This window comes from Vidua macroura, chromosome 21 (genome assembly GCF_024509145.1).
Source record: "Vidua macroura isolate BioBank_ID:100142 chromosome 21, ASM2450914v1, whole genome shotgun sequence".
NCBI classification, from domain to species: domain Eukaryota; kingdom Metazoa; phylum Chordata; class Aves; order Passeriformes; family Viduidae; genus Vidua; species Vidua macroura.
Window position 1 is genome coordinate 2619127 of NC_071591.1, and position 103978 is coordinate 2723104.

The 103978-nt window shown below is 50.2% G+C and overlaps 1 protein-coding gene across 11 annotated transcripts; it reads left to right on the plus strand.

Annotated features, from left to right (window-relative positions):
- The first annotated feature begins 39918 nt into the window (after nt 1–39918).
- GPSM1 (G protein signaling modulator 1) lies at nt 39919–103442 on the plus strand. Of its 11 annotated transcripts, none has more exons than XM_053996332.1 (14): nt 39919–39999; nt 60395–60616; nt 61047–61182; nt 61564–61706; nt 62821–62944; nt 63689–63804; nt 63988–64143; nt 65754–65862; nt 68356–68482; nt 79802–79872; nt 81882–82061; nt 98865–99024; nt 101184–101392; nt 101487–103442. In XM_053996332.1, the coding sequence occupies exons 1-14, from the start codon at nt 39941–39943 to the stop codon at nt 101673–101675; spliced, it is 2001 nt and encodes a 666-aa protein (XP_053852307.1). In that variant the 5' UTR covers nt 39919–39940; the 3' UTR covers nt 101676–103442. The 11 variants fall into 11 exon arrangements, with proteins under 11 accessions (XP_053852307.1, XP_053852309.1, XP_053852308.1 ...); XM_053996333.1 differs by lacking the exon at nt 39919–39999 and adding an exon at nt 60251–60301; XM_053996334.1 differs by lacking the exon at nt 81882–82061.
- Nucleotides 103443–103978: the final 536 nt, after the last annotated feature.

The following is a 103978-nucleotide window of genomic DNA, read 5'->3' on the forward strand; positions in this document are numbered from 1 at the left end:
ACCATCCATCCCTGAGGGCTCCTCATCAGTCCCTCACTGTCCCTGAGAACTCCTCATCCTCATCCGTGCTGAGGGACACCAATCACCGTCCATCCCTGAGGGCTCCTCATCCTCATCAGTGCTGAAGAACACCCCTCACTGTCCCTGAGAGCTCCTCATCCTCATCAGTGCTGAAGAACACCCCTCACTGTCCCTGAGAGCTCCTCATCCTCATCAGTGCTGAAGAACACCCCTCACTGTCCCTGAGAGCTCCTCATCCTCATCAGTGCTGAGGGACGCCCCTCACCATCCATCCCTGAGGGCTCCTCAGCACAGTTGGTGCCTCACACCACAACAGAGGAGGCTGCAATAGAAGTCCACTCTGGAAACACTGAAACCATGCAGGTTCCTTTCCTCTCCTCATGCTTTACTTGCTACTTGCTTTCTAAGAAGATTTTACATTTATCGTGTTCCCTTGAAAGGAAGAAGAGCAGTCCTGGCCTAACAGGCCTCCCCCGGTGGTGCCCCCGTGCCCCTCACCGTCTCCGGTGGCCCAGCCAGGCCAGCTCGGCCCTGGCCCTCTCCCTCAGAGCCTTTCTCCGGAGCTGCAGGAGCACTGCCTGGCGCCGAGCCCGCAGCTCCTCTGCCCTCAGGCACTGCTCCACCACGGCCAGGCTGGAACCATGGAAGGTGCTGGAGCCTCCGAAGCGTGGAATGGCTGCACTCCGCTGGGGACAGAGCAGAGTATCGGCATCACCAGGTGAACAGTTTGAGAGAGGCACTAAAACCAAAAAACCAACCAACCCAGAGAAAGAAGCACCCCTCAGACTGTTTCGAGAGCTGGTGTTACCTGGCTGTCAGAACTGGCCTGGTCACTGCTCTCCCCAGAGCTCTCCCCGTGGGGCAGATTCACCCAAGGTGACAACAGATTCGAGGTGTGATGGCTGTGCTGTGACTGCCTGGGATCTGCTGGCAGAGATTCCCAAGGCAAAGAGTTAATGTCACCAAAAATAAAAAATCTGAAAGGAAAAGACCCCAAAAAACCAACTCCCCCAGTACAAGTTAACATCCATATCTGAACTCAAGGTGCCTTTGGCAAATACTTGTTGGCCAAGCCCGTGCACTGCCCTCAGCAGGAGCTGGAGGAGTCATCCCTCAGCTGTTCACTTCCAGGAGCAAGGCATGGACATCAGCCTCCCTTACAAGTGAAACCATGGCAAACAGGTAAAGATTTTAAAAGGGGCCCATCAATAGGGTAAATAACTCTCAGCTCCCAACATGTTTGTCTTAGCAAGGCCAGGAGTGTAAAGGAAGATGGCCATAGCTTAAATATGCATAATGAACATAAATATTTAGGTCAAAATTTTCAAAAATTAGTTAGAAAATCATGTTCCAGACCAGGTTGAATGGAGCATTTTCCTAATACCACTAAATCCTTTAACACCTTGTTCACCTCCTTGAAGCACTGAGCAATATGAACCTCCTCCTCCTAAAGGTTTTCTTTCTCCCAGTATTTTGGGATCCACTGGACTGGGATCTCTTTCTATCTTCAGTGTAGAGTGCCTCAGTGAACCCATTTCTTGATTACTGAAGGTAAGAAAAAAGAAATATTTTCTTATTGCAGTCAGAGATATTATTTGGATACCTTGCTTTCACAGCCAAGTCCTCCATGGAGATTGAATCTTTTCAAACCAGAATGCTGCTCATTTTTATGTGATACTGAAAGTTTTACCTGTGCAAAGGTGCCTTTCTTGTAATTGCATCCATAAGACCCTGGAAGCAATTCTCAAGTCTTTATGCCATTTTAAATGAACTTAAAAAATGCACATACAATGTTCTAATTTACATCAAGGGTATGATAGTAAAGCAAAATGAAGAAAATTATACTTTTCACACAAGTTTCAGAGGGGTTTCTACTTTTTTAAAAGTACAAGATCTCCCACAACGTTGGAAAGGTGTTAATACTGTAGTTTGGGCATAAATCAGAGTGAAAAACGCTATATAACAATACATTAGTGCCCCAAAATATTAATATAATCAAACCACAGGCCAAATCCTTGGAGTGCCTCGCTGTATCCTACCTCCTGTAGCTGCCAGCAGCAAGGTCACCTTCCAGCCAGTGTCCTCTCTGTGTCTGCCCTGCATGGTAAGGTCTTGTCACAGGAGGATCACTGCCTTTGGAATTCCTGCTGTCCTGCACACACAGAAATTGTCACACGCCTCAATGGTCTATTTGAAAAGCAAAACATTTAAGCCTTTTTTCCTCATCCTCTTTGGAAAACCCCTGGCTGTAGAGAATGCTTTTCCTACACTAACAATTCCTAAAGAGTTGATTAATTAATGGAGTGGGAGAAAACTCTGTGGGCATGTGAGGGTAAAGTGCTACAGCAGCTCACAAATTGCTGTGTTGGAACTGCTCTCATGAGAGTTGGGGCCTAGAGGTGTTAACCCAGGATCTGAAATCATAACTTACCTCTGAACTGAGCTGCAGCAGGTCCCTCAAAAACCTGTGGCTTTCCTCAACCTCTTGTTTTGCCTTCTCCCTCAGCACCAGGAGCCGATGTTTCTGCTGCTGCTGCTGGAGCTGTGTTAGCAAGTGACACATTTTAAATGCTATCTCTGACCAGGTGACACAACCCCTGAGAGCTGGGGGGCAAAGGGCAGGACAGGAGCTGCACAGCCAGCTCCTGCCACATCCTGCTGCCCCAGGCAAGCAGCACAAAAGCTGCTTTGGCTGCAGTACAGCAACATCCCCTTACCCACAAGAGCTACACTGAGGTCTCCAAAGAGCAAGTAAGGGCTGGCACCTCACCTTTATAGTCCATAGGGTTTAAAAACCTGACTCAGGTCAGCTGATGCCAACTGATTATGGCCTAAGCAAACCTCAGTGTGGGGATAGGGAGCACCTTCTCCCTGGGACAGCAAAGGAATTCCCTTTTCTCATTACATAGGTTTCCCACTGACCTTCAGTTTGTGAGCCAGTAGTAAGGAGGTTTGCCTCAAAATGTCCAGGTGACGCCTGTGTTTGTCCTCCAGCTCTGTGCTGCCAAAATCTCCCTCACCTGCAGAAGTTTAGGGGATCATCACAAGGGGAATGTGTACATTGTTCTGACTGCATTTCCCTTTTGAATCCTCCCTGGGCCTATTTTTGGAAGCCTCCCAAATCTGTCATCTGCCTTTATTACTGAAATAACTTCTCTGCATACATTTACCTCTTCCACCATAAATGTAGAAGGAAAATGTCAGTACCTACATCCTGTCAAGAAATGTGTGAGCATAAAGTCCTGCAAGTATTGGGAACTGTCAGGACTTAAGGAGAGAGGAATGAGGAACAATTCCTGTTCTAGGCCTGAATTTCAGAGTGTGGGTTATTGTCACTCTTGGTCCCGCTGCTCCTTTGCTGCACCAACAGGATCAGAGCCACTGGGTACAAAAAGAGAAACTTCCCAACCTTGTGACAAGGTTTCCCAAGAGAAAAAAATCCCTTTTTTGGGAACTTGAGCAGCATCCTGCATGTCCCCTTCATCTGTATTGGGATGCAGGCTGCTTCCTCTCTCTTTTGTCACAGAGGGACACAAACCCCTGGAAAAAAGCTTTCATTTTAAGGTGGGGAAGTTTTCCCTCTTGTTCCAGGTGCACTTTTTTCACTGCTACTTCCTTACTGCACCTCCCCTGCCTGTGTGTGACAGTGCAGCTGATATTATGTTTACCTGCAAAATGTTCTTGGCTGCTTGAGCTTCTCAGATGAATTGCTCAGCTTATGCAAACAGGTTATGTGTTTATTCTGTGCTGTGCCACTGTCACAGCACCACAGTCATAAATGATTGGAAGTGTGGGTCATAAATAGAAATAGGTTTGATTTGGAAACTTGAGATAAAATCTCTGTCTCTGGCCAGGTCACCTGAATCTAAATTACCCCATGGTGCAGGATAAGCCCATGACATGCAGAGTTTGTTTTTGCTTTACAGATTGAAGGGTCTGTAACACAGAAGGAGCAGCGATGTGGGCTTGTTTGCATGCCAGGATGGGTTTTGTGTTTATGTGGGTGTGAGTGAAATAAAATATTAAATCTTTGAGCCTGGTGCAGATTTTCTATTAGAATGCTGCTCTGTTTTTTATAAACAGCTTGATTGCAGATTTCACTTTCCTCCTACAGTGGTACTATACAAGGCTTCTCTTAACTCTCTCCTTTTCAGAGTCAACAGACTGGATGGAAATCTCATCCTTTCTTTTGGTAATGGGCCTTTCCTGGTTTTGGAGGGTGGTTTGGAAAGGAAAAATCATACTAAATTATGTAGACATGCCAAATTAAGAGTTCATCTTTTTAGAAAGAATTTTTGTTTTAGCCAGTCTTTCTAATTTTGAGGGCTGAGTCAGACTCTTTAATGCTGATAGTTAACTAGAGATGATTTTGTGCAATGACCTATTTAGGAAAATGGAGTGGATGAAAAAGCTGGGTTTTGTTCAGGGAAGTTTTATTAGTGGTTTTAAGCAATGCAATGGAAAAAAAGACAAGTGAACAATTCTTCAGTGGGTCCATAGACAGCACTTCCAAAAGCTCCTTCAATATTAATAAATAAGGTCATTCTATATAAAAAAGTTACAAGCTATATTTATTGATGCTAAGTTGTCTGAGTAGCTTTTAATACTAATATCTGGGCCAGTCAGAAATATGATCATTTATTAGAATATAATTTAAAACCTGACAAATATTTTCAATTTGTGCCTCAAACTGAACAATGCTCTTGTTATTCTGACCAAAGCCCAACCAGTGGTATTGACCTCAAAGTGATTAAAAAGTTTGCTCTGATCTCTTTTCCCTCCTTTTGAATGTAATTTTCCTAATTGTGGCTATTTCCAGATGCATTTCTTGTGTTGCAACATCCTGCATTAAAGAAAATACCATCTGGCGAAACTTCACGTCCTTTTAGGTGATGATGAATGGCGTTTACTGCCTACCCAGATAGCTTCAATGTGCATACACTCAGCCTTGTGAAAAAAATGCTATTTATTAAATCACTTTCCGCTGCACCTGCAGAATCTCAGCAAAGCCCTGTAGAATCTCTGACATATAATTAAAAAAGCCAGGCTAAAAGTCTCATTTTTCTAATCACTTGAAGCAAGGCAGAAGCATTTACTGCTGCTTTACTCAAGGACAGCTTTTTCTCTTTCTGCCCATGTCAGCAATCAGACCAACCCAGTTATTATAAAAAGACATAGTTGCAATTTTAACTGTAAGCACGACTTTGCATTATTGCTTGGAGGTGTAGGAATATGGGGTGTAAAGTGTCCTGAAATGCTGCTGTGGAGTGGAGCAGCAGGTCCAGAAGGAATTTCCCCATTAGCCCCCATTCAGGCAGTCCTTCCTCTCTCCAAAATTACCATGATAGCTCAATTGCTTTATTATTTCAGGGTGCTCTCCAGGTAAGGGGAAATACCACCCAGACTTCAGCACTCTCTGTGCAGGAAAGGAGCTGCAGTGATGACAGGTAAAAGGGGAGGAAGAAAAGAGGTTTGGTAACTCCTGATCACAGCTGAGAAATGCAGCACAGGCAGTTTGGCCCTTCAGCAAGACCTGTGAGCCACGAGCAATCCCCAAGCAAGAGACTCTCAATGTGACAGCTCTGCCTGTTCCCTCAGGAAATCCATGGGCTGAGCTGCACTCTGGAGTACCTTGGAGAATCTGTATTTCCACAGCTGCTGGATCAGGGCCTTCTCTCCTCTCTAAACACGTCTGGTATCCTGCTTGGCACTGAGGAGTGGCTGCTTAACAAACAAGGGGATTAATGTGGCCTGTGCTGCTCCTGTGCTCTGCATATTTTGTATTTATGTCTAAATCCTCTGGTGTGGAGGGCTGGCCTGAGTTCAGCTCCCAGCCAGATGTTGCAGCACATGGCAGTGGCTCACCCTGCTGCTGCCCCTTGTCACATGGAGCTGCAGGGCAGCTCTTGGCTCAGGATAGCAACAGAGCTGGGCCTGAAGCTGGACCTAACCAGAGTCCTGAATTTCCATGGAATGGTCCTTCTGTTCCTCATCAGTTATTCTAAACTCTCTCAGTCAATGACAGCATCATTGCAGACAACTCCAGAGGTGCTGAAGGCAGGACTGGAGCTCACTGGAGCTGTGGGAAATACAAAACACTGCCAGGATTTGGGAGGGAACACAAAGAGCTGCCTCAGCTCAACACTCTCTATCAGAGCACAATTAGCTGAAGCCATGCTGATACATTTCTGTGCTTATTCCATTAATTTAATAATCTCTCCCTCTTCTAGAAGCAAGAAGGCAGCTCCCTCTAGTGATACAAGAAAGTACGTCAATCAGCAATTTAGGGGAAAGATGATACATATAAATACATTTTCCTTGTAGTTCAGGTTAAAATTCTGCATTTCAAGAACAATGGAAAACATTCCATTTGCTTTCCTAATGCAAATTATTTTAAAGCAGTAGCCATGATTAAGCTTCAACATTTAGAAAATACTTTTAAAACAATTCGTTTCAGCTTGAATATTGATATCTCTCAAATACAAAAAAAAAAAAAAAAAAAAAAGGAAAAAAACCAGTCTGGTCTGATGAAATGAGATTTCTGGCTCATTCAGTCCAATCCAGCTCAAAGGCCATTCCCTAGACTGTAGGAAGGGGCACAGCTGAAATGTTGGGATTTTTAAAAGTCATATAGTTCTCTTATTTAATAGAGATACAGAAATTTGGATACTGTGGGCTGTATTCAGAGGACATGCTGGAGTAGCAAGGAAAGTATAGCTCATCTCCTCAGCTCCCTATAGGAGAGCCCTGGTGGTCTGGCAGGAATGACAGGAAGATTTTACATAGTAGTGCAATATGCAAAGCCCTTCCTTATCAGCTCATTGCTTATACCAAGTTTTGTGCCTAAACTGATCAGAAATTCATGTAAGTGCAATGTGAAATACTTCCCAGCACTACCTGTGGAGACAATTTTTGCTCACCACAGCATGAGCTTATAGGATTTGAAATTCTGGGTTTTATACTGGCTGTGTTTAAAAAGAAAATTCAACGATTCGGGACAAGTTCACTGTCTTACCCCAGGTAGTAAACAAATATTTTGTGAATATCTTCTCTCTGCTTTAAGATGTTCGAAATGAAATTTATTTTGCCAAATGTGTTTACTACAGAAAATCTTTCTTTGGCGCAGCAGCAGTTGCTCAGGTGACGTGAGTCCCTCTGAAAGGTAAATATGTGCATTTGGCAGCAGCTGTAGAATTACACCTCATTATGTTGCGTGTGCACGGTGACTTCTGCGTCCCGTGAAAGGACAGAGCCAACTGCTGGGCGATGCCTTGAGCAGACAATGCAGCCTCGAGTCTGAATGCCCCATCCCTGCTCTGGGTGGTGACAGAGCCACTTGTGACCCATATTTCAAACCCACTTTGTGCTGAGCGTACACTTCTGTGCCTCCTGTGCAGCAGCGTGGCCATGGTGGGAGTGCTGCTTCCCAGTCCAGCCTTGGGCTGGCAGCTCCTGCAAATGCTCAGGGAAGGGGAAGGTTTCTCCTGGCACAGACACGAAGCAGCAGCTCCTATTGTTCCTGGAGTGAATAGTGGATGGCTGGGTCTTGCAGAATTGGGGCCCTCAGTTATTAATAGTAAATAAATAGGTTGTCTTTCGCTTAGGGTAAAACACTTCAGACAACGGCCTTGCTGCCCAATCGTCTCAGATGCCCTCCTGGTCCCTGGGGGGGAGGGAGAAGCACAGTAAACAATGCTGGCTTCTCCACCACCCCAAAATCCAATATGATGTATAAAATGTTGTGAGGAAAACAATGAACAATCCTTAATAAGAGCAAAGGCTTTTTGTAAGTACCGTCTTTGAGGAAAGGTTATCTGATCTTGTTCTTTTGTCTCGGAAAAGCCCTTAAAACAATGCACCATCTGCTCCTGTTTGGTGGGTGCAGGCAGGGATCTCTTCAGACAGAGCGGTCTGCACGCTACTGGTCGGCTTTTAACCCTTTCGGCCACAAACCTTCCCTTGTTTCCGTGTAAACCTCTGCTCCCGGCAGAAGTGGCCATGCCCTGCACCCCTGGCCAGCCCCGAGCACCCTGCAGCACATCCCTCCATTCCCCCTGCACCCTGCCCATGTCCTGGGCCTTGATGTCTCCTGCTGTCCAAGCAGGACAATATTCCACACTGCTGGGATGGGGTAATTGTGAAGAGTTAATTGTGAGGCTCCCAGAGACCTTCAGATGAAGCTAGGAGGTGCTGGAAATGTCTCTGAGCTAAATGGGGTTTGTTCCACGTGTAGCTGTCACTGTGAGCTGAATTCACACCTGTGACAGCACAGCATGGAAAAGGCAAAGAACTTCTGTTGCATTTTATGCAATTTTCATAATAATTCCATATAATCTCTTAGATTGTGCATGAATGTTGAGAGGACAATTTTTCATGTACCTCTTTTTCACCTTTGAAATCTGGAAGACAATCATCAATTTGAAATTCCCCCTCAGCCCAGAAGATTTTTCAGCCCTAGCCAGAACCATCAGCAAGGATTCTGTTGCAATGAGGGACTGTTCATTCTATTGCCACAGCACAAGAAATACTTTGGGAGGGCACCGAGTGACCCTCTGGGAGATGCCACCTTACCCAAGTGCTGCTCAAAGCCACCAGTGCTCAGAGTGGCAGAGGGCTGGAAGCTCAGGCTGTCCCAGATCCTCAGGCTCTCTCCAGGAGATGGGTTGGCCATTTCCTCTTGGTTCTGAACTTTCACAACTGTCTCACATCCACACTGATCCCTCCGTGCCGTGAGTTCTCCCTGTAGGCTGTGTCAAGGTAACAACAACAATTACTAAGTTTTTGAGATGTGTATAAAGCAATCTTTTGAACTTAAAAAAAAAAAAAAAAAAAAGGTTATTTCATTTGAACAGAACTATTACATTTTTTCAAATGGAAACAAAAGGCTCCCTGAGAAGTCATACCTGGCAACGAACAAAATCTCCTGTCTTACCTCCACGCTGTCAGGAAAGCTAACAACACTCAATTTTTACCTACTGAAAGAGCTGGGTATTTTTCAACCTGGTGGCAAATACAAACAACAACACACTTGCAGTGTGGAAGCTTAATTTATGAGGGCTGCATTGTACAATCCATGCCATTGTTGGGACTTGGTTGCACAATCCAGCTCTGAGCCTTGGCAAAAAATCTGTTTAGAAACACAAAGTCCTGAACTCTGAACTAGTGTTCCTGGGACTTGTGCTGAGCATGGCTGTGGCCCAACCAAGATCTGGGAGTGATACATATACTTTAATATTTCAAAACAATGTCAGCACCAAGTCCTGTAGATGAAGACCTCAGCTAACTGATTTTACTTTGTTTTGGTCTGTAACCATCGGAGCTTAACTCAAAAGATTAAGAAAGAAGGTGTGAAAATGGGCATTTATTGATCAAGCCTCAGCTGAACCACACGCAGGGACACAGACACTGAAATGGTGACAGATGTTTTCTTTTTTATACAGAAAAATGAACGTGGAAATTTTTTTTTTATTGGCAATCAGCTTAGGGAAATCTTATTTCATTTTTCTCATTAATAAGCTTTTTCTTTGTTTTTCATGACCCAGAAACTGCTAAAACGATTAGCACAGCTTCCACTAACGCGTCTTGGATGTAGTCTTCAGAAAGTGGGAGCAAAGGTGGATAAGAGAGGAAGAACAGAGGAAACAGGGATTTCTTACAAAGCATTGGTTAAATGTGCTGAGTTTTGTCTCTGCAATTGTGTTGTGATGGTTTTTTAGGCACTGTTTTCTTTGGCTTTTGGAAAATGCCTACTCTGTTTTTGGGGAGACTGATGCCAAGGTTTGTGTCCTGGGAAGGGCATCAGTGGAAATCAATGCAGATTCTACAGAAAATACTGGGTTTTCACAGGAGTGGCCAGCAATGCCTGTCCTCCAGACACAGCCAGCTCTGCATAAACCACCACAGCTCCCAGATGAGGCTCTTCAGGTTTGTTCTGAAGAGAAAGCATTGCTGAGTCCACAGGAGGAGGCAGAGCTGTGATCTAGCAGGTGACTCTCCAGACACCACCCTCTGTCCCAGCCTCTGAAGCCACCCAGAGCACTTTCAAATCTGAACTTACAGCAAAAACTGGATTATTTTTTTGACTCTCAAGAGTGTAGCCACTTATAGAGGCATCTGAAACAAAATAAGATGGAATTGCCCACACACTTTCTGGCAGTTTGGAGAATTCCCATCAGTGAGTCATTTGCATCAGCAACAAACCTCCTCCAGCCGCCCCTGCGGACAGGGGAGCAGCCGGGCATGAAATGGGAACATTTCTTATGGAAACAGGCACCTGCAGGATTTTGTGCATGAACACGAGCTGCTGTTTTCAGAGCTATAATTAAACATGTAAACAGCAAACTGTGCTGTTGAAACTGGCTGTGGAGAAGGTCATGCTCAAGAGCGCTGGGTTTGGAGTGCTGCATGTTTTGTATTTGTGAATGAGGCCAGCACAGAGTCAGTTTTAACAGGTGGCTTTGTTCAGATGAGCTATTGCAGAGAGGGAAGAACTATTGTCTGTTGTAGCCAAATGTGGACTCCTAACTCCTTAGCAGTGGAAGTCAGAGCACAGACCCAACTCAGCTGCTTTTACCATCACATTTTCTAACCCAGCTCTAGCTACATCTATGTCTATAGAAACAGGTTTACAAGGCCAAGAACACAGCACAGACCCCTCCTGCTAGCACAGCCTGTGAAGTTTGTGTGCAAGTTAAGAGACAGGCTCCCTTCACTGCCTGCTGACATTCCTCACAGAGAGTTCATGCACTCAGAGTGCAAATGTCCCTGGAGCAGGAGAAATTATGGCCCTGCAAAGTTCCTCAGTCACCTCCTTAGAGCACACTGGTGCTCTTTATCTGGTGGCTTTCTGTCTGGTTTGATCTGTAGTGAATCAGTTGATACCAGATCAGCTTCAGGAATAACTTGATCATGGGAGCCTCACTCTGTGTGCCAAAGGACTCATCCATTTTTGCTTCCCGTGAATGTGCAGACTTGAGGAGAGGTGCAAAATCAGACTCTAGATTATATACAAATAAAAGCTGAGGACAAAAGACAGGCTTGTACTCTGAGCCTTTGTATTAATTATGTACTTTACCAGTAGCTAAGGGTTAGGCATAGGGTGCTCTTTCCTTTATATTGTCCCCTCACTGTCACTGTTGCTGCATCACAGGGAGCCCTCAGCCCACCAGGAGATGAGTCTGGAGTCATTCAATACAGCCACACTTTCCACTTCTAATCTCTAAACACAGCGCTATTTTATCTGCAAGTAGCTCTCCTCATCTTTTGAAGCAGCACTTGCAAGAGAGTTGTGATTTATTGTTTGAGAGGTTTTACTGGTGTTTTTTTCAGTGATGCTCTGAAGACTTTTTGACTCTGGCTGCTTTGCTTTCTCAGTAATTGCATTGTTCAGCAGATTGGTGCAATCTGTCTTATTTCTCCTTGGTTTGATGCTTGTCCCTTACAGCTGGAGTCTGTTCCTGTTGGGCCCAGGGAATCCTGCACCTACCACCATTCCTGTGAGTTTGGGTGGTGTCAGGACAAGAGTGTGGAGACCACAGCTGCTGGCTGTGCTCCCCAAGGTGCAGTGCAGACACAGCTCTGACTCTCTCCACTGCACACTCGGAATGCCCACTGCTCGTGTTTTATACATTTGCCATCTTCTGTGACAGAACAGCTCCATAATCCTTGCAACCAATCTCTCAGAGCAGAGATCAGCCCAACCTTTGTGAGTGTGGCGGTTGTGCACAAAGAACAGGGGTTTAACTCTTGGTATTTCCAGTAATTACTCCTCATAACTTTGCTAAGCACATCTGTCTGGACTTACCTCTCCAATTTTCATTTTCCTCCTGGTTATTTTGCACTGTTAAGCTGTAAACAATCTTCTTGAAAAGAATGCTGGGCCTAATATCCCACCTTCCATTAAAAAGAGAAAAAACACTTTTTCCCACTAGAGAAGTTTAGCTGCAGGTAATTTGGCCCAGCCAGCTCGTTCCCAGGCACCATCAGAGAGCCCATGGAGCAGATGCAGGCCATTCCTGCCTGGGCAGGATCCCACAGCACCAAGTCCTTGTCCTTGTCTCTGAACGGGACACTGGGGACACACTGGCCAGTTTGCTGCACATATGTCCTTTCTTTGGTAATGCATGTCCAGGTCATATTTAATCTTCCAGGGCTCAGGGGATTTATTCTCTTCTCTGCAGTGTCGTGTGGCCTCTGTGGCAACTCTGGCTTTGTCCCTCTCTGTGGCTGGGCAGGGACACGCTCTGACCTGCAGTTAATAATTGTCCCTTCATGGTGTCCCCTGTCACCAGAGAGGACCCAGTGGGGCAGTTTGCTCTCTAAGACAGGCCAAATTCAAAGGGGTTTCTCTCAACTGCTGTCTACATGAAATGTATAATTAACGTAGGCTGACAACAACCTACATTAATGTAATCCTTTTTTCTACACTTCCTGCTACCAAACCAATTTTCCACAATAATCACACGTGTGCTGTCCAAGGAAAGGTGCTGTGTGTGAGCAGGTGTTGCTCCGCACGCACACAACCTACAGAGCTGCAATGCTGGGAATCTTTCACTCACTTTTGCAGCAAAGCGAGTGAAAACAATCACTAGAAATTAATTTTTTAATCAATCCCCGCCCGAAGGAGCCGGGGCAGCTTTACCCAGGGGCTCGCTCCGTCCCGCTCCGCGCCCGCGGCTGCGGCGCCCTCCGGTGGCGAGAGAGCGTCATGGCAGCGCGGCGGGGAACCGGGCGCGGGACCCACCGGAGCCACTCGGGATCCACCGACCGAATCCACTCGGGATCCACCGACCGAATCCACTCGGGATCCACCGACCGGAGCCACCAGGGATCCACCGACCGAATCCACTCGGGATCCACCGACCTAATCCACTCGGGATTCCCCGACCGAATCCACTCGGGATCCACCGACCGAATCCACCCGGGATCCACCGACCGAACCCACCCGGGATTCCCCGACCGAATCCACTCGGGATCCACCGACCGAATCCACCCGGGATCCACCGACCGAATCCACTCGGGATCCACCGACCGAATCCACTCGGGATCCACCGACCGGAGCCATCCAGGATCCACCGACCAGAGCCACCAGGGATCCACCGACTGATTCCACCCGGGATCCACCGACCGAATCCACTCGGGATTCCCTGACCGAATCCACTCGGGATCCACCGACCGGAGCCACCCGGGATCCACCGACCAGAGCCACTCGGGATCCACCGACCGGAGCCACCCAGGATCCACCGACCAGATACACCTGGGATCCACCAACCAGAGCCACTCGGGATCCACCAACCAGAGCCACTCGGGATCCACCGACCGGAGCTGGGATCCACTGATTCTGGGATCCATTGCTCCTGCAAAAACCACTGGACCCGGATTCACCAACCGCCCCCGGGGATCGCCAGCCCCGCTATTTATTTTAAGTCTGTGTGGCCCATTCAGCAGCAGATAATACATCCAGCTTTGTTATCCTCCAATTTCCAACTACATGAGGCCGGGTTTATATTTCCTTTCTTACTTCTGGGAAAGCCTAGGCAGCAGAAGGGGAAGTGATGTGTCCAAAATCAGTGCTGAAGCCACAGATAAAATGATGAAATGTAATTTCATAGATGCAATGAGAGGAAAGTGAAGTCTAGAAGACCCACTGCCCCGAGTCTGGCTCCATGCTGAATTGGTGCTCCTTATTTTAGATACATGCAAGGCACATTAAGCAGAGAATAAAATATCCAGCTTTGTTTACCTTCTAGTGAGGAATCTATGAGCTGGAGAGACTGGGCTGGTTATTGGCTTTTCATGAAATAGACTTATGTCCACCTTGCAGCCCTTATTCACAGGGAAACCTTTTAAAAAGACAAATGAAGACATTTAATAAATATGCTCTTCATAGAAATTAAATGGCCTAAGCTTTGGCATCTATTCACTGCCTACTTATGTGTGAGCACCTCATTTCAATACAGCTCTTCTTATCCACAGGTTTTTTAACTACATGGGCTTAGGTTTATAATTCTTTTACTTCTGGGAAAGCCTAGGCACTAGAAAGTGACATGTCCAAAACGGGTGGCAAAGCTACAGATAAAATGATGAGATGTAGTTTCACAGGTGCATGGAGAAGGGAGGAAAGTAAAACCTAGGAGAGCCACTGCTCAGGGATTTTCCAAGGCACAACATTTCCAGTAAATAGCCAAGGGGAGATGAAGCTTAACCCCTGCCTGTAGCTTTGAAAGCCCTGGGCAGTGGCACCTGAGCATCCCTGCTGTGTCATGTCGAAAGGATTTACCTTGCAAGGTGTTTCTCAGGTCTCCTGCAGAGCTGAGGTGTCTCTGTCCTGCACTGCGAGTGATCCAGGGCAATCCTTCCCTCTCAGCATTCCCACCAGGCAAAGGAGTTGGCATTTCCCTCTGTCTGTCCAGGGCTGTTGCTCCCTCAGTGCTGCCCAGCAGGCCAGTCCTGCCCAGTCCATGACATTCCCTATCGGATGTCACACGAAGCACTTCAGGGTCTGTGGTGTCCAGAAGCATTTCTGCAGTCATTGTCCTCTCTTGCCTGTCCCTGGAAGTCTCAGGTTCTGGGGCAGAAGGAGGATCTCTGTACAGGTCCAGAGCTGTCTCTGTTGATTGTTTGTCAGCTTTAGCCCAGCTGGCTGCACTCAGCCTCTTCCTTGCCATGTCAATCTTTTCTGCAAGTTCCCTGGACAGACTGTGAATGGCTCTCACTTGATCCTGTTTGCTTCTCTGTGGAGAAAGTCCAAAAGATGAGTCCTTGGAGGAAGGTTTTGCATCTTTCTGAGGAACAGAAAAGCTCAGAGGAGGCGAATGCAGAGCTGGGGGAGAGCAGTCCCCCAAGTCTTCACATTTCAGAGGACTGAGAAACCAGCATTTGGATCCCAGTGATTCTGGAGGACCTGATGCTTCTCCTTTTTTAGGTGATTGAGCTGCTTCCAGGAGTTGATTCCTGTAAAAAAAAAAAAAACAATAAGAGAGAGATGTCTGCAGTGTGAGCTGAGAAAGTGGCTTTCTAGGATGCCTTTTATGTCTGAGTACCTGCCTCTGTGATCTTCAGGTGATAGAGGAGAGGATGTTTCCTCCACCCAGGCCATGAAACTCCTCTCCAGTACTCCCCCACTGGTTTGCTCCTGAAAGAGGAGAGCCCAGCAGTGTAAGCACTCAACAGCTGGCAACAGAAGGGTAATGTCTGGCTTTTATTCCACCTAATAATTTGCTCATGTAACTAGAAAAACTGCTCACACCACACAGCAAACCTTCTTTTAGGTCAGGCAGTGGAGATTTCCAGGTTTTTGGCCTGAAGTCGAGGATTCCAGCCCTACCAATGAGCCTAACAGTTTATGCCATAATTATAAGCTATTTGCTCTGCTTTTCTAGATAAAACTTTTTCTCCCTGGCACATCAAAGCATTTGTATGAAGTGTTTCATGTCCTACACCATGCTGTGCTGATCAAGACTGGAGGGGTTTCAATCTGCCACTCCTTAGGACTTACTTGCTCCAATTCACACTGAGGATTTCCTTTGGCAGAACCCATTCTCCCAACGGGTTTGTGCATCTCATCAGGACACGATTTCTTCCCAATAGCTTCTTTTTGTTTCCTGTACACTTCTTGCAACCTCTTCTTCCTCATCTCCACAGCCTGTGCCAAAGATTTTTTCTCTTTGAGGAGTTTTTTCTTTCTTTCTGCCTTTTTTTGATACATAAATTCCTGAATGCTTTCAGGGCTATAGGGGTGAGGTTTTTTAAGGTTTGCCCTCCTCTTTGAAGATTGTTTAAGGTTTTCTTTCTCAGACCCTTTCTGTCTCTGAGGAGATGCACTTCTTCCTCTGCTGCAGCTTCCTGAGGTGCTGGGCTGGGCTCCATCTTTTGTTAATGAAAGTCCAGGGGAAGGAGAATGGATCCCTTGGGACTGGTGTTTCACAGCATCTCTGGGGAGCCTGATATGTCTGTGTTCCTCACAGGACTGCCTCTGCAAGGGAAGGCTCCTGAGTGCTTGGTTTGTATCCTCTGTGGGTGCCTTGCTGCCCCTTTCAGCCTTGCTGGGAGCGACCACGGCGCTTTGGGCTCCAGGGCTCCTCCCCACATTTCCCTTCACTCTGGAGCTGTTTTCCATCACTGGCATTGCCCCAAATCCTCGACCTCCTTCCAAAGGTTCTGTGGGAAAGATTTGGAAACAACAGTGATGTAATTATTTCAGAGAGTAACAATTCCTGTATCTATAGTGTGCATCTCCCAGCCTGCTTCCAACTGCAGCTCTGAGGACTATTTGCACTGTCTGCTGTAAAATCTGTGGTATTCAAGGGAGAAGATAAATCTGTAAAGGTGGAATTTGAAGTTGCAGTGGCCAATTTTTATTGCAAGAGCCATTAAAGAAAGGTGCTCAGAAGGATCTGGAAACCTTTTGTTTAAATTAGGTTTAATAAGCCTTTTTTTTTCTTTTTGGGTGTGCCAAAACAACCAGTGCTGTAGAAGGACAGCTGTACCAAAGGTCTTTGCTGTGCTCTGCTCTCCAGTTCTGCTCCTCAAATGTGGAAGTGGAGGGGGTGGACCCAGCAGCCTTCTAGCCAACTTCTGACCTTCTCTCCATGCTGAAACACCAGGTAGATTCACACCTGAAACAGAGAGTTTGTATTTAATTATGAAAGCCCCACATGTTCTTTGAAAGACTATTTTAACTCTCTTATTCAAGTCTATTTAATGGTGATTTCCGGGAATCATACTCAAGGTGTGGGGAGATCTAAAAGGTTTCAGTCAGAGCAGGTTTAAAATAAAATTTTTTAAAAAATTGGTGTGACTTTGATAACAAAAACTTTTTAAAGCACTCAGACTTTGGAGGCTGCCAGGGTCATGAATCAGATGAATTCAGGAGTACAAAATGTGAAAGTTCAGTGCTTTCCTAAGGCTTTACCATCAGCAATTATATCATTTAACACTTAAAGTGTGTTCACACAGTCTTACAAGTTTTACTCAGAAATCACTGACCCTCAGAGGTCTCAAGAACACTGAGAAAAGTTCAGGACTTCCTGGGTACCAGCACATTTGATAACTGAAGGGAAGGGGATAACAAAATTATTGTTTTCCTTCCTTTGAAGTGATTACTTCAAACTCACCAAAGGAAACAAATTCATTTTTAAACTGGTGAGAATCAGCAGGATATGGTGTGGAAGAATCAATGGAGGCTACAGGATGAGGGACAATGTCTAATGCAGAAATAAACTGTGCAGAATGCAGCACAAACAAATTACTCTTGCTTAATAGGTGGTGTCACATAATAGACAACATTTATCACTGTTTTACTTCATAATTTCAGATTGCATTCACCAGCATGCCAATACTGGCACAATTATGTATTTATTGCAAACACTTCTCCAGGACAAGGTGGCTGAACAGGTACTTAGTTGGGTTTTGCATGGAATTCTACCCCCCAAAATCTCCCCCAATTAAAATACTCAAGGTTTTTTCAATAGGAAATATTTTGCTCTGAAATCAGCCCCGGCTCGTGTGGCTCAGTGCTCAGTCAATGGTGCAGCACCTCGGGGTCAGGGGAGCTGCTGGACACAAAGGACTTTCCAAAGCCTCACTGGGCAGTGGGACTGCCCTGACATTCCCCTGTGCTTTGGGAACAGCGTAGGGCAACAGTTTCTCCTCTATACCACGGCCTCTGACTGAAGGAGTCACAGCCAACAGCTTTTATTCTTCATTTGCAGCAGCCTCTGAGATGCTCTGCAGGCTCCTGTGAACCGTGTCACAGGGAGAATGATGTTTTTCAGACAAGGAAGAGCTGCACTCCCTGTGGGGCTGAAGTCACTTCCTATAATCCCATGGACTTCCTTTGGAAGGAATTATCACCAGATCTGTGCATGGTGTTCACAGCAGGAGCTCAGAGGGAATTGCCAGAATCTCCTGGGCTCAGGAGGGCTGGCATCCATCCATGTCTTTAAGGAAACACCTTGCTGTGTCACTTTGTTTTGTTTTTAGCAGTTTTAAAAATGCATTTATTTTGTACCCTGTCTTAGCTCCTCTGAATGCACCAGACAGATTATTTTGTGGATCTAACAATCTTTGCCTCACCATGTTGTTTATTTCAATTAAATCTTCTTTTTATCTGTATCTTGTTCATTAACTGCAGCAACTATGATGCTAAAGTTCATGAGCAGCCTGCATTCCTGATGAGAACAGTTGATAGAAGAAACTCTTTTGATTTAAATATTCTCCAGGGTTTTTTCCCTACCTACGAACAGATGAATATTTTATAGCTGTGGTGACTTAATTTTTTGTTAACTACAGCAAATTTATAATTCATCAAATTCCTGAGTACTCTGGCTCTGACCCCTGCCCCTCATTCATCTCTTTGTAGCCCTGCCTTGGCTCTTTCAGTGACAGAAACTAATAGCCAATAAAGACACCATGACACTGGCAGTTACAATGATGAATGCTTCACGTGGCATGGTCTTATTATGACCCACTCTCAGAGGAAGAGCAAGCCATTTTTCAAACAATCCATTAAAACAAAAAAAAAAAAAAATAGGAGGGAGAAGGAAATTATTACATATTTCATGCATTTTAAATCATACTTAGGGACTACAGCACACTACATTGATAATTCTATCTGGATTAGAGAGCTTGGATTTTTTTATTTCTGCTTCACACAAGTGACTTGGGAACTTGGCAGGTGTAAAGCACAACCCACAGCACTTCCACTTCTTCCCCACATTTGAATGCAACCATTTCTATGCAAAGCCATAGCATTAAATGGGTAAAATGACACCAGGAATTCCAACCTGCTCTTAGAAACACCTAATAAATAAAACTGAGAACCAGCAATTGAGACCTGGATAATTTATCTGACTTTTCACTGCCTGGATTCAGTCCCTGCTTGGCAGGCCAGGAAATCCCTGCCTTTGGTGGCACCCTTAATTCATTAGGGAAAGATAACTGAATAGGTGACAGACGGCTCTTCCCACTGAGGATGTACGACTTATTTTTCATTTCTGATGAATTTTAATCCTGGCAGGTCTGGAATTCAACTGCTGCAGGCAGTTCTGTTCATCAGTCCTTGTAATTTCTCATGGTTTTCAGCCTTACCTTCCCCTGCCACTGCTCTCTCCAGAACACAGGACTTGGATGAAAGCTGACTCTGGTGTTCTGTTTGAATTCTCCATGCTGAACTTCTCTCTCTTTGATCTTGAATCAGGAGGTGAAAATAAAACACAGAAAATAATTAGTGTATCTAAAATCAAACTTGTTGAACCCAACAATCCAATCCCAGCCCCATTCCCTTGAAATGCAGTTGAAAGGACTATTTTAATTGAAACTGGTCGCCAAACATGCAGAACTCTTTTATTTTATTTTTGTTGTATAGGTGTCCCAGCAAAGGAAGCAATGGCCTGGATTCATCCCTGAGGTTCTATCCATGACCCTGTCTATCCATACAACACAATAAACAGCCCTGCCCTAACTGCAGCATCCTGTGGGTGCAGTGGGACACCCCCCCTTGGTGTCTCTGGAAATCCAGGCCAACCTTTCCATGCAGAGTAAACACTGAATACTTGGGGAAGTTCCCAATTAGGATACCTCATTGCTGACCTGGGATCTTTTGGCTTTTTTTATAATCCCTTCCTTGTCCAGGGATGGGAAATCCTTCTCTGCTTGGTATTCTGTGCTCTTCATCAGGCAAGGAGAGAACAGAGTTGGGTTCAGAGCACTAAAACCCAGAAGAAGAAATGTTTGAGAGCCATTAGGCTACAAGGAGCTGTGCAGATGCTGGTATTCAAGAGCTGAGCTCCTGCATGTGTGGAAAGCAGCACTGGGCTCCCAGGGCCGGGCTGCAGGTGTCTGCAGGGGGAATACTTGGCAAAGCAGCTGTGGCACACTCCTTTCAGTAGTAGGGTACAGGCAGACAAAATGAACAAGATGCAGCTGAACTGAGTGTCTGGAGCTGTGGATCCCCAGCCTCAGTCTGGGGTGGAACTGTTTGGAACAGTTTGGAAACTGTGGAACAGTTTGTCTGGCAGTTCCCTCACCCAGTTATGTAAAATGGTCTGGGTTAAAAACAAACTGAACAAGCCTTCCCTTGGGAATGTCCCAAGGAGGCTCAGCCTGGACTGTGGCTCTGGCTTCTGGCTTTAGGAGGGGTAACATCAGGCACTGGTGACAGAAGGTGCTGCCTGATGCAGCTGGGAAGGGACACGTGGCTGCCACAGACCTGAGGGCAGCACCACAACATCCCTGCAAGCGGTGGCAGGGAGCAAATCCAAGGGAAACGCCCCTGGAAGCTGGCAGGGCGTGCCAGGGATGCCCGTGCCCAGTGAATTAACACTAATGCTATTAGAGCAATGAGATTTATTTCGTGCAGCTTTTCAGCTCCTCCAGTCCTGTATTCCCTCAGTAATCCCCCTTGGCTGAGGCTGCCGGGCTGGCCCCGTCAGTCCCGACCCCACGCCTTGCTCCCAGCAATCCCAGATCTTGAACCACATTAAACTAAAGTGACAGCTGTACATGGATGGTTCTTCAGCCCCAAATTTAGCAGCAAAGCAGGATAAGAAGGTCTAATAATATTTGCTTTCAGATCCACACCAGTTCCACTGAATGAACTGTTAAATCCCCTGTAATGCCTCTGAACTATACAATTCCTGCTTTAAATACCTGTGGTGCCTCTCCTCACTACTGTTCTGCTGGCTCCTGTACCACGTTTTCTATGTGGCAAAAGGAAGGATGTGGGATGAAAGGGAAGAAAAAAATAGATTTGCAGCAAATTCTTTACTATTTGAGGAAATTTATGAATTTGCGTGTGCTGGGGAGTAAATCCAGTGGGTGGGATGTACAGCACAGGGAGGTTTGGACCTGCAGAAATAAATGGATTTATCACAAGATCATGGGTGATGTCCCCCAGATACCACAGGGAGGGGTGGAATCTGTGCTAAGTTATTCAGCACTGCTAGGGAACACCCAGTTCCAGCCTTTCTCCAGAGATTCCAGACCACCACTGACCTCTGTGAGCTGGAGCAGGAGGAGCAGAGGCCACTCTGCAAACCTTTCTTTTCAGGGCTCTCTTTGGCAGGGGGTCTTTAGCAAAAATCAGGCGCTCCTGCTCCCAGGGTGCTGCTTGCTGCTTTCTCTTCTGCTCCTGGATCCTCTTCTTAAGTTGCTCTAACTTATTTTGGGGTGATTTTCCCCGCAGCTCTTCCAGCCTCTGATCTCTGGCCTTGCTGGCTGCTGAAAGGGGAAGCAGGAGAGCCGTGGGCACGGGAGTGCTGCTGCCACATGGGACAGAGAAGGAGCTGCTCCCTGCAGGGCAGCGAGGTGGGCCATGCAGGCAGCAGGGAGATTTTTCCTTCTGTGCTGGGAATCCTCTTGAATCTCCCAGCTCCCTGAAATTGTCCCTTCTCGGGCTGTCCAAGCTCTTTGCAGGTGCCCATGTCCCAGCTGAGCCTTTTCCATGCACAGCCCAGTTCTTGGCAGGGCTGCAGCGTCCTGAGGCTGCCCTGGGGGACAGAGGGGACATTCTGGATGGACCAGAGATCACAGCAGGGCTCCCAGGCAAACAGGTCTGTGAGCGAGCAGGGGAGAGAACAGCAGAGCTTCTCTCTCTTCAGAAAAAGAGAAACAAGGGTCAGTATGTAGGATTAAAAATTATTAAAGTGGTCAATACACTGACATGAGTGACTGCTGAGTTTGTTCATGTTCTGATGTGACCCCAGCATCTCCACAGAATCAGCACTTTGGCAGTCACCGGCAGCCTGGCAAATGAAGATCATTTTAGGGAAGTACAGTGCAACTTGTGATCTGATCTGAGAAATTATGAGCATGGGCAGAGAACTGATATCAGGCACTGCTTTCCTCCACGGCCTTGTTGGTCACAGCTGGTGGAGAAATTGTTTGGTGACTCTTTTGTTCCTTTTTTCCCCTAATAAACAGTAAGGTGCTAAACTTTTTCTGAAGTCCTGCATCCCAAATTTTAAATCCCTTTATGTGTGCCTTCACCAGCTCACCCCCCAAGTGCTGCACACTCAGGTTATTATTTACCTTTGGGCTAGAGCAATCTCATTGCTCTTTTTCTCACTCAGAGCTGTTTCATCTTTGTTCCTCTCGCCGTCTACAGCACATCAAAACTATGTCAATGTCAAAATGTCAAAAATATTCCTTAACCATTAAATTCAAAGAGCAACTTTGACTGGGGACTATCCCTCCAATAAACCTAGCCCATAAATATTAAATACATATTAAAGGCTAGCAGCTGAAACTGTTCCCAGCCAAAAAAAACCACCTCAGAAACAAAATTTAACAGATGCAAAAATAAGAAGTGAAGTCTGTTCTTGTCATTAACTTTTAAGAACATTCTGGAATTGGGTTAAATTTCCTGCTTTTCCTTTCTCCCACTTCATCTTTTAGAAACGATTTTAAACACATTATGTATTTCCTGCCAAAGTTAGCAAACAAAATGCTGCATTTACATCAGTTTATCTCTAGGGAAGGAACCCTCAGAGGAGAAACACAGAGAGCTGTGACTGTGCTGTAGCTGGTGGGTGTTGATGCTGCAGCTTTTGCTTGAGCTCTCCCCAGCAAGATGTGACTTCCTGTGCATTGTGATACTTTGCTGGGAACACACAGAAAGCTGATGAAAATACACACTTGCCTCAAAAAAGAGGGTTTTTCACTATCTCCTGTCATCTTCCCTTCCCTCCAGCACAAAAGCCTTCCCATCTCAGCAGTTTCCCAGTAACTCAGAACTCACCAAAGCTCTTTTTGTGCCAAAGCTTTCTTCTGGCTGCCTGTGATTTGGCACAGCTCCACGTTTGATGACAAAATTTGTTTTCAATCCTTTGTAGCTGTGAAAAAGCAGATTTTTCTTTTGAAGGGAGACATATGTTTTGGGTTTTTTTCTGGAGACGCTTTTTGCTGGCATCCCCTGCTTCTCTGATTAAGTTTTGCAGCTCCTAGTTACTGTGTAAATACTGGCTTGTCTGAGCATGCTCCCAGTGGTATTTCCTACAGTTGGAAAGAATGCAGTTGACTGGGAAGACAAGAGGTGAAATCACCTCTCTCCTTTATTTACTCTTTGCATGTGTGTGTGCCTTAGATTTTTACTGATGTTTTTAAAAACAGCTTAAGCTGGAGGTGACCCCAGCCAAGAGCAACTTCAGCAGTGGGATGCTGCTGTCAGGCTTTGCTGTGCAAGCAACACCCCGTGGATTTGGATAATATTCTGCATTTATCCAAGGAATGTCAGTTATGATGGCAGCTGCTGTGCTCACAACTCCATCATGTTCCCTACTAAGAGGATGATAAGACAGAGAGAATCCAGAGGATGTCCCAGCTGTTGTTCTGCTCAGGGCTTCAAACACGAGCAAGGCAAAGCTTTGTCTGTTCCTGTAGTTCACTTTGTGAGTGCTGTGAAACTGGGTAAAATTCCTTGTTTTTCCCCTTATCCTCTCTTTGTTATTTAGCAAATAAGGAGGTGATGTGTTCACTGGGAAAAAACAAACTGAGTGGAAGGTTTACATTGCTGTCAGTTACAACATTTCCATGGAATTCAGCTGTGGAGCTGATGCACAGGCAGCTGACAGAAAGAAATAAAGGTGTGTGACAGCAAGTGCTCCCTGAACTGCACATACCACTGCTTTGGCTTCCTGGAGACTCTTCCAAGCCAAGGCCACAGCTGTGGAATCAAGAGATGAAAGATACTTTAGCATCTCTTCACTATTGACAGTTTTCCCTCATGCCCAAGCCAGAACAGATCACTGAGCTGGTGGCTGAAGCACAGAACTGCTCCTGAAAAACTGTGTCTGGGCTGCTTTTGTACCTCAGTGTGTGCTGAGTTCCATCAGCTCTCTGGGCTATGTTAGTGCTTATTCAGCAAAGTCCTTGCTGATATTAGCACACATTGAAAAAAGACTGAGCTGAATTTCCCAATTCAGTCCTATTTGTAGTAGTTGCTTAAAAAAAAACCCAAAACCATACAGGATTCATCATGAAAGAATGGCTCATGTCTTTTTTATGGAAAAAAAAAATAAGTGACACATCAGATAGAGAGAAGCTCCTGCTGTGAACTCATTGAACACACTCGACAGAAACTGAGCTGTGATGCTTTCAGGCTGAGGAGGTTCCCAGAGCAGGTTTCTTTAGAAAGCAGCATGAAATGGAGGGTTGGTGTTGCTGTAAGGGCTATGAACAGTTACAAAACTCCCCAGAGCTCTCCAAACTTCAAAATATTTGCTCCTTTGTGCCTGAAGTCACACAATCCAGATTAAACTAAGCACTGAAGTCTTTCCACAAGTGATAAATGCCAGGTTTAAAATAAAGTTACCCAAGTCTCTGCTACAACTGTGCAGAGGAAAGTGGAAGATCATCACCCACATACCAGTTAGAGGATCCAGCTCTCCAGAGGCAAAGCTGTTCTCCATCTTTCAGCCCTGCTCCAGCTCTGCTTACTTGGTCTCCATGTCTGAAACAACCAGGTAAAAGGACAGGTCACTCCTGCCCTCTGAGACAGCCCAGGGCGTTTATATGCTGATATAAATATGAATTTATTCTCATCTTTTATTGCTGACTGCCCATAAAGAGCCTCAGCATTTACATTTTTGTGGTGTTTGCAAATGTTCCATGCTATTATAAATTTGTGAAGGAATCTTAGGAGAGGTGGGGATATGACAGAGCTGGTAAATGTCCTGCTGTGGGTCAGTGCACTTTGCAGAGCTGCCTGGGAGCTCAGGAATGGTCAGAGAGTTGGGAAAATCAGCTCCATCCATCCATCCATCCATCTATCCATCCATCATCCATCCATCCATCCATCCATCCATCATCCATCCATCATCCATCCATCCATCCATCCATCCATCCATCCATCCATCATCCATCCATCATCCATCCATCCATCCATCCATCCATCCATCCATCCATCCATCCATCATCCATCCATCATCCATCCATCCATCCATCATCCATCCATCATCCATCCATCCATCCATCCATCCATCCATCCATCCATCCATCCATCCATCAATCCCCCTGTTCCTGCCAACTCAACACTTACCTTTTGAAGGCTCAGGCATGCATGGAACAAAATCTCCACTCAGGAGCTGTGCAAAAGCCCTTTGGAGATGATCTGCAGTCCTTCAAGAGTGGCTGATCCCAAAGGCTGCTCCAAAGAGAGGCGTGAGAGCGATCCCAGCACTGAACTTCCCACGTGCTGCTCCATCCACAGGCTCCAGCTCCTGCTACCAGCTGGGAACGCAGGAGAGACACATCCCAGGTCAGTCCCTGCCCTGCCCATGAGTCCCAGGAGGAGTGAGAGGACCGGAGGAGTCCCACCAACCCCTCCAGGGCTCAGCCATCGCCACACCTTTGTTTGTGCCCCTCCGTGCAGGGCGACAGCAGCCACAGAGCAGGGAGGGGCTGTTGGGAGCAGATGAGAAAACAAACAGCAACAAGAGGAGCTGAATGCTGATCTCAGCTTGCAAACACATGGCAAGGTGCCAGCAGATTTTGTGATAAGCCCTTGTGTCCTTTCCAGGGCATTTGGCATCCTGGTGGTGACCACTGGCAGGGCTGGGTGGCTGCAGAGGGCAGGGTAGGGTGACCAGCCTGGGGCCCAGGTGGGAACAGCTCTGCACTTCTGGGATGCCAGAGCAGGGAGAGGGACCAGATCTCCCTGAGTCCTCATCCCAGGGCATCTTTCCTCACTGCAGAGTGGCTCTTCTCATTCCAGAGCATCTCTCTTCATACCTTCCCCTGTGGGCTCACCCAGTGTTTGATCCTGCTCTCAGTCACACCTGAATCCCTGCTTTCAAGAGAGCAAGGGGCTTCATTTTTGGGTTCTATTTAGGGGAAAAATTTTTTTTTAAGTTTCTGGTCTTTATGATTATAAGCAAAAACTTGATAATATAAAATAAATATATACTAAAGTCTCAGGTGAATCTTTACCCCATTTGTGGGTATCACTTATTTTAAGCATCACAATTTTTTAAGTGTAAGCATTTGAAATCTGGGCTGTAACCATTCAGGTTCTCCAGGTTTTTGGTTATCTGGAGGAAACAGTCTGATAAGCCAACAGCAGAGGGCAAACGCAGCCTGCACACTGGAGCTGCAGCACTCGGTGTTTGGAGCCTCCCGGCCCCACTTTCTGCCGGGACAACCCAGGGGAGGGGCAGGTGCCACCTTGGACAAAGACAGCCTGGACTGGGAAGCAGCAGCAAAACTCTTACAACAGCAACAATTCACTTTCCTTTTCGTTTTCATTCTTTTTATGGAGCATCTGATGGACTTCAGTGGGCTGTGATGTCCTGGACTGAGGCCTGACAGTGCATTTCTTACAACCCCTCAAAATTACCTCTGCAAAGCCATAAAACACATTTCTTCTTAACCCACTTACTGCTGTTGTGGGTTGAATTTCAGTGAGTACCCCAAGAAAAAGCTCTGTATCCTCTTCTCCCAATCCACTGCAGAGCAGAGCCAACTGCGTGTTCTTCCATCAGCATTTTGCTTTATTTTGAATCTGACTCCTTTTTCTGGTTTATATCTTCAATCATTCTTTATAACTCTACAAGATTTGCTTTTAGCAGCAATGTCAGGATTGTGAGTGTTGTTTTTTTCTGGAAAGCACTCACAGGTGGGACACTGGCGCCACATCCTTCCATGCCCACGGATCCCTGTGGTCTCTGAGAATTCCTCCTGAAGAAACAGACTCAGCCTAATCTAATAAATGTCCCTGCTCAGAGCCTGTGCTCAGACATCCCCAGAATTTCAGCTTTTCAAGCCTAACCAAACAAGGAATTCCAGACTGGAGTCGCAAAGTTCCCTTTTCAAGCTGTTCCAAGCCAACGTTCTGGCCTGATGAGAGGTTTCAGTGCTGGGAATGCAGAGCCTGCCCAGGAGGGAGCCACAGCTATTCCGGGTGCACGAGTGATAAGAGCCCTAATTGCAGTCTCAGGGCTCAGGGGTGGAACCTCAAAGAGGGGAGAGAACACAATGTGCAGCCTCAGCAGTGGGAGGACAACGCTCAGGGAAGATTTGGGAAGCTGTGAGAGCTGCCAGGAAAGCCCAGGGCTGGTCCCAGCCTGCTGGGATGGTGGGAGAGCCACGTGGAGCAGGGATGTCTGTGCTGTGACAGGCAGAGCTCACGGCAGGCGACGCTTCTGGGTCCCTCAGGTCGGACTGGTGCCTATTTTGGCTCAATATTTTCTCAGCAAGCTGTTGGAGCTGACAAGAGCCAGGAGAGTGACAGATTGCCACTGTGTTATGCTGCACATCTTGGAGTGTTAGACCACAAATCTGCTGAGAGATGAAGTGAAACTTATCACTGGACCAAATCCCACTTCTGCAGAGTGTGAAACTCCCAAGTGAGGGAGCCGAGGGTGAGCTGAGGCAAAGAGGAGCAAATGCATTAGGATTTGTATTTTAGATCTGTAGGAGCAACATGAGCCAGTCATGTACAGTTCTGTCCTGCTGACTCCACAGCTCCTGTCTCACGAACCAAAGCAGGAAGAGGCCCTGGGTTTTCATTCCTATGGCATTTTAGAGGCACCAGCTCCCAAAACACTGAATTTCCCCACTGAGGTATTCCAACTACCACCTACTCATTTTAGCAAATCAGACAACAGGCTATAGCCTATTCAGAGCAGGTTTTACAAAGGAATTTTAGGGTTTTTTCTGGCAAGGATATTGCAGAGTTTCTCCTCTAAGAACCTGCCAAGGGAGGTGTAGCTGACCCCCCACATGGGGTTATCCCATGAGGAGCACATGGCCTGGGTTTGAGTCTTCTTTTTCCCAACTAGCACTTCCCCCTTGCACACACAGTGCTGAATGGGGCAAGAAGTGCCCAGCTCTGCCACACCGTGGCATTCAGAGCTCCAGTGTGGATTTCTGGTGGTTTTGCAAGGCAAAAGCAAGTGGCTTTGGTATTTACTCAACCCTGGATGAGGCTGGAGTCTGAAGGTTTGTTTGATATGGACTCACCTCCCAGAGGCTTCAGTTTCTGCTGCTGTGCACTGTCACTGTTTAGGAAATATTTCACCCAGTAACCCACAAGGTCTAGCAAAATTCAGGAAGTGCAGATGTATGTGAACCAAAACCAGAAATTCCTCCTAAGTCTCGGTGTTTTGAAATTTTTGCACCCTCCAGATGTGCTCCAAGAATCTTACAAACAACCCACAGCTCTGGCAGCCACACTCCTTTATTCTCTTGCTGGTTTGCTCCCCATGCCAGGCTTTGTGGGAGTGTTGTAAGTTCCCTCACTTCTGGAAAACACGTCCAGCTAAAAGGAAAGAAAATAGTATTTCTTTGTTGATTTTTTTACAGTGCCTGACTAAGCAATTTTCATGGAAAACCATCTTCACAGCAATTCTCAGTTAGTAAACAATCGAAGCCCAAATGTAGACTTCGATTGCAAGCTGGATGTGACACGAATTTTGGAGTGAGCATATGGAGGGAAGAGGCAGCTGATAAAAAAACCAAATGCACTGCTCTGAAATCTGACAGCCAAGGCCCCAGTCCTGCACCCCCTGGAATCTGTGACAAAACACTCCCTGAAGTTAAAAGGGACAAAGATAAAGACACTTAATAAATTGGGATTTGATTTGAACCTGCAAGGAGCTTATGGGACCACTAAGCTTTGAAGTCATTCTTAGCAGTACTTATCATCTCTCAAATAAGCTGCATAATAAGACTGAGACAAATGGGCTGCCCCATTAATGGTGCCATGTCACAGTTGCTGAGATAAAACACAAATTTTTTTCCTCCACAGGTAATGTTGTGAGATATCAGTGTTCATGTAAAACACCCAGAGACAGGGGAGGAGTCTGATTTTTGCTGGCACCACTGATAACATTTCCTCTTTTTTGTTTCCAGTCCTAGCAGACAAAATTCCTAATTCCTTCCCACGTTGCTGGGAAGCAGCAGATCCTTTTCCCATGGGCTGTGCCATCCCCTCAGTGGCTGAGTTGCACCGAGTGCTGAGAACAGCTTGGATGCAGGTGGGAGGCTGCCACGAGGCTGCCCAAGCTCAGGGAAGGATTTACTGCAACAGAGACACGCTGCCTTTGCTTGGCTGGCAGCCAGAAACATAAGGGAATATCAAGCTTGTGTTTTCTTATGATGTCCTAAAATAACAGGAGTAATGTGTGTCAGGATAGAACTAGACCTTCAGAATATCTGGATTTTATGCTGCCTGCCAAGTGGTGTCTGGCAAAGGGCAAGTGTTCTCTTGATGTGCTAAAATACAGATCCATCACCCAGTTATTGAGGGAAAGTGTGTTAAGATAGCAAACAGCTATCCATGGCCCATTTGGGTTTTTTTCCTATCAATAGGAGACTGTGTGAATGGAATCTGAAGTGAAAAGGGGGGAGCTGCTTGCACGGTGCAGTGGAATGTGAGCGAGCACAGGATTGCCATGGAAACCTGCTGTAGTAAACGGGGCTCTCCAGCTGCAGGAGAGGATTTATAGTGCCAGGCCGGGAGTGGGCAATTTAAATCACCAATCTACAGGTAAAATGACACATTTCCTTCCACCTTGTCTCCCTGCACTGCCAAGTGAGAAAGGAAGGGTACGTGGGTGGTGAGAATTACTGTACAGAGTGATGAGGTGTCTTAAAGCCTGACCTAAAACACTCAGGATCTAATGCAAATATTCTTGTGGATCTTGATGGGAGCAGGAGCAGCCTCGTGTTCCCTGTGCCCAAACCAGAGCAGCACAATCCCTGTGTCCAACAGCCTCAGAGGGACGAGAAGCAGGGTCCATTCCCTGCTTGCATAACCCACAGATTGGAGACTCCATAGCTCAGGGATGCTCCCAATTTGTTCTTTTGGTTTGGAGCTGGGGAAGAGTCCATCTGCTAAAGCTCCCAAACCAGCCTGTTACACCTAAAAGTGAGACAAAATTTGCTGTGACCCTCAAGCCCTGCTCTGTAACAAGGGATCAGATAAATGGGGAATGATTTACTGTGTTCAGATGCCCCCATTTATTGACACTCAAGCACAGTGATCTATGGAGTGCTGTGAGACAGCAACAGCATTATTTTTGCCCTGTTGCTTTCATCACCATGTATTGCTAGGTCCTGAGTGCCTGAGCCCATAATTTCCTGGATCAGACACCACATATCTGTGTGTTCCCATTCCCAGCTAAGGGCAGTGGTTAAATCTGGCTTATGTGGAACCACTGTGGGGCCTGGGTGGGCTTTAGCTCCTCTGAGTTTAACCAATTTGCCTTTTCGTCCTCTCCTGTAAACCTCAAAAACTCCTGATTAACCATGGCTTACTGTGCAGGTTGCTGCACACCTGGGTATATTTGTGTCACTAAATACAAGAAGAAAAATTCCTTCTGAGCTGGAAAATGCAGAGTGGCAAAGTCTCAAAGCTCTGTGCACTCTGTGAGGGTGTTTTATTGTGCTCCACAGCTTTTTCTTCACATGTTACTTTGTTCTGCTTCAACCTTTCAACAAGGCATCAAACAGCTACCAAGAATGGCAAGGTTTAGCCTGTTCCTTCAACAAGAATGATGTGTTCAAAATCCAAACAGTCCAATCAAAATCTGGGAATTGGGTCCTCCTGAGTCCTGCCCACACAGCAGATGCTGCCAGCCAGAGTTCCACTTCCCTGCTGCATTTATTCCTCTCTGGAGTGCTCTCCTTGGGCCTTCAGCCTTTAAAATCCCTCCTTCCACCTTTCAGCTCTTTCTATCTACTCAGCAATTTGCAGGCCATTAATCTCAGCCCTGGCATCAGAGCTGCTCTGCCCAGTCCCAGCTGGGACACCAGCACGACTAGCAGAGGTTATGAGAGCAGAGGAGCTCTATAAATCCCACTTGCTAAGAACAGCCCCTGGGGTCGCTGACCCTCTGCTCATAAATTCACCTGATTCCCCTTGATTATATTTGTTTCACCACTAAATGCCAATCCAAAGCAGTGTCAGTGGAGAAGCAGCAGGCTAAGCCAACACAACAGGCCATCTCCTGCCTTGTTATGCTCTGTCAAGTCAGGTTGCCCTCAGATTTGCTGGAGTTTCATTCCTGCTATCCCCTGGGATGCCAGGCAGCAGAGTCATTTAACCCAAGATCATTTCTGACTGACTGGAATTTGTTTGTCTGGCCTTCTTTTTATTTTTTTTTCTCTCTGTCTCTTCAGATAATCATGCAAACCAACAAAAACATTGCCTTAATATTGACAAAACGAATCTATATGGAGAGAAGTGCAAAGGAAAACAGATACCAGTGCCTGCCCATCTCCAATGGAAAATAAACCCTGCTTATGTTGAAGGCTTGATTCCCTGCTGATGTAAAGTGGTGCAGCAACCAGAGCTCTCCCAGTTTATGTAAGCAGGGAAGCTGACCCCGAGGAGTTTCTGTTTGCTTGCAGCTGAGGGTGGGCGTGTTAGAGAAACAGCAGATCCTGGGCACCTGGAAATGATGGTTATTTAGGGGGCAAGGAGTGCCAGCACTATGCAAGAATTTGGTAGGAAAATGTGAGCTTGATTAATTTTTCTGCTAGGAAGGTGTTGAGTTTGTAGAGACCAAGATGAGGCGAGGGAAATGTGCTGTCCTGTCACAGCCTGGACTGGAAGGGCTCCCACATGTCCCTTTTTGGTTTCTATGACAACATCACTTCTGGAGTGAAAGTCAGCAGCAGCAGCCAGGAAGGAGGGACACTGCTCTGAGGAGGTGCTGCTTTTGCTTTTCCAAGGAAAAGAGAAGGGATGGAGATAGACCAACGCTGCTTTGCCAGTCCAAACCTCTCCCTCAAAACAAGGGCTGTTCCTTCCCTGCAAACAGCACAGGACACCTGTGACATTCACATTCTCTGGACAGAGAGACATAATTCCATCTCTCAGGATTTCTTGGAGAAGCACAGAGGGAAGAAGAGAAAACAATCTTTATCTCTGCTCCTTTGCTTTCCCCATGTGGAATGTGGTGTGGAGATTGTTCACCTGCAGTGATTGCTGGGCTGGATTCTGGTGAAGGTTGTTTGGGGTCAGTGACCAGGCAGATCCAGCTGTGGCTCGGGCTCTCAGCAGAGAGTCACGAGTTTGTTTGTTAGTTGATAAGTAAGTAAGAAGTAAGTATGTAGACTAGTATATATATATTTTTTATACATTAATACTTTATACATTAATACTGTATATAGTATTAATGTATAATGTATAGTTATACATACATAGTTATTATCGTTAATGTATAATTCTAGTATTAATACTATATTAATGCTTTATACATTAACACTATATATATTTTATACATTATACTTTATACATTAATATATTTTAAATACTCTATTAATGTAATATAGTACAGTTTGAATAAAGCTATCCTTCAGGTAAACAATCTCCACACCACATTCCACATGGGGAAAACAAAAGAGCAGAGAGAAAGATTGTTTTCTCTTCTTCTCTCTGTGCTTCTCCAAGAAATCCTGAGAGACAGAATTGTGTCTCTCTGTCCAGAGAACATGAATGCCACAGACAGCCATGTTTGATGGCAGTGGGCACTTGGAGCAAACGTTTCCATTCATTTCTCCCCTGGGCCGTGCGGGCTGTTAATCACCCATGGGATCGATACACCACAAACACGGCGCTGCGCTTTGCCAAGCCAGGGAGAATCTCAAATATCGGTAGATAACCCTGATCAATGGGTAAAACGAGAAGAGTGTTTTCACAGCTAACAGGGCAGATTGTCTAATTAAAGATCTGGCTTAACACAAACACTGGGTGAACGCTGCATCAGCCCCAGAACTTGTGTTTGAACTGCAGCATTTTTAGGCACCGTTCTTCTAGACACCACCTAATGCAGGCTGCACTCTACTCCTGTAAAAAAAAAAAGTTAATTGTGCCACTGTTTAGTTACCCACATTTTAAAATCACCTCTTATTTCCAGGCTGAATTTGCCTCGCTACAAGTTCCGGGTGTGCCACTTTCTCCTGGACTAAAACACTTTCTATTCCTAGAAAATTTCTTGTCGATAAAGTTAACTCTCACCTAAGATTAAGTCAGACTTTAAAAGTCACTTAATCAAAAATAACCAATTCACCTGCAAATTTTGCATCAGTCCTGTAGGTGATATTTACAGTCTTGGCTGCAATGGTGCTTTGATGAAAGGTTGGATTGATAAAAGTGTTGGATAACACTGTAGCAAGAGTAAATCCTTTTGGACACACTAGAAATTCCTTTATCAGATAATTACTTTTTGATGCATGTTACTAATTTTTCCGTCCATTTAAAATAAGCTATGTTGATTTTTTTTTTCTTTTTTGGGGTACTATTTTTAACAGAATGTCATGCAAGATTAAGTCAATTGCTTTGCAGAAGTCTAAATATATTATGTCAGCAGAATTATCTTTATTAACTGAAATGATATGAAAGATTGCTTCTTTGAAGAACAGTTTTCTGGAGCAAGGGATTGACATTCCTCAGCCCTCTTGACTGCCTCCCATGTTAGCATTGCACAGTATTGGATTAATGAGGTACTTGGTAACCCCACTTACTTTTATTCACATATATTTAATAAAATCCCACAATCACAGATGGGTTTGGGTTGGAAGGGACCTTAAAGCCCATCCAGGGACACCTTCCACTGTCCCAGGTTGCTCCAAGCCCTGTCCAGCCTGGCCTTGGACACTTCCAGGAATGGAGCAGCCACAGCTTCTCTGGGCATCCTGTGCCAGGACCTCCCCACCCTCACAGGGAATAATTTTTCTGGGCCTTTGAAACTTTCCTTGTGTTCTGTTATTTGCTCAAAAATCAGCATTAATGGTGCCTGCCAGTTGCCAGTCCTAAAATGAGAATTATTACTTTTACAACTGATAGATATGAATGAGAATTATTACTTTTATGCTGCTCAATGTTGCTAAAATATTATCCTAATATTCGACTAGAATGCTAAGAACAGCCTTACCTTCAAATGCAAGAAATGTAGAAAAATGTGGATAAACTGAGCAGAGCTGAGCTGTAAATGGTGCTATTTTTGCCTTTCATTGCTGATTAGAAACCCGATGGGTTCAGACCTGAGCCTGTGGTTTGATGCAGTTTTGGTGATAAGCAGAATGTGCTTCCTGCCACCACGTGCTGGTTTGGGGGCTGGAGGGGCTCTGCTGCAGGAGCCTCAGTGACCTTGTGGTTGGTGACAGAGTCACTTGAGCAGCAACTTCTGCTCCGCCTGCCTCTGATTCACAGAATTGTTGGGAGCCACACAGAAACAAGTTCCACCCTGAGTGTTTGGAAAGCACTTGCAGAAGCTTGACTAAATAATGCAATTATACTGCAAATATTGACAGTCTGTTTAAAAACAAATCCAAACATGCTTGTAATTAATGTCACTACCAACAGTTACAACTTAAAAGGAAATAAAGCCCCCTTCAAAGGTGAAAATGTTTATTTCCCCCTCTGGGCTTTCAATTCTTAACACAATATTACTCTTCATTTCAGTCAATGCCAACACAAGGTTTTCCCAGACTTCCAGCAGAAGAAATCAGGGTTTTGTCTGCTGACTCTTGGAAATTGAAGTTGGTTAAACAAATCCACTGCCAACACTGTAAATAGAAGCTGATCATGACTGAGCTCTGGGATATTTGTCTGAGCAATAGAGCTTTGATAAGGTGCCTCCAAGAAGAGCTCCCTGGTACTGCCATCAAGGCTTCCAAGGCCAGAAAAATCCAGCATATTTCTGGTGAGCCCCAGGAGAGCCTCCCACCACCCCGCTGGGTTCTTGGTTGAAGCTCTCTTGGAACAGGCACCACCAGGCTGTTGAATTCTGCTGCAGGAACAGAAGAGCTGCTCCCAGGCAGTGAGAAGGGATGGGAGAAAGAAGCAGAAATGCTCCACTAGCAGGTCCAGCTTGCTGCAGGCATCACTGGGTGCCAGGGTGAGCTGCTGCAGTGCCCCTCAGGAAACTGCACCAGAGAGGACGTGCCGGGGCACAGAGGAGGTTGGCACGAGGCAGAAATCTGCCACATCATCAGCTCCTGTGCTTGAGCCTTGCCGAGTTCAAAAGCCTTCCCAGGCACTCTGCAGAGTCATTCTGCTCCCAGGCAAAGAGCAGGATTTCAGTGGAAGAGGAGCTGCCAGGTCGTGGATACAAGGGATACATGACATTAGCACAAAGGCATCAGGACAGTCCCTTCTGGCCCTGCCTAAAACATGCCCTTCTCCCCAGCAGGCCGGTGCCAGCCCACAGGGTTCCATTTCATCAGACTCTCTATGAGGTTGGGAGCAAGGGCATTTTAAGGGTCTCTTGCTATTTATTTAATGAAGCATTTGCAGCCAAGCTTGAAGGCTGAAGGAAGCGGATGAGCTCTGTCGCTTTGTTTGTCTCCTCTGAGGCCCAGAGGAGCATTAATGAAAAGGAAATTCAGGGACATCAGAGACACAGGATGCATAAATATGCACAAAGCAAAGGCCAGATCCTCAGGTGCACCCAAACACGAGGGGATGGAACTTGTGAGAATCACTGAGGTCTTGATGAGTCTTTTCAATGCTGGACCAGCAGAGAGGGGTGGGCAGGAGGGTGGGGAAAGAAAGGTAAGAGCCCACTGGCTGTGTCCCTGCCCAGGTTCTGGGAAGGGCTTGCATCCAGCTCACCCATCCCCTAACTGGGCACCCGAGCCCTCCTGAGCCCCTCTGTGCTCAGCAGTTGGGGCTGGCTCAGGAGTGCCTGCACACAGCTGAATTATTCAGAGGGGCTCGTTACTCAGAGCTTATTCTGAATGTCTGTGCTCCAAGAGGTTTTTAAAAGAGACAATCACAGTCAGCAAAACAACTCTTCACTCTCAGATGATCCTCTTTATTTCAGGTATGAATAATATTCCTGGCTGTGAGTCTCTATTACAGGTTATCTGCAGATTGTAATAACCTTTTGTGCTTCTACTTTGGAGATAAAATAATGGTTCCTCACTGAATCCTTCCCTCTGATCAGAGGAGTTTTGTTGCTTTAGGATCAGACTCAGTGGAAGGAAGGATTGTAAAAGCCCTTGAAAACTGTAATTTCTTTCCAGCTCCTGAAAAAACAGCTGTGTGGCACAGCAGTTTTATTTAGACCTGTTCAATCTTTCAGCAGCATGGAGGCTTCTGCTCCCCAAGCACAGACATTGAACCTTGTTGTTAATTTGTTGTTTTAACTAAAGGAATAGCTAAGCACTCCTGCTGAAACCCATCCCTGCTCCCTCCTCACTTTCCCGTGTGGCTCTGGGCTGTTCTGAGCAGGATGTTGTTGCAACTCATGTAATTATGTTTTATAAAAACCCCAAAGCCAAGGCAAATGTTCCTGGTTCAGACAGGCCGTGTGTGGCCCCGATTTGCACACCAGCCCTCAGACCCTCCAGGGGCATTTTTATTATTCCTTTTTTCTTTCCCAAAGCCAGCTCCTCTCTTACCCATTTACCCATCTTCACACCACTGTCAGGCTCATTCAAACTCCTGTGCTCACTGCTCAGTGACACATGAGAGATCTCCAGCCATTGTTCCTTCCCCAGGAGGGATGGGTAAAAGTTATTTTGTTATCTCCACTTTACAAACTGGCATGAGGCAGCACCGACAGGGATGTTCCACAGGAAAGCAGCCCTGCCCAAGGCTGCACATCATCCCCTCACCTCCAGCTCCGTGTGCTGGATCCCGCTGAAATATCCACTATTGAAATATCCAATATTGAAAAATATCCACTGTGAGCTCTCTTCTCCTGCACACAAAGGAAGCTACATCCACTGGGGTATTTTGTTTTTTAAAAGTTGCAAACTTCCTCCAAGATAAGTTTATCTCCATATAAATTCACAGCTGTGAAACTGATATAAGCCAAGACAAAGTTTCTTCAGTTTTGCTGTGTGGTTCTTTTTTAGGCTGGTTTAAACCCAGAACTTTCTTGCAGGCTGTGTTTAGAGGGATTTAGAAAATGGAATGCAGGACAATAGCGAGGTGCTTTTGGAACCTGCCAGCTTGAAAAAAAAAAAAAAAAGACACTGCAAAGTCTGGTGATTAATCACAGCTGTTGCCAGAAAGAGAAGACAATTACAGTGCCAGCTCTGTAGTGATTTCAGCTGGGGTCTGTCAGCTTCGGAGCCTGAATTGCAGAGCTCTTTTTGCACACAAACCCCAGCAGAGGCCCCCAGCAATCCGTTCCATGAGCTGCAGGAGAGCTGCCGTGCTAATTAAGATAAATCTTTGTGTTTTGGAGGGAGTGCCTGGCTCTGGTGTGTCTGGATGATGAAGACATGGAGGCAGTGGAGGGATGTTCCTATGTCCTGGCAATTCTTAACTAATGGCTAAAATTTACTGTTGACTTCTGTCTCTCTGTCTTCCCTTGAGCTTTCTGTGCCTTCCTGCTCTCAAGGCTGTCTCTTCCAAGTGGAAGTAAATATGGCAATAATTGGAGCTCTTTCATCTTGTGGTAGCTTTGGTATCAATTTATAAAAGAAATGTTAAAAATTGCCCAAGAAGTCTAAGGATCCTGCAATCCTATTGCTTAGAGCTAGGATTCTGCCTGTTTGTGAGTGAAGATGTAGAGACGCTCAAGAACTGGGAGGAACAAGATTTTGAGCTTTAAGGTTGCAGAAACAAAAGATGTTGGAGGTGCAGGGGTGTGTGAGGTCAAAGGAAAATGAACCCTGCATTGCATTTGCTGGATTCTGGCCCGGCTGTGTTGTACCCTGCCCTGTTCTTCAGGATCCACTCCTCTTTTTTTTCTGTTCTGCAGCAGCGCTTTTAACGTCTAAAGATTCCAGCTCCACTTCTTGATCTTATCTGCACTGAACAAATCAATTCTCATACCTTTCTCTGGTAGGTCACACTTGTCACATTCATCTGGAGCCTCTCTAATTGCTCTGAGTCCTTCCCAACACATGTGCACACAGTTCACCAGAGGAATTAGTGGCATTTCTGAAGTACTGAGGTTTCTTTCTCTCTGTACTCTTATAATTTTCCTGTTTCATTGCAGCTGAGCAATGGATCTGAGTTGTGGCTGAGGTCCAAGTGCTTGCAGGGAGCTTCTTGGCATGAAGGTGTAGGGTTAACCAAACCCAACCCACAGCAAAGTAATTGAATTATTTCATCTAATGAATTCAAATCTATTGTGACCTATTTGCCACTTGTACGGGAAGAAAGAGAAGCTGAGTTTGTCAGATGATAAATTATCCATTGCAAATTCATGAGTTTGAAGGCCAGAGGGGACCATTAGACTCATCTCAGCCTGACCTCCTGCACAACCCAGGCCCTGGAATGTGACCGGGCGATTCCTGTGTCATTAACGTGGGGGTGACCCGCTTGCCCAGAGCTCTGTGGAACACCAGAGAACTGGCTGGAGCCCAAACTGGAAGCTGGCTTTCTCCCTCCTTTCCCCTGCTCTCCTTTCCAGCATTGTTTCTCCAAAGGGCAATTCCTCTGTCTTCCCACACTCGCTGAATGCCAGCCCAGCACTGGGGCCCAGCTCAGCTTGGCATCCTCAGTGCCTGGGGCTGAGAAAGGGCAGCAGCAGCAGCACAGGCTGGGTTTCATCTTTTGCACTCATGTCCTTGTCTGGAAGAGGGGGAGGCAAGGACAAACACCCCCTCTGAAGTGCCAAAATCTCCTAGGGCTGAGCAGTCCCAGGTTTCCATGGCTTGTGAAAAGCTGCTTTGCACCAGGATGTTTGCTGCTGTCAGTGAAACCACAACCCTGGGTAAAAACTGTCTGGTGTGAGGCACAGTGTCCCAGCCTGCTCCTTCCAGTGGGGGTTCTGTGGCTGGTTAATCAGGGGTGCAGAGGGGTTCCATTTATTTGGGATAATGAGGCACCCAGGACAGCACCACGCCTCTGTGGGTGAGGAGACAGCTCTCAGCAGGATGGTTTCAGCTTTCTCTGCTGTGGTTTATCTACAGAACTGAGACTATTCCTAAGCTGAAACACAGACACAGGTTTGTTTATGGGGTTTTGTTTCAAATTTAAATGCCCAATCAATTAGCTCTTGGGAAAGAGGCTTTTGTGGTTTGCTAGTGGGGTGTTATTGATGATGTTCTTTCCTGAGCAGGATCTGGGTTTACTCCTGAGAGGGGTTTTGAGCAGGTCCCCAGGGTGAAAGAGGCAGTAAACAAGCATGGCTTTGGATTCCCACCGACCAGAGGGTTCTGTGTGTGCAGAGCAAGCTGCTGGAACCCAGGGAAAGTCACAGTTTATAGATGTGCTTATTTGGAGGTGGGTCTGTGATGATAATGACGTTTAATTTGCTGTTGCTGGGTAAGTGGCCCTAACTTTCAGGCAGGTTTCAGCTGAGTGACCAGCTCCCCAACTTTTCCAGGAGCACCTCAAGTCTTGGAGAACAGAGGGAGCTGGATGTAGTGTTTGAAGATGACCTGCATCCTTCTCTAGGTGTCTGTGTGGAAATAAATACTTAAGGCCCCAAGTTCTAACAGGACATAGTTAAGTGAAAGAAACTGCTGTGGGCTGGAGCGAAAATCCCTATTCCTGGGGGAATCCTCACTACCAAAGAGAGCAGCCAGACGTTGCTCTGTGGCTGTGGCACACCCCTGCCTGGTCCCAGCTGCTCGTCCTGGCTGCCTCCAGGTGCAGACACTTTCGAAGACAACAGGGCTGTGGCCAAGCCAAAACCGAGACTCATTATGGCTTTGCACAGCTCCAGCTGGGCAGAAATCAGCGATGCTGCTCCCCCGGCCATAACGTGCAGGTGTGGTGCCCGCACCTCGCTGCGTGTCCGGGGCCGCTCCCAGGTGAGCGCTGAGGCACCACCGGGGATGTCCCCGGGGGATGTCCCGGGGGGACAGGGGGGCTCTGCCAGTCCGGGGGATGCCGTGCCCGGGGCTGCGCTCCCCGTCCCGCGGCGGGAGGGAGGGAAGGAGGGAGGCAGGCCGGGTGACATCAGCCGGAGGAGGGGCCTGCCCGCGAGTTTCTTTGCTCGGTGCATCACTTCCCGGCGCTGCCATACTCCGCTGCCCGCTCCCCGCCGCGGGGCCGGCGCCCATGGCGAGCCCGCCCGGCGGGGACAGCCCCGGCTCCGCCGCCCGCCGCTTCTACTGCAGGTGAGCGGGGCCGGGGCAGCCCGGAGCCGGGGGCAGCCCGGCCCCGAGCTGCGAGCCCGCGGAGCCCCGGGGACAGCCCGGTCCTTGGGGACAGCCCGGTCCTTGGGGACAGCCCAGCGCCGGGAGCACGGGAGGAGGGAACGCTCAGGCACGGCGAGCCGGGAGCTGTTGCACGGGTGGGGATGCGGCCGGAGCGGAGCGAGAGCAGCCGGGAAGGACGCGGCGCTCCCTCCGTGGGGCAGCTGGTGGGCGATGCCCCGGCGGGGGGATCCTTGGCACTGGCCTGCAGCGAGCGGCTCCTGGGCTGAGGAGGGTGATGCTGGGAGCTCCTCGGTGCTGGGCATTCGCATGGGAGGCTCCTGATCGCACTGCAGAGACTTCGAGTCTCAGGTTTAAAACTGGGCGCTACAGAAAATTCACACAGGGCTGGTGGGGGGAAGAAATAGCTCCGGGTTGTTTGGCGTTCATGGCGAGGCTCATTCTCTTCATTTAGATCAAAACTGGAAAACGCTATACCCAAAGAAGACTAAACGAGTGACTTTGAGGCCTTACAGCGTTGTTCATGCTGTTCACCGTGGTGTTTTATTTCTCCTCTAGCAGTCTGAAGAGGTGATGCAGTGGCTGGACTAGAGGGCTAAAAAAGCCCAAGAATGCTTGAAGCGTATGGGACACAGTAGCTTTTCACCAGTTCTCTTTGCAGGCTCTGCAGTAATTAGCACAGCAGCTAGTGGGCTGTCTGCTTTAATGAGTGTTGGTTCATTAGGGTGGGCAGCAGGTGTTTCTTGGTTATGTTGTGTTGTAGAGCAACTCCAGGGAAAAAGGAGGCAGCAGTTAATACCATTGTTCTGCCTACTCTGGGGCAGCTAGAGCTGGGGAGAAACCTGCTGGATTTAAGAGCCTTCTTCTTTCTTTCTCTTTGTTTTTCATGGAAACTTTCTGGGGACTAGATTTTGATCACTCTTGCAATGGGAATTTTAGTGGGAGGCTGCTTATCACAAATGTGATCACAAATGTGTGCCTGCACATGAGCTCTGCTCCCAGCTGCTGGGGAAGAGAAATGGGAAGCATTTTCTTGTGGCTTATCTGGGTGGCTCTGGCAGGACATGTGGTTTTACAAGTCTCTGCTGCGCTTTTTAGGCCTTGAAAGCAAGTGCTGGTGGAGCCTCTGTCCCTACTGCTCTGCAAAATAAGTGGTATCTTAGTTTCTTCCTTAATTTCACTTTTATTGCAGTGCAGAAATTTGAGAGTGAATTCAGTGGCTCTGTCTGGTGTGATGGGTGGAACCTCAGGTTACTGGGACTAAAAATCCAGTAATTGCTACTGAAATCTTAATGTGTGGGGTTTCATTTTTGCCTGAGAGCATTCATTGAGGTGTAAGAACTGCAGAAGGCATCTGTGCAGGCAGGAGAGCTAGGGAAGGTATTTTCCTTCTAGGAAACAGGGCAAGGTGGAGAGAAACATACCAAAAATGAAAGTGTTTATTCATTTTATTACATCCTTTAGTGGTTGCCTAAATTCAACCCCTCCTAAACAAAGGCATGTGCTCTGTTCTGCTGGCAGCAAATAATCCGAGTGCTGACTGGGCCAAACATCTCTATTTACAGAGACTGGAGTCAAAACTTTTGCTGCAGCAGTCATACACCACAACTGAGAGTGTTTCTGCCCCTGTGCAGCTCTGTGTCTGCATTTGCTCACGTTTCTGATGCCATTTGCTACACAGAACTGTGAAGTTTCAGGCAGGACTTGTTGGAAGTCTGGGGCTTTGGAAGTTGTGACTCTGCAGGGCTGGTGTGTCTGTGGGGTCAGCTCCTGGTGTGGGGTCACTGCTGGACCTTGTTGGAATTGTCCAGTTCTCTGATTGTGCTCCTCAGATTTGAGCTGGCCAGGTTCTGTGTGAGCCTGAGTTACTGCTTTACCTTCCATGGGGTTTTGGATTGGTGTTAATTTAAGTGCATTAATTCAGCTGTGTGTAACCTCTGAGGACTTGTTGTGCAGAAATAGGGGTTATAGGAGCTGTGAAATACCTGCTGGCAGCAGGTGTCCTGCTCTTCTCCACTGCTGCAGCTGCTCTAACCTGCCTTTTTGTGCTGGCTGGCTGATTTTGAAGGTGTAGGAAGCACCAAATCCATCCAATGGTTCCCCTGGACTGTGGACAGTGACAAGCTCATGCTGGAGACAAGTCCACCATTGCCCAGAGTGCTCCCCTGGATTTGGGCCCTTGCTTTTAAAAGGCCCCTCTGGAGATTTCTGGCTCTGGGAGGGAGACATGGACATGTCCTGGGGAAACCCTCGCTGTCCTGCGCTGACATCATGGAGATGTTATCGATCCCACACAGAAAGAACATTAGATAATGCTGCAGCCAGTCCAGAAATGCATTAATCTGCCCTGAGAACTCAGATAAAAGCACACCTTTCCCTTCCCTTGCTCTCTGCTCTCCTGCAGTCTCTGTTTTCCAAAGCACTCCTGGCTTTTGTGATGTTTACAAACTTCCCTTGATTGTGTCACAACAGTCCCCATCTCACTCATTAGTGTCACCAGGGTGAGGACCTGACCTGAATGTGCATCGGGCAATTAGAGAGAGCTCTGAGCACCACAGAGCTCCGAGAGAGGAGGCTCCTTCCTCCTCTTCTGATGGGAAAACTGGGATGGAGAAATTGCTGGCCTTCTGACATGGAAGGCAGAGAGAGAGGGCACAGCTCAGCCTGGTGGTTGAGGCAGAGTAAACTGGGGTTTGCAAAGCGAATTGGGGTGAAAATTCACTCCTGGGGTGGATTTGTTCTTTGTTTTGTATGTAACCAAGGGACAGCAATACCATGAAATACTTGATGTTTTCCCCAGTTCTTGTAAAGTCAACTCGCACAACTTTTGAATCTGGACTTTATATAAGGCTAACAGCTATTTTCTTTCCAAGAGGTGGTATTTAATGTATCTGCCTGAGGTGAAAATTAGCACCAGCAGCAGTGCTGGGTTTGGCCAAGTGCAATCAGCTTCCTCTGTGGGATTGGGAAAGGGCTCAGGTGCACTACCAGAAAGCTGGGAATGACCATTTGGTTTCTGTTTACTCTGCAGATTAAACTTGAAATTGTTTTATTACATTTCTGAATGCTGGTTCAGAGGTTTCTGAAAGATTCTGATTTTTCTTCTGTTGGCATTCTCCACCAGGCAGAAGGACATGTAAAACAGGACAGACATTTCTAAAATAGCTGTGCTGCATAATAGCTGGCCTGAGCAAAAATTACATGATAGCTTAGCAGGCGGTGTTGGCTTTGTTGACTTCTGTCTTGGATATTCTGAACTTCTTACTTGTACTTTCAGCACTGGTGAGTCATGTGGGCATCCCAAAGTGGAGCCAGGCAGGACATTGAGTGTCCACCTCAGCAGTGAGAGGGATCCTCCTGGGCAGACCTGGGACTGGGGCTTTGCAGGTTTCCCCAGGATTTTGGGTGTCCTTTTTGGTTCTTGTGTCTTTCACCTCGTGGGACGTGGGGAGAGCAGCTCTGTCCCTGGTCTCCTGTGGCACAGGGCTGTGCTTTGTGCCTGGCACAGAGTGATCCTGCTTTGCCTCTGCCCTGTAGGTGCTGCTGCAATCCAAACACTTCTCGTCCTCAGGGCGTTGGTTGGGCTGTGTGCACATGTAAATGGAGCTGAGCTGATGCTCTGCCTTCTCCTGTGCTGCCTTGGACTTCACTGGTTCAGGTGCTGCTTGTTGTGCCTCTCCTGGGTGACAGCAGTCCCTCTGGATGCCTGATCCCCAAATCCTGTGCCCTGTACGGGATGTTTGTGCCAGGCAGAGCAGAAAGAGCACGTTGTGCCTTGGCCACGTGTTTGTGGTTATTCCAAGTTTGTCACTGAGTCAGCTGAAGTCAAATCAGTTTGTGACTTGGCTGTGGCCTGAGGACACCCCTCAAAGCCAGTTTCCTGTGAGATAAATATTAATAATCACACCAAGCTGGGTGTGGAAGCAGCTGTGACCCTTCCCACCTGGAATGTTGGCTGTGGGGCAGGCGGGAGCTGTGCTGCCCAGAGCTCCATGCCCAGCTGCCTGATGCATTGGTCACTGGATGCTTCTCTCCTGGGAAGGTGTTTCCAGGAGCTCATGGCCAGCAGGAGAGGAGGGAACACTGGAAAGAGTTCCTGTAAGCAGGAGATTGGTGTTTGGATTGTGGTGACTGGTGCTGCAGTTTTGTTCGCTCCATGAGTGGTGGGTCCTGTCAGAGCTCTGGCTGATACCACAGCATGAGCTGCTTATGCCACAGGAAAATCCTGTGTGTGATTAATTCCTGTTTTCCTGGAGGATGTGGCCAGTTAGGGATCTGCTGCCCTTTATTTTCAAAGTTAGGGGAAGCAGTGCCTGTTATACCAAAGGATGAAATCGTGTTATGAAAGCTGAGAAATTGATTTGTTATAGAAGAGTGATTTTTAAACTCCTTTTTGGCTCTTCCTCTCTTGAGCCAAATGCAGCTGGACCATGACAACTCTGGTGACAGGAACAGGCTGCACAGCTCCCTTGGCATTCCCCTCCTCCAGCTCAGTGTCCCAGACATTGGATTTTTTTCCTGATCTATTACATAAAACCACAGGGGAAAGCCTTGCCTTGGTGATGCCTTGAGGATGAGCAAAGTCATAGCCAGAAGCAGAAAGGCTTAAAATTGGAAATGCTGGTAAAAGTCTGGGGGATCAACTTCTCTCCTCATTGATCCAGGCCTCAGGCTTGGAGGGAGCATCTGCAGGAGGCAGATAGGAAGGGATGTTTTAGGGGCTGGCAGTGACAGGATGGCTGAGTTTGTTAAAGAGAGTTCATCAGGATGGAAGATCCTGCCTGGATTCAGACCTGTGGAGTGTCTGTGTGTTCTGTTAAAGCAGGAAGGGCTCAGGTGAGCCCTGAGGGGTGACATTCCCACCTCTGCTTCTCCGTGCTTGGAGCTGGAGCGAGGCGGGGGTGGCAGTGCTGGGGTGGGACAGGGGGTCCTGCAGGACCACCCTGCTGCCACCTGCCCTGAGCCTGGCCTGTGTCCTGGATCCAGGGACTTCCTCGATGTGGCTCCCTTCACCTGTGCTGCTTTAGCACATCCCAGGACACAACTTTGTCCCTGCTGCTCTGTCTCATGCCTCATCTCCCCAGCTCTCACGTTGCTGTTTTCCCCTCCGTGCTCTCTTGCCTCCTCTCCAGCAGATCAGACTTTGGTACTGGAGAACACAAACTGTGTTTCTGTTGTGGTATGTTGATTTCTTGCTGCCTCATGATTTTGCACTTGAGGTGGTGCCCAGGCTTGCTTGAAGAACAGGTTTGAACTCTGTCAGGTCTTACGCTGCAAGAAGCCACAAGCAGCAACTTTCTGAAAGTGGAGAGAGGGATCTTACTTAACTCTTGGTGCTGTTCTGCTTGAAGAGCAACTTTCTGTCCAAATTGCTCTCAGGTGTATCTGGTGCTGTGTCCCATCCCTCCCATCCCAGTCCTGCTCTCTGTGCCCCTTTGATCAGCCAGCCCAGCTTCCAGAATTCCACTTCCCTCTTATAAAATCCTTTGCCAACCAAAGCCATGAAACCCAAATTCCTCCTGGTCTGGGCACACAGGCTGAGTGTCCCAACCACAAAGTGGGGCTGTTGAATTCTGGGCCTGGGCTATTTATATTGTCAGTGGGAAAGCTTTTCATTGACCAAGCTGCTCCCTCCCTAAAGAGACTTTTAATTAAATGTTATTTGACAGATTTGACTTTCTAATTGGCTTAGATTTAACTGGTATAAATGGGATTTTTTTTTTCCACTGAAAGCTGAAGAAAGTAGGAATAATTTTGTTGGAAGGCTATTTGCATTCAGAGTCACGTCCATCTGTTGTTTAATGTAATAAGCTAATAGAATGAAAGGAAAAAAAAGCCAAACCCTCCCCCCAACCAGAAAGTCAACATCTTTGTCAGTGCTTGGTGAGGAGAGGGTGAAAGGGACACGGCTGCCTCAGCTTTGGAGCTCTCTAAACAATGCCCAGCAATGTTATGCAACTGCCTAGGGAAGGAAGTGAAAAATTATCATTACAGTGCAGTTTCAAGGGCAATATTAAATGAGCAATTTGCAGCACCGCTCTGTACTTAAGTCACTTAACTCACTTCTCCTGAGATAAAATTAACAGGGCTGGTTGAGGACAATAGCCATGATCTCTGTTCCCTTAGGAGAGGGGCACAGACAGGCTCTTCTTAGAACTGAATCTGAGGCATGGGACTGAGAGCCTTCAAAGTGGGCAGCCAAACCCAAACCAATGCAATGGCCTGATCCTGGAAGTGCCTGAGGGATCCCTGTCCCACTGAAACTTGGAAAAGAGGGGACAAGCATCTGCTGGAGCACCTCACTGATATCTGCTCTTCCTTATTTCAGTGGAAGGGATAAGAGGACCTTCTGTAAGGCCCTGGACACTGGAGCAGCAGCAAACCCCTGAATGAATGATGTGGAAAGCAGTGCTGCTGTCTGTTCAGTACCATCAGGGCAGGAGTAAATAGCTTAAAAATCTATTCCCAGTTTGCTTTCAGCAAGAGGATTTTGCCTGAGGATGGCAGGCACTGGAACCACAGGTGTTTCCTTTCTGACTCTGAGATTAGACAGGATCCATCCAAAGAAGCTTCACCTTCTGCTGTGAATCTGTAGCTCTGTGCAGCTCCTACCCCTGGAGGGATTTTTGGAAGAGGAATATTGGATTGTCTTGACTCCTCTCAAGCTTTTCCTTTGCTTTTCCACCCTCTGGAGCAGCCAGAGGGGCTCCTCACCGGGAGTTAGGGGCTAATGCAAGAGAAAGGCCAAGAAAAAGGACTTAAATGGGGAAAACACTAATAACATAGCTCAGTGTAAGAGCAATTTCATGTTCCACCTGGGAGCAGATGTTTTGTCTTGGAAGCTGCTTTTAAAAATGCATGGGCAGGGCTGGGAGCTGTCAGTTCTGAGCTGCACAGGTGACTGCTGCAGGCTGCTCTGAGCACACAGGGGCTGACAGGGCTGCTCTGAGCACACAGGGGCTGACAGGGCTGCCCTGGGCACCCTGCTCTGTTCTCCTCGCACTTTCTGGCTGCCAGGGAGCAGAGCTGGCTCCTGAGAAAGGAATCCCTTCCCTGGGTGCTGTGGCTGCAGGTCCAGCTGCTGATCTGTGCTGGGATTTGGGGCAGATTTGCAGCCTCTCCCTGGGAGGATTGGCTTCTCTTGCAGGATTGCAGCAGACTCAGCACGAAGAGATCAGCTTTGCCATAGGGCAACACAAATAGTGAACACTTGTGCTGAGCTCCCCACTCTGCTGCTGGGACAGGGGTCCTTGTGTGTGCTGGAGTTTCTCCATGCCTTGGTGAACAGAGCTGCACAAATGTGTATTTACAGGTAGAACAGGGTTTTTTTGGGGGGTTTTACAGGGTTTGCTGTGCCAAGTGCCTTCCCAGTTCTGTTTCCCAGACTTTCTTGACACTCCTGTGGTTTTGCAGAGTGTATTTGCTGTATTTGCTCTGGGAGGTGTCACAGCAGGTGCCATTTGAGTGTTCACCTGTACCTGGTGGTGCCTCCTTGGGCCCTTTGGTGTGAATTGCTGCTTTTTTTCTGTGCTCTGGAGCAGCTTCAGCCCAAATTAGCTAGCTGTGGGAGAAGTTTCTTCTGTGATCCACACTGCAGAGTTGAGGTGGCTCTTTGTGCACTCCATCTGTGGAATATCCGTTCATGCCTGAGGAGAGCTGGGAAGTGCTGATTAATACTCCTCTCTCTGGGGCTATTTGTTAATTACTGTTATTCATGGTTTGTGTGATGGTGCTGAGTGGATCCTGGCAGGGTTGCATCCGTTCCAGGGCTTCAGAGTGCATGGTAAACACCAGTATTTTATTGCAGCTTTTCTGGGAAATATTGTTCCTGTTTTCAAGGGTGGGAAATTGTATAGCCTTCAGGGTGAAAGAGAACAGAGGTGGTAAAACTGGGAGCTGAATGTCCTGACTCCCCCTCCTTTCCTTCACCACTTCCTTACCCAGGTCAGAGTGAGGGTAATTGTGCTAATTGTGGATTGGGGACCTTGGCTTTGTCCTTCACTGAGCCCTGCTGGGCACTGCAGCACTGGTGTCACACGAAATTACAGTGGCTCTGCTGTTCTAACAGGGAGCAGAAAGTTGTTCAGGAGGAAGTTACCAGCTGGTGAATTAAAGACCAGGCTCTGCCTGTTTACAAGGTGTCCCTTGCAAAGGGAACACTGCAAACCACAGGAGAAGGAGCAGCCTGGGTGGCCCTGGGCTCTGGTCACTGAGAAGAGCCCAGGGACTGGCTTGAAGAAAGCAGAACAGCCCTGAGTGCTCAGGCACCTGTGACTCCACGAGTTCCCCGTCTCTCAGGCTTTGAGAAGAGAGCAGTTAATTTAAAAAGGAGAGAGGGACACAGAGCAATGTTCCCTGTCAGAAAATCCTTCAAGTTAAATTGTGGGAGTGAGTGGAGCTGCCCTGCTGTGGGGGTGGTTGTCCTTTGGGGTATGGTGAAAGATGGAGGGAGAAAAGCACACATCTGTAGTTCCAGTCGGGCAGGAAGGATTTGGGATGGGCAGGAGCTGCCAGGGCTTTGAGGAGGGTCCTGTCCTTACTGTCCTTGTGCACTCACCATATCCCAGCTGGTGCTGCAGCAGCAGCAGCCCCTTTTTTTAGCAGCTGTCTGCAGAGATTTGTATGGAGGAAATGCTCTGGGGATTGGATCTTGCTGCAAAACACAGAGGCCATCAGATTCAGCTTGTTTATCAGCCAAGCCTGCTGCAGCATGAAGGCAGGAATACAAACCACCAGTGACTAGCAAATGGAAATATCGAGCTTCCTAAGCCACGGGTGGTTCTCTTTTTCCCCTGACAAACAAGCCCTTGTGATTTCCAGCTTGGGAAGCCCGTGGGCCAACATCTCATGGTGCTTGAGTGGAGACTTACACCCATGAAAGCAGCTGAATGTCCTGGAATGGTGATACTCCACGTGTACCTCCAGGCATTTCCTGGCTTCCGAGTTCAGCCGAGTGTCTGAGCTCCTGCATGAGTCTAAATAATAAAACATATGAATTCACTGCCATGTGCCCAGAATTTTAAGGCCACAGCCCTTGGCCAGCTCTGGTATGAATTGCTTCCATCAGGGCAGTAATCCAGGAAACTCCGAGCACGAACTGCTTGGCTGATGGAAGTCTGTGGTTCGGTGCCTTCCTGGGTAAAGCCAGGGGAGAAGGGAGAGCTGCTGTTTTCTGTGTGTTCGTCCCTTTGCTGTGCCCTGCTGGGAGAGTTCCAGCAGGTACCACAGGCTCTGAGGAGATCCTGGTCCATGGGGAGCTTCTGCAGGGAGCTCAGGTGTCTGGGGAGTTAATAATGAAATGCCTGAAAATACTCACATTTTCCTCTGCTGTTCTGAAGAAAAGAAAAACTCACTCTGCTAGATGTTCTCTTCAATAAAACCATCCTTTGGCACCAGTGGTTTTGGCAGAAGGTTGTCACCAGCTGTGCCAGTGAGTGACCACTTTGCAGAGGGACCAGCAGCGGATTTGTCACCTAAGGATGAGGAGTGAGCAGAGAAAAATGTTGTGTTCCCTGCACTGAGCAAAGTGATTCCCTGTGGTGGTGGAAATCCCTTCCTGAATGGCCCTGGCTGAGGTTCCCCTGGTGTGACTCAGGAATTCCCCCCAGGTTTTCTGGGGGCTCCAGCTCTGCTCTGTGGATCTCCAAGGCCACGTGCTGGGGGCAGAGCTCAGCTGCCCAGGGCAGCTGTGTGAGCAGCAGCTCGGGAAGGGAAGGAAGGCAGGAGACGTTTTGCAGCGCTGGCTCCAGACAGAACTGAGTCATTTGTCGAGGCTGACGCTCTCGGAGCTGCTTGCCTGAGGCTGGCATGGCTCAGTGAGGATGAGAGTGAGGATGCAGCCATCCAGATACACACAGAGGAGAGAAAAGTAACAGCTCCCAACATGTGACTGCAATGGAAGTGGAAAAAAAACCCCCATCCCCAATTAAAGCCATGTGTGTTGGTGGATGGAACTGCTCCTGGAAGGTTCGTGGAGGCTGTTTGTGCAGCACAAATGCAGCAGCTCTGGAATGCCCTGGATTAGAACAGGCAGGCTCCTCCAGCACACGAAATCCCTGTGGAAACAGAGCTGCTCGTGCATGGCAGCAGCTCCCCCAGCCCACCACCCTTAGGGGTTAAGGTAAGAGCTGTCTTGTCAGCTGTCTCCTCCCTGTCCTTGCTCCTGAAGCACGTTTTCCATGCAGCCTGGTGCTGTGCCATGTGTTTTTTTCACTGCTGGGTGATGATGATGTCTCTGTGCAGGAGCAGAGATTTTCTGCAGACATGCATAATTCAGTTGTCAGGATAAATGGGCTCCCTGGATTTGGGCATGTGTGTGAGCCTGATGCTGGATCCTCCCTTCTCTCACCAGTGTGAGGCAGGAAGGGAGCAGGGAATGCTCCCAGAGCTCCAGCAGCCTGTGGTCTGTAAACTCATTGCAGTACCTGTGAGATTCCAAGAAGGATCTAAATTAAACCCAAAATAGGTCTGTGGAGAGGAAAATTCTGGTTTAATTTGGGAAGGCTTTCCAAGAAACATGATGTTGGTACAAACTCCTCCTGTGGAAGAACAGGACCAGAGCCCACTTCACACATAAAGGATGTGATGTACATGACAAACTCTCCTCAAAGTGTGTGTTTGCTGCTGTTTACAGCTGTGATTGAACTGCACTGTGCCACAGTGTCAGAGCCAAACTGATGCGTGTGGGGAGGAGCAGGATCCTCCCTGTGCTGGATTTGCATGGAAACGTTTCCAGGGGAGATGTTTTCCACGGAGCCATACTGGGACAGAAGTGCTAAAAATCTGGGGGGATGTGGTGGAGGACTCAGTCCCACAGTGCTGTGGAAGCAGTGAAAGCAGCTTGCAGGGTGCTGGAGGGTTCCCTGAGAGGCAGCAGACACCCAGCACAGTGCCAGACAGCGGGGCTGCTCTCTGAGGAGCAAACAGAGTGGAATTCTCACCTTGTGTGGGACCATGTGCCTTTCTGGGACTGCTGCCACGCTTGGATTTGGGGGCTTGCACATTAACTGGTGGGATGCAGAGATTTTTCCACAGTGCCACAGAGCGCCCTGAAGTACTTTTGGTGCTGCTCTGCTGGGTTTGGGTTTGCACTGAGGAGCTGGAGGAGCAGTTTTGGAGATGCTGGCAAGGCTTGCAGTGGACACCTGGCTGATATCTGAGCTCCTGGGGAGCCTCTTCCCTTGTTTTTCAGACAGATGTGGAATTATCTTTACAAAATCTGGAGGGATGCCCTGTGACTGTGTAACAGCCACAGGGAAGGGCAGTGTCCAGTGTGAGCTCTTGTTCTGTTGGCCTTTTAAACCCATGAGCGTCTCTGGGCTGATGCCTGATTTTTGGCACCCCTGGAATTTCCAGGGAGAGCACAACAATGCTTTAAACAGCCCTCTGAGCAGGAGACAGCTGCAGAAAAACAATGTCAAATTGGTGCAATCTGCTGTGCTGCAGCTTTGCTACAGCAATCTGTCCTGGTGGCTGGCAGTGCTTCAGGACCGTGTGTGACCTGGGAGAGCCACCTTTGTGAAGCCCTCTGGTCTGGGCACTCAGGGCTGTAATCACTGAGGGAGGGACTATCTCAGGCTCTTCCTGGCGTGCTCTGGCTTGATTTCACCCTCCTCACAGGCTTCACCAGATGGTCATTTGAAAAAGAAGTTGCTGCATGTTTGGATTCACTGGATTTGTCTGGTTCCTGCTATTTGCTCTTCAGAGAGCTCTGCAGGAAGTACAAGGGCCAGGTTTGTGCTGGCTCTGTCACTAAGGTCCCATCCCAACCCCTTTCAGGTGCAGGTGCTGCAGAGCGTCCTTAGAATTCTCCTGGTGAGCTGGGATGGCTCAGCACCTCCCTGGCTCAAAGCCTCCATGGCCCAGGCTCAGGGTGTGAGTTCTCTGATGGATCCCAAAGGCTCCTCTCTCTTGGACTGGAACCCTTGGCTTGGGGCTGGTGGAAGCAGATGAGACAGGAAGGGAGCAGAACCACATTGGCTGCGGGCTGCTGTGGAGTCAGTGGAAAAAGCTGTGGTGTGAACTTTGTCGTGGTTTCCTTTTCTGCTGCATCACGATGACGATCCCACTGCCCTGCCCTGAGCACGGCCTGTGGTTTGCAGGGGCTGTGGGCAGGAAGGAGGCACCACGTGGGGAGTGTGTGCAGCCTCCAGCTGCTGCAGGAGGTTTGGGATGAGGTGGGACATGGGCAAGAACCTGGGGCAGGCAGAGGTGGCTCCTTTGGCTGCCTGGGCTTGGCTGTAACGCAGTCCCTGGTGTTCCTGGGGCTTGGCAGCACCTTTTCCATACACTTTTGTTTTCCTGCTGCAGGCAGGAGCAACTGGCAGGCTGAGAGAGGAAGGAGCAGTGGGAGCTGCAGCTGGAGGGGTTTCCAGGCTGCTTGAATGGAGAATAGACTGGGGCCTGTGGGAAAACAAGCCTTGCTTTCACTCGAGAAGGTTGTGCAGGAAAGGGAACCTCACACAGCCTGTGCAGCTGCCCAGAACAACTGGGACGATTGTGCTGGTGGCACTTGTGGGGCTGAGCTTGACCCTGCCAGCAGCTGGGGGTGGCAGGACCCTGGGGCAGGAATTGGGGGAGGCTGTGATGTTCTCAGGCAAAGCTGTCCTGGCTCTGGTCCTGAGCTGCTCCCCTGCCCTGCTGGATCCATGGGGACTCATCCCTGGCTCAGGCAGCCCCTTCTCCCATCCCAGGACAGCATCCAGGCTGCTCCCTTGGGGCCTGGCTCAGCCCCCACTGGGTGTCTGGGGGAAATTTTGAGGAGATGTCTGTACATCTCCCATTTATGGTTCTTCTGAATTTGGAAAGAACCCCCCCCAAACCAGGACTTGCCCATTTTCAGTGTTAAGTTTGACCTGAATGAGCTCCTCTGTACTGGTGGGAAATAGAAGCTGAATGGCATAAATAAAACAGGTAACAAATAAATTGATTGTTTTCATTGTGTGACTGTGCATAAGGCAATTACTTATTTTTTCTAATGTATATGGTAATTGTAACCTGCTGGATTCTGCAGTATGTTTGTTTAAATCACAGCACATATTTTAGTGAGAGGTGTGTTGACCTAATTGCCAAAGTAAGTCATGAAAAGCCTCTCAGCCTGCATGTCCTCTCCTGCTCTCTGGCTTCTGGAAGTGACTGAAGGAAACAGCACTTCACTGCTGCTGAAACCATCCCCAGAGTGCTGTTCAATGGCAGTGTGATGGATTAACCTCATTGAAGGTGCTAGTGTTGTACAAGAAAGCAAAATACCCTTGGAAAACGCAGGAAGCTTCATTTGTTGTGCTGAGTTCATTCCAAGCCTCCTCTGTGACAAAATAGAAATGTCTAAAACCCCGTCCTGTTGCAGGTGCTGGTTTGCTGGTGCTCTGCAGGGCACATTTCAGGGGTCAGGTGCTGCAGGAACAACCCAAACTGCTGGGTCTTGTGTTCCTGGGAAGGAAAGAGCATCCTCAGGCATCAGCATCGTGATTCCACTTGTGTTTGGCAGGCTGATGCTCCTGGCCTCTACATTTATTTCTGTTTTTCTCACATGGTTGCTAGCGGTTGGTTTATGCCCTGCTGATGAGCAAAGAAATTGTGTTACAGGCTCATTTTGTTCTCACTCTTCTTGAAAGTGAGTTCTCCTGCACAGTTCTCCTTCAGAGGATTTGATCAGTTCATACACTTGGTGGATTCATAATAATTTTTTTTCCCATTTGGGAGTCAGAATATGTTTTAATGAATTAATTTTCAAATTGATATCTCCTTAATCATCACTTCCTCAGACCCTGCAAAGTATTTGCATCTTATAATTTAAGTGCTTTGAAACTGGCTATCAAGTGAAACTGTTAACCAGGCTGAGATGAAATTCACATTTGCACCTTAATCTCGTCTGAGCATTTTCAAGTGCTGGAAGTTAATTACATCCACGGTAGTCCTTTGATACTTGAGTAATTTTGGAGCACAATGACTTAAATTTGTGCTCACTGCCTGTTAGAAATTTCACTGCTCAGCTGACACAGAAAAATTTCCTTGTGCTCTCTGTTCTTCCTGTGGGTCCAGCTGGATTTGTGGGCAGCATTTGGGTCATGGATTCAAGATAATTGTTGCCAGTGCATTGTTTACTGAGAGCCCAAACCTCCCAGGTGTGGGTCAGGTTTCTGCAGGTCAGGGATCTCTTCAGCTCCTGGAGTTTTGGGGGCTTTTCTTTGGGCATTTTCAGCAGTTGTTTGAGCTGGGAGCATCCCTGCCTGGATGGGAGGTGCTGCACCTCATTCCCCTTGGCCCTTGGGAGGGAGGGAGGGCCTGGCAGAGGCTCTGGGAGCTCCTGGGTTGCTTTCCCTTCCCTACAGTAGACTCACAGCAAGGCATAATTTTCCCCCAGAGCCTCAGCTGCCTTTTTGAAAAATGGGGTAATTGCTGCCCTCCCACCTCTGCAAAATATTTTGGAGTCCTTAGGTTGAAGTTTCTGCACCTACCAACTCAGAGTCATAATCTGCTTCATCCAATGCTCTGAAAACAGCAAATGACTCCCATCTGTCCTCTGCTCCCCCCTCCCCAAGGATCAAAGCCACAGAGGTTGTGTAAGCAGGGGAATGCTGGATGACTTTTGCTTTCCAGCAGGCAGTGGGGAGTTTGAATTTGGATTTCTGACAATGACGCAGCTTCTTGGAGCCATTCCCCATTGAAATGGGGTCTTATTCAGCACTGCTAATAAGAGGGTAAAGGCAGCTAAATACAGCTGTCTTCCTCAGTGCCATTTGGGATTTATTAGCAAATATGCAGTGGAATTGAATCCCTTGTAAGTACTCTGCAGCTAATGGTAGATAGCAATTAGCTGAAATGACTACTGTGGAGCACTGATGCTGCATCAGTGAGGGGACAGGAAATCTGGAGCCAGCACACAGACCCAGCAGCTTCCAGAACTCCCTGGAGTTTTTCCCTCTGGATTTTCTGTTTCATGCCCTTAGCAAAAGCCTGCGGTGAAAATCGCTCGGTCTGGGTAATCCCCGGAGCTCCAGCTTGAACAAACACGTCCCCAGCAGCAGTGAGTGTGTGTGGATATTGTTATTTTCAGCTCAGGGGTCACTGAAAGGACTCACTGCAATGTTCCTAGCCGTGGAAGTGTGTGGAGTGGGAGCCTCCTCCCCTCCAGATGTGCAGGGGTCTGGCCCAGATGTTTGGAACCAGTTCAGAAGTTGGGGAGGACTGGCTGCAGCATTCATGGTTTCATCTCTGACCTTTTCCTCTCCCAACTCAACAGGAGGTTTTGTTTCCTTCCCCTCACTAATGAGGTGAGGTGTAGGTCAGGGTGTCCCAGGGGTTCTGCCCTTTGGCTTGGAGGGGAACAGGCTCCTGTGTGCTGTTTCCAGCTTTTTTTCCAAAAGTGGTTTGCATCAGGCTCATTTCGTGTATATCTTGGTTTGTTTGTCACCTTCCCTGCCAGCCTGTGTTTGAGACAGAAACCTGGAGGGGATTAGTGCTGGGGATGTGATGTGGGTGGGGAGTGAGGGGCTGTGCTGGCCACGTTCCACCAGATCTGGGTTTGGGAGAGAAATAATTGAGTATTTTCATTATTCTTCTGCCAGGTTGCTGCCGGGTGTGTTGGTGATGGAGAGGAGCAGTGTGGATAAGAGGGACTGAATGATGGATTGGTGCAGTGGCAAAGAGAATGTATCTGAGGGTAGGAAGCTGAAATCACCTGTATTTAGGAGCAAGTAATGGGATTTTCTTAAAGATTGGAGCTCATTTGGGAGCAAGTGAGAGAGAGAGGCAGGTGTGGATGTGCTGGACCCTGCCTGGGGCAAAGTAAACAGGGAAAACTGCCCAAAACCCTTGGGAGAGTGCCCCAGGCAGAGAAGAGCAGTGCCTGAGGCTAAATGGGTACAAATTCACTGTGAATAAACTCGGGCTGTGCCTCAGGAGGACCTGGAACAGCTTTCCTCAGGTAGGGAGGCAAAGGAAAATATTTGGAGCACTCCCCATCAGTGGAGGGGACACATCCCCAAGGGTCTGAGACCACCTGGGCCTGGTGGTTCAGAGCCATCAGCTCCCTCTCAGGTGCAGGAGCCATGCAGGGCTGGGAGAGGAAATTGCTGAAGGGGAATAATTCCCAGCTTGATTGACTGGCAGCACGCCCTTAAAGAAAGTAATTATTTAAATGCATATTTAGTTCGTTAAGGCAGTGAATATGCATTTACACTGAGCACCTGGTAAATCTGATCCTTTTTTGGTTCAGAAGAAATGTTTAATTGCCAGCGCTCTGGAATTAGATTTATTTTTGTACAAAACCTAATCAGATTGCAAGTAAGATGCTAAAATCTGTTGCTTCACTAACTCAAATCAATAGAAATACTAAGGGGGATTTTTTTACTACTCTTGATGGTTTTGATAGGTTTTTTTCTGCCTTACCTTCTGTCTAAAAGCTTGGAGTTTTGAACTACACGAGGTCTGATTGGAATGAGTTCTGCAATCGCCCCCACTAACATGAATCAAATATCTATAAATACCTTTCCTTTTCCCTTCTCTCCTTTTTTTAAAGGCAGTTTCACCTTGCAGGCAGGAAGAGTTTCTCTTGCCCTGTGATATTTGCAATATTTAAGGCAGCAGACGACTGACCCCAGGCTCTGTCTGGTGACATGATCATTTTCTGTGTGCCCTGATGGAGTTGTTGTCAGCAGTGACAGGTTGCTGTGAGCAAGGCAGCCCTGAGCAGGGTGTTGGGAGGTCTGAGTGTGTGGTGTTCCCACTCTGGGGACCTCTATCATCACCCAATTATAATATCCTAATTATAGTGTTTGACAGCAGTCATGGTGATCACTGATAATGGCACTGGTGGCACTTTGTGCTGTTCCCTTTATTTCTCGCAGTGTCCTTGGCTTCCCCAGCACTCCTGGGACTCTCTGCCTTCTCCAAATTACTGAAAACATTTGATATGTGAGAATCTTTCTATTTTACCTTTTCCAGAGGCGCATTTTTGCTGTGGAGCTCTTTGAACAAGCTTGCAGCAGGCAAAAGGCAATCTGTGCTCCAGCTCCTCATTAGCTGCTGCCTGACAGTGATGGGTGACCCTGGGAATTCTTGTTCAAGGCTGCTCCTCCCGTTTTTCTCAGCTCTTTCTGCCTTTACATCAGTTACCCTTTAAAGAAAAACTTAAGGAGGAGGGAGGGAGGTGCTGCCCATGTTGGATTGGGAAGAGGTTTCCTCCTGCCTGTCAAGCATGGTGGAAGGTCACCCTGTCCTGCTTCATGAGTGTGAGAGGTGGCATCCATTCCTGGGCTGGAGACTGGCAGGTGCCACACTGATGGGGACCAAATCATCTGCCAGCATTGTGCCCCCCACTCATTCCCCTGGCAGAATCCTGGGCAGATTGCTGAGTGCATCAGTGGCCAAACACTGCATTTATGTGTGGCCTCAGCCCCACTGCTTCCTCCTGCCAGTGGCTTTGGGTGTACAGAAAATGCACAGGCAGCAGAAGAGGTAGGGGACGGCTTGGACCTTGTTGGCATTGACTGTTTTCCCTTTACTGCCTGGTCCAGGTTTGTCCTTTCAGCTGTGTTTTATGGGCAGTTGAGCTGTGGGTTTGGAAGCTTTTTAAAGTGGAATTTCAGTGTGCTTGCGTTTGTTCCTTGACCTTTAGTTGATTCCTGTGCCCTTGGCATTGTTTTCCTGCGTGCTTTAGAGCCTGAAGTGGTTGAACTGCATGCAGAGGTGCTTCCCAAAAGCAGCTCTGGAGGGCAGGTGGGTTTTACAAATGGTTGTGCTTCTGTTAACAATTGCAATCCTTGTTTGTTGTCCAAGGCAGCGAAGGCTCGGCAGAGCAGGATGCAGGGAAAAGCCTCCTGTGCCTTTCTCTTGTTTGCTCGGGTCCCAGTCTGAGCAGTGATGTTAATTAGACAAGGCAGATACTCTGCAGAGCAGCCTGTTCAAGGGCAAACAGATTTTAATTAAGGGCTGTGTGCACTGGAAGGTCATGTCACTGCCTTGTGCCTGGACAGTTACCATGGGAACACCAGGAAAGCACCCACGGAGTGTGAGTGTGTCACAAAGTGGGCTCTGGGGCACACAATTCACTTTGGGGTGTGGCAGATGTGGTCCCACCCCTGCAATGTGTACCTGGGTTTTGTTGCCGTGGGAATGGGAACCTTCCCTTCAAGCTCTTAAAATCACCCAAAAAATTCCACACAAGCTGTACAGCAATGCCATGAGTTTGGGAAATCGGCCTCCACCCCAGTTTTTTGGACTGCTTACAGCTGGTGAACTCAATTCCTCAAAGACAACCTGGATATTGGAAAGAGTTTTGTTTGGGTTGAAATTTGAGCTCAATTTGGGTTAAAATTCGAGTTCAAGTTAGTTTGCTTCTGTCTCTGCTAACTTCTAACTGGAATCCAGCATTATCTCCAGTGGTAGTGTCTCATTCCTGCATTTCAGGTCCTCTCAAGATTCATCCCCACTAAGCTGCCTGAAGTTAATCCTGCTGATTTGAGTACAAGCTGTTTCTTGTCTTCCTTCAGTCCCAAGGCTCCTTTTGTCTGAGATGTATCAGCAGAGGTTTGTCAATACCTGATGATGATGCAGGATCTACAAACCATGGATGTACCTTGGGACTGATGAAATTTTGGTGGAATCCCCAGGCAGAAACTCATTCTTACTAATTTTCGTGTGGTCTAGCAAGAGGATCAGCAGAGAGAAGTTAAATGTTTTTCATCTTAATATTTTTATTGCTGCTATCAAACAGAAGCCGAGGCAGGGACAAATGCTGCACTGGCACCACAAGCAGCTTTCCTGGATAAATAAAATAGCCACTCAGATGTGGGCTTTGCTTTGGAATGAAATGTTTGTGTGGGAGTTTGAGGTGGGAGCTCACAGGAGCTGCTTCACAACCCCCTTCTCCCTCTTGTTCCCTGGTGGCTTTGGGGACAGAGGAACAGCGAGGCAGGAGAGGGAGAGTTTCAAACCAGCTCTTACTCTGTTTTCCTTTTGTTAGGGCAGTCCTTGTGGTTGTCCTGCTTTGGAGGATGCCTGGTGCTGTGTGTTTGGAACCACACAGAGCAGGGAGATCAGCAGGGAAATGGGCTTGCATTTCAGGCAGTTCATGAGCTGCTCGTGGAGGAGCTGGCTTTGTTTCCTGGCAGCTGAGAAAGCACTGTGCTGCCTGTTTGTGGGAGAACACGGCAGGGTTGGTGTGTCCTGCGTGCACCTCCCTGTGCCCCGTGGTGGAAGGGGAGGTGGTGCTGGTGTGGGGTGCAGGAGATGTGGGAGCAAGGCCTGGAGCAGCAGGGGCTGGGTCCTGCAGCTGGCGTGTGCAGGGCAGGCTGTCCTTGCTCTGCAGAGCCCCTGGTTGCAGGGCTGGGCTGGGCTGGGGCTCCTGGGAGCCTCTGGGGAAGCATCTCCCAGGGCTCAGCAGGAAACTGCTCCAGGAGGAGTCAGCTGGGCAAGTTGTGCTCTTGGGCTGGGTACCACAAACTTCCTCCAAGTGCTGAGAGCAGACTAGAAACCACCTGTGAGCATTTATTATCTTCTGACAGACCCTTGCTGTTCTGCCTCTGGACAAGGGAGCTCTGTTTTTTTTTTCTCAGCAGATGTCCACCTTTGACCTAGACAGTTTTGACTTTTGAAAATAAATTGAGCAGAAAAAGAGCAAGGAGAAGCATCAGGATAGAGGAGCCAGGAGCATGCTGTGTCCATCCCCCTTGGGAAGGGGGCTGGCTTTGCAGCAGGCAGGACATGTCCATTTGGGACAGGCATGGTCTGACAGGGCTTGGAGCACTCAGAGGGGAGTGTTTTCTCTCTCTTAAAGCAGTGTCACTGCTCACAGTGCTGTCTTTGACAGTGCCAAAGGTGTCAGAAAATGCACGGGAGGAAAGCTGGCCTGGAGGCCAGTGTGCTGAGTGCCTGTGGAAAATGTGACAGCAGGAGAGTTAATGAAAAGCAGACACAGTGCTGGGAGCTGCTCAGCCAAGAAAATCTGCACAGTCCAGGGTTTTCTCTGGTATCCAGTAAAAACCTGTTACAATTTGGCTTCCCTTGCTGTTACCCCAGGGAAAATGGTCCAGGTATAAATTCCTGGATATGTGGCTTCTGCAGCACCTGAAGGGAAAATAGGTGTTACTGCTGGGAGCCCAGGGGCTGCTTGCAGATGTGGTCTGTAAATCAGAGAATCTTTGGGTTGAAAAGGACCTTAAAGACCATCTCATTCCAAACCCCTGCCATGGGCAGGGACACCTTCCACTTGGAGGTGGAATCTGGATGCTCCTGTGTTCTGAGTCCAGGGGAAAATTTAAAGGTGTGCAATGAAGCAAACTCAGTGACCACTGCAGAGCAGAGTGGGAGCACTGCAGCCACACTCCTCTAGAAACAATTCCCTCGTTTTTGGCAGGATGGAGGCATCCTGCCTGGAGCTGGCCCTGGAAGGAGAGCGCTTGTGCAAGGCTGGGGACTTCAAAGCTGGGGCAGCCTTCTTTGAAGCAGCAGTGCAGGTGGGGACAGAGGACCTGAAGACTCTCAGTGCCATCTACAGCCAGCTGGGCAATGCCTATTTCTACCTGAAGGAGTATTCCAAGGCCCTGCTGTACCACAAGCACGACCTTACCCTGGCCAGGTGAGTGTGTCAGCACTGCTTTGTCCTCATCAGGCACAGCCTTGAGTGAGGGCAGGTTCTGTGGGGCCTGAACACAGAAATACACATCCCAAACTGGCCCTGAGGGTGGTTGTCCTGTGGAGAAGCTGGGACTCACCAAGATGGGACAGCTGCCTTCAGAGCAGGGAGGTGGGGAAAGGGATGTGGATGTGGCCTGGAGCAAGAGCAGTGTCCACCTCTGTCCCCAGTACTCCCTGTATGACCTGCAGTCATTGGAGCAGTTCTGAAACGGCAAATTGGGAACAAGGATCTGCCTTCAGAACTGTGGGAGCCCATGGGAAGCTCTCCAGCCAGATGTCTGTGCTAAGCTGCAGCTTAAATCTGCCTCCAGCAGATATTTTTTATTTGATAAATAAAAGTCTCTGAGCTCTTTAACACCTTCATCTTGTAGAACCATTGGGGACCGAATTGGAGAAGCCAAGGCAAGTGGCAACCTTGGGAATACCCTGAAAATCCTGGGGCAGTTTGATGAAGCTGTGGTTTGCTGCCAGAGACACTTGGACATTTCTCGGGAGCAGGGAGACAAGGTAATGGTTCCAGCAGGAAATTCTTCCTGGCTTTAAAAACAACCTGTCTGCAAGTCAGTGAACGTGATCTGGTGAAGGTGGGCTTTGGAAGGAGCTGCAGGGTGAAGCTCTCCCTTCTGGCTGCCATCACACATCTGCTGCTGCTGTGAGGGTGAAGATGGGAAAGGAAAAATGTGGGCTTGTGGTTCTGAAAGAGGGGAAAGGAAAATGTGGGCTTGTGGTTCTGAAAGAGGGGAAAGGAAAATGTGGGCTTGTGGTTCTGAAAGAGGGGAAAGGAAAATGTGGGCTTGTGGTTCTGACCATCTCTGCCCAGCAGTGGAGAGGTCCTTCCTAGGATGTGAAGTGTGATACTTTGCTGTTGCCTGTTCTTCCTCTCTTTAGGTAGGTGAAGCCAGAGCTCTCTATAATATAGGGAATGTTTACCATGCAAAGGGAAAGCACTTATCCTGGAACACGGCCCAGGACCCGGGCTACCTGCCTCAGGAAGTCAAGGACACACTACAGAAAGCTTCAGAATATTATGAGTAAGTATCCAAGCTTGGCCAGCCCCTTCTCCTGCAGGGAACGGGGCCACTGGCTGAGAATTTGCAGGTTGTAATAGATTAGGAATATTTCCTTGAGATGCCAAGCTGTGTTGGCAAATTAATCTCAAGGAAGGTGAGAAAAGGTCTTTTATAAAATCTGAGCTAAAATTCACGCTGGCATTGGCTTTGTAAAACTTGCTGTAGGTTGAATCGTGATGGTGCAATGAAGTGCAACAGTCTGCTGCTTGCCAGAGCTGAACTCCCAGCTCCTGTGCCCCTGCTGCTCTCTGCTGGCCTCTGTGAGGATGGATCCCTGTGTGTCTCCATCCCTGTCACCCAAGGGAAGAGTCACTTTGGAGTCCTGGTTCTTCTCAAGGATCTGCACTTTACCTCACTTGTCCCAACCTTCCTTTTCCTAAATCATTTCAAAGATCAGTCGTGTGCCACATGGGAAGGTTGGCACCAGAATTTTGGGCTTGTGTTTTTCTCCTTGTACTGTGTTCTGCTTTTGTTTTTTAAATAAGCTTTTTAAGTGAAGAGAGTGATAAGATCTTACATCTCTCCCCTCATATCTGAGGATGTGATAGTGCCTATGAACAGCTCACCACCCTTTTTCCAAGGAGTGGTGCATGTAGCATAGCCACGGGGTGAATTTGTGCCAGTGGTGAGTGCTCTACCCTTCTCTGTGTGCTGTGTGTGTAAAGGGGGTAAAAACAAGGTAAAGAAATGCCAGGAGGCTCCCAGAGCAGAGCCCTGGCATAGGACTGTGGATCTGGCCTCTCTCCCTGGAGCAGGACAGGGAAATCCTCTTCCTGTGGCCCTGGCACTGCAGTGAGGCCATTTCTGATTTAATGTTGGATGGATCAGACCAGGTGTGTGAGCACAGGTGTGATTCCTGCACAGAGCCACCCATGGCCTGAGGGAGCAGAGCAGCAGCACCTGCACCCTTGGCTTGAGCTGCCAGGGGTGTCCAGCACAGGTCACCAGCCTGTCACCTGTGCTTGGCAGGGAAATGCCTTCTCCAGGGCTGCCTCTCCTTCCTTTCTGTGCAGGTTTCCTCCCGTGTCCCCTGCAGGGCTGTGCCTCATGGATGTTCTGCCCTGGTTTCTTTCAGGAGGAACCTGTCCCTGGTGAAGGAGCTGGGGGACAGAGCTGCACAGGGCCGTGCCTACGGCAACCTTGGCAACACCCAGTACTTACTGGGCAACTTCAGTGAGGCCATTGCCTTCCACAAGGAGGTAGGAGACACCTCTGCTCCCTTCTGGGCCTGGGAGCAGCTTCCCTTCTCACCACAGCCCAGCAAGCACAGGGAGATGTTTCCCCCAGCTGTTTTCCTCCCTCCTGTGTGAGCCCCAGGGTCTGCCCTGTTGTACCAACTCACACTGAGCAAATCTTGCTCCAGCCCCCATCAGCACCTCGTGAGCAGCTTGAGGGAAGGGTGCTGTTGGCTTGGAAACCAAAGGAGGTATCCAAGGGCAAATTGCAGCTGGGTCTAGCAAGGAGGTTTTTTTCTGCTCTTAATTTGTCTCAGTCTAGATTTTAATAAATGCAAGCCATGAATTTAATTAAGCTGCTGAAAGAGCTGTTGATCAAGAATAAATGTTGCTTGTAGAACATAATAACTTTCTGCAAAGCTTTACAGGGAGGTGAGGTGACAAAGTCCCTGCCCCAATTCAAATGCAATTCAGCTTCTGTTGCAGAGTGTGTATCAGTTCCCTTGCAGTGCAAGGTGGAAATTCACTGCTCCTCTGGTTTTTAAAAGCTGGGGGGACAGCACTGGGATGCTCCCATCACTCCCACTTTTCCAAGAGCCTTTCCTGGTGCTGAACTGCAGAAGAGGGAGAGGTTTCCTGCTGCAGCCAGCGCTGACAGGCAGGTTCATCACCTGGCTGGGTGGGAGCTTTGCAGCCCTGAAAGCTGATGCCCAGGGGAGCTGCCGTGGGGCAGGGGGGGCTGTGCTGACCCAGCTGTGTCTGCTGCAGCGCCTGGCCATCGCCAAGGAGTTTGGGGACAAGGCGGCCGAGCGCAGAGCCTACAGCAACCTGGGCAACGCCCACATCTTCCTGGGCAGGTTCGACATCTCTGCTGAGTACTACAAGTGAGTGCCAGGGCTGCTCCTGGGCATCCCGAGCTGTCACAGCCAACCCCCAGCTCCAGGGGCTGTGACAAGGGACCTGGGGTGGCAGGGCTGCTGCGGTGGCGATGCTGGGTGTTGCTCCAAGGGGTGATTTACCCCTGGCCTGGCAGTGACCGGGGCTCTTGTTCCCACTGTTCCCTGTAGGAAAACGCTCCAGCTCTCCAGACAGCTCAAGGACCAAGCAGTAGAAGCCCAGGCTTGCTACAGCCTGGGGAACACATGCACACTGCTTCAAGACTATGAGAAAGCCATTGAGTACCACCTGAGGCACCTGGTGATAGCACAGGAGCTGGGAGACAGGTAAGGGAGTGCCTCAGGTGAGGGAGGAGAGCCCTGACCCACCTCTGACTTCCTGTTCTCTCTTGCTGGAGTTAAGCACCAGTGATGTGTATGCTTGGAAGTCATTAGAAATCTCTGGGCAGCCTGTCCTTAGTCCAATCATCTGTCAAAAACTTGACCTGATTCACCTTTCTCGTGTCATTCAAACCTGGAGATTGTGCCCTCAGTGCTGTGTCTGTGTGGGCTGAGTGAGATTTCTAACGAGAAAGGTGAAATCAGGTTCAAGAAGATGCATCGTGCTCAGTGGCTGCTGCTGTGTTGTACCAGGAGAGCCTCTTGAGAGCTCCCTTATGTTCACAAAAGTTGTACTTCCCTTAAAAGCCGTGTGTTTAGGGCACACAAGATGTGCCACTTTGCCTGGGTTGATACTGGTTACCTCCATGTTGCATACAGAGTGTGCAGATGATGTTTCTTGGTCTTGCTCCTCATTATTTAGACGGCTTGGCCTTTTAATTTTTCTTAAATATTTTTTTTTTCTTTTTTTTTTTTTTTGAGAGGATGGTTCTTTTTTCCTGGATATTCTGATCCTGAGCCCTCTTGCAGCTGAAGTGACTTTGCAGCCAGCTCGATCAGCGTGGTGCTGAATTCCCTCGGAGGCTGGGTGTCCTCCACTAGATGGAGCAGGGACACCAGGATGGGAGAGCTGTGCCACCACCCGGGCAGCCTCTGCTCAGGGCAGGCACAATCCCACCCAAGGGTGAATCATGCTGTGGGGGTGCAGGCCTGTGGGCTCCTGCATTTCTGGGAACACACCCTGTGAGCAGAAGGTATTGAACAGGGTGACAAGAAAAACGGTGAAATGCTGATCAACCCGCCCAAACCTCTGAAGAGGGAGTTGCAGTCATGCTGAACCTCCCCCTGCGCCCCCAGGTGCTTTTTTTATCCCTTCTCCCCCCACATCTGCTCGTTTGCAGAGCTGAGCAGGCTCTGGGGAGCAGGAGGCTCTGCCTGCTCCTGCAAACAGCTGCTGAAGCTCCAGGGAGCCAGGCTGGGGGTCTGGGCTGCACAGGGCAAGCCCCACATTCCCCTGCTTTCCCTGGAAACCAGCAGCAGTGCCCTGGAGACCTCGTGGAAATGTGTCCCTGTCCTCTGTTGGGTGCAGTTTCGTGCTGTGTGGTCAGTGATGCAGAGCTGGGGCTCAGCTGGAGCTGCTGCCTGCCTGCAGCGTTCTCTCCTTGCTGGTTCAGCTCTGGGCTGCAGATGGACCAGAGCTGGATGTTGCATTCTCTCTGAGAGGAGCCTTGACTGGGTGAGGTGGGAGCTGGGCAGGAGCTCTGGCTTCTCCTCTCAGGCTGGGACTCACCAGTGAAGCCAAACCATTGTGGCCCTTGCTGCAGTGCTTACATTTTATCCCTGTGGGCACAGTCCTGCTTCCCAGGCTGTTGTTCATCCCCAGCTCTTGCTGAGCTCAGCGTAAGAAGAGTTTAAGGTGTCCAGCACGCTTCATTTTCCAGTGTAGAACCTCTGTGGAGGTGGAAGCAGAGCAAGGAGCCTGGCAGTCAGTGCTCTCTAAAAGGCCCTGCTGGGCTTTGCCCAGCATTTCTGTGGTTTGACAGTTTCCTGTCCTGCAGGGTGGGAGAAGGAAGAGCCTGCTGGAGTCTTGGAAATGCCTACGTGTCCCTGGGGAGCCACCAGCAGGCTTTGCACTTTGCAAGGAAACATCTTGAAATCTCCCAAGAGGTAAGAGAAGCTGGTGCAAACCAGAGGGAACCTGTGACCCCTGGTGAGAGCAAGACTATTTTATGGCAAGGAGTTACATTAATGCAGTTACCTTGCTCTCACTGCTCTGGAAAGCCCTTCTCTCTGTGCTGGTTCAGTGGTGTTCTTGGGAACTGCAGAGCTTGGCTGGAAAACTCTTTTGATGGGAGGCTCCCAGCCTTGCCCTTTATTACAGCAAATGTGTGAGCTGTTCTTTGCTCTTAACCAAAGTTCTGGGTGAAACAGGGCCTGGGGACTTGTCCACTGGCTGGCCAAGGTGTTGTGCACCCAGCACAGTCTGTAAGATCCCACTTTGCTGAGCACAGGGAGGTTCCAGCTGAGCTGAAGCTGCAGTGTCCTGGTGCAGTGGATGCTGTCCCTGGATGCACACAGCCTGCAGCCAGCCCTGTGCCACTGCCACCCCTCTGGGGGGGTTGTGTGTGCAGCTGCTCTGGTTTCACCTTGGCCTGGTCCAGCTCTCTGCAGCTTTCCTGCCATTTTCAGGTGGCTCAGAAGTGCACAAAGCCAGAATTCCATTGTTTGCTCTTTTCAGTGTGTTGAGGAAATCGGCTGTGGCCTCTTTAGTCTTCCCCAGATGAAGAAATTGCCCTCTTGAAGCACTAATTGAAATCACCATCTGTAAGTGTGCTGGGTGTTCTCCTGCCTGTCTATTAGGTTGGCTAAATCTCCGAGTAGGGCTGACACAGCAGCCTAATTACAGATTTAATGATACTTATCAGACACACTGAAGAAACACTGTTCTTTGGCCCTGTACATTTCAGGACTTTCCCAGCTCTGCTCAGGCTGGGGCTGAGTCCTCAGAGCCAGACATCATCTGAGGGGCCCTGGGAGGATCAGCACTGGTGGTCCTGGGGCCTTTGGGGGTGGAGGGGAGACCCAGCAGGGTTGGGGGTCCCAGTGTTGTCGTTGCAGGGTGCTGGCTGTGGCTCCAGCTGTGTCAGGAGTGGGTTCCTCATGGCAGATGGCTGAAGTCCCCCCATCGTGAACTATGGAGCAGTGCAGAGACTGTCCCTTTGACAAGCACCAGGATTTTGGCCAGGAGAAACCTTGTGGAATTCAATCTTGTCACGCTGATGTTCATAACTCACTTCCCATCACCTCCTTCCCAACAAAAATCTAATGGTGGCATTTGACTCCAAATGAAACCAGCTCAGAGTAACCACACTGGAAGCTGCTGCAGGTTGATCACAGGTTGCTCACAAAATCCCACTGGAATGGAGGATATGTGCCTAAAAACCCTGGAAGCTGCCCCAGCTCGAGGACACTGCTCTGGAGTACTTTTGTCATCTCAGAGTGCAGCTCCTGGGAGGCTGAGGGCAGGAATCAGGGCTCTGCTGTGGTGTGTGTGGCAGCTCCTGCCCGGGGTCATTGTCCTGCCTGTCTGTTCCTGGTTGTTAATAGGGCTTTGGAGATGATCTGAGATGAGTGGAAGTCAGGGAAGCACTTAATAAATGAGCATCAAGGACTGTAAGACCTAACATGGACATAGTAATTTCTCTGGAGATGATGTCAACAGCAAATCTCCTGTAATTGGCAGGGGGATTTATGCCTGGTGATAAACCCTTTGATCTGCCTCCCTTTACTGGAGCTTGGGGCTTTGTCATAAATAATGTGGGGATTTATGGGTTTGTTCCATGCTGCAGTCTGTGGCAGGGGACACAAAGGAGCTGTTGCCAGGCGTTTAACAGGAGCTGCCTCTCCAGGGGAACAGCCAAGGGCTTCCTCTGTCACACAGGCTGCTCTTCCTCTGGAGATTAGAGGCTGTTTCTGGGTGACCTCTGTGTCTGCTGGTGATGTGCAGCACAGCCATTCTCTGGTTGGGCTAAACTTTGAGGAGGATCCAGTGTTGTGTCCCACAACTCCTCGTTTTAAGTAGCAGGAGCTGTTGGACAGATCTCTGTCCAAACATGGAACATCAGCTTCCTTGGCCTCAGGCCAGCGAGAGGTGGGAATTGGGAAAAACGTGGACTTGGAAAAGAATTCTTGTGTGGGTAGATCACTAGGAACAGCTCGAAGTTGTGTGGCTGTGAGCCAGGAGAGAGGGGCTTTCAGGGCCCTGGTGAGTGCCCACGTGGCTGGTGGCAGCGTGGTGTCTGGTGCTCAGTAACTATGGAAATACTTGAGGAAGGGGGCTGGGAGTGCCAGGGCTCTCTGCCAAGCCATGTGTGGCCACAGGACAGCCCAGACGTGCACGTTTAGGCTCGGTTCTGTGGCACTCTCAGTGCCTTGCACTGAGCTGTTTTAAGCTGCAGCACGGCGAGCACAGACCCTCTCCCAAATTATCACTGGAGAATAGTTCTGGAGAGCTGCGGGGTCTCTCAGGTGTCTCCAAGCTCACTTCTGGCTGCCTGTGTTTGATTTTTTGGGGTGAGGCTGGCAAAACCTTGGCTGGGGGCTGTTTGCTTGCAGCACCCCATGCCTTTAACCAGTGCCCTGTTGGTTTTCCTGCTGCAGATCGGGGACAGGAGCGGGGAGCTGACAGCCCAGGCGAACGTGGCCCAGCTCAGGGCAGCCCTTGGTCTGGGCCCCGGGGAGGAGGACGTGGGTGCAGCTCATCCCTACTCTGGCTACGAGGCACAAGGTGAGTTCCTGGGATTTTGGTGGCGTTGGGAAGTCTCAGGAATTACATGGTGTGGGGAGGGGAAGGCGTTTGCGAGTGGGCAGGAAATACAAATGCTAGAGCAGAATAAGGCTGTGGAGTGAGTGCCTTCACCACAAAGGGGACTGTGATGGGTTTGCTCTGTGCTTTCCACAAGCTGCAAAGGCAGGGAAGGATCCCTGAAAAAGGGCACAGAAGGAGTTAATGGAATTAATCTGCACTGGGAATGAAATTCCACATGCCATGCAGCAAACCAGCTTTTGTATCTTTTAAAGCTCTCTGCAGGGCTCTTTTCTCTGATTTGACTGATACCTGAGGCTTTCCAGGAGCGACTGGCAGGGATTTTTGGCTGCTCTTGTTCTGATTAGCACCCAGTAACAAGCCCAGGGCAGGGGCTGGAGGCAGGCTGGGACCATCAGCACACACTGGGTGACATCTCACCCTTGGAACACCTGCAGCAGTGCTGAAGGTGGAAAGAAGATGTGGCAACACTTGGTCAGAGCAGCCAGAGTGGCTTTAGTGGGCTCTGGGTCACTGCAGGCACGGGTGGGTGCCTGGCACGGGCACTTCCAGCTGGCAGCTCCGTGCTGGGCACTCATTAATTCACACACACACTGCATGCCAGGAGGGGTGCACGGATTAAATATGACCTCGTGGCACGGGCACGTTGCCCTGGTGGTGGCACTGACGTGGAGGGGATGATGCTGGGGCTGAGGCACCCTGCCCTGGGAGGGGAAGGAGAGGCTGGCTGTGCCTGTGTGCCCTGTATTGATCAGGTATTGATAACCTGTCACCTCAGTGCTGGAGCTTCTCCTGGCAAATGGAGGTGTGGTGAGGGAGCCAGCGTGCCCTGCCCTGCCCCACTGGAGCTGAGCTGTTGCCTCAAATGCTGTGGGGGGCCACAGCAGCTTCCCCAGGCTCCCTTTGCACCTCATCTCCTCTTGTAACTCCTGCAGAACTCATTCCTGGCATCTCCTCAGGGGCTTCCTTCTGGCAGGTCACTTTGTTGTGAAAGGGGGGGAGGAAAGGAACCTCGGTGTTGGTGCAGTGTCTGGGTCAGAGGCAGTGTGGATGTGGCCCACGGGCTGCTCAGTGCCCTCTGGAGATCCAGATGTGCTGTGTTAACATCTGGAGCCAGCAGTGATGTTTCTGCCAGAGCCAGAGCCGTGCAGGTCTGTGTGTGAGATCCCTGGAGGATGGGACAGGGCTGAGCAGCTGCAGTCAGAGCTCTGGAGGTTGCAGTGACCCCGTTAATCCGTGGTGCTCTCGCTCACATTCCCAAGGCTGGGGCTGTTTGTTGAGAGAAGGACAAAGTGTTCTTGGGAGGAACACCAGCAAACAACCAGGATTTGCAGTGCAGGGAGAGGAGGATCTTGAGAGCAGATTTCCCCTCTCCAGCTCCTGGGAATCTGCTGGGGAGGTAAAAATCAGCTCTGTGTTGGTGGGCTGGGGCCCAGGGGAGGGAGTGTGAGGTCACACCTGGCTGAGCTCTCAGTGCTTTACAGGTGGGGAAGGGCTGGCCCTGTCACAGGGGGATGTGCAGAGGGCTCAACCTGTGGAGAGGAGCCTGACTCCTTGATTTCTCCTTAGCTTTTATCCTTTCCAGCTCTCTTATTCCAAACTTCAGCGGAGGATGAGAGGCCACCAACGTGTCTCTGAGCCCTTGAGGTGAGGGAGATGTATTTAATGACTGCCAGAAATTTTGGTACCCTCCTGTGCACCTATTAAATGATTAGAAGAGCATAATTATTTATATTATTAGTAGCAGCAATTTACAGCCAGAGGAACATCTGTTTCTGTAATAGGAAGCAGGTGAGAGAGTTGAGATTGGAGTTGGTTTCTGAACCAGCCGTGCCTTTTGGTGCTGACAAATCTCATGGTGAGGAGAGCTTTCCATTTTTAAATTTTTTTCCATTCAGATTCTGTTTCCTGCTTAAGGTTACAAAATGGCTGCATATTCCTAAAGATGCTAAAATCCTCTGATTAGGCAAAGGTGATAAAACACATCAGTTTCATCAGGCAGGTACAGTAAAGCTTCCTAGCAAAGGCTGAGCCAGGTTTTCACTGTGGTGTCCTTCACAGGTTACTTCTTGGTCACTGCCCTTCCCTGGGCTCTGGGGGTGGAAGGAGTGCCTGATGTTTCCCTCTGCTGTTCTGGCTCCCCTTGCTGAGCTCTTGATGATTTTAATTAATATTCTGAGAGTATTTGGATGTCAGAAGACAAAGCTGGAGGCCGGGGAAGTGGGGCAGTGCTGCAGAAGTCTTGTGAAAGCAGCGACCTTGTTGAGAAAGGCAAACACAGAGAGCTTAAAGCAACAAACTGAAGGAAGCTGGAGAGGAGCTGGAACATGAAGTAAATAAACAGGGGCTGGGTTTGCTTCTCCAAACAACCAAAAATGTGGCCCTGAATAAATCTCCTTCTCTTTCACACACTGCAAGCTAAGAGTTGTGTACTGGTAGGCTTTGCCTTTGGAGGGAAGTGAAGGACTTTTCTGTGGCTCCACGGGGTTGTTTTTAGGGGTGAAGGCAACCAGGGTGAGAGTCAGCACTGGGAGATGTCCTGGGGTGCAGACAGACAGCACTGGTGCCCTTTGCCAGATGAGTTGAAGCTGCAGATCTGCTCTGTGAGGAGCAGAGTTTGCCAGTGTGGACTGGGAGCACCAAGCTGACCCTTCCTGGTCCCTGCCTGGGTGGGGGAATCAGTTTGGGGATGCTGCCTTGATCCTCTGGGGATCCTGCCAGCTGGGAGGGGAGCACAGGGACATCCCCCAGCACCCACGGGCTGCAGGCAGACAGGAGCAGCCCTGGCCCCCCTCAGCTCTCTCCACGGTGAGAACTGGCTCCGGGCTGCTTTTCTTCTGCTTTCAGCAGCTCGTCAGCCTCAGCCATCACTGCTGGCAGCAGCAGAGTCAGGAGACACGAAACAACCTCTGCTGGCAGCTGGGAGTGCGTGGGGAGGGCTGCAGGTGTTGCAGGAGGCGTTGGCATGGGGATGCTTCCAGAGCTGGCTGCTGGCACGGTTGGTGCTGTTTGCAGAGCACAGACACCACTGCCCTGCTGTGCTTGCTCTGAGGGCAGGGCAGGACTCAGCCCTGAGCCCGACTGGGAGCAAACCCAGTGCAGTCCTGGAGTACAAGGTGGTCTTACAGCTCTGAGTTACTGCTGTGATGTTGGGCACGTCTTTGATTTCGGTTTCCCCCCACACGTGCAACGGGCATCAGCTTTTCTCTAACCTAGGCTGGAAGAAGATTTATTTACAGGTAAAGCCTTGTCAGTTTGGGTCAAAGAATGAGCCTGACTTCCCCCCTCTGCTGATCTCCTGCTGAGAAATGGTAGGCACGAGCCTGCCCTGCTTGTTTGGTGTTCCAGAGGCTCCATGCTGGGATTGCTCATCCCTGAGTGAGGCAGCCCTGCTTCAGGTTGTGTTCTGCAGTGGGCACAGCACCCCACTCCTTCCTGAGCACTGCTCAGCTCTGTGGGGCTTTGATTGTGGGGCTCTGCATCCTCAATGCAGTTTTGAGCTCATCTCTTCACAGGAATCTTTGAACCCTTACATCAATCAGACTGCAATAGAAAAAAAAACCTGCTTTTATGTTTTCCAGCCTGTTTGTTTTTGATTGTTTGCCTGCTTTAAATATCTTTGAAGTACCTAAAAAGTGTTTAGGGCTGATAAACCAGGCAGGGTTGACCATCCCTGTGCTGATGCAAGCAGGGAGGTGGTGATGCTGCTCCCCCTGCCAGCCTGGGGCTGGGATGCTGCCCAGCCACAGGGACGTTCCTTCCCTGTAGTTTGCTCAATCTTCCTGCAGAAAAGTGTCAGCTGAGGGATGTGGCAGTGTGAGAGCAGCATCTTGCTGACAGTGGGCCAGCCCTGCTCCCTCAGGCTGTGATTTCACTGTCTGGGAAGCGTTTGCCTTCCCTGGGGCAGAGTCGGGGTCACATCCCCAGCATGGAACCTGCCCCGTCCCTACCAGTCACACCGAGTAAGTGCAGCAATTGAAAGTGCTTAATGTTAAATATCCTCAGCTCTATTTGATTTTTCCCGGGAGCTGATGGGCTGCAGCTCAGCCTTTTTTTTTTTCATTGTGGAAATGAAAGCCTGGGGCTGTGCTGGTTAATTGTACCTGCTGACAATGAAGGGGGGTGATGGATGAGGTGCTGCAGGAGCAGAGTGGCTTTTGGCCAAGTGGAAGGAAGGATTGGTGGTGTGGTGGCTTTGTTGGGCTCCAGCAGGTGCTCACAGGGAGAGCTGGGGCAGATATTCCCCTGTGCCTGCAGGAAGGTGTCCAAAAGTCTGTGGTGGCCCTTCAGGGAGCAGGGCAGGAAGGACAGGAGAGCTGCTTCCACAGGGGGATTCTGCAGTGAAGATTCAGGACTTCTCAAGGATGCCTCTTCTTTATAATGAGTTTTTTTCTAAATCCTCTGCTGTTACAGCTGTGAAGTCATTCCAGGGTGGGGGGGATGAACCTCTGAGTCATTTGGATTTTAAACTCAGTAATTTAGCACTCACTTCAGACTGCCCCAGTATTGGCTTTAGGAAGTTCTAAAATGCTCTTCCCAAGTATTTAACGTTCCTCTCTCATCCTGCTGTGCACATGAGCCTCCTTTCCAGCATTGGTATAAAATACAGCAGGAGTTCTTGGCTCACAGCAGAGGAAATGCTCCAGGACTGGAGAAGATGATGATGTGCTACTGAAATTTGTTTTATCTTGATGCCAGGGGAGATGGCAAGCACTGGAAAAGAGGATGAGGAACAGGCCAGTTCTTGAAGCCTGTGGCAGAGAAGGCACAACGTGGCTTGTGGCAAAGCCATCCATTCAAGATTAAATCTCTTGTTGTGGGGAGGGAGAACTTTTTGGAAATCACTGGTTCTGGGAAGGCTGCAGTTCCCTTTGGCTGCAGTTCCAGACTCCAGCAGCACTCCCAGCTCTGCTGTGCTCTCTGGTTCCTGAGTGCACCTTCCCCAGCCAGTTCCCCTTGGTAGCTGCTGGGTGGGAAATGCCCTGGCTGTGATGCTGCTCTGGCCAGCAGCACAGCACTGCCCTTAGGAACAAGACTCCTCTGCTTGCTGTGCCTTTTATGCAGCACAGAGCAAGAAAAGAGAAGAAGGAAGTTCTCTTTCTTGCCCAGCTAGAATTTCTTTTTCTCTTTTAAAACCTCCTGTATGGATGGCCACGGTCTGCTGTGGCATTCCTCTGAGCAGGGCAAGGCCAGACCCTCAGCAAAGTCCCTGTAATCTCTGGGGTGACCTCAGGGCCACCCTCCTTCCCTGGCAGGCACAAGCCCTTGGACAGCCAACCTTGGCTTAGCAAAAACCCCTGGCAGAGCTCAGGAGCCCAGTCCAGCGTGGGCAGCGTGTTCCAGGAGCTGCTGGCTGATCACAGCAGCACCCAGGAGGAGGGATCAAGGACATTCCCCCTCTTGTTTAGAGGATTTTAATGTGGGTGTTTGATGGCTGCTAAGCTGACACGTGGTTGCTCCTTCTCTGCCCTCCCTGAGTCAGTCTGGAGGACAAAATCGTGTCCTTGGGCTTGTCTGGCTGCTGGAGATGTTGCCCCTGTTAATTATTGTGTGTCACTTTCTAGCTAAACCCTGGTTTTGATCTCTGCTTGCTCGACACCAGCTGATAATGGATGGTGGGAGGTCATGAGACTCTGCTGTATCCTGGAGGGAAAGTCCTGCCCTCAGAAGCAAGCCAGGTGTGGCTGCCAAGTCCATCACACCTCTGTTGAATCAGCCCTGGGGTTATGAGCTCTTCCCAGCCTGCTCCACCCAGTTCAGCTGATCTCCCAAAAGATCCTTCTGTCCCCAGAGCTGTTCCTCTGGGGGGGTTATGGTTACAGGAGGCTGTGCCTGACACGGCCCAACCTTCCCACAGCCTCCGGGCTTGTCTTTGGCAAGTGTTTCAGGGTTGGGTGCTCGATGTTTTCTGCAAATACCCCTCCTAAATATTTCATCCTTTGACCCAAATTGCCGATGTTTTATTTGCAAATCACCCTTGGTTAGAGGAAGGCTAATGCCTATTGCACACTTGGGGCAAAACTGAAATCAAAGATGTGCCCAACACCACAGCAATTACTCAAGAGTCGTGGGGCTACAAATAAGATCCCCTTGTATTCCAAGACTGCAGCTTTCCTGCGTTGAGTTTGCTCGTGCTAGGAGAGTAAAAAAATAACAAATAAGAAAAAAAAAGTAGCCTCCTTGTGCCATTTCTACCTGCAAGGAGGACTCTTTTTCCATGTGAATGTGAGGGCTCTTTGGCCAGTGGTCCAGAGCATCTCCTCATTCCCTCTCCCCATGCGAGGAGCCTCTGTGCCAGCTGCTCACCCTGAGTGCAGCCAGCAAATGCCCCAGGGCTCTGGGTGCCGTGTGGGTGTGCAGCACTGCTGTTATTTGTTATTTCTGTTATTTTCAGCCCGTTGCTCAGCTGTCAGACTGGATTGTGGAGATGCAGAACTGGGGTGGCACAAACACAGAGCATCTTCTGCTAGAGCATCTTGCTGCAAAGGGAACTTCTCTGTATTGCCACATATTGTGTGCAGCTTTTGTAAAGGAACAGTTTTGCCACAGAAGAGAAAAGTGCAGGATTCTTGTTCTGGAGCAGGGCTTTGTTGTGCTCAGGGCCTGTTGGGAAGCTGAGATTTTGCTCTGGATAGAGCTCATCAGTGCCTCCCAGCAGAGCAGGGGTCATTCCTGTCCTGGTGGTTCCCAGTGCTGTATGCTCAGACACAGAAGGACCCAGAGCTGTTGGGATTCCCTGGTCCTTCCCTGCCTGCAGGACCAGGCTGAGCAGATGGTCCTTCCCATGGATGGGCACACAACAGCTTGGCACCAGCATTTTATGGCCCAGCCATGGTAAATAACTGATAGTATTTGCTTTCTCTATTTAGGGAAAAGTATTGTTCTACCCCAGTAGCAACTGGGAAAACAAATGCCACCATTTATCAGGCGAGTGGTGACAATAATAGAGGTCAAGTGGATTTATAGTGCCAGAACCCATTATGTGTTTGAAGACTAATTAAAGCCTTAAATGAGATGCTTGTCCTACTGGAGGATGCTTTTTTTTTTTCCTTCTTTCTTTTCCTGCTGCTGTGCTTGCTTTCCCCCTCCCCCTTCCCTCTTTAAGAGCTTTGCTGTAATAATGGAGCACGAGGCTGACAGAGCTCCCCTGATTAGATGTCAGCAGTGTATGATTTGAGGTGCTCTGGGAGCACTGGACCGTATCTCCACTGTCACTTCAGGGCTGGGAAGGGTTTCCAGACCAGCATTCCACCCCAAACAACGGGCTTGGCTGCTCTGATGTAATTATCTTGAGCAATATTTAGAGTTGTCTGCCAGGTTCAAGGTTCGGGTCTGTACCGAGGGAGGGAGGCGCTGTCCAGGGCTGAGAGAACTCACCCAAAACCAAGTCACTCTCTTGGTTAATGCAGGTACAGGGGGAAATGACCTTTTCATGAGAATACAGCAGGTCCTGGTGTGGGATTTGTTGTGTTGTTTGGGGTGCCCAGCCCGTGTTCTGTGGGGTTGCTCGCCCAGGAGTGCTGCGGGCAGCGGGGGCTGATGTTGGCTCCACAACCTTTCCCTGTTGCTTTTCCATGGAGTCCCCTGTCAGGTTGAATCTTGCCTCCCAGAGGGATCCAGCCTGCTCCAGCTGCAAATATAGAACTGCTGCTGTGTCTGGGTGTGGGGGGCCTGCTCCAGGAGGGAGGCAGCAGCTCCCGGAGCTGCGGGAGAGGGGGCAGAGCTGGGGCTTATCAAAGCACATGTCAGCCTGATGAGAGCTCCTGCCAGGCCTCCCTGAGTCGCTGCTACACATGTTCAGCTCGATCTTGTCAACTGCAATCCTCTTGGAGATGGAGCCTGTCCATGCAGGAACACAGCTCTGTCTGCCCAGCTTGCCCTAGTGCTCCTTTCCACGAGATGATCCCATCAGTGTCCTTGATGAGCCTTCCTTGTGTTCTCCGTGGCTGCGGATTAAAGACAAGGATGTGAAAACCGTTAAACTCGCCTCGGCAACCAAACTGCAGAAGCAAAAAGTTGAAAAAAAAAAAAAAATTTAAAAATCTCCTCAGTTCATGGTGCTGTTGAGATCATAGATGGGGAGGAGGAAGAGATTTTGAAAAAAAATATTTTAAAAAGGAACAACACCCCTGAAAAGAGCAACATCCCAGGAGCTCCAGGAAAACAGGGCATGAATGCAGCCAGTCAGGAGCGCTGCTCAGCTGATGTTCACAAGAAGGTTTCAACTTGCTCTCTTTGAGACCTCAGTAAACCTCCAAGACAGAGAGAGCATTTAGAAAGGTCCCTGAGGTTTTCAATTTCTCTGCAGCAGGCTTGGTAAACATGCCAATAAATGCTGGAGAGAGAGAGAGGGGGGAAAAAAACCTTCCAGAGGAGCAGACCTGGGTTTTCAGCTGCTCAATCCTTCACATCCCCAGCTGCTGCTGTGGGTCAGCCCTGGGGAGAAGGAGGCAGAGCTCAGCTTTGGCTGAGTGTTAAGTGGTGCTGCAGGTATTTCTGGGGAAAATAAGTTGGGAGAGGCTGAAAGTTCCATCTGGAGCCATCTGAGGGAATGGAGACAGAAGGATAGCGGGATTCCTGCCGTGGGACACTTGTGAGTATGGAAAGTTCTGCTCTCATGGAAGGTGCATGAGGACGTGTGGCATGAGAAGGGGAGAACTCCCACATGTCTGGTGGGAGCTGCTGCTGGTGTGGATCCAGTTTCTTGTAGCCCTGGGTGATAGGGACCCTCTTAATGCTGCTTGTTTTAGTGGTGGTGAGTGGGGACAGTGCCCCCAGCACTGGCTGGGATTTCTGGAAAAAACAGCTGAGTTGGATGAAGTTTTTTGTAATTCTGAACTTCTTCCTCTCTCAGCTCAAGTGTGTGCAAACCCCACACAGCCGTGGACAGCCACCAGCATCAGAGCAAGAGAAAAAGATGAGTTGTTCTGCTGGGGCAGACTCAGTTGCCTGTGTCTATTACATTAACAGCAGGCAGGTTTTCTCTGCCTGGAGATTAATGGCTGCTGGCCAGCAGTTCAGTGCTCTGGGAACACACAAAAGCACCTGAGGACGGAGGTGTGTAATTAATGACTCTTTAGACAGCTGGAAATGATGTGTGTTTATCTAACTGGGCACACTTTGCTGCTTTCTTGCTTTCCTGGAAGTGGCTGTTAAACAGAGCCTGACGCACACTCACTTCCAAGGGCTGGGCTCGCCTCTGAAACCCAAATGTGCCTCTGGTTGGGTGTTTGTAGGTGACTTTTGCTCCAGATCCACCTTGCTGCTGTAGGTTGTTCTGAGGGAAGCCACGAGCAGCTGTAGCAGTGTCCAGAGGCTGTAACTGGGAGCCCCTGGGAACAACCCAGCACTGCCTTCCCCTCCTGCCTGAGCGACGTGGCAGCACCCAAAAGTCCTTCACCCATCTCACAGCCGTCTCCTCCACGCTGAGGGTGGTGGGAATGTGGTGGGGCAAAGGGAGTTTTCTTCAGGGATGGGGTTGCTGGGCATCAGAAGGGGCTGCCCAGGGAGCCACCACCCCTGGAGGTGCTCAAGGAGTGACTGGACGTGGCACTCGGCGCTCTGATCTGGTTGACAGGGTGGGAATTGGTTGGGTTTGAGATCTTTGAGGCCTTTTCCAACACAAATGTTCTGAGCTGCTGCCAGGTGGGCCCCTGGCTTTGTGTGGAAGGGGATGGGTTTGGTGGGAACGCCGACTGCTCCTCGTGACGTGCGCTCCTCGCTCTCCTGGCTGTTCCGTGTCTGTTCTCCACCTCCAGCCCTGATGTCAGTCCCCCTGAACTCAAAGCCTGGTAATGAATCACCTTAAAACAAAGCTGGTGCTGGTGTGCTTTTTGGAGGAGAGAGGCAGAAATGTGCAGCAATGTTTTGGAGTCTGTATGGCTGCAAGCAGTAAATCCCTTCAGGATGGTGAGGGGCACAGACATCGACTTCAGGTCACTTGTGGCCGAGCTGTGATGTGTGTTTGTGAGCCTTGGTGAGGTGCCAGCTGATCTGAGCTTGTATCTTGTGAAGCTGAGCCTTTCAAAGCAGTGCTGTCCTTGGAGTTGGTGCAGTTTGGATCCAGCTGTGGTGGCATCTGGAGCCCTGGCTGAGCTGGGTGTGCTGGTGCAGGATTCCCTGGGGCTTTTTCCATTTAATCCCCATGCTCTGCTTTCAGCCAGCCTTGATCTGTGAATTTTGTGCCTTCTCTCTGTTGGGTTTGCCCAGTGAGCAGCTCTGTGGCCCCCTGAGCTCAGAGGGGCCCTGCTGCTGGGCTGGGGGAGCTGAGGAATGGTGGGGTTTGGGGAGTTGGCTGCTGCAGGAGCCACACAAAGCTCTGTGGTTTCCGTTCTCAGGGCTCAGCACAGGGATCATTCCTCCCCCAGGATTTCCCCTCGAGCTTGGAAGGTGTCACAGGGCCCTGAGTGCAGAGTTTTGGGCCCTGCCCTGTGTGGTGTTGCTGGAGTGGGGTGTCACGTGGGGATCAGCTCAACTGAGCCCTCAGGAGCCATCAGGGGAGGGCAGAAGCTTTCCCAGGTATGGTGAAAGCATCCCAGGGCCATTTGGTACATCCTGGCTGTTTGTCAGCAAGGCAAGAGCAGCTGGAAGGAGGTTGAAGGGGGATTGTGGAGGTGAAGAGGGTTTGTAAACCAGGAGTCAGAGCTGAACTGTGTTTCACCCACTCTGTTGTTGTTGGAATCAAATATCAAAATCTTATGAAATCTGAAATAAATATCAAAAATCCTGCCAAGTTTTGATTCCTCTTTCAGGTTCAAGGCAAGATTTTGTTCCCCTTAAGGCTGGGCCTATGATAGCTAGAAAATATTTGCTCCTTCACTTAGTTTTCCAGCCTCTGCGACTATAGAGAAAAGCTCAAAGTTGAGTCCCAGAAACATTCTTTCAGCTAAAAACATGATGATAAAGCAGAAAATGCACAGATGTATTAAATTGTGTATTTGTTATGATTTTTCTCATTGCCAGTCCCATGACTTTTGTGGTTTAGGGTGAGGTTTGTAACTCCTGAATTCCAGAGACCTTGTCTGAGATTGGGGTCGTGGTGTGACCTGGCTGCAGCTCGACAGCCAAAGCCTCACACTGCCCTGTGACAGTGCTTTAAAAAGACCCAAAACAATAAGAAAAAAACCCCAAATTTGAATCTCAAGGCCATCACAGCTGCATCATCCCACCCCTTTGACTTTTAGTTAACCAGAGCAGAGGATCTGCCGTGGTTTGGGTTCTCTCTGTGTGACATTTGTGCTGTTGGTGACACCCCCCTGATGTGAGAGTGTTGTTTTGCAGGAGCCAGGCCAAAGAGACTCCAGAGGAACAGCATGGACAGCTTAGACCTCCTCAAGTTCCCTTCTGAAAAGGTAAGCAAAGATGTCTGGCCTCAAAGATTGTCAGTGGGAATCTGTACACAGATTCCAATTGGTTTGTTGTTGCCTGGCTTCATTTGCAGGGAAATATGCAATTAGCAGATATCACTGGAGTCAATGGGATTAACCAAAGAGGGTTTCTGGAGAGCTTGGAGGAGAGGAACAGCTGGTCTGACTAAAAAGGCACTTAAAGCTGAAAAGTCACTTCTGGGCTTTTTTTGAAAAAAGCAGCCCTTTATTGGAAGGATCATGGTGAGCAGCTTAGCCCCTGAGTGGCTGCCAGTGCGTGTCAGCCCAGTGGAGTGACACAGAGGCAGACACAGGAGATGGAGCACTGCAGGAGGGTTTGTCCCAGGGTTTGTCCCAGGGGCTCCAGGGATTGCTTTGCTCCTGGGAATGTCAGATCTGAGCAGATCAGCGTTTCCTCCGTGTCCCCAGGGCTGCTCCTGCAGCAGCTGGGAGGCACTGAGCCCTTCCAGCCTCAGGGATCATTTCAGCCTCCCAGAAAATCCTGCTGGTGCTGCCGAGGGCTCAGCCCTGCCTGTTCCCAGAGGAGGGGGGCCAGGCCTGCAGCCACGCTGCCTTTTTGGAATGCTTTTGGCACAAATCATCCCCATTCACCCAGTGCTTTCCAGGCACAGCATTTACAGAACTGTCACAGAGAAAAAAAGCTCACCCAAGCTGCAGGTGGGTGTAGACAGTCAGTGGGAAACAACCTCAGGCTTGAGAAACCGTTTAGGTACCTAAAAATCCCAATAAATACTGGGAAGGCCAGGCAAAAGATCCTCCCTGAATTAACTCTCTCTGGAAAATAAATTCCAAATGTCCTGATGTATTTTTATCAATTCTCCCAGTGCCCCTTGGCTATTTTGGCTTTTCCTGCTCTCACCAACGTGACTCCATCTCCGGGGTGTCGATGGCAGGGACAGCAGTGCCCAAGGTCAGGGGACATTGGCTCAGTGTCCCCATCAGAGCAGCACAGCCCCGAGGGGTGTGTGGCTGCCTGTTCATTGCTGATGGATTTCTGCTCTTTGCTGTAAATGCTGAGCACTCCATAGTTCAGGCAGGCTCATGGATTTCAGGGGTTCCATGGGGAGGATGGAGCAAGCAGGAGCTGTGGGGTCAGGTGTGAACACTCCTGTTCCCCCTGCAGTGTCCTTGGGAGGGTGTGAGGTCACCTCTCCTTCAGAGTGCTCTGGATACAATTCCTCTGCTCTGTCCCACTGGGTTACAGCCCTGGGAGAGGCTCCTGTGCTTTGTGCTGTGGTGGGAGTGAGAAGGAGCAAGGAGCAAACCCATGGAGTGAACCCCGACCTCTCCAGCATCCTCTCGGTGTTGTCTCTGCCAGGGATGCCTTCAAAGCCAGCACAGCCCCCCTGGTAGCACATTTCCAGGAGCCCCTGTCCCGTGCCTCTGACAGAGCTGTGTGTTGGGGCACAGGAACACCCACCTTGGTTCTGGAGCTCCAGCACACTGCAGGAATGCTGCTCCCTGCCCACCCTGCTCTCTCCAGTGTCTCTCTCACTCCTGCATTTCACCTCCTCTGGTTTTATCTCCCAACCTCTTGTTTATTCCTTTGTATACCAGACTAAAATCTCTTTCTCCAGGCTAGGTTTCACCCTGAAGGTGCTGTAATTGAGTCATCTCTCCTGTTGTCATGCACTGAGCACTGTGAGGGCTCCACCAAGGCACTGCAAGGCACTTCTGATTTATATTCGTGTGGCTGCTTTTTAAGATGTGGACACTGGCCTGGCTGTGCTGGTGCCATCAACATGGCAATGAATCTGCCCTTCCTTCTTCTCACTGTTCCTGTTTGGGATCTCTGTCACCTCTGTTTCCCCACACCTGGGCTGTCAGTGCTGTATTTCTGTGTCTGTGGGAGCACTGAGCCCCACGTTAAGTGTGCTCCTGTGCCTCTCCTGCTCTGTGGGTAGGAGCCAACAGAGCTCCACGAAAACCTGAGCCAGGCAGTGGCTGCAGTGACTGTTTCTTGCTTTCCCAAGGACCAGAACGGGGACAGCCACCACGTGGGAGAGCTGAAGATCTCAGGGAAGGAGTTCTTGTCGTTACCTGCGAGAACCAGGAAACAGCGGGAGCACCAGTCCAGCTCAGAGAGGAAAGCCCAGGGATCAAGTGCCTCCCCTCAGGGTGCTGGGGAGGTCCGAGTGCAGGTGCCACAGTCGGTAGGAAGATGATTTTAATCTCCAGTGCTGATCTGGGAGTTCCTCATGTTTGTTTTTGCCTCATTTCCAGCCGGGTGTGGGGGTGGCAGTGGGGACTTTTGGCTGGAAAAGGGATTCTGTAGCTGTGCTCTGTTTGTTGGCTCTGGGGGCAGCTGTGGGCAAATCCTTTTGTCTTTTTGAGCCTCAGCACCACTGTCCTTCTAGCAGAGCAGTGGTACCAGTCTCCATCACAAACTGTCTCAGTGGTGACATTTTTAACCTTCTCTTGAGGGACAAGAGTCTAGAGCTGAGCTTAGCTGGGTTTAGGATTGTCAGGATGTGATGCCTTGAATTCCAGAAAAGCACAGCAGTTTGGGTGCTTTGTGGAGCTTGAATTGATCAGCTCCTGGAGTTCATGAGGAGTGGGGTTGGTGCCTTCAAAAAGCAGAGCCCTTCCCAGGTCTCTGGTGCTGGTTGCCTTGGCCAAATGTGGGACTGTAGATGTTCTGCCTCGTGTTCTGATCACACTGATGGTCAATGTGCAGAGTGGTCTCTTAGAATTCATCAGAGATGGTAGAAATCATCATCCAGGAGCTTTTCTTTGGAAGCAGCACAGATGGAGCTCATTTCCTCAAGAGCTGGCCCTGATGTTGGTGATTTCCAGGTTACTGGTGCTGTGTGGGGAGCTCTGAGCAGTCCGTGCTCGGCTCCCTGGAGGATGGTGAGGATCCATGTCCTGGGAAGCTCCCCAGATGCTTTTTTGCTGTTTTTAACCTGACAGTTCTGCTGGTTTTGGGCCGTTCCCTTCCACTGCTGTTGATGTTTGTTGTGACACACGGCAAACACAAATACTGGGGAGCTTTCCTGCAGCTGTGCTGGGTTTGTTCCCAGCCCTGGAAGCAGGGCTCACACCCACAATGATTCTGGCACGTTTCTGGATCGTGGGAGGGGGCTTGGAGGTGTTTGAACTCGGTGATCTCAGGTGAGAAAGCCCCAGATCCTCAGCTTGTTGCCAGGAGAGACGAAGCGTAACGGGAGGATCAGTGATCTCATGGGTGCTGGGAAGTGTTGAGGGTTTTGCTTTACACTGGGTCTCCAGCACGCTACCACAGTTCTGTGATCATGCAGAGATTCCAGATGGAATAACTCCAAGCCAGAAAAGATAGGCCTGGTTTTTTTTTGGTTTTTTTTTGTTTTTTTTTTTGTTTTTTTTTTTTCCTTGGCATTTAAGAAGCGAAATTAAATATTTTCATGCTGGCTAAGAAAGAGTCAGAGCTGCAGAGCTTGGGATGAAGCCTGGCTGTGGAATGGGGATGCTTGAAGGTAATTCTGGCTCTGAGTCCTTTGTTCCCCAGCTGTGGATCATGGGGAGAACATTATCCTGCTGTACCTGTGTGCATGGGTGTGTGGACACGTCCTTTTTTTACCATAGACATTCCTGATTTTCAGTTCTCTGGCCACTGGAGACCAAATTTTTACACCAACTGGGGTTTTTAAAATTTTTATTGACTTCTCTGAGCTCATTCTTCATTCCCAACAGTGTTTGTGGAAATGGTCTGCTGGGAAAAACATTTCCTACAGCTCACCGGTGCAAACATGGTCAGTGAGAAGGAAAACAAAGCTCATCTGAGCCAGAGAGGAGACAGCAGCATGGGGGCACACAAGGCAATACAAAAGAGAGAAAAAATCCACTTCTGCCAGAAATAGCCTTGTATTTTTAACTCAGACATTCAGCCAGAGACCAAACAAAAGCCACGCTCCACCAAGAGCTGGGAAAAGCATTCCTGAGGAGTGTAGCTGTGGATCCATGGGCTGTGTCTGAAAAAAAGGCCCCGTGGGGCTTTGCCAGCCACTGGTGACCCCTTGGCAGCACAGGTGGGGTTTGGGGAGAGGCCAGAGGGCTCTGTGGTGGCTCTGGGGGACACGGCGGGGTCACTTCAGGGCAGCTTTGCTGTGTTGGTGCTCCCAGCTTGGCCAGGCTGACTCTGCAGCACGGGCCAGACCTCAGGATGTTCAAAGTCAGCGTTGTCCTGTGGGTTTTGCCGTGAGCAAAGCAGCCCCTCTGTGTTCTGCTGTCATGGGGGAGTTGAAAAGCTGCAGTTCCATCCATGGGAGCAAACCCCTCCCCAGTGGGAGAGAAGCTTTTCCTGGTCAGTCTGTTCAGACAACAACCCCCCCTCAGATTCCTCATTTTGCAAGGAAAAAAAGCAAAAATTCTCTTTAATCCATTGGTGAACTGTGAGTCCTTAGTTAGAGGTGATCTCTGAAGGTTGATCTGGGGTGCCACAATCCCTGCTGTCCGTGGCAGAGGAGACTGTGAGCAGGGAAAAAACTCATCCCAGGTCCTGCAGTGGGACCTCTGGGTGAGCCCTGCTGCCAGCACTGCCCCGACCTCCATCCCCAGGGCAGATCCAGCCTGGGCAGGTCCTGGGGGCGAGGTGCCTGACTCAGAGCTCCTGGATTCACCACCCATCCATCCCCTGCCTGTTGTTTACCTCCCTCTTCCCCACGGGCTGATGGGGTAATGCTGCTCGCCTGCCTCCCCCGGGGAGGTTCCAGAGGCGTGATGATGGCTGTGAAGTTGTTGGAGCTTTGGATGGCAGGAGCCCTGGTGGTTGTTATTAGCATTGGTGATGATGCTGCTAATTACCGAGCTGCTGGGAAACTCCCCTTGGGAGGAGGCGGAGGGGAGGCAGGGAAAAGTGAAGTGAGCAGGGGATGGAGAGGAGCCTGTCCCTCCTGGCAGCTCTGTGGGGCCCTGAGAGGAGGGCTCAGCATGCAGGAGAAGCCGTGGGGATGCTGGGATGGATGGGAGAAGCCATGGCCCAGCTGCTGCGGAAGGTAGGAGAGCGTGGCAGGTCCCCCTGTGCCTCACCTTCCTGCCACCGCTCTGCACGAGGCTGCTGGTGAACGTGGTGCTCATGCAGGAGGGTCCTGACCCTGCTGGGGCAGACAGGGACTTCCTTACCCTTCCCAGGGACCCCTGGAGTTGGGGGGATTTCCCAGCCATGGCTGGTGGTCACTTGGAGGAGAAGGACCAGCCCTGCCAGGGTGTGGGGATGAGCAGGGACAGGGTCCTGTTCACCTGGGAGCTCAGGTGTGCAGCTCCCCTGGGCATACTCAGGGCTGTGAGTGCCCTGAGGAGGATTGGCTCTGGGAGAAGCTGATGAGGGTGAGGTGCTTTTGGTCACGTTTTTGCTCTGTTGCAGCAGAGCCCTGAGCAAAAGTGGCTGCATTAAAGCTCTGTCCCCGTGCCTGCAGTTGTGGGCAGCCAGATCCAAGTCCCTCCAAATCCCTCCCTGGGACTCGTGCAGTGCACACCTTTCTGAGTTTCCTCTCTTTTAAAAGGAACATCAAAGCAGGGGTTTTGTACTACATGAAACTTGCAGACATCAAAGGCTTGCTCATAAATGTAACCCCTCTCTCCAGTGTGCTGAAGGTCAGAATGCTCCAGCTTGGGTTTGACTTGGTAGCAGATGTGTTTTAGGGGGTTTTTAGAAGGTTACTGGAAGGATGGGATTTTTCTAACACTTCAGAAATATCAGAGATTGTGTCCCTCACCCTCCCCTGTGCAGAAAGGAGAGGGCCCATGGAAGAAAGGGGCTGTGTATTCTGGAAAAGACTTCCTGGGGACCTGCCCCAGTTCTGGGCCTGTGTTTAAGGTCAGAGGTCTTTGAGGCCAAGGGGACTGAGCATGAGCCAGAGTTCAAGGGCTAAAACACTTCATTGTGTCCAGGTCCAACAGCTGGAGCAAAACCCAGGGAACGAGGTACGGATCAAACCCATCCCTGTCTGGAAATGCTCCTGATCCTGGGGACTCTCCCCTTCCCAGGGAGTGATTCCTCTCCAGACCTGTCCCACACCCTGTCCTCAGCCAAGCCCATTTATAGTCAAGGGAAAGAGGAGCTGTGTTTGATTGCAGTGACAACTTGCAGGGATGGCTTGCTGATGTATTTAGACACCGAACGATTTTCAAGCACTCTGCATGGCCAAACATTCCCTGGGACGAATGTTTTTATAAGGCCTTTTTTTATGATGACAGTGAGAAGCAGCCATAAAAGAAAGGAATTTTTTGTAGGTCATACATCCCCGCCCCAGAGGCAGGTTGCCAGAGTTGTTTTGATGGTTTTCTGTCTCAGGATTTCTTGGGGGATTGTTGGGTTGCAGGATGCTCGTGGTTGAGCCTCTGAGGGTCAGCCCTGGGGGCGGTGGCAGGGAGGAGATCTGGAGGATCCTGCCTGTCCCTGCTGAATCAGGGCTTGTCCAGGCAGCTCTCGGCTGTCAGGTGTCCCCATCCCTCCCCTGTGACTTCACTGGGAACTGCAGAATGGGCTGGATGGCTGCTGGGGTGCAGGGATGTGTCAGCCTCGGGGGCTTCTGGCCCCGCAGCATCATTTCCCTGGTTGCCTTGTGTTGTTTGAGGGGAGATTGGCACTTCCCCAATTCCCTCTGGAGCTGGGATTTGGGGTTTGCACCAGGCAGCCTTTGCTGCTCTGTGGTGCCTGTGCATCTTCCCTGTTTTAACATCAGCTTGGTCCCTGTTTCATCTCCCTGGTGTGCAAATCCCACAACACAGGGGCAGTGCAAATCACACCCTCCCTCATCCCACAGCCTCCACGTTTGCTCATCTGCAGGGGTGTAATTATGCCATTAGTGCTGGTCAGACTTTCTGCTGTAAACGTGCTCTGAAAGGAAGGGAGAAGCCCGAGCCAGGGAGAGAGGAGAGGCAGCTGCTGCTAAATTTAAGACTGTTCCTATGACACCTGGAGGCTGCTGTGGTGGTGTCAGTCCTCTTGGAAGTGAGCAGGTAAACACGGAGCCGTGCCTTGTTCTTGGAGTGCTTTATCTCCCTGTTCAGCGGGTGGGACCTCCCAAAGTGCTCGGGGCAGGGAGGCTGTGCTGGTTCCTAGCTGGAGGCAGGATGTGCAGGAAAACCTGGAGAGCTCCAGCCTGACAGGTATGGGGAGGCTCTTCCAGGGGTTTGGGCTGTTGGGAGAAGCAGTCAGGGACATCTCCCCAGAGTCATCTTAAATTGTCTGACCTGTCTTTCTCTCTGAGTCTCTTTGTTAAGCTGTAGGGTCCTTCTCATCTCCTGTTCTCTGGCTCAGGTGGGCTCCTTGCACAGACGCTGCACAAGCCAGGGGAGGTGTAAGAACTGCTCTCCCAAATCTGGAGGTGCAGCAGAGCCAGAGTTCTGCAGAGCCCTGACAGTAATTTTTCTGTGTAACTTTGGTCATGGGAGGCAGGGAAATAAACGTGGGGATAGAAAACCTCTGCAAAAAGTGGCTGCACGGAGAAGGTGGGGGGAGGCAGCAGCGTTTTCTGGCTTGTGCTGCCTCTGCTGCATTCGTTGCCTCAGAGGCAAATTATCAGTTTCTTCCTTGAATATGAACAGCTGCCAGGTAATGAATTCCCCCTCTCTGTTTTATAATGGCATTAAAATTGGGATTTGCCTTAGTTTTCTCTGTAATTATCCAATGAGCCTGTGTGAGTGAGAGGGAGGCAGGGCAGAGCTGGCTCTGCTGCAGGCGAGTGTCAGTGTCGTGCCTGGGGGATTGAACTTGGGAATGGCCCTTCCTGAGGGGCAGATCCAAGGGATTGAATTTGGGAATGACCCTTCCTGAGGGGCAGATCCAAGAGATTGAATTTGGGAATGACCCTTCCTGAGAAAGCAGGAAACTTCCATGTGCTCCCTGGCACAGGGCTGGTGTTGGCAGGGCAGTGCCTGTCTGGGCTGCAGGGATCAGTGTCCCTGATCTCCCTTTGGGATATTTCTGTTGCTTGCACACCCTCTTCCTGTGTTTTCCCTCCTCCCAGGCTGAGGTCAGGCTGTGGATCAAAGCTGAGCCTCGTGGAAGGAGATGGGAGACGGGGTTTGTACAAGCCTGTGCCTGTGCATCAGCCACACACAGGGGAGAGAGCCCACGGGCTGTGCCACGTGCAGGAGGCTGTCCAAGCCCTGGCATCTGCAGGGGTGACACCAAGGACACCCAGGGTCTGGGTGTTTCTCTGGTTGAGGATCAGGGACTTCATATTCCATTCTTAACATGTGGAGGCCAGCTCTGGAGCTAAAAAACTGTGAGGAAAAACCTCTTGCCTGAGGAATCTGCTCTAGGAAGGAGGTAAAAACTGAGCTGGTTGTCCAAGGCCACCCAGCAGACTCGTGCTGGAGGACTGAAGGTCAAGGAGCCAGGCTGGAGGTGACAAACCAGGCTCCCCAAATCCACTCTTCTCCCGTTGACTCACTGTAATTGAGTTTGCAGTTATTGGCACTTTGAAACCGTAATTGAGGTCTGCTTTCCTCCTTGCACAACCTTTTCTCCCGGCAAACTGTCAGCCATCAAGTGGGATGAGACAGTAAAAGAGATGCTACACTCACCATTTCCTAGAAACTGTCACTTGAAAGAGAACAGCACAGAAAAAAAGGATGAATCGAAGCTAAACCCAGAGTGATAAGCCTCCAAATGTTTGATTTCTCTCAAAATCTGGAACTTTTCATTCCTTTCTTGGGTCTTTGCTGTGCCTGGGGCACCTTGTGCCTTCACAGTTCTGGCCTCTGGCATTTATTGAACTTCACATGGCAGAAGAGCTTAAAAATATCATAGCCCAGGTTGTGTTTGGATGTAAATCAGCCTAACTGGGCTTAAATCCCTGGAGCTGGGGTGACACCAGATGACAAGGGGGCCTCTGGTGACTCGGGGCTGTGTTTGATTTCCTTGCACAACCATCCCTGAGCTCCCAGCTGTGGCTGTGGGGTCTGGCATGGATGGATCCAGCAGGTCCCTGTGCTGGGAAGGGATCATGGTCTGGCTGTGCCTGCTGGGGCTACCTAAAGAATCCTTTCTGCACCAATAACTTGTGTTCCTCTTTCTGTAAATTATATTGAAAACCAGGAAATGCTGCTGCTATTATGTTTTCAGGCTTTCACTGAAGGACAGAGCTGTATAACCAGACCAGCTCAGTCTGAGCCTTATCTTTGATTGTGGCTGTTTTCAGCTGCTGAGCAGAGCTGGAGGCTCCCCCAGAGGACACAAACACAGCAGAGCCTTGGGGCAGATTTGGGTTTTGTCTGTTATTGCCCTGTTTTAGGGAGGCCAGATCACCCTCAGAGAGCATCCTGCCCAGAGGCCACCCCGCTGCCTTCACTGGCACCAGGCAGCTCCATCCCTGCAGTTTGTGGGCAGGGAGAGGAGGGTTCAGGGAGGCAGTGACCTCCTCAGGGAACAGCTTGTTCCTTAAGTCACTGCTTTTTGGATAGACACTGTCCCATCAATGCAGTCCTCTCCTCTGGATTTAGGGTGGTCTTGGGGTGAGCAGAGGCTTTGGGGTCCCTCTGAGCTGTCCTTGCATCTGTACTTAGGGTGCAGGAAACTGAGGCTCCCTGGGAGCTGGCTGAGGGTCCTCCGTAGCTGCAGGAGAAGGATGGGAATCCCTGAATCCAGGAGGGTTTAAGGGCTGTTTCTTGGAGCTCTCCTGATAAAACCTGCCGTGGCAGCAGGATGGGTGTGAAGGCAGCTGAGGGGCAGAATGAGAGGTGCAGGCAGCAATTCCCAGCTGGACAGAAGGTGTCCTTGCACAGCTGGACAGAAGGTGTCCTTGCACAGCTGGACAGAAGCTGTCCCTGGTTTGGGCACTGGCTGCAGGCTGGGCACAGCCTGTGTCAGGTTAACGTGGCCTCTGCTCACATCTCACCTTCAGCATCCACATTTCCCATTAGCTGTGCTATTTTTAAGCCTCCCTAGGCAGTTAACACCAATTAATCTAAAAGAGCCCAAATAATGGTTTTTCAGAGCCCCTGGCTCCTTCCCCTTCCCTGTGTGGCCCCAGAAGCCCTGGCAGAGCTGAGCCCAGTGAGGTGCTCTGAGTGCAGGGGTGGCTGGAGAGGCTCCCCTGGGGAGATGTGCAATTAGAGCAGGGCCCCAAACCATCCCATGGATTCAACTTTTCCAGCCTGGATCGTGCTGTTTGTGCCACAGGGGAAGTTCCAGCTCCCTGCAGTGCTCAATGCAGAGCAGAGCAGTCGATGCAGCCCTGTCTGGGAGCCAGCAGAGCCAGGCTCTGCCTGTGCCTGGGTGCAGGAGGTGCCTCTCCCCTGGGACCTGCAGGAAAGTCCCAGGAGGATTTTTTTTGCCTGTGTCTAAAGCCATTTGAATCCCAGTGTTCTCTGGGCTCTGTCACATGGAGCAAACCCCAAACAGGGTGTAGTTTCATCCTGCCCTTTGCAGGTACCAGAGCAGGAGATGCTTTTGGCTGATAGGAGAAGCTGCTGCTTTCTTTGCATGTGATTTTTGTCTTGCCTGTTTCAACTCTCCTGAGCAGGTCAGACAGACCATGGCTGCAGTGGCAAACCCACAGGTACCAGCCCAGGAGCCCTCCCTGCCCCAGCAGGGCCAGGATTTCGTGTTTTGTGGGGTGCCTTGCACAACAAGGCCTTGATCTCGAACGCGGCCTTCAGGCATTTCTGGGCTGTGAGTAAATAATAATTAAGATCTGGGCGTGTGCTGAGCAGGGGGTGTTTATGTGCAGGCTGATGTGTTATGGGTGCTGATGTGGATGGGTGTGCACAGCCCCACCACCAACTTCCCCCATCCCCACCACCCCTGGGGAAGGTGCTGCATCTGCTCAGCTCCTTCTTAAAACCTCGCTGTGCTCAGAGCAAGTAGGTGTCTAAATAAAAGTCTGATTCAAGGAAGCAGCACAATTTTGGCAATCCAGAGACGAGCAGGCTTTTTTTGCAAAGCGTTTTCAAAGCAAACTGTCAGGAGGTTCCAACGTGAGGTGCAGGGAGTGCAAGGGATGGGGAGAGCAGGGCACCTCTGCAGCTGGAGCATTGGATTGTCTCCATCACCGAAGAGCAGCTCACCTGCCCTGCTCCGTGGGCCTTGGAGTGGGGAGGTGGATAGAGAAAGTGCTCTAGATATTAACCTTGTGCTAATTAACCAGGAATATGGGTTATACCCTTTCAAGCAACGGAGTTATTTCAGTTTAGCAAATTAGTGCTGCTCAGCTGAGACTCCACGGCTGAGCACGGTCCTGGTTCCACCCCTCTCCAAGTGCAGAGTCAATCACTGCCGTGAGCTGTAGCCAAAACCCTGTGTTTTACTGCTTTGGGTGTGTGCTGGTGTGCACAGCCAGGTACCACAGCCCTGGGTGAGGGCTACACACCCCAACAACTTACTGCTTGCTGTCATCCACCTCCAGCCTGAGTTGTTCCAAGCAGTAGTTCAGGTTCACTCCCAGTTTTGGTGTTTAAGGGATCCCCCAGGTTTTTGATGGGCCATTCTGACCTCTGTAGCCACTCATCTTCTCCAGAGACTGAGCTGGAGTGAGAATGCTTCTACCTCGTGTCCTTGGTCAGTGAAACAAGCTCCAGGTGCTAAATCCAGGCTGGTGTGTTAAAGTGCCAGGGAAGCCCAGCCTGGCGTGGTAAATGCTGTCAAAATCCATGTGGAAAAGTTGCAACATTAACTGCAGATGATTGTTTGGATATGCAGAAGAGAAACCAGGTGTAATTCCCCCGATCTCAGCAGCGGGGGCTGGACTGACCTTTCAGGACAGGTTGTTGTGTAGCTGTAAATCCCGTGTTAATGTGGCCGTGGCACAAAGTGGCCCAATCTGGTCACGGTGGCAGTGGCTCCCAGACAGATCAGCACTGCAAGCAGCAGAGGTGTCAGTAACACTTGAGCCAGACACCCCCGGGGCTCCCTCCAAATGCAATCAGAAATGATATTGTCACCTGCTGTGAGCCACAGACCTGTGCTTGAGCCGTGTGTGGCAGCCGGGCACGGTCCCAACAGGTCAGCACTTACTGCATTTCGGAAGGAGGGAGCGTGGGTGAGTTATTTTGATTTTGTTTGGAACAATAAAACCCGAGTTATTTGAAATCTTAACAACAGAACCAGCTTTTAGCACCGGCGTTTATAGGGATGAGTGGGCGAGTTGTTTAAAGGGAAAAAAAAAATCTTTGAAAAGTGTCCAAGTGAAGGTGATAATTTCATGCTCCAAGGGAAGCGTGTGCACGGCCTGGGCCTGGGCAGGGCGTGGATGGGCTGTGCCAGGGGCTGGGCACAGCCCAGTGCAGGGCACACGTGTGCCCAGGGCACGCTCAGCTCCCTGAGCTCCAGCCTGACGTTGTAGGTGGTGTCTCTGCAGATCACAGATGTCTCGCTCATTATTCTTTGCTGCATCCTAAACTCAGAGGGAAAATGTCATTTCCTCATGTTGCTCCAAGCGCCGACCTCCTGTGTGTGGGCTCTCCCCCTCTGTTATACCCCTTTTCTGCCTTTCCCCCTATACCAGCTGCAGATTCCCCCTTTCAGAGCTCTCCAGAGGTGGCTCAGCTCTTCAGCTCAGGGCAGGCTCCCCATCCTGGTTCATTCCCCTGCTGCCCCTCTCTGTCCATGGATCCCCTGATCTCAGCCCCAGTGGGAAGGGGCTGCAGCACCAGCACTGAGCTCACGGGAGCTGTGGCTGTGCCCTGCCCTCCCTCAACCCTTCTCTTCCTCTTCTATCCGGTACCAAACCGGGAGTCCTGATCTCAGGTCCCACAGTTTCCATCTTTCTCTGGAAATTACTGTGTGACCCCTGGAAATGAATTTACTGGTGTGGAACAGCATGGGCAGTTCCCCAAAGCTACATTTTTTGTTCAGGTTAAAGCAATTTCCTACTTTTGCAGTGAAAAATGAGAATGAAGGACAAGTGTGGACAGAGAGCCAAGAGTGCCAGTGGGGCTCTGTCCCCATTTTGCCCCTTTGGAAAAGTGTTTTTCTTCCCAGTTGCCCCATTTCTCTGTCAGTAATTCCCATTTCACAAACGTGAGGTAAGAACAACTCTTTGGCTGCTGCGTGGCATTTCCATCTTACCCTGTTTAAAACCCTGTTGCAATTAGAAATTTCCCTCTGTCGAGCAGTGTTACATTTAAATCAAGAGATGCTTATGGCTGAGCAGCCTAGGCTCTTGCAGTAAGATAAAAAAACCACACATATCTAATAATAAGAGGAGCAGGAGGACTATCAGGAGCTAAAAATGGTCCTTCAGTATTTTGGTGCTTTAAATCCAAACGCTCGGAGTGTGTCTGTGTGTGCAACAGAGCGTGTGCTGCCGCGGTGCCTGTGCCTGCGGAGCCGAGCGTGTTTGCAGATGTAGTTTGGGAGAATCGATCCCAATCTATTTTTAAGGAAAAGTGAGTGTGGCGGGTGGGAGGTGAGGAGGTGGAAGGGAAGCTAAATATTCACGTTAGCTGCACTGTGTGTTTAAGAGCATCATCTAATAACGGGAGGATCGTGGCAGCGAGGTGAGGGAGGCAGGAGCCTTCTCTGGAGCCCCCCCACCATCGTGCCAGGGCACGGAGCGGCTCCGGGAGGAGGTGGCAGCGGGGCTGTCGCTTTAAGCCTCGGCTCGCACCCAGCGGGGTCACCGGCGACGCTCTGCACATCGCTCGGCACAAAGCCCGCTCGGCGGGGCCGGGAGAGCCTCGGGCAGCTGGAGCATCCAGCGGTGGCAGCGCTGCTGCCCGCGGACATGTGAGAGCCGGAGCCCGGGGAGAGCCGGCTGCTGAGGTCAGTGAGGGAAACTGCGGTTTGTTCGTGAGTCCTTCTTCCTCTGAAATGGGAGCGTCGGGAGGAGGAGGTGGATACGGAGACACGGAGGATTCACTCAGGCCGGGATGTGCCGTGTGTGCTCGGGGGTTTAAAGTTTTCAGGTAGCTCCGGCGTGAACTTTTTATTGTTAATATTGCTGCAGCTGCAGCGGTGCTCAGGCTGCTCCGGGTGTGCTGCGTGTCACAGCAGAGGGTGGGCGGTGGGTCCCTGAGCCTGGCCGTGCTCGGGGGGGGGACACGGGGTGTCTGTCACCAGCCCTGCCCCGCGGGGGGAGCGGGGCAGCAGCGCCCAGGGATTGGCACGGAAAGGGAAGCGGTGTCCTGAGCAAAGACCGGGCGAGTTTTACAGCTCTGCTGCCTCTGGAGCTGAGAGGAGTGGGGACTCCAGCCGAGGAGCTGGTGGCTGGGGACAGGGACAGCACCACTGCGGAGCACAGGGACGATTCTTCGGGCATTTCACCTCCTGGTAAAACAGGCTGTGGATTTCAGCCAGGGATTTCCTTCCACTCCTCTCCTCCAGCCCCCGCTCGCCTCTCTGCAAACCTCCCCCTCAGAGCCTTTCTCCAGGTGAGGTTGGGAAGTTCAGTGCCTGATGTTTTTTGGGGTTTGAGGTTGTGGCTGTGCCAGAGGTGCAGCCCCCACGGTGAGTTCTCAGGGGTGGTGCAGGATAAAGAAAAGCTGGGGCAGGGGACTGACAGACAGCCCTGGATGAGGTGCTCCTGGCACTGGTGGTCACCAGCAGCACCAGCCCTGCTCCTGCCTGGAGATTTTGAGGTCGGCTGTCTTGAAAAGAAGAGAGGTAAGGAGCGGTGACATGTGTGGTTCACAGGGGAGAGGCAGATAGGGCAGGGCATGTGGGCATGGATAGCTGCCAGGCCTGGGGCAGGTAAGCACCTGCTTGGGCAAGGACACAGATTTCCAAGGACTGTCCACAGGGGAGAACTCGGTCCTGGGGACTGATTGCTGGGTCCTGTCCCAGCTCTCTTACTGTGGGACGTGTTCAGGTCACTTCATCTCCAGGTTGTGTCCTTCCTGAAATAAGGTGGAATTGTGGTGGGCACATTTAAATGCCGAGGCAGCGTGCTCTGAGGGGGTGATAGTGACAGCTGCTGAACCTGCCGCCCTCCTCGCTTGTCCCTGACCTGGGCACTCACCAGACACCTTCAGGCAGCAGCTCCTGAGCTGGATCTGCTGTACCAGACCCACCAGGGTCCATCCACCCCTGGGTCCTGCCTGCAGGTCCCATCCGGCTGTCCCCTGGGAGATCTGGACAAAGCTCAAGTGACCCTCGAGCCTGACAGCTCCATCCTGCATTGGGTCAGGTCTGCAAGAAGCTGAGCCTGGAGGAGAGGCAGGGAAGCAAAGGCAGGTCAGTGCCCTGGGGACACCAGCTGTGAGCTGGTCTGACAGAGGGACAAGGTTTGGCCCTTTGGGTGGCTCTTGGGTGCCCGTGGTTTGGTTTGGTGAGCAAAGCTCCCTCCGAAGGGGACATTTCCACCCATGTTTGGGTGACCATGGAATTGCTGAGGGATGTGCCAAGACTTGGCCAGCACAGAAATACCTGCTGTGGTCCTTGGGGACCTCTGGAGCACTGTCCCACAGCAGATCTGACAGGCTTTGGTGGGGCTGAGCAGGGCTGTGGGAAGAGCTGCATCCCGAGCTGCTGTGGGGGCAGCAGGAAGCTGTGGGAGAAGCCGCCACCAGAGCGCTGGGTTGAGGGATCTCTGGCAGCAGATGTTGGTGTCGTGGGGGCACAGCTGGGGATGGCTGGGGGTCTGGGTTGCTCGGGTGTCACAGAGAGATTGGGTGCTGATCCCAGGATGGGGCTCGGCACTGGGAATGTGTCCGAGAAAGGTTCTCTGCAGAGTCCTGGGTGCACAGCGGGTCCGAGGTGGAAGCCCTGGAGGGAATTTGTGGGCTGAGGCTTCAGGTGTTGGGGGCTGGGAGGTGGTTGAGTTCTTGCAGTGAGGCTTTCTGCCTTTGTTTAATGGCTTTCCTGAATCCCAGTGAAAATGACCAAGGGGGGTGAGGCACAGGAGTCAGTTCTGATTTTGCCTTGCCTGGGATCTCTCCAGCCTTGGCTTCACCTGCACATCTGGAGTGGCCAGACTGAGGGATTTCCAGAGGAGATGCTGCTCCATGTCCTGCACCTCTGGGGCAGAGCTGGGCAGCCCAGGACCCTCTCATCCCAAAACTGTGATAAGTGTTATGTGGTGTGAGAGTTTATCAGAGAGGAAAATGGATGGATTTGTGCTTCTCCACAGGGTGTCATGACCTTGGCTTGGGGCTCCTGAGGAGCTGGTGGTCCCAGCTTGCAGGGAGAGGGGACAGTGGCAGAGCAGGCACCTGTCACTCTGCAGCTGCTTTTTGCTGCCTTTTCAACACCTCGGCTGTGGTTTTACACATCCTGAATCCACCCAGGCAGGTTAAACAGCCTGTTCCTCCAGCAAGGCAATGTGTGCAAAAGCCTGGATGTTTTCCAGTGGCCTGTGCGAGGAGAGGGAGTCCTGCTCCCTGCCAGTCTCAGAAAATGTGAACAAAGCTGTGACCCCCATGAGTGGGACCTCCACCTGCTTGGGATGGTGCCATCCCTGTCCTGCCCGAGGTCAGGGAGCAGGAGCAGAGGCTCCACACTTGTCCTTGTCCCTGTGTGGGCAGAGGTGGGAGTGTCTCTGTCCCCGTGCCAAGGACAAGTGTGTTTGCAGCCAAATCTGCCCTGGGGGGATCTCTGCAGTGCCAGCAGCCCCCGGGTCCCTCTGCCCCGTGCAGATGGGGTTGGTTTTACTCCTTGTGACAGCGTCTGGCTGCCACAGGAAGGTGACAGCTGGCAGAATTTGGGCAGTCGCAGCGCTGGAGGCAGAGGATGGGGGATGAGGCCAGACAGGGACACCGGCCATGAGGTGAGGAGTGGTCTCGGGGCTGGACACCGAAGCTGGTGCCCAGGAGCCATTTGGGGATGTGGCTGTGTGTCTGTGCTGTGGCAGAGCTGTTGCTCAGCCCCATGAGGGGATGTCCTGACCCTGGCTGTGCCAAGCCCCGGGCGAGCACAGCTCGGGAGCAGATGGCGAGCCCCAGGGTGTGATCACACCTCCATCTGCCCTCGCAGCTCCTGCCTCGGGGCTGGGAGCAGCCTGGCAGGGAAGGAGCCGAGCACTCCCAGCCGCCCTGTCATATTTGGGCATTTTAATTAGAGAGCTTCAGGCCTGGGGCAGGGTTTGGCTGGAGGGAGCCTGGTGCCCGCAGGTGCTGCCCTGGGGCTGCCCATGGGCTGGCACAGCCCTGTCAGCACTAACACGGCCCATGGGCACTGACCTCCTCTCCCTCGGGTGCCACTGGGAGGTACCAGGCACACAGCCAGCCCTGCCCCACACATCCATGCTCTTCCTACTGATTCAGAGCATCCTTTTCTCTGCCAGGTGCATTGGGAGCAGGATCCTGACACCCCAGACTGCAGGGTCTCTGCAGGATGTGCTGCGGGGGGATCTGGTCTCTGTGGAGGGGAGCTCTGAGCTGGGGGCTCTGGCATGCACTGCCAGGCTTCTCCTGCTAGCTGGATCCCCCTGGATCCAGGACTGCTCTGGTTTACTCCATGCAGTCGTGGAACAGCGGGAGGGAGGCTCGGTGTGAATGAACCGGTTTCCTCCTCTACCCTGAAATTTGGGTCACACAACCCAGCATAGCAGAGCTGTGAGAGATGTAGTTCACTCTCAGTTCAAGCCCGAGCCAGCTTTGATTTCTGAGGTGCAACTGTTGGTGCTTCAGAGGGTCCACTGGCGCTGTGGCTCCATTAGTGGATCAGCACGTGGCAGGCAGGAGGTGAGAGGGGTTTTTCCCCTCCCTGATCAGCTCCCACATTGCCAATGTTCCTCTCTGGCCTGCTGCTAATTTTGACGCTGCCCTAAATAGAAGCTGAGTGCATCTCATCTGCTTTGCTTAGCATACAGGAAAATTGTTTTCCTTCATCTACCCAATCCAACTTGTGCCTTTAACCCTGTCAGCACAAGTCTCTCCCTACTGCAGAGCTCCCATGAGGGGCTTTGCCTGCCCCTCCATGGGGAAGAGCTCTGGTGGGAGCAGCACCGTGTGTGGTGGGATTGGGAGGGCTCCCAGGCTGCCCAGAGTGGCCACCAGCAGAGCTGCGAGAGGGACTTTGCTTCACCAGCAGCCCAGGGAATCCCTTGCTCCACTGGAAAGTCTAGCTGTGCTCTCTCCATCTCTCTGGTGGAATGTGCAGCCCCTCAGGAGGGACCCAGTGCCCATTCTCTGATTGGCCTCTGGCTAGAAAATAGCTCAGATAGACCCAGTTCTGAGAGGTTTTGGTTACTTTCTGATGTGGCTTTTCTCCCAGTAACTGGTGGGACCAGCTCGGTGTGTAGGGAATATCCCCAAGCCTGGCAGATGCCCCTCTTATCACTGGCTAATTTTATTTCCCATTCCAAGTGACTCCTTGGAAGGATCTGTGCTTCCTGCTGCTCTGTCTGCTCCAGATCAGGACACACAGCCCCTCTCCCTGCTGGAAGTGGCTTGGCGAGGCTGCCTCCAACGCGAGCCTCCTGCAGCACAACTTAAATATATCCCTGTCTAGTGCAAGGTGCTCATTTGGGGCTCTTGTGCAAGAACTGTTGTCCTGAAAATCTGTAATTTTGTGGCATTTTCAGCTGGGTAACTGCTACAAGTGCTGTGCTGAGGAGACAGGCACCGAGGGGAAGCGTTGGGGTGTGAGGGGCAGTGGCCTGGAAAGGTTGGATTTAGCTGGTGGAAAAAGCAAACCCTGAGCTTGGGCTGAGCCCTGGCTGGGCACAGGGCAGCACTTCAGCCAGGGTGGCTGCACGGTTCCCCTCACCCTGCTCTGAGCCCAGCCCTGCCCAGCCCAGCAGCTCCCCTGGGAGCAGTGCCAGGGTGAATGCTGTCTCCTTTCCCTTCTTTCCCGTTCAGCCTCCAGGTTCCTCTGGCTGCTCTGCAGTGACAGCGGCTGCACAAAGCTCGTCTGTGCCGGGTTTGGGCTGTGGCAGTGCCTGGAGCCTCTGGGATCAGAGGGACCAAGGAGCAGAGACCCCATCAGGCTCCAGACTGTGGGGCTTGGCACACCTGGGGCACAGCCAGGAGCCAGCCCCTGAACAGACCAGGAGAGGGCACGGCTATTCCCGAGGCTGCGCCAGACAGAGCGATCGGACTCGGGGACTCGTGAGGGATGTTCTGACTCTGACTCTCCTCTCTCTTCCCAGAAAATCAACCGGACCCCTTCGGACGAGGAATGCTTCTTTGACCTGTTGAGCAAGTTCCAGAGCAACCGGATGGATGATCAGCGCTGCCCGCTGGAGGAGTGCCCAGCCGAGGCTGCGGAGGCAGCTGCCACGCGGGTGCCTGCCCTGGGAGAGAGGATATGTGAGCACCGATGCGTTCCCAAGTCCCGTCCTGTGGGAGTGACGCTGCTCCCGCGGCGTGCCCAGCTGTTGTGGTTTGCCGTGCATCCCGTGATGTTTTCCCTGAGTCTCAGCTCTCTGAACTTTAGCAGTTCCTTGGCAATCTCGGTCATTATTTGAGGAAGGAAAAAACATTCTTATGTAAATGGTTGCCGAGGGAAAGGCTGGAGAATGTGAGCTAAGGTTTGGGGAGTAAATTAGCGAGAGAAATGCAGAATACGCTTGGATTTTTTTAGTGTGGGTCTTTAGGTCTTGGATTCTGAACAAGAATCCATTTTTTTAGTGTGGGTCTTTAGGTCTTGGATTCTGGCACAAGTCCTTGTGCCACTTCCAGTACCTCCGGGAGGAAGATGATGGTGGTCATTGCTGAGGGAGCTTTGTGAGAACCTGGGGTCTGGGACGTGCAGGGACCGGGTCAGGCTTTCTCAGGCAAGTTAAAATATTGTCAGTTTTTGTAATAGCGTTGCCATGGAGGAAAAACTTCTGGATTTTGTACTGCTCTTGGATGCGGTGGTGATAGGTGCTCTGTGAGGACAGGGGAGCCAGGAGGATGGATAAACAGTGGGAAGCTGCTCAGGCAAACAGCTCAGCCCTAGGAAGGACAGGGATAAATTGAGGAAGGCGCCTGACAAATAGGGCAGGAAAGGCAGGGCTGTGTTTGCACTTGGGTTTTGTGGCTTTTTCAGTGTTCAGGGCCTTTGTTTAACCCAAGCTGCGGAGAAGCTCTAAAATGCACGGATCACGCTCACACACTTAATCACCAGCACAAAGGGCTCAAACCAGTTATTTAACCTGATGGATTTGTTCATCATCAGTTTCCAAATGAATGTGAAGTGCAAACGGGAGAGGAGCCCCCTGACAGTGCTCCCAGAGCCACGGCACAATGAGCGTGTGCCAGGGCAGGGGCTGCAGCAGAGGTCAGGCTGTGGTAGGAAGGCAGGTTGGCTGTGAGGTGAGAGGGTACTTATTGTCTAAAAATAAGGTGGAAATGAGCATCACTTTGTCAAGAGATGCATTTCTGACACACAAGTGCATTTGGCTGTAACAGCTGTGTAATTTAGGAGATGGGGCTGAAAATGCAGAGCTTTATAAAGAATGCACGAGCAGCCCCACATTCTGTTCAGCTCATTTGGGCTCCGAGCCTTTCGGACGTGTTATTTTTGAGGATTCTTTGTGAGCTGAAGGGGAGGAAGCTCATCCCTGCGTCAGCACTGAGATTTTTCTTGTGTTTCTGCAGCTCCATGAGCTGGGGCTCTAAGGACTTGTGTCGGGAGGCTCAGAGCAGGCTCTGCTCCAGAGCTTTGTGCTCAGGGAAAGTAACACCACCTGGGCTGGATTTCTCAGTTTTCCTTTGCTGGTCCCTGAGTGCAGTGTCTGTTGTTTGGGAGCCTCTCCCTCCCCAGCAGCTGCAGGAGCCAAGGGGCTCTTTCCAGGGAGTGCTGCCCAGAGGGGCTTCCAAAGGGTCGGTGGTGGATAGGTGACAGGTACTGGTTCTGGACTGGGACCCCCAGCACCAGCACAGCCCAGGCTCTGCTCGGTGGGATGAGAAGCAGCAGAGCCCAGGAGTGTTTTCTGGTGCTGACGCAGATCCTGCAGCCCGTGAGAGCCCGACTCACCGCGGCAGTGCCTCTCCTTGAGCAAACAGCCTGGATTTCTGGGGGGCCTGGGATGGTGCTGCCAGGTGAGAGGCTCAGCCAGGCCTGGGCTTGGCTGATGGCCTGTCTGCAATTATTCCCAGGTTTTGGGATTGTGTGGGTGCCTGTCACAGCCACAGGGGCCACAAGGAACTCTGTGCTCTCGTGTGATCGCCCAGCTCTGCCTGTGCCAGAGTGGAACCAGCAGGGATCACACGCAGGCAATGGTTCAGCCCGGGGGACCTGGATCTCCTGGGCTGAGGTGGCACCTTTGGTGGCCTCCAGGAGCTGGCCAAACACAGGCAGGGAGCCCCGCAGGGGACCCAGCTTTGCAAGATGTGTGTGTGAGGTTCTGCTTTATCAAGGCACCTGATTCCCCTGCTGCTGCCTGCTGGGTTTGTGTGGGTTGGAGAGGAGTTTGGGGAGGGGATTTGGGCTCTGCAGCTCAGGCAGAGCGGTGACCCTGCCCTGTGCTCCTCTCCCCCAGCACAGTCCACCCTGATGGCATCTCCGCAGACAGAGGAGTTCTTCGACCTCATCGCCAGCTCCCAGAGCAGGCGCCTGGATGACCAACGTGCCAACGTGGGCAACCTGCCCGGCCTGCGGATAACCCACAACAACCTGGGCCACCTGCGTGTGGAGGGGGACGCCCAGGAGCCCGGGGACGAGTTCTTCAACATGCTCATGAAGTGTCAGGTACGGGCACAGGGCTGGGGGAGCTCTGACACCTCTGCTCCAGCCCCTTCCTCCCTGCCCTGTGCTGATGCTAACGCCCCTCTCTCCCCTGCAGTCCTCCAGGATCGATGACCAGCGCTGTGCCCCCCCAGACTCCATCCCCCGTGGTCCCACCATGCCCGATGAAGACTTTTTCAGCCTCATCCAGCGTGTCCAGGCCAAACGCATGGACGAGCAGCGTGTGGATTTGGCCTCAGCCCAGGAGGAGGCCGAGGAGGAGCAGCAGAGGCCTGGTTCCAGCTAAGAACTGGGCTTTGGTCTGGGGGGGTTGTTTCAGCTTTATTTTGTTTTTTAAAAAGGAAGACCAGAGTAGGCGGTTTCAAGCCCGAGTGCTCCTGTGCTCCCGGTCTTGCACTTCCATTGTGTTCCTATGGGAGAGCCCAACGGATGGGGGACCGTTTTTAAATAAGGGGTTTTTTTAGGACATGTGGCCACTCTAACTCTGGGCACAGCACCTGGAAGACTTTAGCAGCCCCTTGCTGATCACCTAAAACCCCAGGACCTTGGAGGAGCCCACAGGGGGTAGCTAACTCCATCCTTGATTTCTTTTGTTTCTACAACACTTTTATTTAAACAGGGAAAGGGAAGAACACCTTTTCCATTTTGAGCTCCTCCTGTCTTCCCTGACACCAATGGCTCTGGATCCTTCTCTGGAATATCTTGTTCAGCTTTGTTCCTTCTACAGGAGAAAAAGAGCCCAAGTCCTTTAAATCTTATCCACCCCAGCTGCATTGTGGTCCCACACACCTGAGTGTATTTTAGGTTGAGGACTCTCTGGAGAGCCCTGGACATTCTCTGCTTCCAGCTGCAGCCCTGCAGAGCCTCCTGAGCAGGGGAAAAGCCTCACTGACCCTAAGCTTTAGTGGGATTTGTTACCTCTGCAGCCCTCTGCAGCCCCATGGCAGGGGCTATTCCTGGGCAGGGGGAAGGAGGAAAAAGGTCTCTGCCCGAGTTTTCAGCCCACGGCAAACAGGGACAGCTCCTGGTGCCACTGAGCTGGTGTGAGGGTGGTCCAAGACAGAACCTGTGTGTGACAGGGCCCTGCTTCAACAGCCAGCAAAGCTTTCTGCCCGTGGCTCATCCCTCCTTCATTCTGTGTCCTTCAGCAGCTCTGGCCAGTGGCCCTTCCCTCCTCTTGTTTCTCCCCAAACCAGGACTGAGCTGCTCCCAGTGAGGCTCTCTGGTTCTGTCCACCTGTCTCCAGCCCCTGGAGCCTCAGGAGAGCCCCAGGCTGGGGGGCTGGCAGGGAACTCACATTTACTGTCATTCCTTCCCCTTTTGGACCAGCTGGAAAAGCTGGAGGAGGGGAGCAGGGACCTGACTTGAGCGAGGTGCAGTATTTTTCCTTTGCTTGACCAGAGACTATGCTGGACTTCAGCAACTCCAGTGCCGAAGCAGCGCCGCTCCTGCAGAGAATAAATCAGCACTTTGGATTTGAAATGCGTTTGGAAACATCCCCAGCCAGCAGGGAGATACTTTTCGACCAGTGATGCTGCTCATGGGGCATTTACCCTGCCTGCACTGACCATGTGGAGTGGTGGCTGCAGTTTACCTGTTACCTGGGAGCACTCACCTGCTGCTTGGCCGAGGCTGGGCCTCCCTGCTGGGGCTGGGCAGAGCTCTGGAGAGGGGAGAGGAGGAGCTGCCCATCCCCTACCTACCAGCCAAGCTGGCATTTGTAAAAGAGAAAAACAGTGATGATGATGACCTGACCAGCTGCAGGCTCAGGCCTGTGCAGCTCTTAGGCAGGTGGTGAACTGGAACCTGACCATTAAGCTTTCAGAGGTATTATTAAGGTATTATTTGCCATATACTTGAATGTATGAGCTTATTTATTTTTTACATGTGCATTTGCTAATGTCATTTTAATGGGGAATTTCCAACCCACAGGTACTTGGTTTTTTTTCTAAAAAATAATCTGCCAAATGGATTAATATATTAGAAATGAATACAGCTCAAGGGGAAGGGGTGGGGGGAATTGTGCTTAATAAATATTTGTGTCTAAGCTTCAGTGCAAATACTCATTTCCATTATTTCCTGGCTGACAGTAGGGCTAATCCTGGCCCTTTGGAATAGGGATGGGGGTGAATGGGGGGGTGTCTCTGGTATCAGACACCATCACCTGTGCTAAGGAAAATGTTGTGCACCAAGCTCCACATCTCTTTACTCTATGAGCACACGGGTCCCGTGGCAGCTACCAGCATCCCAGCTCTGACTGCCTGCCAGCATGGATGTGGCTGTGGAGGGAAGGCACAAAACCCTGAGAATTCCCTGCCCAGAAGTTTCCAGGACAACAGGGCAGACAGAGCAGCCCTGCATGGCTGAGAAAAGGCCACTGGAAAGGGCTGAGGAGAGGCTGAGCTGTTCCTTTCAGGCCCTGCCTGGTCTCGGTGCCACCCCGGCGCCTGGCCCAAAGCTGGGTTGTTCCCCAGAGCCAGGGGACAAGGGCAGGGAGTGCTGGGCACAGCCCTGGCACTGGCCCTTGGAGTAGACACAAAGCAGCAGCAGCAGCTCATTCCAGCACAGCAGGCATGAGCAGGCTGTTGG

Coding starts and splice junctions, on each gene's coding strand:
- GPSM1 (XM_053996332.1), top strand. CDS start 39,941: ATGGCGAGCCCGCCCGGCGGGGACAGCCCCGGCTCCGCCGCCCGCCGC. Junction 61,707..62,820: donor AAAGCTTCAGAATATTATGA/GTAAGTATCCAA, acceptor GGTTTCTTTCAG/GAGGAACCTGTCCCTGGTGA. Junction 82,062..98,864: donor GAGTGCAGGTGCCACAGTCG/GTAGGAAGATGA, acceptor CTCTCTTCCCAG/AAAATCAACCGGACCCCTTC.